This window comes from Sorex fumeus, unplaced genomic scaffold, assembly GCF_029834395.1.
Source record: "Sorex fumeus unplaced genomic scaffold, SorFum_2.1 ptg000006l, whole genome shotgun sequence".
Lineage (NCBI taxonomy): Eukaryota > Metazoa > Chordata > Mammalia > Eulipotyphla > Soricidae > Sorex > Sorex fumeus.
The window spans coordinates 40,188,090-40,311,246 of NW_026606063.1; the positions used below are offsets into that span (position 1 = coordinate 40,188,090).

The 123,157-nt window shown below is 51.6% G+C and overlaps 5 protein-coding genes across 5 annotated transcripts; 1 reads left to right on the forward strand and 4 right to left on the reverse strand.

Annotated features, from left to right (window-relative positions):
- Positions 1 to 8,035: 8,035 nt before the first annotated feature.
- NAGK (N-acetylglucosamine kinase) lies at positions 8,036 to 19,385 on the reverse strand. The gene is made up of 10 exons (XM_056125481.1): positions 19,325 to 19,385; positions 17,124 to 17,208; positions 16,880 to 16,978; positions 15,397 to 15,538; positions 14,332 to 14,442; positions 13,101 to 13,213; positions 11,253 to 11,340; positions 10,002 to 10,099; positions 9,083 to 9,161; positions 8,036 to 8,263 (listed from the first exon to the last, which is right to left on the reverse strand). The coding sequence occupies exons 1-10, from the start codon at positions 19,351 to 19,353 to the stop codon at positions 8,073 to 8,075; spliced, it is 1,035 nt and encodes a 344-aa protein (XP_055981456.1). The 5' UTR covers positions 19,354 to 19,385; the 3' UTR covers positions 8,036 to 8,072.
- A 13,277-nt stretch (positions 19,386 to 32,662) lies between these two features.
- TEX261 (testis expressed 261) lies at positions 32,663 to 39,638 on the forward strand. Its single transcript, XM_056124661.1, has 6 exons — positions 32,663 to 32,825; positions 33,682 to 33,761; positions 35,592 to 35,745; positions 38,291 to 38,358; positions 38,870 to 38,972; positions 39,051 to 39,638. The coding sequence occupies exons 1-6, from the start codon at positions 32,756 to 32,758 to the stop codon at positions 39,164 to 39,166; spliced, it is 591 nt and encodes a 196-aa protein (XP_055980636.1). The 5' UTR covers positions 32,663 to 32,755; the 3' UTR covers positions 39,167 to 39,638.
- A 2,537-nt stretch (positions 39,639 to 42,175) lies between these two features.
- ANKRD53 (ankyrin repeat domain 53) lies at positions 42,176 to 49,587 on the reverse strand. Its single transcript, XM_056126514.1, has 6 exons — positions 49,412 to 49,587; positions 49,083 to 49,227; positions 46,754 to 46,953; positions 45,156 to 45,320; positions 44,487 to 44,607; positions 42,176 to 42,922 (listed from the first exon to the last, which is right to left on the reverse strand). Exons 1-6 carry the CDS (start codon positions 49,585 to 49,587, stop codon positions 42,176 to 42,178), a joined length of 1,554 nt encoding a protein of 517 aa, XP_055982489.1.
- A 5,836-nt stretch (positions 49,588 to 55,423) lies between these two features.
- Positions 55,424 to 73,851, reverse strand: ATP6V1B1 (ATPase H+ transporting V1 subunit B1). The gene is made up of 14 exons (XM_056127747.1): positions 73,740 to 73,851; positions 67,752 to 67,807; positions 62,145 to 62,243; positions 61,878 to 61,971; positions 61,370 to 61,447; positions 60,671 to 60,810; positions 59,887 to 59,988; positions 59,157 to 59,254; positions 58,293 to 58,416; positions 57,942 to 58,092; positions 57,636 to 57,718; positions 56,017 to 56,121; positions 55,681 to 55,810; positions 55,424 to 55,587 (listed from the first exon to the last, which is right to left on the reverse strand). The coding sequence occupies exons 1-14, from the start codon at positions 73,849 to 73,851 to the stop codon at positions 55,424 to 55,426; spliced, it is 1,536 nt and encodes a 511-aa protein (XP_055983722.1).
- Positions 73,852 to 75,938: 2,087 nt separating this feature from the next.
- VAX2 (ventral anterior homeobox 2) lies at positions 75,939 to 97,358 on the reverse strand. Its single transcript, XM_056126524.1, has 3 exons — positions 97,187 to 97,358; positions 78,099 to 78,286; positions 75,939 to 76,376 (listed from the first exon to the last, which is right to left on the reverse strand). The coding sequence occupies exons 1-3, from the start codon at positions 97,356 to 97,358 to the stop codon at positions 75,939 to 75,941; spliced, it is 798 nt and encodes a 265-aa protein (XP_055982499.1).
- Between the last annotated feature and the right edge of the window lie 25,799 nt (positions 97,359 to 123,157).

Here is a 123,157-nt window from a genome sequence, read left to right on the forward strand (position 1 = left end):
TGAAAGGAGCATGTTAAGTTGCAACTAGTAGGAGAGTAGTTTGGAGAGTTGTATTGTTGCTTGTATTGTGTGCACATTAATTCCCAAAGCCTCTACCTCCAGAGAATGGAACTTTTTTTCAGGGAGGGCCACAAATAAAGGAACTTCTTTGAGTGTCCCCTAGATTGTTACCTGTACTAAGGGACTTAGGCCTTGGGAGTACAGAAACAGGGGTCCTCTCTTCTGCTTTTCCTCTGGCAGTCTCCATTAGCTGGTATACATTCAGAATCCTGGAGACTGCAGGGATTTCCAGTGGAGCCATTTTCTAGACCATTGTCTTCACAGAGCACAGAAGATTCTTGTTTGGCATCTGGTCTGGAAAGTCCTACTGGATCCAGATTGAGTCATTTCTTCATTTTTGAAGACGATTTATTCCTCTGACCCAACGACAGGCTAAGATGCTAGGTGCAGTCCAAGGGGCTTGTCTTGCTTTGCGGTTTCATTGTGCGTCTATTTTCAGTGTGATCTACAAGGCGTATTTGGGCAGGATTAAGAGAGCTTCCTTCCGGGTGAGCAGTAGAACTGAAGGCTCCATTCAGACACAGTGTACTGACTTCAGGACTGGGAAGCAGTTAGCAGTGAATGTGAGCCATTTTTTACTATACTGTAGGTTTGTGCTCCCAATAGTTCCTCTTACAGCCCAGTTCCTTCCCCACCTATTATATGTGAGGTGCTTGCATTTGTTACATAGGTTGCATGGGTTCAGCAATGGTTAGAGCTTGCTACTTCTTAGCATAAAAACCCTACATTTTGTGGACTAGTGAAAACTAGGTAAACATTGGGAGCCTATGTATAAGCAGGTAGCACAACTTTAATGATTTATAAGTAACATATTTGATGTGAACTTAAGCCACTACTCTGGTCAAACTTATTTTAACTAACAGTTGTTTACAAACAACGTGTATTTTAACAGTTGTTCATTCTGGCTGGTCCAAGTGTTAATTTATTGGTGATTGATTCCTAGTTTTCATGATTATTTGACACAAATTCCAAGGTGAAAATTATTTTTCTCTCTTATTCTCAAGAGGATTCTCAAATCCATTTTAGTTTCTTCATGCCTTTGAACTGCCGCAAAAAAAAAAAAAAAAAAAAAAAAAACCTTATTGCTTGGGTCTTTAAGTCAAGGCAAACTTTGACATCACCTTTAGTTTCCAAATTCAGAATAATGGCAGTCTCTTTAATTCGTTATAATCATAACTGACTTAAGAAAATATTGTTAGGGCTAGTGAGAATAGTACAGCCTTGCACATGGCTCACCCAGTTTCTTAGCTCATATGTTCTCCTGAGCACCACCAGGAGTGATCTTTGAGTACCACTGGGTGTGGTCCAGAAACAAAAAAAGAAAAAAATATTTCTAATGAAACACTATTTTTCAAATTGTACATCACAATAATACCAATGTTTTGCCTTGATTTTGCAGAAGTAGAAAGGTCAGTTGGATGTTCTTGACAGTTTACATTTTTCAGCAAAGTTGTCTGAAGCAAGCACCAAGGGAGACAATTGAATATTTCTGCTGTAGTGTTGCTGCACACTCCATACCCAGCCTGCTGTGCCCAGAGAAGGGCAGATGCTCTTTGGTAACAGATTAATAGTGTTTCTCAGTTTTTGTGGTATTGAGCAGTGGGAGCAGGCAAAGACCAGACAGTGTGACAAGATTCGAAGATGTCCATCTAGAGGGAAAACTTGTGCATTTTCTCCTCGGAAAGAAACTCCTAAGCCTGGGTAGAGAGAATAGGACTGGCCCAGACCTATAGTTTAGAAGGCCCCATGCTCTGCTCTTTCTTTTCTCAGCTTTTTGAGTCACCCTCCAATAAGGTCAGTTCTGCTAGTTCTCTGGTCCCACTTGCTACCTTGTGAATTCCGTTCAGACTGGGGCTAGTCACATCTAGAAGGTTTTTTTTATCTGCAGCCTTTCATTTAGAGGCTGCAGTTATGACAAGAGACAGAATTACACACTAACTCAAAGAGACACTCTAGTTTCCTGCCTGCTCCCAGCCTTCTGCCTTCACCACCCAGCTCCCTACTGTTGTTCCCAGTCTAGTTTGTATGAGTTTTTTCTTTTTTGGTGTTTTTTCTTTTTTCTTTTATGGGAATGAGATGGCTGAGTACACTGTTCTTTCCAGGGTGTCAGCCATGACACCACCGCCAGCCACAGGATGGAAGAGAAATCTGCAAAGGAATGGATGCATCGTCTTTGTTCCAAAAGGAAAAGCCCCTTTAGATTTTATTGTGATTTGGCATTTCAACATTTGCTGAAATTTCCTGCCTTATTGTTGGTTACCTTTTAATTTAAATAATGAATAAACATTCTACATAAATATTATACACAAACCAAAACACTGAGATATTTGTAATTTTTTTAACTATTTTACATTTCCAGAACGTGCATATGAGAAAATACATGTTTTCATTCTGTAATTCAACCCTAAAGGAAAATGTGTCCTATTGTGAGCCTGCAGGGATGTTTAATGCAGAAGTCTTTTAACAGCTTGAGATTTATTTTGCATATAAGATTCCGCCTGTTTCAGGTGTGTAGTTCAGCAGTTTTAATAACTTTCCTGGTGTCTCCATAACCATGACTCAGAACTTTTCATCCTTCTCAGTTTGAGCCTTCATGCCTGTTTACATGATAATCTCTGTTCACAGTCAAAGTAACCACTAATCTGTCTAAATTTGCTTTTTCTGAACATCATAGTAATGGAGTCACCCAGTAAATAGTTTCTTGTTTCTGTTATGTGTGTGTGTGTGGTTTTAATTTTTTAAAAACGTTATTGAGATTCATCCATGACATAGAACTTGTGCTAGTAGCTTGTTCCTTCTTAAGGAATCGTTTGTCATTGATGGGCATGCCGGGTTTTTTTTTTTTGTCCTAGGGAGCCTTTTAAACTTGAATCTTTCATCCTCCTGTGGTTTCAGTGAATCCCTTAGAACACAGAACTCACAGGGAAAGCTGCCGAGCACATCCTCCCTCAGAACCAGCCTTGCCCTCAAAAGCTTCTCACTCATGGTTGGGCTGCTGCAGAATTTTTTTTTTTAATTTTGCAACTTTTTTATAAGGAATTTTTGTGCTACCTGTTCATCAGGACAAGAGAGAACAGTCACATGCAATGCTGAGTATTTCGCCCCTCTCTGCCTGACTTACTAAATACAGTTTCATCCCCATTACTGTGCTTGATGATCATGTGTTCACAGTGGGACTGCCTTTGTTCACCTGGTGTTGGCAGGAAGCAGGAAGCCAGTAGTGAGTTAGGCAGAGAAAGGGAATGGGAGTGGCATTCGTGGAATAAGAAGTGCCCCGGGGGTCTAAGCATGACCCACTCTTCAACTGGAGAGAAGGATGGGTGTGTGCTGATGGCACCTGAGAGCATAGCACCTCCAGGAGGCTCAAGTCTTGACTTTGGACCTCTGTCCCTGTTTCACAAGGGTTTAAAGGGTTTTTTTCCTAATATTACATGGTAGTTATTAATACTTCCTTGGGAGGGGCTAGGACTTTAAATGAAGAAATTTTCATAAAAATAACCAAAAGTGGCGGGGGGGCGGGTACTTTTTGAACAAATTTTGCTATACACACCAAATGGCAGCTGTTGGAAATCTCAATAAAATGAGAAATAAATGCTCTAAGTGGTCTCCTTTTTTCCTGTGATGGGTCATATATTATACAAGGTATGTGTGAGGCACATTTATGAGAGAACTTGAGTCAGGATCAGTTTTAGTTGCACAATTTTCTGTTCTAAGTAGTATTACAGTCTAATAAAACCGGTCTGGAAGTCACAGACTTGATTGAGTCCCACTGCCACCCACGTTCTTTGTGCCTTTGTTCTGACCTTGATTATTTCAAAAGAAGTGGCACTCTCCACCTGGGGCTATTCTGGAAATTAGACCAATTTTTTTTTCCTTTTTGGGTCACACCCGGCGATGCACAAGGGTTACTCCTGGCTCTGCACTCAGGAGTTACTCCTGGCGGTGCTAAGGGGACCATATGGGATGCTGGGAATCAAACCCGAGTCGGGCGCGTGCAAGGCAAACGCCTACCCGCTGTGCTATCTCTCCAGACCAAATTTAACATCAGAATTCTTGCCTGGCACATTATAGGCTCAGTGTAGTTATGGAGGCATTAATACATACATCTTTGAATAATGTGATGGTTTAAGAGGAAATCTTGGGCCAGAGAGATAGTACAGTGGGTAGGGTACTTGCCTTGCGTGTGGTCAACCTGGATTCGATCCTTGGTGTACCCCATAGGATCTCCTGAGCTTATTAAGAGCAACCCCCTGAGCTCAGAGCCAGGAGTAAGTCCTGAGAACTGCTGGATGTGGCCCAAAACCCAGAAGGAAAAAAAAAATCCTTGTACACAAAGGAAAACAATTAGTTTTCTAATTTCTGGGCAAAACTGATCTCCCAACAAGTTGAGAGTCTGTATCTCTCAACTACTGAACAAACCTGAGAGCCTGCAACTGACCAAGCACTGTCCCGGGTACCAGATCTACTGGATTAACAAGCAGATATGGTCCCTGGAGTTGGGATTAAGTGATTCATTCATACCCAATTTACACCTAGCTTCACTCCAAGATTCCTGGAGTGGACCTGGAGGGGATCTGTCATGTGGGAAAAGATCATGGAACATGGATGAGTGCTTTGAGCACTGTCATTTCTTTATCCCTTTAAAAAGGAGAGTATGGGGGCAGCTCAGATAGAGAAGGGAGCACCAAATAAAGGATGTTTGGAGGATCCTCCCAGGAGGGGAGATGCATGTCGAAAGTAGACTATGGACTGAACATGTTTGCCACTCAATGCCTCTTTTGCAGACCACAACACCCAAAAGGAGAGAGAGAACACAGGGGATTGCCCTGCCACAGAGACAGGGGGGATGGGGGGATGGGGGTGGGAGGGATATTATCCATGGTGGTGGAAGATGGGCACTGGTGGAGGGATGGGTATCTGATCATTGTATGATTGAAACCAAAGCACAAAAAATTGTAAATCTACAACTTTAAAAAAAATAAAATAAAGGAAAAAAAAAAAAGGAAGAGTATGGGAGAGGATCTAAACTGAGTTATGTATATAAAGCACCTGAACTCTATGTGTGTGTGTGTGTGCATGTTAAACCTTGAAATGACTGGTACATTCACTTTTTAAATTTCATTAAACGTAACTCAAGTGTGAGGAAAACACATACTGTAAATCTGTAGTTTTATCATTTGTCATCAAATTTCAGTTGGTATAAATAAGGATGTACTAATTTTTAATCGTTAGAATTGCCTCTGAACAACATGCACTCAACATAATGAGTGGTACAGATGAGGCTGTGCTATTCATGAGATCACATAGGCACATAAACAGATTTGGTCTTTTTGGAATCCAGTCCTTATTCCTAGTTTGCTTGTCACAAGGCTGCATAGGCTGAGGAAATTATATACATATATATATATTCATATCCAATGCATGGGCAGTACAGAGTCCCAAAAATTATGCCTGACAATTTATTAGGGAGAATACGAATTTAAAATTGAAGGGGAAGAAACAAAAAAATGATAATGACTTTTCTGCACTATAAACTCTGTGTAATAGGGCCTTGCTAATTGGAGAATAAGCTACCTCATCATGTTGCCTTTGGCTAAAGAACCAGCTAACCTTGTACCTTCATTTCTTTCCTTTTTTTAATCCCAAATTTTGCTTAGGGCCGTTGGGAGGCTTTCCCAACCCCTCCCCAAGTGGTTCTTGGCCTACCTAGCCAGCAGTTCAATGTGAGGGCTCAAGATACAAGGATACAAGGATGCCGGTGCTGCTTGGGCCCTGCCATGTCAGGAATTAACTGGACTACCCTCACAGTGCTGAGGAATTGTATGGTGCTGGGAATCAGCCAGGGCTGACCACGTGCACCTTAATCCCTGTATCTTTCTGACCCACATTTCTTCCAACCAACATTTATGTGCCAGAACACAAGTTTTGGGCTTTTTTGTTTTTTCTTTAGGCTTTTGGGTCATACGGCAATGCTTGGGCTCTGCACTCAGGAATTCCTACGGGTATTGTGCAGGGGACCATATGGGATGCCAGGGCTCGAACCTGCATTGGCCGCATGCAAGGCAAACACCCTACCTCCTGTGCTATTGTTCTGGCCCCATAATGTTTTTGCCCTGCTCTAAAACTCCTATTGTCCAAATTGGAATAATAACCCCTTGAATACTAGAAGGGTGATGACCAGAGCCTCAAAGTAGGTTTGTCAAGTGTCTCACCAATAGTTTTTTATTCTAAAGCAAGACTTGGTCCTGGTTCTGTGATCACCAGAGAGAGCTCTCCAGGCTGAGTGCAGGTTGTGTACGCAGGAGGCCCAGTTCCATTCCCAGCACAAGTCCGAGCACTGCCAGGAGGGAATCCCAAACAGCCAAGAGTCATCCTGAGTACCACTGGGTGTGGCCCCCCCCAAAAAGCTCATGGCTCATTCAAAACAGTAAGACTATGGGATACAACAAAATACATCTGCTTCACAAACTTTTACCAGGAGACATGGATTTGAGAGCCAGGTACCATGTATGGGACACAACTGGATATAATGATGGGGGACCATCCCTTCAAAGTACTCTGCTAAAATTTATTGCTCAAAAGCTCCAGTGTCTTGTGCTGGGGTTCAGTTCCATTGATGGCTCATGGGATTCAAGCAGCTGCCAGTGAATGAATAGTGTCTTCTGACTTCAGAAATACGCATCCAAAACCTCTCATTGAGTCAGATTTACAGTGAAAGCTAGGGAGAGTGTTCTCTCAAGGGCTGTTCCTGGACCTCTGTGGCAGAAGCTGCCCAAGGAAGCAAGTAGCAGTGAACATTCCCTATTCATCACTGACCTACTGAATGGGATACCTTACAGAGGCAGAGCAGACATTATTACAGGCTCACGGACTCACTGATATCCAGGGCATGCTACAAGCCTAAGAGCTGCTCCTCAGAACACTGGAAGAGATTTGGATCAGCCACTTTGGATCAATATTCTGGTTTTCACTACACAGTCACGTCGACACAACAGAAAGCTTTAAATTTGCTTTTACTAATCAAACTACAGTTTCTAGAAGAATCATCATGTCTGCCCTTCACTGATGTGCACTCCTGGTCCCACACAGGGCCACACTTAAGGGAGCCAGGCTACTGGTTGCCAGGGACAGGACCTAGTCGGAACCAGTTGAAACCTCTTGGATCTCAGACAGCTTCATGATCTCAAGAATTCATTTCTAGGGGCTGGAGCAATAGCACAGTGGGTAGGGCGTTTGCCTTGCGCGCAGCCAACCTAGGTTCGATTCCCAGCATCCCATATGGTCCCCCGAGCACCACCAGGAGTAATTCCTGAGTGCATGAACCAGGAGTAACTCCTGTGCATCGCAGGGTGTGACCCGAAAAGAAAAGAAAAATTCATTTCTGGGGGATATTTTGTAAGTACCAAATCCAACTAGGTAAAACTTCACCCAGGGGCCCAGAGTCATAGTACAGTGGGGGAGGGAGGGGGGGCAAGGCATTCGCCTTGCATGCAGTTGACTCAGGACTCAGGTTCTGTCCCCAGTATCCTATATAGTCCCCAAAGCCCCTCTAGAAGTAAGACCTGAGCATTTCTGAGTGTGGCCCCAAAACAAACTTCACCCCGGCTAGAATGCATCCTGCCCCTACATCCTACTGGGGCCATGGAGATAGTATGGTCTGCCTGAAATTCTTCCTGGTGCTGGCCTATATAGAGAAAACTCAGTTTCACAGGAAGTGGAGCCACACACAGAGACCCTGATCCACTTCCTCACAAGCCAGCTGCTACAGAGCATATTATACACCTTAGGGAGCAGGCAAGACGAGCCACTCTCCAGCACACCGCAGGCCACGGGCCAAACACCTAGGAGACACTTCAAACCTCCGACTGAAGCCAATCCTGAACCCTCTGGGATACCAGCCAGCAGCTGAGAACATGACCCAACAGGGGAGTGGATAAAGTGCGTTTATTTCCTTCTGTTTTCAACCCCCCTGAAGACTTGGAGGGAGTGGGCAGGGGGGCCAGGGCCAGCCCCTAGGAGAAAGTGTAAGAGTAGAAGGCAGTGGCATTGACCTTGTAGTCCAGGGGGAGGCGGTGCCCGATGTGCTTGGCACCGAGACTGGCGCTGCCCAGGGCAGATGAGTGGCATAGCTTCATCAGTGTAAAGCTAGAGAAGGAATTCTGGGCCTGGCTCTCTCTGCCCTGCATCAGCGCTGACAGGAAACCTGGAGGGAAAGAACGCAGAGGGCACAAGTGAGAGGGGGAGCAGCAGCTGACGGTGGGGGGAGGGGAGGGGGGCACAGAGGGAGGGAGTCATTGAGTCACTGCTGTGTGCTCCTGGAGGGACACACAGGCCAACTCCCCAGCAGACACGAGCCCAGGAATGGTTGTGGGGTCCTCGAGTCAGCAGCTCCCCAGCACCCAATGCTGGGACCCTGGGGTGCTGAGGGGGTTTCTGCAGTGCCTAAGAGAGAACATGCCCCCCACAATGAGGCTGCCAGGAAGTGGTGGCACGTGGTTCTGGCTGTGCTGACAGGGATGTTTGTCACACACTAGTCACAAACTCCTGGTTTTAAAGTCATCTACCTTTAATCTCTTTTTAAATGATGCTCATTTCATAAATTCTTTGGAAAAGAACAAGGTGTGGTGGTGTGTTTTTGTTTCTGCCATCAGTGGTGCTGACGGACCTTGGGTGCCAAGGGTTCCCGCATGGAGCCCACTCTTTGAGCCTTCTCCCCTGATCCCTGAGGAAGAACATGTCGCTGATGGGTTCAGAGAGTCTCACTGGGACAGTGTAAAGAAGTCCCTGGCACAGTGGTGTTGTTTTTTTTCTTTTTGGGTCACACCCGGCAATGCACAGGGGTTACTCCTGGCTGAGCACTCAGGAATTACTCCTGGCAGTGCTCGCGGGACCATATAGGATACTGGGAATTAAACCCAGGTCAGCCGCGTGCAAGACAAACGCCCTACCTGCTGTGCTATCGCTCCAGCCCCTCACTGAGGGCACATCCCTGTCCATGCCCATCCTTTCCTCCCCTACTTACCTTCCTTCAGCAACTCCCAACTTTTCCACACGGAGCCCACACACAGGATGGGGAGGCCCAGCTCTCCTTGGAATAAGACCTGGGCAGAGAGCAGAGATGGATATTGGGGCAAGCAAGCCTCACCCAGTGGCCTGCTGGTGCTTGAGGGTTGCTCCCAGTGGTGCTCAGGGGACCATACAGTGCAGCAGATCAAACCTGGGCCTCCCACATGCAAAGGAGATGCTCAGCCCATTGAGCTCTCAGCCCGGTCCAAAGTGGATCACTTCTTAAGAGCAGCTCACCTTATCCTAGTTACTCTCCTCTAGTGAAGAACTAGAAGGTGGGCTCAAGAACAAAAGGAGGAAGACAGATTAGATTCACAAAGTAGAGAAGAGGGAAAAGGGTTAAGCAACAATACAAAAGAATAAGCAAGAATGGAGGGAAATGAACAGAAACATGCCTGTGACGTACGGGACATCAGTGTCCAACACTGAACCAAAGAGTCAGGGGTTGGAGAGAGAGCACAGGGATTGAGGTGCCTGCTTGCATGTGGTGGACCCTGATTTGAGTCCCAGCACCACTAATGGTTCCCATGCACAGCCAGGAGTGATCCTGAACACAGAACCCAATAACAAAGACAAAGGGCCCATCGGAGAGGAGAGGCACTGCACCAAAGAACTTTTTTTTCTTGTTTTTGGGACACACCTGACAGTGCTCTCAACTGGGTGCTCGGGCGACCTTGGGGGCCTGGGGACTGAACCGCACGGAAAGTGTGTGTTGGATTCCTTTGAGCTGACCTCAGAGAACTTTATGTGACAGCCTTGGTATGGAATGATTCTCGTGCCTATGTTCATTTATTTAAGCATCCAGTCGACAGCTGGGTGGGACAGTTCCATCCCGACAAGAACCCCACGGCTGCCGGCCTTCACCTCCTACTCACCGGGTCAATCTCGGGCAACACGGCCACAATGTGTTTGCCCAGCATCTGCCCAGCCTTCCAGAAGATGCAGCGGGAGAGGGCATCTCCCTGCTCAGCACCTGAATAGGGAAGAGAGCTGATGAGGACCCGGGAACCACCAGTCCTCGTGAATGAGGCAGACCAGCAAGAACAAAGCAAGCAGATACTTGAAGTCAGAATCCCCCACCCATGGCACCTTGCTGAGGTGGCATCCAAAGTGTCCTCTCCATCCTAACTGCCCCCCGTGGACCAGGGACTTCCACCCTCCGAGGGACATCCTGTAAGGAGGGTGATTTCAGGTGCCTGAGAAAGGCAGCACCCATTAGAGTAGCGCCCTGCACCTGGTATGGATGAGTCTGTCTGTATTCAGTCTGTGCTCAGATCCTCAGTTCTGGGGCTCCAAGTACTTTAGTCTGTGTTCCTGCCGTCCACACACACACACACACACACTCAATAGTCTGCTGTTGGTTGACACATGCATACATACACATCCCTACACAGAGTTGAAGCAAGTGAGCACATCTCCTACACACACACACACACACACACAAAATCAGTAGTCTGCCGTTGGTTGACACATTCATACACACACTTCCCTACATAGAGCTAAAGCAAGTGAGTACATCTCCTACATACACACATACAATCAGTAGTCTGCTGTTGGTTGGTACATCCATACACACACACATCCCTACATAGAGTAGAAGCAAGTGAGCACATCTACACACACACACACACACACCCCTGACAAGCTCTAGAAGGACTCTTTCTCCTGATGCCCAGCTAAATATTCTTAACCTCTCCAAGATGCTCTATGTATCACTGGTTTTAGAAAAACTAGAGCAGAAAAATTTGTAAGTCTACAACTGTACCTCATGGTGTTTCACTAATAAAAATTAAAAGATAAATAAATAAATAAAAATAAAATAAAAAACTAAAAAAAAAAAAGAAATACTAGAAAGTTTCAAATTGGCCCACAGGACAACTCGCCTAAAAGTGCCAGGTCAGTTGTCAAGGAAAACAGAGGGCGTCAAGCATTACAGCCTGCGTGTCCAGTTCCACTGTCCAGTGTCCACCAGGACCATGGCCCCTGATGGCAGCGAACTACAGTCACTTGATCGAAGGAAACTGACTCTGAGAGTTCTACACTGCACCCTTCCCCAACCCCACCCCCACCCCATTAAGAAGGCTTTGGGGAACAAAGTCAGATAAAGCCTGCCCTACCCCCATTACCTTCTGCAATTTTCTGGCAAAACCCAGCGAACCTGCTTTTATCAAAGTCCCTGTACAAGTGAGTGAGGATTCCCAGGCGATCAGGCACCTAAGAGACAGCGACAGGGAACGCGATGGTTATCGGAAGCAAAGGGAAATCCTGAGCCCGCCCACCCTCGCTGGCCTTCCTGACATCCCTGAATAACTGGAGAACATTTATTCGCCTATGAGTGTGCACCCCAGAGGGGGCAAGGATTTGGGATTCTTCACTTGAGAAATTGTATTTGTTCTCCCTAATACAAATGCGACTATCTCTTACAGATTAGCTTGGACACAGCACAGAGCACAGGTGTGGGCTCGCCGAAGTGTGGTCTATAGTTCCTCAGGGTGCTTTTGTAAAGCTTTCTTGGATCAAAGTGACCTGAGGTCCATTGCACATTGCATTTCTCTCTTAAATGAGGCACAGGGCACACCAGCAAACTGAAGGCTCTGAAAAGCCCTTAACCCAGGAAATTGATTTGTCTCTTCCAAATGAATTTGACCTTCTTCCACGCCTCCAAAATTTATATACCTGTAACTCCTAGGTCTGGAGGAACCAGTGATTTCCCCAGAACATGACTAAAAGTAGAGATGGTGGGGTTGGAGCGATAGTACAGCAGGTAGGGTGTTTACCTTGCATGCAGCCAACCCGGGTTCAATTCCCAGCATCCCATATGGTCCCCCGAGCACCCGCCAGGAGTAATTCCTGAGTTCAAAGCCAGGAGTAACTCTTAGGCATCGCCGGGTGTGACCCAAAAAGGAAAAAAAAAGTAGAGATGGAGCAAAAAAAAAAAATGTGAGCACTAAAATCACGATTTAACACATGGAGCTGGGGCTGCAATTTGTGTTAAGCCACAGTCAAGTGCAAGACCATCACCTTGTTACATTCTGAGACATTCTCACTTCATCCCTGCAACAACTCTGTATGAAGGCCAGGGCTGAAGAAGGAGGAAGCGGTGGGCATATCAGTGCAGTGTGAACCCACAGGCTGAGTCAATCTGGTTTAACTGCACTCCTGACAGAAGGAAGCTGCTACAGCAAGTGATTTCTCTTCCTGGTCCCTCCCTATCCTCCCTGTGGTTCAGGCCAGTTTCTCCTTTGTCATCAACCTTGAGAATGCAAATTCTTAACTGCCAGCATTTCCAATCTCCTTCCTTGGCCCAGGCCAAAAGTGGCTCACTCAGGGACCCTCACTCAATGTCTCCCACCTTTCTTTGCCTTCTCCCCACATTTCCCTCTGGTTTGACTTAGGGAGCTGTTTTCCAGGTGGCTCCCTAGTGCGCCTAGGTGAAGGGAAAGTAGATTCTGGGGTCCACCCCCTCTGCAGACTCACCCACTCACCTTTTTTGAGTCACACCCAATGATGTGCAGGGGTCACACCTGGCAGTGCTCGAGGTGGTCCACCATGTGGTTCCCAGGGCTCAAACTCTGGGCCTTAGCATGCAAAGCAGGTGCTCCAGCCCATTACGCTGCCTTCCTGGCCCCCTGCCCTGCCCCAGCCAGCTTTCCTCCTGACCCCTCTTCAGCAGAGGGGGAGCTCACTGTCTGGCACACCTTGCAAGTTCCTGTGCTAGCTAGCTTGTGTCTGCGTGCAGTGCTCTGACCTCATCCTGTACTTCTTGTTCCTGCCAAGAATGTGGCCCTCCTGCTCCTGCCAGCAGGGCCCGGCTGCCCTCTGAGTGCTGTCTCCATTGGACTCCCACACCTCCAGTGCTGGCTTCGCCCCAACTTTCCTCCTCTCTCAGTCCCTCCCCTGCACCTGCGTGGGTTCCCAGTGCCGTATCCCCAGCGAACATGCTTCCTGGGTCGGGTGGCAGCGGGGGTGAGTACCTGGAAATAGGCGAACATGGCCTGTTTGACGTAGTGAATGTCATAAGGAGTCGCCTCCAAGTTGTCGATGGAGTCGAACACAGTCTTCACGGCCTGGTGTGCGATCCAGTAGGCTATGGGGGGTGGGGGCAGAGGAAGATGAGGGGTTGGCGGGGGTGGGGAGTAGGGGGCTTCTCCCCAAGCTGTCAGGGGAGGACACTGAGACCTGCTTGGCGAAAAAAGTTTCCTGGTTCCCAGCCACAGGCTCTCCCCACACGGTATCTGGGCATACTGCTCACATGACAGAGTACAGGCTGGGCTAAATGAGGCCCCAAAGGGAGCCCGGGGGCCCAGCCCCACTGGGTGTGGGTTCCTATAACAAATTAAACTGCAGGTGACTAGATAAGGAAGATTGGATGGGGAGCAGAACAGGTAAGACTGTCACATCAATGCCCATCTAAAACATAAAGACAACAAAATCAGGTGCCACACACTCCCGGGGTCACACTGCATGTTGGACGCGGACCCCACAGAGGGGACGGCTGGGGAGCCTCAGTCTCCCTCTCCCACCCGCACACAGAACGACCTCTCCAGGAAGTGGAGGCTTTAACCTTCGGCATCAACCCCTCCCCCGAGACATCAAAGGCCAACAACAGCCTGATGCTGTCTCCCTCAGAGCTGCCAGGGCCCTTGCTCAGATCTCTGTCAGCAGCTGTCTCAAGGGGACCCCAAGGGGCCCATGAGTGCACAAAGCGGAGGGGGGGGTGTGACACAGGGAGCTACAGAAAGGGAAGGGCCCAGATCTCTCTCTCTCTCTCTCTCTCTCTCTCTTCTTTTCTTTTTTTTTTTTTTTGCTTTTTGGGTCTCAGAGAGCCCGGCAAGGTACTGAGAGTATCCCCCCTGCACAGCAGAGCTTGGCAAGCTCCCTGTGGCGTATTCGATATGCCAAACACAGTAAACAGGCGATATGCCAACAAGTCTCACAATGGAGACACTACTGGTGCCTGCTCAAGCAAATCGATGAACGACCGGAGGACAGTGCTACAGTGCTTTTTGGGTCACACCCGGTGTTGCACAGGCATTAATCCTGGCTCATGCACTCAGGAATTACTCTTGGCGGTGCTTGGGGGACCATATGGGATTCTGGGAATCGAACCCAGGTTGGCCGCAGGCAAGGCAAAAGCCCTACCCGCTGTGCTAGCACTCCAGCCCCACGGGACAAGATCTCTCATCCAGTCCCTCAGCTGCTCACCTGAGCCCTCGTCCCCCATCATGTGGCCCCAGCCGCCGCAGCCACTCTCGGAGCCGTCGGGGTTGACCAGCCGGCAGCTGGAGCCGGTCCCAGAGATGAGCACGATGCCACCTGCAGAAAGGGCGTCGGAAGCTCAGTGGCCTGGGCCAGGCCTGGAGTGCACATTCCCAACTGAGGAGAGATTCGAACCTCCACCAGGCCCAGCCGGCATCCCCCCATCTCCCACCCCACGTTCGGCCTGCAGGGAAGGTTCGGCCTCAAGGAAAAGCCAAGCAGGCCCAGGCCTGCCCCGGAGGGCCGTACCTGCTACCAGTGCTCGATTCACTGCATTTACCCCCTGCACCAGGGACTAAGCTGACTCTGATCCCTCTCACGGGTTCCATCGGCCCCACATGGTCCACGAGGAACTATGAGGGCCGGTAACTTCCCCAAGCGAGTACAAGCAGCAGTGAGGTCACTGAAGCCCAAGTGCCCATCCCACGCCACCCAGGACTTCCCACATGCTCCCAGAGCTCTCTCTGCTCGCTTCTCGGGACCCCCAGGACAGCCTCCATCACCGCATGGCCGCAGGGGCACCTGATCCCCAGGAACCCAGTTGGTTTTTTAGTTTGGGGGAGCTGTACCCAGCCGTGCCTAGGGCTGATTCCTGGCTCCATGCTCTAGAAATTACTCCTGGCAGTGCTTGGGGGTCCACATGTCATGCAGGGGATCGTGGGCCAGAGGGTCTTTCCACCAAATTTCCACTCATATATTCTACTCTGCAATATTATGTGTAAAGTCAAAGCAATCATTTGAAGTTTGTACAAGGCAAGTGCCTTAACCCCTGTACTATCTCTCTGGACCAGGAGTCCAGGTGTGACTGACTCCACACCTGGACTCCCACCAAGATACCCCCTATCCCTTCCTGTCCCACCCTTGCTCTGGCAGGAGCTGTAGATAATAAATGTAGATGGGGGGGGGGGGGCGGTGCTGATATGACTTTGTTTATTTGCCTCACAGACAAAATCTGCCAGCTGTACCTCAGAAGACAGGTTCTCAGCCTCACCCCTCCCTCCACTTCCTCACCGTCGGGCGTGGCTGTGGCAATGGAGCCGGCGGCGTCACTCGTCACGAAGTAGCTTTTACTCAGGGAGGGAAATCTGTCCTTCAGCGCCTGGGTTAGTATCCTCACTGCCTCTTGCTGCTCCCCACCACTCAAGGACAGGCCCTAGGCCACCAGGGAAGGGAGCCAGTCAGCAGAGCCCCAGACTCGCTCCCTTCCCAGCCCCCTCCCCGCCCACCATTGGTCTCTGCCAGGTGGGCACAGCTGCCTTCCACGGCACACAGACTCCTCCAAGGGCCGTGGCTGTAACACCTGAGCTGGGAAAGGTCAGATGGGGAGCCCAACAATTTGACAAGCCGAGATTTGGAGCTTAGGAGGACGTGGTGCCCTTAGCGGAAATCCAGGCAGAGGAGCAAAGAGAGGAGAGATGGAGAAATGAGTCTGGATGGGCTGTGCCCACAGAAGATCTCAGAACATCATCTAGGGAAGAGTAAATAAAATTAAAAAAAAAAAACTTTTATAAAAGGAAAACAGAGGCTGCAGCAATAGCACGGCAGGTAGGGCGTTTTGTCTTGCACACAGCAGACCCAGGTTCGATCCCCAGAATCCCATATGGTCCCTTGAACACCACCAGGGACCTGAGTGCAGAGCCAGGAGGAACCCCTGTGCAATGCGGAGTGTGACCCAAAAACCAAAAAAAAAAAAAAAAAAGGAAAACAGCAACAATAAAACAGCATATATGGGGGCTGGAGTGAGATAGCACAGCAGGACAGCAGGTGGGGCGCTTGCCTTGCACGCGGCCGACCTGGGTTCTATTCCCAGCATCCCACATGGTCCCCTGAGCACCGCCAGGAGTAATTCCTGAGTGCAGAACCAGGAGTAACCCCTGAGCATCGCTGGGTGTGACCCAAAAAGCAAAAAGAAAAGCAAAAAAAACAACAAAAAAAAACAGCACATATGGTCAGGGAGTAACCAGAGCTACAGCCCCTTGGGAGACAGGATTGAACAGTGAGGGCTGACCTTCCATGAGCACCTTGGGGTCAGGGCTCTGTGCTAATAGATCTCGTGTAGATCATGTCATTTCACTTTCCTGACCGCTGTGGGGGCAGCCGCTGTTGGCTGTAATTTCCAAATGAGGAAACAGAGGCCCAGGAAGTGGTGTGCTGAGGGTTCCACAGATAATAAGTGAGAAAACTGGGACTTTTTGTGTGTTTGGACTCCCTGGTGTCTAGTACTGTTCTTCTACCTAAAACTCTGATATTGAGTTTGGGAGGACAAGTTGCCCCACACATCCCTGGTATCTAGTGGTAAGAAAGCTGGAATTCAAACCGAGGTGTCAGTTTGAAAAAAGCTCCGAGGTCCTGTCACCCTTGTGACTCCCAGGTAACTGCAGCTTCACAGAAGGCTGAGCAGACATGAGTTTCTAGGCCGAGAAGACTCCTGGCAGCCCTCCCACTCTTGTGGGAAGTGACGTAGCATCATCCCCAGGATCTGCCCGAGACTCACCAAGCTCTGTAGCGGTACCAAAGGATCCACCCCTGCTTTCTCTTTGGCCTTGCTCACCATGTCGTTGATCCTCTCCACACACTTGTCCACCCCGATCAACTGGCCTCAGTCAAAGGGAGGAGGAGTTACAAAGGTCTGTAGGTCCTGTGTTCTCCCACCACAAACCCAGCCACCACCCCACTGGAGTTAAAGAATTAAACCACAACCAAGTCCACTGCCCCCCCCCAAAAAAAACAGCCATTACCCAATGGTTTGTGCCGAGTCCATCCGCCTCTGCCAGGATTTGTCCATTCTCCGAGAGTAAAAGTACCTTGGACTGTGTGCCCCCACTACGGAACACAAAGGGGACAATTGGCCCCACTCAAGAAATCCTGCCCGTGTACCAGAACCCCTGCCCAGTCCTGGTCACGGGAAGAAACCAGAACAGAGATAGCTTGGGCAAACCCAATGCCCGTTACCAAGCCCAGTCCTGTGGCTTGGTGTTTGCCATATATGCTGTTGGAGTAAACCAAAATTCTTGTTTGGTTTTTATTTTGTTTTTGGTCCACATCCAGGGATGCTCAGTCCTTACTCCTGGCTCTGCATTCAGGAATCACTCCTGGTGGTGCTCAGGAGATTATATGGTTTGCTAGGGATCGAACCCAAATTGGCTGGTGTGCAAGACAAGCGCCCTACCGTACTATGTCTCCAGCCCCTGAAACACAATTTTTGCTTAGCTTCCTCTGGGGATCATGTAAGATGCTACTTAGAGTTCTTGAAACCTCTTGATCCACTCCCACAGTGCCTTAAGCTCAGCCCCATAGCTAGTAAGGATTCAGGTATTACAAATGGGATTTCAGTTGGGGGTTCAACAGATTATGAACCCCATTGGGTCAAATCAGTCACCCATCCTCATGCAACCAGAGCCTGGAAGAGGCAACACGCAGCAAGTACAGCTAAAGAGAATGGCATAGCTAAGCCTGAGTGATAGTAAATTGGATAGGGAACTTGCCTTGCATGCAACAGATGTGGGTTTGATTCCCAGCAATACACATGGTCTCTGGAGCACCGTCAGAAGTAATTTCTTTGTGCGGAGCCGGGAGTAAACCCTGACCATCACCAGATGTGGCCCAAAAAGCAAGAAAGAGAAGGGGAGAGAAGAAGGGGAGGAGAGAGAGAGAGAGAGAGAGAGAGAGAGAGAGAGAGAGAGAGAGAGAGAATGGCATACCCCTGCTTCTTTAGACTAAAACTGCCTTTCAACATCAAGCACCCACGGGGATCCTGTCACACACTGGGCAGGGAGAATATATAAATCTTCTTAAGGAACTAAGAGTTCCAGTGCTTACTAGGGGGTAAATGCTAGCTAGGAGGGAGGTCTGCTGGGCTATGGGCGTATGCGTCTTTATTGATCAGTACTTTCAAGGATACCAAGGGACCAAAGTCAAAGAAGACAAAGAAGTTTCTGGAGTTCCATGCACGAGGTGGGAGTGGCAATAACCAAGAACCCACACCTGGGATGTGGCTGCCAAAGAAGTGAATCAGATCTCAAATTCCAAAGTAAGTGGTCAGGTGGAGGCCACAGCCATCCACTACGATGACCAGGCACACTCAGATGCACACCATGTAGTCACCGAATGAGACTAGGCAACGGGATCCTTCATTCTCTAACTTCACACATATAAGTCAGTGAAAACCATAGTGCAAAGGTCTTGCCCCGCAGCCATGCAGTAGTACGTAGTTGTAAGAAAGAAGTCCAGTACACAGGCTTCTGAGCAGGTTAAAACGTGAGAAAAACTAGGTAGACAGCAGGCTCCGGAGCCTCAAGTGCAGAGGGGAGCGGGAGTGGGAGGGTGGGGAAAGGGGGTATGTGGAGAGAGATGACCAGTCAGCCTGCAGCACCCAGCTCCCAGAACTCCTCAGGAAAAGATCTTGCTCCAAGTTCCCGCTGCGCCCGGCATCCCTACTCATGACACACGTTCGGCAAAACGATCAGAACGATGGAAAATAGGAGAGAAAGGGACTTCTTTTCCTTGTATGAGGTGTAGATGTGTGTCTTCACAGTGAACTACAAAGACCTCCCCTTGGGGTGTGACAAGCTCGGAAATCCTGGAAGGCAAAAGCCCCCGCACTAAGGGCCACCTGCGGGACAGACCCTCCCCCCCACACCCCCTATGCAAGCCCCGCAGTGCAAAGTGGCCTGCTGCGCGCGCGCGCGCGCGCACACACACACACACACACACACACACACACACACACACACAAACCACTCCCTGTGCAAGCCCCGTAATGCAAAGTGGCCGCGGCGCGAGGCCACCCGCGGGGCACACACGCCCCCCCTACTCCTGCTATGCAAGCCCCGCAGTGCAAAATAAAATGACTGCAGCGCGAGCCGGATGGCACCTTCCTCTGACCGCGCCATCGGGCCAAGCCGCCCCTCGGGGACTCTCTCCACCCGGCCGCACTCACCCCTCGACGCCTCCGTAGAACTCGGTCATGCTGCAGCGGGCGTCGCCGCAGGTCCAGCACTTCCCGACCCGCCCGGCCCGGGAGCTGTCGGCCCCGCCCCTTCATCACGTGAGCAGCCGCTCGCCGGGGGCGGGACTTCTAGCGCGCACGCGCAGACCTCCCCCGCCGCCAGTTCCCGGGCACGCCCCGCCCCGAGGTGGCGAACCGGCTTTCCCCGCGTCCACCCGCGACCCCTACCCCGATGCAACACTTCCCGCTTCCCCGCACCTAGCTAGCCGGACCCTGCTTTCGGACACGGACAGCGGATGCCAAGCAGAGAGGCCGGGAAGAAGCATTCGGACCGCACCGGTCTGACGGTCACCGCGCCCGGGCGCCTGCGCGCTCCCGACGAGCCACGTCGGCGCTGTCGGAAACGCGCGCCGCGACGCGGGGCCTGGGACCTGGGGCGCGGGGCCGGGCCGTCGCGGGCCCCGGAGCTTCCGGTCTCGCGTGACCTCGCAAGCACCTCTGGTAGAAGGGGTCTAGTGACCCCCTCCCCCCAGCACCGTTGGAGGCCTGAAAACCAAACTAATATTTCTATGTCATTTGTCATTTATGAATGACTGCAGTGTTCAGCCCAAGAGCTTCCCGGTGATAGCAAGTGTCACGCGTGCGCGACGACAAATTCCCATGTTTTTTTTAGCACCTTGGCAGCGAGGCGAACTAGCGGATTTGGGTTACTGGAGCTGAGTTGTTCTCCAGTCAATTCTCTTCCTTAGGCTTTTGGAAATGCCCGAAGACAAGGGGGGAGGACTGGCCAGACCTGGGAGTCAAGCACCTGCAGACTTGGAAGATTCGTCATAGTTCTGGGGACAAACGTGCCCAAAGTCTCGGGCCCCTGGAGTGCCCAGCTGTTTTTGACCTGTCTCTGGTTAACAGCAGCCCAGGGACTGATCTTTCAGAGGGCAGGCTTCAGGCCGGCCTAGGGCTCCCTTTCCTCTCCCCGTAGCCACTGTTTTTAGAGAAAACTCCTGCTATAGGCACTTTGTTCCCTGATACGAAGCAGTCTGCTGATGTTCAGTGTCAATGCTTGACCTATACAGATGGGTATTGGAGGGCAATCAGGAGGCTAAGGAGTGATAGTTTTAAAATGCCACTGTAGTGGCAGGAGTGATATAGTACGATTGGTAGGAAACCTGCCTTGCATGTAGCCAACCTGGGTTTGATCCCTGGCATCCTATATGGTCCCTCAGCACCTCCAGGAATGATCTCTTAGCACAGAGTCAGGAATAACCCTCGAGCAACGACAGGTGTGCCCCACTCCCCTACCCAGAAAATAAACCACTATAAGATCCAAACTTTATAATGTGCCTGTCAAGATAGCAGACTGGAGGCTGCAGAGGCAATCAGGGAACTTGAGACCTCTGGAAGGATTGGGGCCAGAATGTTCTGTGTCTAAAACTCAACTATCAAAACTTTGTAAGTCATGGTGCTTTAATAGAATAAGAATTTTTAAATAAAAAATAAATGCCACTGTTCAACAAATTACTTGCTCTCAAACACAAATTCAGAAGTCCCAATAGATTTCAGGGATTCACGGTGGGGCCACAAACCCCTGTGCATGGTACTACAAGAGGTCTCAGCAGAATTCTGTTCCCAGAGATGAGGCCCAGATGCTGAGCAGAAAGTTTTTAAAAGGACTAGGCGGGTGTTGGGCCAAACCTAGCAGTGGTCTGGGATCACTCCTGGCAGTGCTCTGGAAATCCTGTGTAGTACCAGGGATAGGACTAAGGTCTCTGCATGCCATGCAAGCATCTATCTCTCTAGTCCCTTGGGCATATTTTCTTTTTTTTTTTTTTTAAAGAACAAATATGTGCTCTTCCACTTGAGCAGATTTCTTATCAACAGAATACAAACAGGTCCTAAAGAGAACCGCACATCAGCAGGATTTCTAACAAAGCCAGTCTGTCAGGCTTTGACCCCAGGCCGGACTCCCGGGACAGTCACATGGACAGCCCCCACCTCACAGGCAAGAGAGGATAGATAAGCCCAGATAAAACGCAAGGCTTGGTCTTTTCTCAGAAATTTTCTGTTCAGGTGTAAAGGCTTGTTTGCCCCTCTTTTCAAGTGTCCAATGTCCCTAATAAATTTTTTTTCTTCTTTTAGGGGGGGATTTGGGCCACACTTGATGATGCTTAGGGATTACTGCTGGCTCTGCACTTAGGAACTACTCCTGGCAGTGCTCAGGGGACCACACAGGATGCTGGGGATCGAACCTAGCTCAGCTGCATGCAAGACAAGCACCCTACTTGCTGTACTGTAGCTCTGTCACTGTCCTCCCGTTGTTCATCGATTTGCTCGAGCGGGCCCAGTAACGTCTCCATTGTGAGATTTGTTGTTACTTGTGTTTGGCATATCGAATACGTCACGGCTAGCTTGCCAGGCTCTGCCGTGCGGGCGAGATACTCCCGAGAGGGGCTGAGGAATCAAACTCGGGTCGGCCATGTTAGCTGCGTGCAAGGCAAATGCCCTACCCGCTGTGCTATCGCTCTAGCCCACTGTAGCTCTACCCTTCCTAATACATTTTTTTTGTTTTGTTTTGTTTTGCTTTTTGGGTCACACCCAGCAATGCACAGGAGTTACTCCTGGCTCTGCACTCAGGAGTTACTCCTGGCAGTGCTCAGGGGACCATATGGGATTCTGGGAATCGAACCTGGGTCAGCTGCATGCAAGGCAAACGCCCTACCCACTGTGCTATCGCTCCAGTCCCCTAATAAATTCTTCTTAATGCCAATAAGTCATTCTTTCACCAACCCATACACTTGCTTGTTGCCCCAAAATATATACTGTTTTTTTTTAAAAGAGATGTAAACTAGAGTAATATGTACCTTGTTTCTTGCCTACATAGGGTACTGAAACACTCTCACCTCCAAGAATCACTGAAAGAGAATTCTCTGCATGATAGCATCAGAAAGAAAGTGATAGAACTGTGTGATGACCATCAATATGGTATTGGAAGCCTGAAGGTCCAGTTCAACGATGCCAGAAGGGTGCAAGTTGGGAGTGGAGAGAGTTTGTGGCAACAAGCCTGCAGGTTGGAAGGCAGCGGATTCTGGTCCTCAAAGTAACTTTCATGTCTGCATCATCTGGAGAAGGCGTTTTGTAGAGAAATAGACTAGGAAAGAACAGTTTGAGAAAGGGTGGGTTAAAGACTTGTAGGAACCTGAGACACATTAGACAGGTTTTCATAGTTCTATTACACTCTTTATGGGGTAGGGAGTGGAGGGCGAACCTACCCTTGACAATGCTTGGGGATCACTCCTGGCAATGTTTGAGGGGCCATAAGTGGTGCCAGGATTCTAACTTGGGTCAGCCGTTATGCAAGGCAAGCACCATAACTCTAATTCCTATATTATCTCTCCTGTCTTTTATAATACTCTTTTATGTTTCTTTATCTTCCTTTTACCATCCAGCTGCTCTATGAGAATTACAGGTTTCTAACCATTTATTACAAAGTACTGGGTGTAAGGTCTAAGTAATTAGTCAAGGCTCACACAAATAGTTGATGTTGCTTATTCCGGATATGTGTAGTCACTGTGGAGAAGGAAATAAAATGTTGTGACAGAGAGAAATGTTAATCTTTAACTTTATGAAAGCTTAATACCCTTTTGTGTGGGCTTGCAAAATTCCAACAGCAGCTCTTTTGAGGCTCATGAGGTTGAAAAACACTCCTCTAAGCAGGGAAGTCTTCAGGAGGAAACTTGGCACTGGGGCAGGGCCGAGGGGGTTAAGTTAGGGAACAGAACACTAGGACAATGGGCAAGGGGAAAAGTGCCTGCCACAGAAGAGGCTGGGAGGTCAGAGGGGAAACTGGGGCCATTGATAGAAGGTAGTGGGCATCAGAGGGATTGCTGTGGGAACTATATATACCTGAAACTCAATCATAAGTATCTTTGTAACTTTGTGATTCGTGGAGATTCAATTTTTGAACTGTCCTGTCCTATCCTGTCCTCCCGTTGCTCATCGATTTGCTTGAGCGGGCCCAGTAACATCTCCATTGTGAGACTTCTTGTTACTGTGTTTGGCATATTGAATACTCTCGGTAGCTTGCCAGGCTCTCCGAAAGGGGCGGAGGAATAGAACCCAGCTTGGCCGAGCTGGCTGCAAGCAAGGCAAACGCCCTACCGCTGTGTTATCACTCCAGCCCCAATATTTGAAAATTTAACAAAAATAAATTACAATTTAAAAAAAAGGAGGGAAAAGTCTCATTCTTCTCTACCTCTGGACTGTAGGGAAGCTGTATTGGGGGGATCGGTGTATAGGAAGGGGCTAAGTAGCTAAGGAGACTGGTGAAAACCCTCTCAGATTTGTGGGGGCAGAGGACTTTGGTTTTAATGTTTTAAACAGAACCCTTGTTCATGAAAGCACAGCCTCATCTGCTTTTACTAAACCATATTTCCAAAGTAACCTTAGAACTAAACATATGATAGGTGGATCATAAATAGTTCCGAGAATGTTTATAAGCCAGAAAGCAGAGGGTGTCCTGACCGTGGCAGGCAGTAAATCACTCACTGCTGTTGGCTAAACTCAGAGCAAAAATACAAGCAAACTCAAGGTTGGGAGACAGAAACTAGAAGTGAAATTGTAAAATGGGAAAGCAGGAGTTGGACAAGTGGTCGGGGGGCTCCAAAGCATCCGTCCCTGTGGTGTCAGCAGCGGGAAGCAGCCAGCACTGGGGTGGCCTCAGTGCGGTGCTTAAGAATCATGAATCTGGCAGGCTAAGTGGGAAGGAAGCACCAGGAAGTGAAAGATATTTAAAGGCTGGAGCAATGGCCCAGGCAAACCGTGAGAAGTGGAAGTGATCTGGAGGCAGGGCAGAGCAGAAATAAGTGACGGGAAGGGATTCAAGTGTGTATCTCTGGGGAGAGGACAGTCACGCTGATCTCCCCCGTGGTAGACCAGGCTGGACTTGGATAATTGTGATGGAAGGGAGAAGAGTGGGAGGCTGCCTTAACCAAGCTAGGAGGTGGGGAAGCAGGTCGCCATAAGACAGTGGGGAGTGGGGCTGTCCCAGGAACAGCCCAGAGGGCCAGTAGAGAGGACAGAGTACAGAAGCAGGTGCAGACAACTGACTCTACTAGTCAAGTCTCCAGAAGAGGGCTCAAGGGCGCAGTTGACATCTCTCACTTGAAGGAGAGGGCTGGGGGGAGGGGATGAGGGGGAGAGGTTTGGATGGAAGGTGAGAGGAGTCCCAGCCCCAAACTGCGAGTCCCTGGGTAGAGGGGGCGGGGGTGTCCTGGAATGGTAGCATTGTAGCACTGTCCTCTGTTTGTTCATCGATTTGCTCAAGCAGGTGCCAGTAATGTCTCCTTTGTGAGACTTGTTACTGGTTTTGGCATATCGAATATGCCACGGGGAGCTTGCCAGGCTCTGCCGGGTGAGCAGCATACTCTCAGTAGTTTGCCGGGCTCTCTGAGAGGGACGGAGGAATTGAACCCAGGTCGGCTGCGTGCAAGGCAAATGCCCTACCCACTGTGCTATCACTCCAGCCCAGGAATAAGACCTTTGAAATTGTATGTAGACCTGGACTGGGAATGTGGGGGGATGGCTCAAAGGACTACACCATATGCTTTGCACCCCACTGCCCCCTCCCCGCTCCCACAGCCATGTGGAGCTCCTCCAAAAGCCTTAGAAAACTGTCTGGCTCTGTGGGTGTCAGCCACTCCCTTCCCTGCAGCAGTCACCTGAAGGGCATGGGAGGGAGCCCCTGGATCCTGCCAGGCTCTGAGGAAGGGGAAAAGCTGGTCTCCAAGACCTAAAGGGGCCCACTGAGAAGACAGGATCCTGATTGAAGAAAAGCCACTTCCCCTGAAGCCTGAGGTTTCAGAAGTGGGATATGATGGTACTACTCTGGGGCCATGCCTCCTACTCTGTGTTTTTGGTTGGTTGGTTGGTTGGTTGGTTGGTTGGTTGATTTTTGGTTCAGGGGCTATACTCAGAAGCTTTTGGGCAGACTAGTCCTACCTCTGTGCTCAAGAGTGTCCCCTGGGAATACTTGGAAAACCATATGTAGGACTGGATATTGAATCAGGTCATCAGGATGCAAGGCAAGTGCATTAACCCCTGTACCATCTCTCAGGCACCTCACTGCTTCTACTTGGAAAGAATCTACTGCCAACCATGGAAGCTGGGAGCTAGCTCATAACAGGGCCAGGCTTAGACCAAGTAAAGATGAATTAGAACATTCTGGTTAGTGGTATTTCTTTTCTTTACCATTCTAGGACACTACTCGTCCCCCCAACCCCCCCCCCCCCACACACACACACATGCAGGCACACACACACACACACACACACACACACACACACACAGGATACTGCAGTTTGGGTAGGTGCACTGTCAGAGAAAACCAAATGGGTTGAAGAGATGGATTGACAGGTTGGAGCACATGCTTTGCACACAGTGTGCTGGGTTTGCTCTCCAGTACAATAGGGTCAGGACAGACCCCAAGCCCAGAGCTGGGAGAAGCCCCTGAGCATCACTGTGTACAAGGCAGGGGAAGGGTAGAGTGGCGGGAAAGAGGGAGGAAGTGAAGAGAGAGCGAGAGAGGAATCCTTAGGAATAGCAAAGATGGACCAAGAGAGACTGGTCCCCTGCAGCCTTGCCAGTGGAAGGAACCATGCATAGATATTTGGGCTGGGTCCTTCCTTAGACCCTCATTATCTCCCCACATGCCTGGGTGACCCCCACCCCCAAGTCCAGTCCTATTTGCTGAGTTCTCTCTGCTCTCTCCCCAGAGTGGGGGGGGGCATGAGAGAAACTTATGGGCCTCGCCACAAGGTCCCACATGGCCAGGCATGTACGGTTCAGTGGCAGCTGAGGTCTAAGCAGAGTGGACAGCACTGCCTTTCCTGAGACAAGTGGGAAGAGGGTATCAGGCATGGCTGACCGAGCGGTGACCCAAGGCCCAGCACAGAGCCAATGAACAACCACCACGACAGCGGCGGCCGCTCTCGGCCTCCATGGGAAATGCCATGTGTACGCGGCATGTCAGGCTGAGTTAGCACCAAGAGGGCTGAGTGGAGTCTGGCTGGAGGCTGCCTGCATAGGGGGACAGGGTGACAACACTTCCCCCAGGGCTCTGGAGAACAGGACAAGGGAGACCTGTGACATGCATGCCTCTGCCCACTAACTCGGGTGTGGGCATGTGCATGTTAGGGTCAGGTGTGTACATGCAAGGAATAAAGGTGTGTACATGCATGGAGTGAAAATGTGTGCATGTGCGGGGTTGATGTGTGCACATGTGTGGGGTGGATGTGTATACATGTGTGAGGTGGATGTGTGTTCATGTGTGGGGTCAGGTGTGTGCATGTGTGGGGTGGACGTGTGTAATGTATGGGGTGGATGTGTGTGCATGTGTGCAGTTGGATATATGCATGTGTGGGGTCAGATGTGTACAGGTGGGGAGTCAGGATTGTGCATGTGTGGGGTTGATATCTGTACATGTGTGAGGTCAGGTATGTGCATGTGTGGAGTACAGGTATGTACATGTGTGGGGATGAGTGCTCCTGAGATTTTGCGTGTTGCTCCTGAGGACTCACATATCAGTGGGCATGAACACACTTGTCCTCGTGCACCTTGTGCGTTGGGTCTATTCTTACTGTGTCCACTTGTGTGTGCTGAGAGTCTGGGGCTGAAGAAGCCACAGCCTGCCTTCAAGGCACTTCTGTTCAGTGGGAGAGACAGGCAAGGGCCACCCGCTGCTCTCTCTGCACATCCAAGATGACCAAAAAAGAAGAAACAGTGGGCAAACCAGAAAGGGTCACAGCCACCTGCAGCTGATTCCCTGCACCAGCTGCCCAGTCTGTGCCCTGGGACAGGGCTATTAAGAAGTTTGTCATTTAGCTTCAATCCCTGGCACCCCATTTGGTCCCCCGAGCCCGCCAGGAGTGAGTCCTGAGTGCAGAGCAAGGAGTAACCTCTGGGCACCTCCAGGTGTGATCCTCAAACCAAATCAAAGCATAAGAAGAAGTTTGTCATTAGAAACATCATAGAGGCAGCAGCTGTGAGGGACATTTCCAAAGGAAGCCCCTGTGCTTCCCAAACTGAACGTGGTTATACTCCTATGCGAGTTGTGCATTCACAGCAAGGTACTACAGACTTGTCCTTGTGAAGCCTGCAAGGACCAAGCACCCACCCCCCGGCCCCCGAGATTCAGACCTGCGGGTGCTGCCCTAAGACCTCCACCAAAACCATGGAAAGCAGCTAAAGACCTGAAGAATTGAAGACAAATTCCTCTAGGAGAAAATAAAATGGAATTTTACATAAAAATAATAAGAAGAAGGGCCAGAGCAGTAGTACAGTGGGTCGGGTGTTTGCCTTGCATGCAGTCAACCCAGGTTTGATCCCCAGCATCCCATATGGTCCCCCAAGCACCACCAGCAGTAATTCCTGTGTAGAGCCAGAAGTAACCTCCGAGCATTTCTGGTTGTGGCCCAAAAAGCCCAAAGGGCGGTGGGGGGGGAAGGAAGGAAGGAAGGAAGGAAGGAAGGAAGGAAGGAAGGAAGGGAGGGAGGAAGGGGACAGGGAAGGAGGGAAGGAGGGAGGGAGGAAGGGAGGGAGGGAGGAAGAAAGGAAGAAAAAAACTGTGATCTTGCTCTGGGAAAAGGACAAAGGGTTCCAGAGAGCACCAAAAGTTGCCTGTTAGAATGTGAACTGGGAGACCCTTCTAGAAGGAGACCTTGGCCTAAATGATGGACTTGGCTGCTGCTGAATCTCTCCGGAGGTGGCAGGCTGGGGACAGGGCCAATGCAGACTGGGAGCTGCCACCCACTGCTTAAGGTGTGGGAAACAATGAAGAAGAAAGGCAACACAACGTGAGCCAGCGACTGAGACAGCCTGTAGCAAAAAACATGCTTGCTCAGCTCTGAGGGGTACTGCTGACCTGTGTCCAAATCTAGCCCCACTTTGCAGCACCCTGAGGCCTCTGCTGCTTGCGTTGGAGCCTGGAACCACGCCCCGGTGGACACACTCCCCTCTACCCTCCCACCGTATCCAGAGAGTGACGGGACACAAGGGAAGTTCCACCACCAGGCCAGGCCTGGAACTGGCCTTGAAGCCACATCCAGCCGCCAAAGGCTGCAGATGGTGGCAAGGGATGGCTGACACGCTGCAGGGAGGCCTAGACCACACTCTTCCAGCTCCAAACTCTCTTGCCTGGGAGACATTGCCAAGTGCAGCTACCAAGACTGGGCTTTGGGAAGGCTTCAGAGACTCCTGGCCAGTGACCCTGCATCCGCCTCTCCCCAAAAGGGGCAGGCTCTGAACCCAACAAAAGCTGGAGTCATACTTTTCCCCAAACCCATGTACCTGGGCAATGAGCCTTATGGACCCCAGAGAAGCTCATACCTCCAGAGGCTTCTAAGAAAGCGGGACAGTGCTCTGGGGGAGGCCATTCTCCTGCCTTCATGGGGCTGTGGAAGAAGGGCCATTGGCCTGGCTCTTCTCCTCACCTGGAGATCCAGGGGGTAAAAGCCCAGTGGCCTGTGCCAGTCTTGTGGCTGGGCAGGAATGCCTGCTGGGTTCTGTTCAAGCTCTGCATGTGCTCCTTTGTTCTGCCTCCAGGCCTGTCCCTGGCCTTCAGTCTTTCTGAAGCCCAGGTTAGACCCACAATGAGCCCACCGTCGGCTGCTCCCTGCAGACCACCAGGACATCCTCTGGCCGTGACCAACATGCTAGCTGCTGGCTCTGATCTGGCCAGGCTCTCTGTGTGCAAGTGAAGCAAGGGACCCTTCAAAGCTGGACTGGGTTGCGTTTTCCTGGGCAACCCCGAGACCCACCAAGATGAGAGGAGAGAGAGCGTCTGGGTTTCAACTCTGGCCATGGCACTGCTTACCAGGGTGGAGGGAGTTGTGCATCAGTTTCTGGGTATTTAAACGTGGGTGTGAGTGCCAGGAAAACTGGGGACAGGTCACACTCTTCATCCCACCCACCTAAGACTTAGCAGCAGCCCCAGGAGTCCCATGGTCTGAGTGCACCAGCATGATGGGCCACCCTGACTGAGCCTTACAACTCAAGTGACTGTGATTAAAAGGTAAAAAAGGTAAAGGCCCTCCCGTTGATCGTCGATTTGCTCGAGCGGGCCCAGTAACGTCTCCATTGGAGACTTTGTTGTTACTGTGTCTGGCATATCGAATACTCTCGGTAGCTTGCCGGGCTCTCCGAGAGGGGCGGAGGAATCGAACTTGGGTCGGCCATGTTGGCCGCTTGTAAGGCAAATGCCCTACCCGCTGTGCTATTTAAAAAAAAAAAAACCAGCCTCTCTGAGCCCTGGGTTTCCCCTCCAGCAAATGTGCACACAAATAACACCTGCTTTATAAATAGTGAGGACCAAACGAATTTGTCTGCAAGACTTAGCACAGTACCTGGCATGTTCATCCAACACTAGTTGTCAGCACTGATCTTATTCCAGGGCTACAGACAGTTCCAGGTCAGCCCAAGGGGGAAACCGGGCCAATTCTCTCACCGGAAGGAAAAGCCTTTCTCACAGCTCATGGCCCAGTGAGTCCTGAGGTGTTGAACAGGGCTAATGGGGAAGGTGTCCTGTGAAGTGGGAAATGGGACCAGACTCCTCCTGGTCCTGGAAACTGTTCAGTCCTCTGATGTCTTTTCTTCTCTAAGGAGGGCCACTAGTTTGTCAGAATGAGCTGCCTCATTCTTCTAAAGTCAGGGATTCCTGCCTGGGAGGATACTTGGAGCAGCTTGAGTGAAGGCAGAGATGTCAAGGACCTGTGTTGTGATGCCTCCAGTGGTCGGTGATATAAAGACAGAAACAAAAAACATGAATGATCTTGGGGCTGGGCCTCCATCAACTGGGGCTCTTGTGTGTGTGTGTGTGTGTGTGTGTGTGTGTGTGTGTGTGTGAGAGAGAGAGAGAGAGAGAGAGACAGACAGACAGACAGACAGACAGAGACAGACATGGAGACAGAGACAGACAGAGACACAGAGACAGAGACACAGAGACAGAGACACAGAGAAACACAGAAAGAGAATGGAGAATGGGATCTGCAAGGCTTTCCCAGGAATGTGTGCATCAAAGCTCCGATTCCCTTGTGCTTTCCCATCATTCTCTAGCTGTAGGCCCTCACCTCACCCCTCACACATGATCCTTTCAGGCCTAACATTTTAACTGCAGAAAACATGGAGGCAATACAAACAAAAGAGCCCCCCGAGGACCTATCACTAGAAGATGCATTAAGCATTAATTCAGTCACTGAGCCCGGGCCCTCAGCATGTGACAGGGACAGGGTGGAGGTGACATGGCCAGAAACAGTGGGGCCACTGCTAGGGCAGAGACAGACAAGTGGGTGTGACACAGGTAAAGCTGGAAGCTGTGGCCCATGATGATGTCAGCATGGCAGTGGCTTTTACTCTTCACGTGGGTGGTTTGTCTCTGATGGAATTTTGCTCCCGATGCTCAACTATTGTGGACACAAGCTCATGTGAGAGGGGAGATGCTCCAAGTGAACCTGCTGACCCTGCCACCCATCTCCGGAAACCCCCTCAGGGACACCCTAGAGGGCATATCATGTGGGGACATTGTGTGTGTGTGTGTGTGTGTGTGTGTGTGTGTGGGAGTGGCACAAGGAGAGGGTAACAGGAACCCCAGGCACTGTTCCTCTGCCACAAGAGGGGGTCCAATAGGGAGGGGAGAAGAGGAAGGAGGAAGAATGTCTCTGCCAGCACTACCTTACTCCGTGGTCTGTCACACAGTCACCTGCATGTCATCAGGCAGGGTTAGCAGAGCTGGCGGACGCTGTCTCCAGCTGTATGCCATGCGTATACGTGCTGGGGTCCTGCCCACCTCGCCCTCAGTCAGAGACTGGCAGTGTCCCCTGCCAACCCTGGCCTCAGGACTCCTTCCCTATGTGAGAACAGGCTTCGGGAGGTCATTGGTCACTCACTGGAGGACAGCAGCCCCTGCAGCCCCAACCTTTCCATTCCACACTCCCCTCCTCTTCCCAGCCACTAGAGCCACTAGGAATGCACAGAGGCCATGCATGTGACCCACTAGGAGCCCAGAATCCATTATGTGTCGGGTCTGTGGGTTTCTTTTGGTGGGGGGGTGGGGGAAGGAGAGAGGCACACTCAGCAGTTCTCAGGAGTTACTCCTGGCGCTACACTCAGGAACATATTCTTAGTGATGCTCAGGGGACCATATGGGATGCCAGGGATGGAACCGGGGTTGGCCACGTGCAAGATTGCTGAATATTAACGATTCCATTTCACATCTCGACCTTTTTTATTTTTTCTTTTCCTCCATCCACCTGTTGGCCGGTTCCTTTGCTTCCACCTACTGGCTATTGTGAATAATGCAGCTGTGCTCACAGTCCTACAAAACAGTCCCTGCTTTCAGTACTTTGGAGTGGATGCCTGCAGTGGAACCGCTGAATCCTAAGGTAATTGGCTGTCTAACTTCTTGAGGAATATGTATTAATCTTTATGAATAGAAAATATTCTGCTATGAGCAGCACACCAGATTTTAGTCAAACTTTATAGTGCATGCCTGATTTTTGGCCACTAGATGGGAGACTTCTTGAGGAGCCTGCGTCTCCCGCCCACTTTGGTCCTCGCTATATTTCCCCGGGTGACAGTACAAACATCCAGCCCCCAGCGTGGGGGGAGCTGCCTCGAATAGAGCCCGGAGGGTTTCCGTTCTAGAGGGAGAGTTGAAGGTAACTGACCAAAGACGGCCCCCTCCTGCCAGCTACCCCTTATCTGATCTGCAAGCACAGATGCAACCTGGCCTTCCTTGGTCCCAGCCTCCCCATACCCAACACGAGCTCCACCCTCGGCTCACTTGCCCTCGTGAACACACGGCCTAGCCTTAAAAAGAGTGTCTGACACTCTTGAGGCAGTGGACAAAAATTTGCGTGCTTGGACCAAGAGCCGGCAACCTGCGTGGAGGTTTCTTCATTCTGGAGGTTGCGGTGCCGAGGGGGAGACCCTGCCTGCCTCGTCCGGTCCTGGGTCCGAGCTAGCGCGGTAGAGCCAGAGCAGGCTCTTAGTGCATTCATTCCGAGTTCCTTGTACAGGCGCCAGCCCAGGGGACAGTCTGGCCTCCTCCCCGGGCTGCTCTTAAGATTATTAGCCTTTCGCCCCGGGGTCGGGGCGGAGCTGGAGGCGGAAGAGGCGCGTGCGCGCGCGCGCGCGGAGCCGCGGGGCGCGGTTGCAGTTGGCCCGCCGCGCCGTCGGGGGCGCTGGTCCGCACGCGGCCGCGGGCGGCGCTCGGCTCCGACTCCTCTCGGCGGCGGCGCACGACAGTCCAGCGGGCCGCGGGGCGGGGACGGGGGACGCGGCGGCGGCGGCGGCGGCGGCGGCGGCGGCGGCGGCGGCTCCGTGTCGCCGGGGCCGAAGCGCGCAGGCCCGGCCCGGCGGTGGGCGGGGGGCGCCATGTGGTTCATGTACGTGCTGAGCTGGCTCTCGCTCTTCATCCAGGTGGCCTTCATCACGCTGGCCGTCGGTGAGAGTGCGCGACCCCCCGGCCCGCGCGGGTCGTCCTCCCCCCACCCCCCAAACCCTGAACCCCTCCAGCCCGGGGCGGGGGCGGGGGCGGGGGGCCCGGCCCAGCACTGGCGTGTCCTCCCCGCGGCCGGGCAGGTGTCACCGAGCGCGCCCGGCTAGGCTAGTGCCCGGGGCTTTCCCGCCCAGTTGTCCGGCAGCTGCAGCTGCTGCCGCGTCCAGCCCGCGGCCACCCGGCGACCCGCGGCGTCGGACTTTCTCCTCCCGCCGCCGCCCTTTCGCCTCGGGCCGGTCCTGCTTCCTGCTGCCTCGGACTTGGACACGCTCCCTCTCTCTTCGCGGCGCCTTTTCCCTTCCTTGCTGGCGCCAGGGAGCGCACCTCCTCCGGGAAGCACTCTTGGGTTTAGGCGCCTGGTCTCTTCCGGAAAGTAGCCCTTGCTGGGACAGTCCTGCCCGCGTCCCCTATCCCACCCCCCTCCCCCCCTAATTATCCGCGGGCAGCACCACCAACCACTACGACCACCACCAACCACTCCCGCCTCATATCCTGGTCCCGTATTCTCAGGACTCAGCCCAGCACCCGGCCCGCACAGTGCTCGGCGGAGTTCCGCGGGGCGGGGAAATGGCTCCTTCTGGGCCGGCTCGGGCCAGAAGTCAAACCCGGCTGCCCGCGAGGTGTCACTTACACTCCCGACTTGACTTGGGAGGGCACCCCGCGGGCTTGGGGTGGTCCGCTGCACTTCTGGAGCCTGAGCAAGGCAGATGAGCACACACCACCGCCACCCCCTCCTCCGCCAGAGGCGGGGAGGACGGGGCTGGACAGGCCGGCCCACTGGTCCCTCTCACTGTCCCCGCAGCTGCTGGCCTCTACTACTTGGCAGAGCTGATCGAGGAGTACACAGTGGTCACCAGCAGGGTCATCAAATACATGATCTGGGTAAGTGGCAGCCGCCCCCCAGGATTTTCTCTGGGTTTTTATTGAGGGGGGACGGGAGGGAGGGGTGACTGGGGGTGCCGGGTCACATCCAGCTGTTGCCTACTCCTGACTCTGTCCTCCGGGACCATATGTGATGCCAGGTATCAACCCCCCGGGGCAGCCATATGTGATGCCAGTGTCTCAACCCCTGTCCTAACTCCTGTCCTTCCAGAGGGAGGTGGGCAGTGTCGGCCCTGGTGAAGGCATCTGTGGGTCCTGCCCCGTTTCCCCAGTCTTCTGTGTTGCTCCCTGGGCCTGCTCCCTCAGCCCCAGTCTTGACTTGCAGACCCCTCTCTGGGCTCCTTCCCGGGACAGCTGGGTACACGTTGGTCTTTGGGCTGGGTGCACGTTGGTCTCTGGTAGGAGCCTAACTTTGCCTTTGTTGCCTTCTGGGGTCTCTAACTCCTAGCCCCCCCCCCCTCCTGCTGCTCCCCTCTCGAGTTGGGTCCGGTGCCCTGTTGGAGGAGGACGATGCCTTCCCCTGCTCTCATGGAAGGCTTCTTTTCTCAAAGACACAAGCCACAGCAGGGACGCCTGATGAGTCCTGCCCCCTGCAGGAAAGGCTGAGGGTGGTCATGGGTTGCCATGGGGCAGGGTTAGCCCAGTGGCAAGTCACCTGAGCTCAGCAGCCCCCTCCACTTGGGCCGTAACCGCGGGCAGTGGTTGAGTGGTGGAGACAACTCGGCTCTGGGTTTAGAGGCCCAGGTCATGGGGGGTGAGACACAAGCTGGACCTTCCCGCGGCCCTTTGCTACTTTTTGGGGGGTGGTTAGGCCACAGCTGGCAGTGCTCAAGGGGTTACTCTTGGCGTTGTGCTCAAAAATCACTCTTGGCAGTGCCCAGAGGACCATATGGGATGCCAGAGATCGAACCCGGGTCAGCTGTGTGCACACGCCTGACCCACTGTACTAGTTGCTCCAACCCCCCAGTTGCCGCTTGCAAAATGTTGACGGCTCTTAAGGTTTCCAGTGCTGACGGGGCTCATCTGTGGGTGATGCGGGCAGTTCTGTAGGGCATGGCCAATGTTTTCTGTTAAAGAGCGGAATGGAAAGGACTTGAACTCCAGTCTGAGATTTGAAGGCCAGAGAGAGAGTGTAGGAGGTAAAGCATACGCCCTCTATGTGGCTGACCTCAGTTTGATCCCCAGTACCACATGGTCGCCTGAGTGTAGCCAGGAGTGTCCCTGCCTGGAGGTGAGCACAGCCAGACTCTGACCCCCACTGGGTGTGACCTCAGGCCCCTTCCAAAACTCAACTGTGAGTGTTGGGTTCATAGTATGGGTTTATTTCCTGTGTTGTTGCCAAAACAAAAACAAAAACAAAAAAACCAAAGCCAAAACACTGCTGTTTCTGTTTTGTTTGGGTTTGGGGGACACACTCAGCAGTGCTCAGGCTACTGCCAGCTTCCTGCGTGAAGGTAGGGGGTGGCCATATGCATTGCCGGGGTTTGAACTGGGGTCAGCCACATGCAAGGGAAGTGTCTTAGCTCCTGTATGATCTCTGTGGCCCTGTTCTGCTTTTGCGGAACTGGACATCAAACCCAGGGCCTCACACACAAAGGCATGTGTTTTGCCTTTGAATTGGGCCCCAGCCCCCACAAACTTAAAAAGTTGCATAAAGAGTGGCTGGAGCTGAGAGCTGCTGGGAGGTGGAGGACACAATACCTGTGATTGTGAAATGGAGAGAAGAAAGCTTGAACCTGGGGTGGCCCTGGGTGGGCAGTGGGTTAGTGAATTCCAGGAAGGCTGCCTGGCAGAGGCTCCTTGCATTGTTGTGTCTCTGGTTGTTTTCAGTTCTCCACGGCTGTGCTGATTGGCCTCTACATATTTGAGCACTTCCCCACCTTCATGATTGGCGTGGGCCTTTTCACCAACCTCGTGTACTTTGGCCTTCTTCAGACCTTCCCCTTCATCATGCTGACCTCGCCTAACTTCATCCTGTCGTGCGGTGAGAGGGGATGGGGTTGGGGGGGTCTGGTGAGATGAAGGACGCGCCCCCACTCAGGGAAGGGGAGCTGGTCAAGAGTGGCGGGCCATGGGGCTGGAGCAATAGCATAGTGGGTAGGGCATTTGCCTGGCACGCAGCCAACCCGGGTTCGATTCCCAGCATCCCATATGGTCCCCTCAGCACAGCCAGGAGTAATACCTGAGTGCAGAGCCAGGAGTAACCCCTGAGCATCGCCGGGTGTGAGTGACCCAAAAAGCAAAACAAAAAACAAAAAAAATGAGTGGCGGGCCAGGCCGAGAGGGAGGATGGTGTTCTCCCTGGCAGCGATCTAGCATGAATGGCAGGGGCAGGGGAAGCGAGGGGCCAGGGCGGCTGGGGTGCCTAAACCCAGGAGGCTTTCCCATACCAAGTCTGAGGAGCAGGTGCAAGAAGGCCGCCTGAGAAGTTCCTCAAGCAGAAAAAGCCGGACACAGGCAGCTTCCCAGCCAGTGTGGCAACCCCGGCATTCAGGCCAGGGCCTCATGGGGCATGGCCTGTGGGCAGCTGCCTCGGGTGGGCAGATGTGTGTGGAGGACCTGGCTTCCGGCCTTTGCCCTGCCACTACATTTTAAAACCTTTGTGGGGGGGTTGGAGCGATAGCACAGCAGGTAGGGCGTTTGCCTTGCACTAGGCCGACCTGGCCAACCCAGGTTTGATTCCTCTGCCCATCTCGGAGAGCCCAGCAAGCTACTGAGAGTATCTCGCCCGCATGGCAAAGCCTGGCAAGCTCCCCGTGACGTATTTGATACGCTAAACACAGTAACAAGTGTCACAGTGAGACGTTACTGGGCTTTAAGAAAATCGAGGAACAACGGGAGGACAGTAACAGTGGGGGGGTTGGAGGGGGGTTGAGGCGAAGAGGGAGCACCGGGATGGAACCCAGGAGATCCCAGGCATGCAGGGTATGCGCTTTTCTGCTTAGTGACGTCCTCGACCAGGTGCCTTCCTGGTTCGACCCAGAGTGTCTTGTCTTTCTCTGGCCTTAACGTCTGTGTCGTGTCAGGGATTATGTGTGGGAGACGTGAGACCGGCGCATCATCATTGCGTCTAGGTATTTGCAGGAAAGGTGCCGGAAGGTTCTGGCTACCCCGGTGGCCTTGTTCCCTCTCAGCCGTTGCTCACACCCCTTTTAGCTTTGGGGGGACCGGGGCCAACGTCAGAGCTGCTTGGCTGTTTCTGTGGAAGGAGACGCTCCTCCGTGAGGCCTGTGATTGTGAGCTGAAGCGAGGAAAGCATGGCCTTAGGATTCTGTGATGGGAGGGAGGGCTGGCCACTTCCTCCCTGAGTGTCTCGGTGGGGGGCGTTGCACCCAGGAACTTCTATTTATTTATTTATTTATTTATTGAATCACTGTGGGAAAAGTTACCAAGCTTTCAGGTTTAGGTCTCGGTCATGCAAATATCAAGCACATTTCCCTTTACCAACACTTATTTTTCACCATGAAGAACCCCAATACCAGCAACGTTTTCAACTGGGGAGGCTTTGGGGAGTCGTCCCCGGAATTCCTGGCCCCTCCTGCCTCTTCCCTGTGGGGAGATCCTACCCACCCCTCTAGCTGCAACCTCCCCCACTTCCCTTCCTCACCCTCACTGCCTCCCGGGGCCTGAGCATTTTCCAGAAGGATCTGGTGGGCACTGAAGCCTCCCTGTCCCCCAGTGTCCCCTGTAGCCCAGAGGTGCATCTAAGGGGGGGCCGAGCTGTGGTCTTTGCCTTGGAAGGGGGAGAGGCCAGGGCGGAGAAGAGTCGCGGGGTCGCGAGGTGTATTCAAGGAATGCCCCCTTCTGGGGCCCGCCCTCATCCCACTGTGGAAGAGGCAGGATTCCTGCCCCCCCGGGTCTGCACATTGACTCACCCCTCCATGAATTCAACTCACGCTGTGGTGGGGAGTGTCCGGGCACACCAGCTCAGAGCTGTGTGCCTCCCCACTGCGGCAGGTTGCTGAAGGAACCCCCTGCCCCAGAATCTGGAGGGATCCGAACACCCCCCAGCACCCAGCCAGCTGTGCCCCATAGAGCCGGGGAGGGGCAAACACCCCCCCCCCCCCCCCTGTCTGTCCTCTGCACGCCATGACCTCCTACTGCCACCAGGGGGCGTGCTGCACATGGCCAGGCTAGCTCGTGGGCCTTCCGTTTTGAGTGCCCCTTGTTTTAGTTCTTGGCCCACACCTGGCGGTGCTTGGGCACTATCTGTGTGTACAAGGCAGAGGTCACTCCTGGTGGTGCTCTGGGGACCGTAGGGTGCTGGGGATGGAACTGACCTTGTGCCCGGCGAGCACCTGTACTCTCTGCCCACCCCCACCCCCCAAGGCACCTTATGTCGGCAAAGAACTTCCTTCTCTGCCTGTCTTCCCTCCTCAGTACCCTCTGCAGAACAAGGGGGGCTGCTTCTCCCCCGTTTTGCGGGGGTAGGGAGACTGAGTTCTGGAGGGTGCTACGCTTGGCCGAGGAGCAGGGCTCCCGGCCCCATGGATCCCACTCAACTGACCGAGAATTTGTTCCCTTCGCAGGCCTAGTGGTGGTGAACCATTACCTAGCATTTCAGTATTTTGCAGAGGAATATTACCCCTTTTCAGAGGTAAGAAGGGGCCAGCGAGGGGGAGGTGAGGGGCAGGCCAGGAGAGTAAGGAGACGCCGTAGGCGTTGTGAGCTCGGCTCTGACTTGCAACCACCCAACCACCTCTCTGGGTGAACCTGTGTCGATCGACCTAGTGTGGGGGTTTGACACCACAGTGGGGCGCGGGTAGGAGGGCTCAGCTTTATCCCCCCTCCCCCCCGTGGATGGCTTTGGGTCTGCCCAGGATTCAGCCAAACTTTCAGAAGCCAGGATGGGACATGGGATGGGAGTCCGTGGCTGCAAATTCTGCTCCTTGCCAAGGCTTCTCTGAGGCTTCCTCCACCGCCTCTCCCTCTAGCTTGGGCTTCTGGGGAGGAGCAGGGTTCCCCGTGTGGGGGCGTGCGCCAGCTGTGGCTTGTCCCTGTGGTTGAGAGCTAGAGGCCCCTCTCGTAGTCGCAGTGCCCACACCCGCTTCCCCCCCCCCCCCCCGGGGGCCTCCTGGGGCAGCATCTGCTCAGCCTCTCGTCGCCAGGTCCTGGCCTATTTCACGTTCTGTCTGTGGATAATCCCATTTGCGTTCTTCGTGTCCCTGTCGGCGGGGGAGAACGTCCTGCCGTCCACCATGCAGCCCGGAGGTGAGCGGGGGCCTGTGCGGGGTCATGGGGCAGGCCGGGGAGCCCCTGCACCCTCACTCCCGGCGGTGTCTCCCGCAGATGACGTGGTCTCCAACTACTTCACCAAAGGCAAGCGGGGCAAGCGCTTAGGGATCCTGGTTGTCTTCTCCTTCATCAAAGAGGCCATCCTGCCCAGTCGTCAGAAGATGTACTGATCCCTCTGGCCAGGGGGTGCCGAGCGAGGTCGGAGGGTCAGATGGGGGCTCAGGCCTGGAAAGCCTCTGTCCCTGGACTTGCCCCGAAGCGCCCATCCCCACTGTCCTTGGACTGTGCAGACCTGGGCTCGGATCCGATGCCACATCACATCAGGCTGTGACCTCAGAGGACACTGGGGCGAGGGGCAGAGTCGGCCCCGCCGGGAGGCCTCAATCCCTACTTGCACAGCGGCTGAGTTCCCTCAGACCGGCCCGTGCGGGTCGGGGTGTGGGGGGCGGGGGGTGGGCTCAGTCAGAATGGACCGGGCAGGGGCCATGACGCGAGAGAACAGACAGTGACAAGTTCTCTGGGACGATGGCCCACAGGAGGGCCACGGCCTGCCTCTCCGAAGAGAAGTAGTTTTTGCTGTTGAACTGTGATTCCTGTCCAAGTGCTGATTCCCCTTTGAATAAAGATTCTAGGTGGCCCTGATTGCCTTAATGCCCTGCAGTCCCTCTCCCTCTCTGCCCGCTGCCCTCCTGCCCCGACCAGGTGGGGGCATCCTTCCCAGGGCTCCTCGTCTGGGTTTTGGACTTGCTTTTCTGAAGGGACTGCTCTTAGGCTATTTGGTGGGGCAGAATGAGCAGTGAAGAGGGGCGGGGGGCTGGCCGGAGAGGCGGCCTTTCTCAGCCCCCCCTTTTCATCATCTCATCTTTCCCGGCGGTGGGGGGGGCCAGGGTGGGAGGCACTGAACTGCCAGGCTTGGGGGGAGCGAAGGGGACCGCCTGGGACTAGGTTGGGTTTTCAGATAAGACCATAATATTCTACATCTGAGTCAGCCTCTGGGGGTGCGCAAGACGTGGCTTCTGGCTGAATTCTATCTTAGCTCAGGGAGAAACAAAATACGAACGGGCTCCCGTGCATTGGGAGTGGGGACTTGAGGCAGCAGCAGGCACTGGGAACCTGCAAGTACCCATCAGCTCTGAGTGGGGCCCCTGGAGGGCCATCCCTGCCCTCCTCCACCCCACACGGATGCTCTAGACGTGTGGTACTTGCAGGCTACAGGAAGACCTGAGTGGATGCCCTGACCCTGCCTCGGGTCCCACCGTGCCCACCCCTTCCCCGTCTTCCCATCCCCGCCCAGTGTTAATTTCTTGCTGGGAGTAAGATTGCCAGGCCCTCTATCCTGTGCAGACGATGACAAGGGCTCTCCCTTGGACACCCTCATCAAGGACCATCCTCCCCAGGGTGCCAGAGGCCTGTGTACACCCCAATCCAGAGACCCGTTTTCTTGCCTTCCTGCATCTCCGCAGCCCCTGCCGGGGATGATGAGCTGCACAGCTGCTGGCCTTGTACTTCCTTGGCTCGGCGGGCAGCCCCACCCCCTCCTACCTGGACAGACTTCCCCTCTCGCCCCAGGCCCACTGGGGTTTCTCAGGGTTCCTTCCGGCATGCCACGGGGCAGCCCCCACCTGCTCATGGCTGCATGGACTCTGCCAAGGAATCGAGTCTTCCAGACCCCCGTGCTCCCCGTGGTGTCCTGAGCCACAGGCCTGCCACCTTGTGGCTCCGTAGATGGCAACTCTTGTGACCCAGAGTGGCCCTTGGCAGACCTGCCTCTCCCGCCCCCGCTGTGCCTGGGCACCAGCCTGCGGGTATGTGCGTTCCTCGCCGCCCGTCTGAGAACTGCTCCATCCGCCTTGTGGACATCCTTTTGGTTTACACCAGCCACGCCTAGTCTCATCAGCTGTCACCTGATTATTGTGACAACCTCCTCTGGCTTCTCTGTCCCAGATCAGTGGAAAGGCAGTTGGTCAAGTCACTTCCTGGTCCACAGCCCTCCACCCCACTCCACCCTGGACTCCCCACTGCCCTAAATACCAAGTCCAGACCCCAGTGTTCAACCGGGCTCCTGGGCTTCTGGCCCACTTCTGGCCTCATCACCTGGACCTTGCAGGCTGGGGCCCGGCCAGTGCCCAAGCTGCTGCTGTGGTTCTTTCTTTCACTCCCCTGGGCCTACCTTCTCCCGCAGTCCTCAACTTAAAGAGTTTACCTCTTCTAAGGAACTTCGACTGTCCCTTTACCGGAGGGACTTTGCCCATTCACCGCCACCGTCTCTCACCACTAGACTGTAAGCTCCTTGAGGGCAGGGACCACCCTTCTGTTTTTGTATCAACAGTTTCTGGCTGTTGATAACAATAAATGTTTGTTTAATGACGTTGTGTGTTGATGTGTGTTATGTGTGTGTTGGGGGCCAGTGCTGGACCCCAGGAGCTGCTTCCCGGAGGAAGCAGTGCTGCGTGTGGTCTTCCTGCAGCCGGGGCCCTCTCTCCCTACACCTCCATCTGCCACCTGTGTCCCTCCCCATTAGAAGAGCCCCAGTGCAGCCCCCTGTAATGTGCCAGAGCCCCCACGTTAAGCTGTCTTCCAGGGGCTGGAGTGATAGCACAGCGGGTAGGGTGTTTGCCTTGCACGCAGCCTGACCCGGGTTCGATTCTCAGCATCTCATATGGTCCCTCGAGCACAGCGAGGAATAATTCCTGAGTGCATGAACCAGGAGTAACCCCTATGCATCGCTGGGTGTGACCCAAAAAGCAAAAAAAAAAAAAAAATCTGTCTTCCAGCCCCTCCTGGAGACGAGATGGAGAGGGAGGCGCTGAGGCCAGCCACAAGCAGGGGCTTTATGGAACCAGAGGCCCTTCCATCTAGGGAGCGTCACCCCTGGTGGGTTGTTGGGGGAGAGGCAGAACAGGGGACGCCAAAGTGTCACTTTTCCAGTGCTCACCTCTGAGTCGTGGCTCTCTGTTGTGAGTTGGCTGTTTTGGAGAGTGAGGATGAGGTGGTGCCCCATTAATGTGTGTGTGTGTGTGTGTGTGTGTGTCTGGGCTTTCATGGGGGCGCGGGGTGGTGCTCCTGGGTTTGGGCTGGGCAACTGTGGGCTCTGACGCCTGTCCTGCCCCCCATCTGCAGTACGAATCACTATACCTGCCTTCCTGGGACTGCCTCGAGTCGAGGCTCCCGGAGTAAGTTTATGGGGGCCCCATAGGGGAGGGTGGACTCGGGGGCCCTTGGTGGGCCCGCACAGCAGACACGAAGGCATCCTCAAAGGTCTCGCGCAGGTTCATGGCCAGCGTGTCAGTCCAGAAGGCATTAGCCCAGTGCCGCTTCCCTGGCACGGGGCTTAGGCCCTCAGGGCGGAGGCCCTCTGGCACCTTCATTCTGCAGGGCTGCTGGGAAGGGCACAGGGTGCCAAAGATCACCTCGAAAGGCAGCCGGGGCAGGGGCACCACCTTCTGGCCGGTCCTCGTCAGCAGCTGCGCATGCCCCGACCTGGGGACGCTCACCTCCAGGAAGCAGGAGAGGTCGTGCTCTGGGTCCGGATCTGGCTGCACGCCCAGACGGATGCCCTGCGGGCGGCCAATCTGGGTAACGGGGGCCCTGGCGGGGTTGGTGCAGAAGTTCCACCCAGCAAGCTGGACCTGGGGTTGGGTGAGGCGGGCCTTGCTGGCCAGCTGGGGCTGGGTAAGGTGGTCCTTGCTGGCCTCCCGGAGCTGGGTGAGGTGGGCCTTGCTAGCCTCCTGAAGCTGCTCCTGTTGTGCCAGCAGCCGGCGGGCTTCTTGGGTGCAGCGCGCGCTCATGGAAGGCAACATCTCCGCAAGGTTTGGGACCAGCGGGACCCTGGCCGAGCTCCCAGACACTAGAGCAGGCTCAGGCAGGCACAGCTTGTGACGCAGCCACTTCCTGTAGTCTTCATCGATCCGAATCTGCAGCGATCTCTGCAACAACCAGCGGGGACGGTGTCCCTGTGCAGGGATGCCTCCTACCTCTGCGAGGGCAACTCTGGTCTGCAGGCACGGTCCAGCCCAGGGGAGCCCTGAGTGGTGAGGGGACACCTCCCGTCTGGTGGGCAAACTGAGAGCCTCTGAACTGGACGGGGCTGACAAGCCTCCATCCATGCTGACAGAGTCCCCAAGCCGACAGCAGAGACATATCCCTGCCTTTAGGGTTTATTCCTTACAGGTGGAAGGGGCAAGGGAGAGATGTCAGCCCAAAAGAAAGCATTAAGCTTTAGAAGAGCCGGAACTGGGTGGAGTTAATGTGGGTTGCCTTCTTGGACAGGGTGGCCTTTGGACAGTCCTGCTTGGCGGGGAGAGCACAGTTGACTCCAGAGTGGGGCAAACCAGGTCTAGCTCTCGGTTCTTGCTGTGACTAGAATCGAACCTTCAGTTTATCACAGAACTCCACCCCCCGGCCTCCTCCCCATGTCTCGGTGCCCCACTTGCCCAGATGGTTGGTAAACAACCAAGAGGCGGGGAGATTGCCCCAGCTTGGAGGTTGGCGCTGATCAGCCTAAGCCAATCAAGATAATTCCATCAGCCTTGCCCCAGACCTCAGTCAGTTGGCAGATGGTTCTCCCTTAGCTCTAAGGATTGGATCGAGAATGGACACGTGATCCAGTGGAGCCTGATAAGAGGTGAGAGGCAAACTCATCTGGGAGTGTTTAGCACTGCAGGGATGGAAGGGAGACTGTGTGGATGGGGAGCCCAGAAGAGGGTGGAGGGAAATTGAGCTGCAGCCCCGAGAGGACTGGCTGACCCCAGTGAGCCCCCCACCCACTGCAGGCCCACTGGTGGTTCCCAGCACTCTCTGCACTTGCGGGTCAAGCCCACTCTGATGGTGACAGTGTTACGATCCTGGAGTCAGGATTAGTTTTACCTCTTGTCCTTGTTCCCCGTTAGCCTGCCCAATCTCCCTCCTGTCTATTTCCGTGCTCCTCTGATCCGAAGTGCTCACTGCCAACCTCCCTTGTGCCCCCGTGCCTTTCCACAGGCCTGTCTGATTCCTCCCTCTCACCAGTCCTCCTCTTTGCGTACATCTGGCCAACTGCTGCGGTTCTTCAAAAGGCTCCCCTGCAAGCACCCCACCTCCCCGGGCCCCTGTGTCTTCTGGGAAGGTGAGGCCTCTAACCCTCTCAACCCACTGGAGGGTGGGGACCCCATTTCTTGGCCCTAGAGCCTCAGGGTGTGGCACAGAGCATGTGCTGTGTCTGGATGCAGGCCGAGGTTCCATGCTGAGCCTGGGTCTCCTCAGCCTCGAGCAGGCCCCGGGACAGGCTCCTTCAGCCTCTGCTCTTTTAAGCTGAATTGACTTTCTGACGCGGGACATGGCTTCCAACCCAAAGGAGTGACTTTCTAGGGTGGGGAGGCTCTCTCGGGATGGAATGGCTGTTGGCCCCTCCCCCAGCTAACTGCACACAGGGCACTGCTCACTCTGTGCTCAGCTCAGTGGCAGGGGGTGGGGGAGCAGTCTCTGCGACCCCGTGCTGGGCCCTTCCGCTACCTGATACTCGGTCAGGAAGTTCAGCTCCATAACGGTCAGTTGGTCCTTAAGCTGCTTCAATTTGTCCTTCTCAGAGGAAATGTCCCTCTTGTCCTGTCTCCACATGGCATCCTTCAGGAACCTGGGGCCGTGGGCCAGAGATACAAGACTGCAGTTAGGGTACTTGCCTGGTGCACGGCTGGTCTCAGGTTCATCCCTGACACCACATACGCTCTCCCAAGCAGAGTGAGGAATAGCCCCCAAACCATAGCCAGGGGTGTCCCCCCCAAAAAATTGGTTTGAGGTTCAGGGTGTCACCCCTTAGTCACTGAACTGATACTTGGATGCTCGGTGGGAGGGCTGGGGAAAGATGTGGTCAGAGCTGAAAAGAGCCAGAAGACACCTCAAGCCCACTGCTTCTGACCCCAGGACCCCAGGACCCACCCCAGGAGGTGGCCGAGAAAAGTGTCTGTTTCACTCCCTGCCTTTCTTCTGAGGTACAGGAGGAACAATACCAAACCCAACAGGGCTATGCCTGTGGAAAGTCTGCAGAGAACCTCCTGGCACGGGGATGACTCCTCCTCTCCCCTCGCTCAGCATCCCCCAGGCCCCCAGACCCTGTCCTGAGTCAGCCCAAGGGAAGAGCTGGGAGGGGAAGGGGTGAGGGATGCAGGTGGTCCTCACCCTCACCGGGCACAGGGACGGTCGTTCCATAACTTGCAGTAGTCGATGGCCTTATAGCCCCTGATGTCGCGGGCATGGACGTCGGCGCCGTTCTTGACCAGGACCTTCACGATGCTCATCAGACCCTCCCGGGCTGCCAGGTGCAGGGGCGTCGAGCCATTGCTCGTCTGACTTTGGAGGACACCGGCAGTGGGAAGAAGGCAGAAAGGAAGCACCAAGGACACGTGCCCATCAGCCAGGAGGCCACCCAGCCCCCGACTACGCCCTTCTGTGCCAGTTTCCTCCTGAGGGAGGTGTACATGACACTTAGGCACTGCTGAGAGGAAAACTGGCTGACAGGAGCTCGGAGCCCACCTTTCTTCCCTCGCTCTCCCCCCTCTCCACACCTGGGAAGGAGCCCGGGGCCTCAGGCACAGAGATATAGGCCCTACCACTGAGCTCTGCCCTGGCTGAGCTCATGTGCTGAGGAACCAGCAGGCCTCTGATCTTTCCTCTCCTGGCGGCCCTCCCAGCCCGCAGGACTAGGCCCTCTCTTGCCCAACACGGGGTCTGGGAACACAGTGTCCCCATTGCCTGGCTCTCTCCTCTGTGCAGCTGGCACCATAGCTGGCTCACCGTCTGTAGGTGGCAGTTCATCCGTCCCCTTGCAGGGACCAACCCCGGGGGCTGTCATAGTCCTCTCCCAGCATGCAGATCTGCAGCAGTGCCTGCCCATCCCAGAGCCCCCATAGTAGATGTTTCAAGGTCACTTCCTGTTTTTGTTTTTGTTTTGGGCCCATACCAGCAGTGCACGAGGCTCCCTCCTGGCTCTATGCTCAAGGGTCACTTCCAGAGGACTCCGGGGACCCTACATGAAACTGGGGATGGGACCCAGGTTGTGAGCATGCAAGACAAGCATGCCATCCCCCTGTGCTATCTCTCCGGCCTGTCAAGGTCCACCTGACAGGGACACCTTCCCCTGGCCAGCCCTGTGCGAGCCTCACGTCAGCCAGCCTCTCTCAGGCTGCTGGCCTCCTCGCAGACCTGCTGTGAGAGGCTGCGTTGTACTCAGCTCTGGCAGGGATCACACAGCAAACACTGGGGCCCTGGAGGAGACCCCTCTGAGTAAATACGTCCTTGCCCCAGAATCACAATAGGCTCATGTGACAGGCCCTGGCAGAGCCCCAGACTCCAGCTGAGGACGCCAAGGTTCCCAGGCTTAGCTGCAAGTGACAAACACCTGGGCATCTTTTATGCCTGGAAGCAAAGGCCACACCCCGGAGCAGTGGAATGCCAGTCTCCAGGGTGGGACACGGGCACCAGTGCTTCTGCAACTCTGGGCTGGTACCAGGGTGGCAGTAGGTGGAAGAACCAGGTCGCCGAGGCTAACGGAGCTGTCACACGCCTGCGGCCTCAGTGTTCGCTGGCAGGTGGCAGAGCTGGGACATGAACTCGCTCTGTCTTCTCCCAGAGTCCAGTGTTAACCAGGGTACCCCGTAGGCTTGTTCATGGGTCTCTGTAGAGCCTGTCTTTGTCACCCCACCACCCCTCCAACTTTTGGGCATGAGTCCGCCTGCCCAGCAGTGGGATTCCCATCTGCCCCTCCTGATGCAGGGCAGGCTCACCAGTTGAGGGCGGCCCCTTTCCTGAGCAGATAGCGAATGCAGGGGAGGGCTTTGAACTTGTTGTCCCTGTGGATGACCAGGTGCAAAGGGGTCTGGCCACTGTTGGTGCACAGATCCACGGGGAACTTGTACTCCTCAATCAAGACCTGCAGACAGGCGAGCTTGCAGGTCTGGGCAGCAAAGTGCAATGCAGAGAAGCCCTGTGGGGGTCCGGAGAGGGGCTGGAGGAGCTGAGCACGACTTGGGGCCCACATCCATCCACAGCTACACCTCATTAAAAAAATTTTTTTTAAATTTTTTAGGGGCTGGAGCGATAGCACATCAGGTAGGGCATTTGCCTTGCACACGGCCAACCCGGGTTTGATTCCCAGCATCCCCTGAGCACCACCAGGAGTAATTCCTGAGTGCAGAGCAAGGAGTAACCCCTGTGCATTGCCAGGTGTGACCCAAAAAGAAAAAAAAAACTTAAAATTTTTAAAAATTTCTTTAATTTAAAAAAAATGTTAAATAACGGGAGCTGGAGCAATAACACAGCAGGTAGGGTGTTTGCCTTGCACACGGCCGACCCGGGTTCAATTCTCAGCATCCCATATGGTCCCCTGAGCACCGCCAGGGGTAATTCCTGAGTGCAGAGACAGGAGTAACCCCTGCGCATTGCCGGGTGTGACCAAAGGCCCTCCCGTTGATCGTTGATTTGCTCGAGCGGGCCCAGTAACGTCTCCATTGGAGACTTTGCTGTTACTGTGTTTGGCATATCGAATACATCACAGGGAGCTTGCCAGGCTCTGCCGTGCGGGTGAGATACTCTCGGTAGCTTGCCGGGCTCTCCGAGAGGGGCGGAGGAATCGAACTCGGGTCGGCCATGTTGGCCGCTTGTAAGGCGAACGCCCTACCACTGTGCTATCGCTCCAGCCCAGGGTGTGACCAAAAATAAAATAAATAAATAAATAAATTAAATAATGTGGGAGTAGTGCTATTTGTTCAGCCATTGATTAAGCTGATTGAATTGGGCATGAACTCCACATTAATTTTTTATTTTATTGTATCACCATGAGATAAAGTTACAAAGCTTTCATGTTTGAAATTTAGCCATATAATGATGAAACACCCATCCCTCCACCAGTGCACATTTTCCACCAACAGTGTCCCAAGTATCACCTTCTCACATACATACACATCACAGTGTTCACCCTGCCTCTATAGCAGACAATTTCCCTAATACTCTCCCCCTAATTTGGGGCATTAATTTTGCCCAAATTTCCCCACCACCATTCAAGCCTACCTGCCGAGGGCAGACACTAGATAATATATTTTTCCATAGCTCATTTCGAATATCACAAGAGCTCATGCAGGCGCGATTGTAAATTTAAGTTGCTCGATTGTAAATGGTTGGGTTCCAGAGACATTTCGGTATGGCACTAATCCATTTTGGGTTTCAATTGGGAGCCTCTGAGCCAGGACGCTACACCTCATTTAAATTTTTTTTTTATTTTATTGAATCACAGTGAAATAGCCTTACTAGCTTTCATGTTTGAGTTACAATCACACAATGATCATTCACCCATTCCTCCCCCAGTGCACATTCTCCACCACCAATCTCCCCAGTATACCCCCCCCCCTTTCCCACCCTCCCACTGCCTCTATGGCAGACAATATTCCTCATACACTCTCTCTCTACTTTTGGGCATTATGGTTTGCAATGCAGATACTGAGAAGTTACCATGCTTGCTCCTTTATCTACTTTCAGCACACATCTCCCATCCCGAATGATTCCTCTAACCATCATTTTCTTAGTGATCCCTTCTCTATTCCAGGTTTCTTCTACCCCCTCCATCCCCCACCCACTCATGAGGCAGGCTTTCAACTATGGAGCAGTCTTCCTGGCCCTTGTATCTACTGTCCGTGGGGCTACGCCTCATTTTATTTTTTTTTTAATTTTTTAGGTAGTGGTGGTGGTAGGGGGGGAGGTTTGGGTGCTGAGGGGTCACTCCTGGCTGTGCACTCAGGAGTCACTCCTGGTGGGGCTCCGGGATCATATGGGATGCCAAGGATCGAACCTGAATTGGCCACATGCAAGGCAAACTGCCTACCTGCTGTACTATCCCTCCAGCCCTGCACTGTGTTTCCTGGGGTTGCCTTTCCTCTCCCCCTGTGCCCAGAAAACAGCTCACCATCTGCTGCCTCCTGCCTTAAAAAAAAAAAAAAATCACCCTCCCTGGGTCACCGGGAAGTGAGCCTGGACTCTGTCCCCAGGAAAGGCCACCCCTAAAATACCCCAAGCCCGCTCTTTCCCGGGTGGGCAGAGTGAGGGGCTCTTGCCGGGCCTCACCTTGCTGTCGGTGGCGATTGTGCTGCGGTCTCTGTTGAGACAGAACCGTAACCACTCCAGGTTGCCCAGCGCAGTGGCGAACAGCTCGCAGTTGGTGCCCATTCCCCCTTGGTCGAACTCCAAGGAACTCCGGAGAACCGAGCCGCTGGGGCAAGGGGAAGGGGGCAAGGAGTAAGCGGGGCGGTCCCCGCTGACTGCACCGCAGCCCGTCCTCCAGAGGACCGCGCCTCGGGTCCTGGCTTCTCCCGGGGATCCCCCTCTCCGCGCGCGCAAAGGCGCAGAGTGGCACGGAGCCCCCGCGGTGGCCGGGGTTCCCCGACCCAGCCCACCTGGTCTTCCGGGACGTAAGTTCTCCGTTGAGACTGCAAAGCTGGGGGCGCTGGGGGAGAAGCCGGGCGTGCAAGGTGGAGGCCTCCCCCTTCTCGCTCTCCCTCGACCTCTGCCGGATGCGCGGTTGCGCGTTCAGGGTCGCGCTCGGGCGCGCCCGTTCGGGAGGCGCAGCCATCGGGGTTCAGTGGCGCTGGCGGGACGCCGCCTTCACGGCCACGCGCGGGCCCACGGGCCCTGCACGGAGCCCACCGCAAACAGAGAGACGCCGCGTCGGTGCAAGAGGCGGAAAACCACGATCGCGGCCGCCTGGATACGCGGAGGCGAGGGTACCGCACGTTTTTTTTGGTGCGTCTTCTCCTTTAGCCTGCCACGGGCCAGCGTCCAGCGCCCGTTCCACCTCCCAGATAGATCCAGCCATTGTCTGGCGTCACAAAAGGCGCGCTGTCTGCTCCACGGATCCCAGGAAACAGCACGTCCGGGCAGGAGTTTCTGGGAGAAATCCCAGGTGAACGGAGAGAACGTATTTCAGCTGGAGATGCGTGTTGCCGCCCGCCGAGGTCCTGTGGGCGAGGCACTCGACCTCGGGCTAAATCTCCCCTTCAGTCAAGGGGGTATCCCAGTCCCAGTAGTTCCTCCTTCCCACCAAAGGGTGGGACCCCAGCAGGGACAGGCGGCCTGAGTGGTTGGGTGGCTGTGAGGATCTGGCAGGACTCAAAGCAAGGGGGCACCGGGGTTCAGTCCCTGGGGCTAGGGAGGGGACTGATTCTCATAGGGGTAAGTTATGGTGAGTCCCAGAGCTTAAGCTTTCAAATGATTCAGTGCTGGAGCCAAAGTACCGTAGGTGGGTGGTTACCTTGCACAGTGGACAGGGTTTGGTCCCTGGCATCAAATAAGGTCCCCTGTGCCCCGCAAGGAGTGATTCCTACGCTTAGAGCCAGGAATAGATCCTGAATATAGCTGGGTGTTCCTCCCATTCCTCCTCCTCCTCCTCCTGTTCCTCTTATTCCTCCTCTTCCTTCTCCTCCTCTTCCTCCTCTTCCTTCTCCTCTTCTTCCTCCTCCTCTTCCTCCTCCTCCTCCTCTTCCTTCTCCTCCTTGTCTTCCTCCTTCCCTGCAATACTCAGGGCTTACTACTGGCTCTGTGCTCAGGGGTTACTCCGATGTATGTTCAGAGGACCATATATTCAGAGGACCAGGGATTTAACCCAGATTGGCTTGAACCCTAGTGGTTTTCTTTTCTCTGAGTTTGCCACCTTTATTCATCACTTAATCACTTAACTTCCCATTAGTCGTCGATTTGCTCGAGCGGGCGCCAGTAACGTCTCCATTTGTCCCTGTCGCGTGCTAGTGTAGCCCAATGGCATCTGTTCGCTCCGGGAACATGAAGGGCCTCAAACCGATCGTTCATGATCTTGACAAAGAAGTCTGACCATCTGGTAGGTGGGCGGCCATGCGGTCTTTTGACATCCCGTGGAATCCAATCAGTAACAGCTCTAGTCCAACGGTCGTCTTTAAATCTCATTACGTGACCAGCCCATCTGATTTTTGACACCTTGGCATATGAGACAGTGTCCCTGATCCTTGATCGTCGACGGATGTCAGAACTCCGGATTCGTTCTCTCATTTGAGTGAAACGTGATATTCCAAGCATAGCTCTTTCTATTCTTCTTTGGGAGACCTGAATAGCCTTCTCATCTTGTTTGCGTAGGGCCCAGGTCTCTGAGGCATATGTTAATGCAGGAAGAACAGTGGAATCAAAGAGATGTGCCCGGAGCCGGAGGTTCTTCGTCCTCTTAGCTATTTCTTCGACGTTCTTGAAGGCGTTCCAAGCCGCTCTCTTCCTCCTGCGCAGCTCGGGTGCCAGGTCATTTGTCATGTTGACCTCTCGACCTAGGTACACATAGCTGTTGCATTCGGAGATGGTCGTTCCATTGAGAGAGAATGGGGCATCAGGAACAAGGCTGTTTCTCATAAACATTGTCTTCGTAAGATTCAGCTGTAGTCCTACCTTTCCACACTCCTGGTCAAAGTCGGCCAGCATTTGTGCCGCTTGGCTGATGTTTGGTGTTATTAAAACAATGTCATCAGCAAAGCGGAGGTGGTGTAGTTGCCGACCATCTATCTTCACTCCCATTCCTTCCCATTCCAGTTGTCGCATGATGTTCTCGAGGGTGGCACTGAAGAGTTTCGGTGAAATGGTATCACCCTGCCGCACCCCTCTCTTGACATCAACGATCACTTCTTTGTAGAATGGTGAGATCCTGGTAGTGAATCCGCAATACAGCTCATGGAGGATCCTGATGTATTGGGCTTGAATGCCCTGATTGGCTAGGGCTTCAATGACCGCTTCTGTCTCAACAGAATCAAAGGCCTTCTTTAAATCAATGAACATTAAACAGAGCGGCATCTTGAACTCCCGAGAAACCTCAATGAGCTTGGTTATCGTGTGGATATGGTCGATGGTGCTGAATCCTTTACGGAACCCTGCTTGCTCGCATGGTTGTCCTTCATCTAGTGTTCTGCCAATCCTATTTAGGATGACTCGAGTGAACAACTTGTAGATAACAGACAATAGGCAGATCGGGCGATAGTTGCCAATGTCATAGATGTCTCCCTTCTTGAACAGTAGTACGGTCCTGCTGGTTTTCCATTGGGACGGAACCTTGCATTCAGACAGGTAGCGAGTGAAGAGCCGAGCCAGTGTATTGATGAGTACTGACGGCAGGTTCTTCAGGTGTTCAGGTCTGACGTTGTCTGGGCCGGGTGCTGTTTGTTTCTTTACCGACGAAATGGCATGTCGGATTTCGGAAGGGAGAACGTTGGGAACGACATATCCATCCTGTGGAATTTGGTATGTTGGCAAGTGGACATGGCTATCGAAGAGATTTGAGTAGAAGTCATGGATAATCTTCTTCATTGCCGTTCTGGAGGATGTGATGGATCCATCAGGACATCGGAGGGCAGTCATCTTGGTCTTATAGTTGGCGAAGGACAGGCGGGCATTACGAATACTTTTCCCGGCTTCTGCCGCATCTACCAGTACTTCTGCTCTTCTCTCTTTGAGGTCTTCCTTGATTGCATCTCTGCACTGCTTTGCGAGCTCGGACGTTAGCTTGCGGTTGCCTGAGGCATGCGCCAAACCACGCTGGCGAATTAGCTCAAGAGTTTTCGAAGATAGGCGATTTTTTGTGGCTATCTCTCTCTTGGCGTTCCTCGCACATTCATGGAGGTGCTGAACCAGTCGATCGTATTCCTCGTCAATGTTGTCAACAATGGCACCTTTATTCATATTTTTGAGGATCTCACTGTATTGTTACTGATTTGTTTTTTGTTTTGTTTATTTGCTTTTGGGGTCAATGTTCAGGGGTTACTCCTGGCTCTGCACTCAGGATTACTCCTGGCGGTGCTTGGGGGACCATATAGGATGCTGGGAATTGAACCTGAGTCAGCCACATGCAAGGCAGATGCCCTACCCGCTGTACTATCGCTCCAGTCCCAAGCTACTGATTTGTAAATGAAATCTGGGGAAAAAAGAGAATCTCCTAAGACTGAATTCAAGGTCTCTCCCTCTCCAGGGCAACTCTCTGGAGCCCACTTTCCTCCCAGCCCTAGTGGCCAGGAGTTGGTGCCCCTTTTTAGCCAACCCAATTGTCTTTGTGCCCAGGCAGGGCCTTGGTGACTGACTTTAATCATGATTTGGTGACAGCTCCTTAGGACAGCACTTGAGGCTTTCTGTGGCTTCTGAGGATTCCTCTCTGGAGTATGTGAAACCTGGCCCTGACAAGAGTTATTATTAGTGCAGGAGAGAGTGTCTCAGGACCTCTCCAGTTCACCTGTATTCTCCTCACCAGTGTTATCTACTGTCTATGTGTGGTTACAGCTCTTACTGTGCCTTACAACCACCCAGGGAGGAGCACACAGGAATTTATGTCTGCAGATTCACTGAGCTGGTTTGTAGCTTGGCATCTGCTTTCTGCAGCCAGGTTGAGGACGGCTTTCAGCCTCAGTCCTCTTCTGGGGAGTCAACGAATGTGGAAATATTGGATCCTCCTACTACCTGGAAATGCTACACTGCTGGTAGGAATGTGACATGGGGGCCAGAGCGGGTTGGGAGTTTACGTTGCATGCAGTGTGATCCCCAGCATCCCATATGGGACCCAGAGCCTGCCAGAATAATTCCCAAGTGCAGAACCAGGAGTAACACTTGAATATGCTGGTTGTGGCCCAAAAGCCGAGAGAGAGAGAGAGAGAGAGAGAGAGAGAGAGAGAGAGAGAGAGAGAGAGAATATATAACAGGTTTTAGCATTTTAGCATTATAGAAGTGGCTTTACAGTGACAGTTCCTCCAAAGACGAGACAGATACCCAAGAGCGATAACAGCGTCCATCCGCATAAAGGCTTGTGCATGACCGAATCTAACAGTAATCTTCATAGCAGTCAGAATGGAAACCCAGGCCCATATGCTGATGGCCACATAACCAAGGGGGGCACCCATCATGTGGAATATTATTTGACACTAGCAAGAAAAGAAGTGCTGACACAGTCCACAACATGAATGAACCTGAAAAATATCATGTTAAGTGGGAGGTGGGGGTGTAGACCACATTTTGTAGTATTCCACTTATCAAAAAAGGATGTAAATCCAGAGATAGCAGGTAGATTCAGGTTGCCTTAGGGAAGACAGCAAGATTCTTTGGGGGTAGGGGAGGGCAATGGCTCAGAGCTCCTTCTCAGAGTGGGCCACCCACTTAGTGTTCTCACTGGAGAGAGAGAGAGGAGCCCAGCAAGAGCGCAGGGGATGGCCCCCTGCATGTGGTGGTGCTGGGGACCCCCCCCCACCCTTGCACTGGTAGCCAGGCACTGCTCCTGAGCCACATCCCAGGTTTGGGAACACTTTCTGAGCGAATGAGAAGATTCAACAATTGATTGGAATGACTGTATGACTCCAAATGGTGCGATTTTACCATTATTTTAGCAATAGCAAGTGTTATGGCTGGTAAATTGCACCAGTAAATCTATCAACCAAAAGAAACCTGTGTCCCGTAGTCACTTCACACCCAGAACCTTTTCCGCATGTTGCTGTGAAGTTTCTCCAGGGCAAGGTTTGTTCCTCAGGGCTTCTCTTTGGTGGCTGTGCATGATCAGGAATGTTGGTCTGAGATTCCCACACTTCAGCCCCTCTGCCTCAGAGGCTGCTTTTGGCTGCTTGGGGCCAGGAAGAGAATGGGGGGGGGGGGGAGTCCTGGGAGGGAGGGCAGGGTATTTCTTCATAAAGATAAATGTCTCCCTGGGAGCAGTTTTCTGGTCAGCTGCTAAAACAGAATCGAAACTTTTTCCCCTAAGTGGATGGCAGTTTAATAATAAGCTTCATCTGTTAATCATTCCTAGCATCAATGATTATCAATGTTCTTGGCAACCTTGTTTTCACATAAGACAGTCTTTACGTTGTTCTTATTTTAGGGATTCTGTGTGTGTTTGCGGAAGCTTCACACGTGCAAAGTGTATGCGCCATCACTGAGCTATAAGCGCCGGCCTTGGGGTCTTTAGAAATACAGATTTAATCATCCCTATTACAGCAAGAGAGGGCTGGAGCGATAGCACAGCGGTAGGGCGTTTGCCTTGCGCGCAGCCAGCCAGGCAAAGCCTGCAAGCTCCCTGTGCCAAACACAGCCTGGCAAGCTCCCCATGCCAAACACAGTAACAACAGGTCTCAAAATGCAGATGTTACTGGGCCCGCTTGAGCAAATCGATGAACGGAAGGACAGTGTTTGATTTTTTGTTTATTACAGCAAGAGAGAGGATCTGGCTTTGCGTTTCCAGTGCCAGGAATTCAAGAAGAGGGATTGAGGGAGGGGGCCTTCCCCACTCCCATTGCCAGCCAGGGCAGAAGTCGGGGGCAGAACGGATTAGTTCAAAGTATGGGGGGGTGGGGAGGACCTTGGAGGATGGGGAGGTGGATGGATGGACAAGGGCACAGAGCGTCGGGCGTGGCCAGACTGCATGGCCAGAGCGGCTAGAGCGCGGTGTCTGAGCCCGGGTCCTGCGGCGCCCCCTCGCGGGAGTAGAACTCTTCGATCACGTTCTGCGGGATGCGCTTCAGCATCTCCTTGGGGAAGATGCGCAACAGCTTCCAGCCCAGGTCGAGGGACTCGAACACGGACCGGTTCTCGTAGGGGCCTACGGGGGCAGTGCAGACGCGTTAGGGGAGAGTGTGTGTGTGCGTGACCGTGAGAGCAAGGTGCCGAAGGAGGTCATTTCCGAACGCCTCACCCTGGTTGATGAAGTTCCTCTCGAACTTCTGCAGGAATTCCAGGTAGAGCAGGTCCTCGGAGGTGAGCGCCTCCTCCCCAACCACCGCCTTCATGGCCTGCACGTCCTTCCCGATGGCGTAGCAGGCATACTGGGGGGTTGGGGTGGGGACGGAGGGGCAGGTGCTGACCATCGGGGTTTTGTCGGGGGAGCCAGGAACCCCTGAGATGACTTGGTGGGGACCCTTTGGCACGGGGGTGGGGGAAGGAATTCCTCCAGGGGAATAAACGCTACAGAGTGGACTCAGTCTCGTGGCAGTTGAATCTCGCCAGCTCCCGCCCCCAGGACCCCCCTCACCAGCTGGTTGGAGACGTCCCCGTGGTCCTTTCTTGTCATGCCCTCCCCGATGGCCGACTTCATCAGCCGCGACAGGGACGGGAGCACGTTGATGGGGGGGTAGATCTGGGGGAGGGAAAGAGGGAAGAAGCTGACATCAGGATCCTCACTTCCCTTTCCTTGCCTACTCATCTCCCAGTCCCCGAGGCCCCTCCTGTTTCTCCTCCACATTCTGGAACTTGGGTGGTGCACGGTCAGAGACAGTGGAGGGGAAACATGGCATCAGTCCGCGGAGGACTTGATCTTGCAAACTGATCCGGGCAGTGACCAGGCTGCAGGTTCCTAGTCAGCCACAGCGGGAAAACAACTTGCAAGCACAGGAAACTTCTGGCCCTGAGGCTGGGGCAGGCACAGGTGAGCAGTTTGGCTCGCTATTCATCACCTGCTTGTATCACCTGTCCACATTTTTGGGAGATGGGTGAGGGTTTTCCAAGTGGTGCTTAATAAGCCCTGAGGCCCCAACTGGCCATTCTGGCTAACTAGATGGGGGTGATGAGGGCGGGGTTCGCTGCAAAGGCCAGAGGATATTATGCTGCTGGGGGCTCCAGCTCACAGCCCGGGGAGGGGGGGCTCCATGCTGCCCCTTGTGATGCTCAGGGAACCATGTAATACCTGAAATCGAACCCAGGTCAGCATGTGCCCTAACCACTGTACTATCTCCTGGCCCCTCACAGGGATCAAATCTCCATTGCTTAGCTACATCTCCCCATCCACATTTTCTGTTGGAAGCAGATGACTAGGGAGGGAAGAGCAATGGAGTTTGCTATCTACTCTCTGCTTTCTCTAAGCTGCTTGGGCATTGGTTTGCTTTGGGGCACACCTGACCATGCTCAGGGCTTATTCCTGGCTATGAGCTCAGTGCTGGGGACCACATGGAGCATGCTGGGGATCGCCCTCAGGTTGGTCATGGGCAAAGTTTGAGTGTACTACCTGTTATACTATTTCCAGCCCCAGCTATCTTGCTCTTAAAATACATATATTTAAATTTATTTGAGGCACTTGGATTTTTAATACTGTTCATGATAGAGTTTCATGCATGCGGTGCTCCATTCCACACCCACCTTCAGAGAGTCCACTTCCCTCTCCCACTATCTGTTTCCTATTCCAACTGCCCCACAACCCTCCCGTCACCCCCACTCCCACCCCCGCCGTGTCTGCTCAGTATTGTTTGCCCTCCATCATGTGACTGTATGATTGATAGTGTTTGTTCCATATTTGCTTTTTTTTTCTTTTTCTAGAGGGGCAGTACTCAGCAGTGCCCACAGGGCTTACACTTAACACTGCATTCAGGGATTACTCCTGGTAGATTCAAGGGACCATATAGGATTCTGGGGATCAAAATGGGGTCAGCTGCATGCAAGGCAAGCACTCAACCCACTGTTCTATCACTCCAGCCTCTGCTTGTCCCATTTTATACAAAAGGAAACCCAGGATCCCAGAGAGGAAATGAAACCCCAGAGCGACTCATCCAGGTTCCAGAGCTAGAAGGATTTCATCGGATCTGTCTCATGTCTGAGCCCCATACTGCCAGTGAGAGTGGTGTGTGTGTTGGGGGAGGCTGGGCAGGGAGGGGCTGGTACCTGTCTGTTATGAAGCTGTCTGTCCACGTAGATCTGTCCCTCTGTGATGAAGCCCGTCAGGTCTGGGATGGGGTGGGTGATATCTGCCAGGAAATGCAGGGGTCTCAGGATGGGAGGGTCCAGGCATCTATCCCCCTGGGGCCCTCTGGGAGGGAGTGGGGGCGAGGAAAGGACATGCCTATGCTGAAGGATGTGCAGAAGGACCTCACAGGTGTGCAAACAGCTGGGGCCCTTTAAGTGTGTGTGTGTGTGCGGGAGGGATGGAGTGTGTCGTGGCAGACCACAGGCAGGGCCGGGCTGACTGACCGTCGTTGGGCATGGTGAGGATGGGGATCTGCGTGATGGAGCCTCCGCGGCCCTCCACACGCCCTGCGCGCTCATAAATGGTAGCCAGGTCCGTGTACATGTACCCAGGGAAGCCTCGACGTCCCGGCACCTCTTCTCTGGCCGCGGAGACCTGCAATATCCAAGGGTGTAGGGGTGACCGAGGGGGGTGAGAGGCCCACACCAGGGTGGTCCATGGGGTGAGCACAGAGGAAGAAGTTAGGGATTAGCAAAGAGGTGGAGCTGCCAGAGCCTCCTGCAGCTCTGATCGGTGGTAGGGAGAGACAGGGAGAGGTCCGGTCCCTACCCACCTCCCCCAGCCGGCCACCTCACCTCCCGCAAGGCCTCTGCGTAGGAGCTCATGTCCGTGAGTATAACCAGCACGTGCTTCTCACACTGGTAGGCCAGGAACTCGGCGGTGGTGAGCGCCAGGCGTGGGGTGATGATCCGCTCAATGCTGGGGCGGGGGGCAGCCAAGGATTAGAGCCCAAGACGCCAGCTGGGCAGGGGTGTCTGTGAATGCTGGGCAGAGGCGGGCTGCACCCCCAACCCTCAGCCGTCCCCACCTGTGTTCTAGGGCAGGGGACAGGGCTGGGAGGGGAGCATGTCTTGGAGGACACGGCCTCCCTGTGGGCAGGAGACGGGCACTGTGGAGCTGGCCGTGTGGCCTGGGCTCCCGCAGGGCTTTCACGGTGCCCTTGGAGGCAGTGCCCAGCACACTGCGTGGGTTCACCCCTCTGCTTCACTGCTCTGCACCAGACACTGCATGCCGGCGGGTGTTTTTCTTTTGGGGACATCACTGTCACCTCCAGAGTTTTGTCATTTTTCCCTGTGGAGGACCCCCATTCCCTGGGGTAGTTCAAAAGAGTTTGGTTTTCACCCAATTTTAAGTCTCAGATTTAACTCATATTTTAGAGACTTCCTCAATAGCATTTTTTCTTTTTTAAAAAACAACAACTTTTGGGGCATATCTGGAATGGTGACTTCAGGGAAGTGATGAGAATGGTGGGGGCGGGGGGCTGTGGGCCACAGGTAAGGTCAAGGTTGGCTCCTCTTCCTCTCCCTGACCCTGCCTCAGTTTCCCCACATGCACCCCAGAGTGGTTCTTCTCCCCCCCCGCCCCCAACTGAGACTGGTGGGGATTTCAGGAGGGGACAGCGTCTGCTTCCCTCAGGGTCGTGGGCTGTGGGGGCTCACGTGGGGTCATTGGCCAAGTTCAGGAAGAGGCAGACGTTCCCCATGGTGCCGTTCTGCTCGAAGTCAGACTTGAAGAACCTGGCCGTCTCCATGTTCACCTACATACACGCGGAGGGCTATGGACGCCGGGTCCTGAGCCCCCGGCGAGACCCTCATCTGGACCAACTCATGGAGGAGAGAAGGGCAGGTGGGAGGTCACATGTGCTGGGGGGGTGCAGAAGCAGGCATGGCTGCCAGTCATCAGACCCCCAGAGAGAGGCTTAGACTTCAGTGGGGTCTGCCCAGTGCCGGGCCCCTGCTGTGGCTTCCCAATGCTGTCCTGTCTCCTCAGATTCCCTGGCTGCTCCCCTACCCCAGGCCATGCTGGCTCCTCTTATAACTGCTGTGGCCCCTGGGCCACCTCCCAAGGGCCACCTCACCCTTATGTGGAATCTGCTCTCATCCTGTCAGCTCCACGTCGAACAGGCACTGGGTGCTACTCTGCACAAAGAGGATAGTGCCTCTCCCATCAGACAGGCAGGAGGCTCTGCTCTGCACAAGGATAGCGCCTCCCAGTCAGACGAGCACTGGGTTCTGCTCTGCTCAAGCAGGATGGTGCCTCCCCGTCAGACAAGCACTGGGTTCTCTGCTCAAGCAGGATGGTACCTCCCCATCAGATGGGGCTGGACTTGGCAGACACACCCTGGCTGCCCCCAGCCCCAGGACATGCTGACCACTCTGCCCCTCTTACCCCCATGGCTGCAAAGACAATGGCGAAGTTGTCATCATGATAATCCAGCACGGCTTTGGACTTCTTCACCAACCCGGCCTGGCGGCAGATCTGGGCAGCTATCTGGGGGCAAGGGAGAGGTGGGGAGGGAGGACATCAGTGCCCCCACAGAGACACACTGAGGAGAGGGATTTTTCTCTTTCCTCTCCCAGGCCCTTTGGTGGAGAAGGGGCCGCCCTGCCCACAGCCTTTCTCAGGGAGGGACCACCCATCTCTGAGGCTGCCAGAGAAAGGGGAATAGTGACAGTTCTCAAGGGCCTCAGAAGGAGAGGAGAAGGAGGAGGGGGAGGGAAGATAAAGGGGGGAGGAGGGAGAAGAGGAGAGGAAGAAGGAAGAGGAGATCAGGAAGAGGAGAGAGGGAAGGGGAGCAGGGAGGGAGGAGGGGAGAGGGAAGAGGGGAGGGGAGAGGGAGAAGGGGAGGGGGAGGAGAAAAGAGAGATGTGGGGAGGGGAGGAGGGGAGGAGGGGAGAGGAAGAAGGAAGAAGAAGGAGAGAAGGAGGAGAGAAGAGGGGAGGAGGGGACAGGGAGGAGGGGAAAGGGAGGAGGGGACAGGGAGGAGGGAAGAGGGATGTGGGGAGGAGGCGAGGGGAGGGAGAGAGGGAGGAGAGGAGGGGAATCCAGACCACTGTGACTGTGAGCAGCCTGGCTGGGTTTTGGGGAACTGGGCAGGCCTGCCCCGCCCACTTGTCCACCTCTCGGGCCTCTCTGCCCACCACCCCCACCTTGACCTGTCCCTCCCCCTCACCTCATTGTGGGGGAGCCCGGCCGCTGAGAAGATGGGGATCTTCTGACCACGGGCAATGCTGTTCATGATGTCAATGGGCGAGATTCCCGTCTGAATCATCTCCTCCGGGTAGATCCGGTTGTGGGGGTTTATGGGCTGGCCTGGGCAGGGAGATGGGGGCATCTGGGGTTCAGATCTTCCTTCGCTCTCCCTTCATCCCCCCAATATCTCCACATGATCCTGAATTTAAATAGCCTGGGTCAGGGCTTAAGGGTCAAGCTTGCCTTGCATGTGGCTGACCCCACTTCCATCCCCAGCATGGCATGGACGCCCAGCACTGCCGTAAGTGGACCCCCAACCCCCAAATGAATAAATCAGAAGCCCCTGGACAGCGCTGCTCTGGGTGTTGGAAGCAGCCAGCAGCCTGGTGTCTCAAGCTGAGCCCCTGGAATGAGGCCACCCTGTCCACCTCCTGTCTGCCTGCATGGCTTCGGGCAAGCCGGCCCCCAGGGATGTCTCCTGTGTGAAATCCTGCCCTACCCAGTGAGGGCATCAGATGAGCCTGTGAGTCTGCAGGTGTGTCAGACTCTGCTGCAGAGTGGGGGAAGAGATCCTGGTCTGCTGTCACACAGCACTTAGCCTGGGAGTGAGCCCTGAGCTCTCCCAGGGCCTGTGTCTGGGTGCTAGATCCCCAGAGCCACTGGGCCTCTGGCCACTCACCATTGATGTCCAGAAAGTCCTCAGCCATGACCACGGGCCCCTGATCGATGGGCTTGCCGGAGCCATTGAACACCCGTCCTGTGGGTGTGGGGGTGCCGGAGAATGTGAGGGGCCAGCCCCAAGTCTCACTGCTGCCTCCTTCCACTCCCTCCCTATGGCCTTGTCCCTGTCCCTTCAGGGCTGACCTCAGCAACTCGCTTCTTGGGGAGCATCTCTCTTCCCCAGATGCCTTTACTAGTGACTTCTTGGCCCAAGACAATTCTGAATGTGGGACTTTAGGACCATCAGGAGACAGAATGAGGGGACCCCAGTGCATTTCAGGCCCCCTCCCGTCAATGCCCCTGGGGACCTCAGACTCTATGGATCTTCCCCAATTATGGTCCCTTTGGGGATGGGATGTGGCTTTGGATGCCGAGAAGAGAAGATGCCTCACTGACTTCTGAGCGCTGGCAGGTAAGCAGGCACGTGAGCTGAGCTGGGGGCTCAGGTGCACACCCCCCATCCTCACCCAGCATGTCCTCTGACACAGGGGTCCGCAGGATGTCCCCGGTGAACTCACAGGTGGTTTTCTGGGCATCGATACCAGAGGTCCCTTCAAATACCTGTGGGCACAGGAGGGTAATTTCCCTCTTGGGGGGTTGGGGGGGGGTGTCCCTGTGGCCAGCTCTGAGCAGGGCGTTCCACGGGGAAAAAGGGCGTTTCCCGCCTGCAAAGCTGATGGAGTCATAGGCTTCAGGTTCGCTTATCCCATGGTTCAGAATCCTTGCTGGCTTACCTGGACAATCGCCTTGGTCCCAGCCACCTCCAACACCTGCCCGCTCCTCTGAGTCCCGTCCGGGAGGGTGAAGTTGACGATCTCAGCATACTGTGCAAACTGGCAGAGGGCGCCCAGAGCTGAAGTCCCTGTCACCTTCTATCCCTCCTTCCTAGATCCAGCCCCAAGTTTCTGCCTCCATTTGTGCCAGCCCAGACAATCTTGGACTGGAAAGGGTGAAATTTGAATTCTATCAGAGGGGACAGGAGCTCCCACCTTATTTATTTTTTGTTCTCCACTTTATTTAAACATTGTGATTTACAAAGTTATTCGTGATGATCTGTTATAGGCATTCAGTAATTCCAACACCAATCCCACCACCACGGTCACTTTCCCTCTTTACTGTTTTCAATTTCCCAACCACCCTTTAAGCCTGCCCCCATATCAGACCCACAGTAATTTATTTTTATTATTTTTTTTTTTGCTTTTTGGGTCACACCCGGCGATGCTCAGGGGTTACTCCTGGCCCATACACTCAGGAATTGCTCCTGGCGGTGCTCAGGGGACCATATGGGATGCTGGGAATCGAACCTGTGTCGGCCATGTTGGCTGCGTGCAAGGCAAACGCCCTACCCGCTGTGCTATCACTCCAGCCCCCACAGTAATTTATTTTATATTACTCGTTGCCACGAAATGACTGATGGAATGGTCAAAAAGCATTTCCTTAGAAGAAAACTAGTGAAAAGCGTTATATCTCACTATGGGAACATTAAGTCATTGTCTAAGGGTTTACTAGCTCCTGTTGCAAGTTAAGTCTTCTGCGTTGATGCTTATATGAATCGAGATTAGTTGGATTCTACATTACATTCCCATCCAATCTGATGAGAAACACCTATTTTAGACTAGGAGGCCCAGGTTTAGAATCGGAGTTCTGACTGCCTCGTAGAAGCTGTGTGACCTCCTGGGAATTGCTGAATGTCTCTGAGCCTTATTCTTGTCATCTAAAATTGGGGAGATTGAGACCAGATGCCTGGGGCTGGAGCGATAGCACGGCACGTAGGGCGTTTGCCTTGCATGCGGCCAACCTGGATTCAATTCTCAGCATCCCATATGGTCCCCTGAGCACTGCCACGAGTAATTCCTGAGTGCATGAGCCAGGAGTAACCCCTGTGCATTGCCAGGTGTGACCCAAAAAGCAAAAAAAAAAAAAAAGAAAAGAAAAGACAGAAACCTGATGCGTGTCTTGAAAGCATCAGACCATAAGTTCTAGCCCCAGTGCTGCCCACATGTGCCACGCATGGGCCCAGTATCTCTACTATCTGGGATCCCCAGTGTAGCACCTAAAGTGTGCAACCGTGAGCACCACAAGTTCAGAGATGTGAGCACCGTGGCCAAGAGTGTGATCCCCGGCAGGCAAGTGTGGGAGCATCACAACCATAGCCAGAATGTGCACAACCCCCTAGGAGGCAGTGTGAGAACACTGCAACGAGGTGTGTGGCTCCGGCCAAGTGCGTGAGACTTGGGTCACCACGAGAGTCAAGGCCAGGCAAAGAGAATCTTAGAGGCAATGCTTTCAGTGGGTCACCTGTTTACACCAGAATCGACAAAAGGTCACAGAGCTTGAGAAGTAGTATGTTACAGGAAGGTAGAAAAAAACAGCATCCTGAAAGCCCTAAAAGCGGGGTGGAAAGGGTGGATATCTCAAGAGGCTGGGGTGGGAACCCTGGGTTGGAACCCTGGCACCTCATAGTCCCCTGAACACCAGTAGATAAAAATTTTTTTTGTTTTTGGGTCACACCCAGAATCTCAGAGATACTCCTGGCTCAGCACTCAGGAATTTCTCCTGGCTATGCTCAGAGGACCATATGGGAAGCTGGGGGTTGAACCCAGGTCGACCACATAAAAGGCAATGCCCTACCCGCTGTACTATCGTCTGCTCCCCCAAAAGAATTTTATTAACAAATATCCATACAGACAGTACAGCTGAGAGTGCACTTTGCCTTGCACGTGGCCAATGGGGTTTGATCCCCAAGTACCCCATAAGGTTCCCTGAGTACCACCAACAGTGATCCGTGAGCACAGAGCCCTGAGTAAGCCCTGAGCACCATCATTGTGGCCCAAAATCCAAACAAACAAAACCAATCCCCATAGAATGGGTAATAGCACAAGTGGGATAAAATGTTAGCAATTGGGTAGATGGATATTCCTTGAACTATTTTTCATTTTGCAACTTTTTCTACATTTCAAAATTTAAAAAAAAGTAAAGTACAACCATGGGGAAAGAAACACAATTTCTTATTTGAAGATGACACTTTATATCTAGAAAAAAATAGTATGTTTTTAAAATAAACACAAAATGAAATAATTTGGCTGTAAATCAATAAAAATCAGTATCTTTTATCATTTTATCTTAGGCTAGCAACAAATAGGAGAGGAAATGGGGACAAAACTTAGAAAATACTTGGAAATAAATTTAACAAGAAGGGACAAGAAAAAAATCTGTATTAAAAGATGCAGAAACAAGCTTTAAACATATGGGAAACACTGTCTTCCAAGAGATAATAACTTCTTATCATGAAAATATAAATCCTCAGGACTGGAGTACTAGTACAGCAGCTTGGACATTTGTCTTGCACGCGCCGAACCCTAGTCTGATCCGTTGCATCCTGTATGGTCCCCTGAGAACTACCAGGAGTAATTTCTGAGTGCAGAGCCAGGAGTAACCCCTGAGCATCACCAGAAGTGCCCCCAAAACAAAAACTAACAAACAACAAATATATAAATCCTTTCCAAAAGTATATCAATTAAAGGTTCCCTCTGGGTTATTTCCTCTAGGTCTCCTATGCTCCTATTGCCAGGGAATATTCAGTAACAGTCAGGGAAGAGAGTAGGACTGCAGGGCTTGTCTTATCATGGAAGCCTGACGCTAAGTGTTGGTGTGGAAGACAGATGACTAAGGGGGGCAAGGTAGAGCGCCCAGAAACAGACCCAGACTTGAGGAACTATGATGGAATAAATGTACAATCCTAGTTCACAGTGTGGAGAAAAGGATTTATTGAACAAATGGCTGACCCAAATAGGTTTCTCTTTAGAAGATACCCACATCACAATACAGATACATCGCAGGTATAGAAGATACTGTAATAAAAAGCTACAGCAAACAAATAAAAAAATGCTAGAAGAACATTCATTCTTGCCTTTCTTCCTAAATAAAGAGCTGAAGTCAGAGAAGAGTAAGACAAGGAATCCTGAGGTTGTATTCCAAAACAAGAAAGAAAGAAAAGAAAATATCAGATTATATTCATATTTGGAATGAAAGCCTGGCAAGGATGTCATAACAATAATGAATATGAACAAGCAGATCTACTACCACTCAGGGTTCAGATTTCCTGGAGGAGGAAGTACAGTCTAGGCAGGCAGAGATGCTCAACGTCCCCTTCATCAGGGAAATGCAAATAAAAAGCAAGTCAGTGGAGAGATGCTCAGGATAACAGAGAGGCTGGAGGCCCTTACAGAGGCTCATACCAAAGTTAACCTCTTGCTGTCTACCTTAATGTCTTTTGGAGGGGATGGTTTGGAGGCACCATCTGCAGTGCTCAGGGCTAATCCTGGCTCTGCACTCAGGGCTCACTCCTGGCTGTGCTCTGGGGACCATCTATGGTGGCGGGATCCAAAGGGGACCACCACTCGCAAGGCCCTTCCCCCTGTCTTAGCTCCTGGCGCTTACAGCAGCCTTTATCTCTCTCCTGAGGTTGGGAAGAGCCAAGTTTGTGGAGGGTTTTTTTTTTTAAGTGTGTCTTTGTTTCACTGGTTACAAGGTAGTATGGGGGTCCTTCTTTTCCTCTTTGTAACTAGAGGAAAAATAATATATTGGGCATTCTGGAGGAGCAGAGCAAGCAGTTATGACCATCATGACTGTCTCTCTAGTTGCTGCCCCTGGAACAAGACCAGCAGCCTCAGTTCCCAAACTGAGTGTGACATTGGGGTGGGGTGGGGAGTGTTCTCTACTGAGTTGGGAATTTGGCAGTTCTGTTCTCACTGAGGGAAGTGCAAGTTGGGGAAAGCCTTGTCTGGGAAGAGGCCTCCAGAGGAAGGTCCTACCACGCCTCCCCGTCTCCGCCTTGGGGGGTGGGAGGGGGGGGGGAGGAAAGGGGATCCTTGGAGCAATGCTCTGAGGCTGGCGAGGAGACGCCAGTCCTGCCCACGACTCTTCTCGGCCACAAGAGGGAGCCCCAGAGCAAGGCCTGCTGGGCTCGGCTGGGGAGAAGCTGTGTCCTGGCTGTGCAACCCGGGACCAGGGCTGCTAAAAGGTTCAGGCAGGAGCGCAGCCAGGGGTAGCCAAGGCCGCGGGGCACCGCCGGGATCAACCCAAGCATCTCCACCCGTGCCCACACTGACCCACGAAAACCCCCTAAGAGAACCACAACAGGAGATTAAAAACAAAACAAAACCCTTCTCTGCAGGTGGGGCTGCTTGGGTGCAGGAGCAGAGGAGGAGGGTGAAGAGCAGCGGGTGCAGAGCCCCTTAGAGTGGAAGTCAGAGAAAGCAGATTCAATTTGCCGGGGGAAGGGCGGCTCCCTGCCATTCTCAGCTAATGGGGACTCCGGGTTCATGCGGGAGCCCCCTCGGAGTCCCACCAGTCCCACCAGTCCCACCAGTCCGCTCCTGCGCACACACCCGTTTCCCCACCGGCAAGGGGGCTGAGTTAGGACGCGGGTCACAGACCTCCCACCCCAGTAACTGATGGGGTTACTGACGCGTCTGCTTCTCCAGTGGCAGGGGAAACTGGAAGATGAAGACACCAGCGCATCCTGGGCTTACAGAGGGAAAGAGAAAGGGCAGTGCATGACTATATATGTTTTGGGAGATAAAGGCCCCTCTGTGCCCCCTCTCTCCTGGCCCCTCAGCCCCTTTCCTTGATCTAGTTCCTAGTCCAGAAATACCAGACTCTATCTCTACGGTCACCTTCTGTCTGCATTCAAACACATGGACAATGAATTCTTCCATCCTGGTCAAATGAAACAATTTGAGGGACAAATCTTACTTAAATGAGAGGCTTTTAGTTCAGGAATAGCACTGTAGCCCTGTCCTCCTGTTGTTTATCGATTTGCTCGAGCAGGCACCAGTAACTTCTCCATTGTGAGACTAGTTGTTACTGTTTTTGGCATATCAAATATGTCACGGGGAGCTTGCCAGGTTCTGCCGGGCGGGCGGGATACTCTTGGTAGCTTGCCAGGCTCTCCGAGAGGGATGGAGGAATCGAACCCGGGTCGGCCACATGCAAGGCAAACACCCTACCCGCTATGCAATCCTCCCACTGCCCTCCCCCCACACACACACATGGAGCTCTTCCAAAAGCCTTAGAAAACCGTTTGGCTCTGGGGGTGTCAGCCACTCCTTTCCCTGCAGGAGTTCTCTGCAGGGCATGGCAGGGTGGCCCCTGGATCCTACCAGGCTCTGTGGAAGGGAAAAAGCTGGTTCCCAAGACCTAAAGGGGCCCACTGAGAAGGCAGGAAGGGGTGGGGTCAGGGCATCAGAGGCCTCAAGGGGACTGGAGGATCTAGAAATTGGCAGCAAGTCCAACTCTGTGTAATGGATGCAGAGCCCTGGAAGTGTGGCAAGTCTTACCTTGACCTGATCCAGCACCACCAGAGGCCCGTTGACACTGCACACGGTCCTGTAGGCTGGAGGGGGAGGCAGTGAGAGTTCACACTCAGATACACACATGCACACACAGAGACATATGCACGCACACACGCATACACACACAGACACAGATGCATATGCACGCACACACATAGGCACGCACAGACACATGCATACACAAATACACATGCACATAGAGACATGAGCAGAGACACAGGCATGCATACACACAAACATGCACACACAAGGCATGAATACACAGGCACACAGAGATACACATGTACACACAGATATACATGCACCTGTGCACACACAAATAGACATACATGTGCCCACAGAGACACACTTCTGCACACATTTAAGCATCCTCTGCCTTTCCTCCCTCCACAGGCCACCCCACCCCCTCTCAGGCTGGCTTGTCAGAGTCATTAGCAGAGACAGGGCCAGCCACCATTGCTGTAAGGGTCATGCCCCTGCCCACAGGGCCCCCTGCCACCTCGGACACCTGCAGCAGACTGGGGGCAGGCAGGGGCAAGGCCAGAGGCCTCTCAGAGCCCTCCTCCAGCTGTGCAGGCTTTTCTCACCCCTCGGGTTGCTTCCCTGCAGGCCTCAGCCCCCACCTCACATAATCCCTCCTGCCACTGACATTTTCCAAAGGCTTCCGGCCTGGGCTACTGCCCGAATTGCCTCTCAGCCATGCCAGGACTGATCATAATTGTGAGGTGGGGGGGGGGGGGGGGGAGGGAAGCAGATGCATAGGAAGGAAACTAGGCCCTGCTCCCACCAGGTTCTGGTGGGGGTGGGGGACGCGGAAGGGAGTGGATGGGGGTGGTACAGAACACAATCAAGAAACAGAATGTCCTGCTCATGCTAGAGAGACCCACAAATATGGAACTGAGGGGCTGGAGTGATAGCACAGTGGGTAGGACATTTGCCTTGCACACGGCCAACCTGGGTTCGATTCCCAGCATCCCATATGGTCCCCCGAGCACCACCAGGAGTAATTCCTAAGTGCATGAGCCAGGAGTAACCCCTGTGCAATGCCGAGTATGACCCAAAAAACAAACAAACAGACAAACAAATAAAAAGCAAATAGGGAACTGAGCTCGAGAGAGAGAGAGAGAGAGAGAGAGAGAGAGAGAGAGAGAGAGAGAGAGAGAGTAGAGGAGAGAGGGAGAGAGCCAGCAGGGGATAAGGCACTTGCCTTGCCTTGTACTGGGCTGACCCTGGTTTGAATCCTGGGTACCATGTGGGGTCTCCTGAGCACAGAGCCAGGAGTAGACCCTGAGCACAGCACCCCGTCCTGCCTCACTCCCCCAAACTTGCTCCTCAGCCTGGCCCTCTCCAGCCCGCACCTGAGCTTCTCCCAGCTCTGTGCCGTTGCTGACCACATGCCTTCCCCACATCCTCACCCTCCGGCCTTGGGAGGGTCGACTCCAAGGGTCCAGGCACAGTGGACCAGCAGCTCCAGGGAGTCCCCTAGGGTGCCTCCATGCCTCACTGGCCACCCGCAGTCCATTTGTAGCGAGTTGGAGCAGCCTTTGATGCTGGCGGCCCTCCAGGCTGGGACCCGGCTCTTTACAGGTCACTCTCCTGCCCCTTGGTCACTGACTTTCCTTGCCAAGCCTCCTTGCTTCCTGTCTTCTGGCCACTTCCCTGTGAAGGACCTGTCACTTGTGTAGCTCATCATGTATCACCTGTTATCCCTAGCCACCTCCTGCTCTTGGCCAGCCAGGTCAATCCTGGGACTGGGTGACAAATATATGGGCCGGTGGCTGGAGCCACCCCTCTGGTGGCAGAAAGCTGGGCGAAGAGAGCCACTCCAGGAAGGACAGCCTCAGAGCTTCAGAGACAGCAGGACAGCAGGACATCTGTCATGTTTGTGGCCAACACCCCGTGTCTGAGAAGGTGTCAGGGCCTAGAGAGAAACCTGTGCATGAACGGTGCCCACCCCACTCACACCCCTGCCCAAGCTGGCATGTGGTCCTCACCCTGTGCCCCCACTTCCCCAGCCCCAAACCGAGGGGCTGAGCACTAGGCACAGCAGGGTGGGGGTGGGGCTCCTGGTTCTCTGTGAAGAGAGTGAGAAAGTTTGCCGCCCGGGTGCAGAGAGGATTGGGTGGAGAGAGCAGAGAGTGACCCGCACCTCCAGAAGGAAAGTGGAGAAGCGGTCACTCATACTGACCACTTGGCCTTTATGACTACTCTGGATTGAGGGGCTGAAGGACCAGTGGAATGGACTGAGGGCAGCAAGCAGGGCAGAGGGGGCAGAGATGCAGAGACAGGGCAGAAAGGGCAGGGGAGGGGAGAGACAGGGCAGGAAGGGCAGAGGAGGAAGAGGCAGCTAGTGAGCTGGGTGTGAGACGCGGGGAGGGAGGAAGAAGTGTTGTCCTGAAGGCCCCAGGGATCATTTCGGTTGTTCCTCAATACCAGTCACTTTTCAGCTTCTGTTTCAACAGGTTCACAGTTGGTGCTCCCCAGCCCCATTCCCGGAAATTCCTTTATCAACCACTCTGCATTGAGGGCGGGTGGGGGGACCCCATTGAGGGGTCCTGGAGGGATGAGGGGAGCCTGGGAAGATGAGGCCAGATGGGGGCAAGCTGGGGGCAGGCAGGTCGGCACCTCCCACCCCCAGGGCTCCGGTGAGGAGCCTCCCTGCTAAGGCCAGGGCCAGGCTCTGGGGTCCCTGGGCTCCCTGAGGAGTCACTGGACAAGCACATCTGTGGTGGCTCCTGGGGACAGTTCCTGCACGTGACCTTGCCTCCATCCCTGGCTGCAGCTTCAGAGCCTCTCTTATAAGAAGACGTGAGATGCTCTTTTCTCTCCTTCTTCCTTCCTCTCCTTCCTCTGGGCGGCAGCCAGCAGTGCTGGGGAATTGGGGGTAGGAGTTCTGGGGTGCTTGGGCTGAACCCAGAGTCTCACACATGCAAGGCCTGTGTCCTGCTACTGGAGACCAGTCCCCCAGTCAGTGGTCAATGGTCTGTTTGGAGGTGGGGGCGGCAGCAGCACATCTAGCCATGCTCTGGGCTGGGGACTGAGCCTGGTGGTGCTCAGGGGACCCTGTGTGGTGCCAGGATTTGAACCAGCCTCATGAGATGACTGTCCTTAGAGGCCATCCGGCTGGGACAAGCCAAGACAGTGGCTGACCTTCCAAGGTGTCCTTGGCAGAGGCCAGAACTTCTGTGGGTTTCCTCTGCAGTTCCGGGAGTGCCAACGGCCTGAAGTGGCAAAACGAGAACCCAGAAATCAGCCAGGACCTTCTAAGGTTTGCCTCAAGTCAGGCTGGTATCCCGTGAGCTCCAAGAATCAGCGCTGGAACTGTAGCGCTGAAGCCTGGAGAGGGTGAAGGGCAGGAGATTGGAGCGGGTTGCTGGGGGCGGGGGAAGGGAGCAGCCCTGAGAGCAGGACCAGAGACACGTGAGGGGAGGGATGCTCCCTAATAGCCCCGCGGAGGCTTTTCAGACTCCGCAGCGGGCTCCGCGGGGCTCCATTGTCCGAGCTGACACAGGGTTGCACAGGGCAGGCCCCGCCGGCCCCACCTCCCCAGCCTTTGCTGTCACGGTCACAGCGGGGGGCCGGGCAGCCCACTAATTAGAGCTCCGCTGGCCACACCTGCAGTGCTAGGAGGGGGCGCCCGGGCGGGTGAGGCCGGATGGGGGCAAGCTGGGGGCAAGCAGGGCCGCACTTCAGACCTCCTGCCCGGGACCTGGGATTAGTGCACGCGAGGGCGGGGCTGGGGGGCGGGGCGCAGAGTCCGGGACACGGGCCACCGCCCTCACCCCCAGTCACCCGCCCTGTGCCTTTCCCAGAGGGAAGGAAGAAACCGAGGCCGTCAGGGCCGCCGCCTCCCGCCCCGTCCAGCCCGTCCGACCCTCTGCAGCGCTGCTCTGTCGCCCTCTCCCTGCACCCCTTTCTGCTCAGCACCTGCTTAAGGATCTTCCTCCTCAACCTTTCCTCCTGCTGCCTTCAGCCCCCACCTCCCGCTTGGCCATGCCCCCTCGAGTCCTCGGTCTGCTTTGCCCACCTCTCCTGGGCTCACCCACCCACCACCCCGCAGAAGGAACCCGGGTCTGGAAGAAACTGGCCCTGGGTCCAGTCCCTCCACACTCCACCCCACCCTGACTTTCAGGGTTTTTCAGATGTCTGGGGAGGAAGCGGGAAGAGACAGAGATACAGAGACAGATGAGGGTCTCCAGGAAGCTGAGGGCACCCACTGTGGCAAAGTGGCTAAACCGGCCCTGCCAGGCCCCCGGGAACCAGCTCAGGTGCCTGGGAAGGGGGAAGTTGGGACCGGAGGAATCCAGCCTGCCCGCCTTGGGGGAGGATCTTGGCCACCCTGGCCCCTGGGTGCCCCTCCCCAAAGCAAAGGCTCCCCTGCTTCCTCTGGGGCCAGCAGTGGCTATAAATCTGAGGGGGACCTGGAACCTCCACACCAGGATGGACCGGCACAGCCTGGCTGGGCCTGCCAGCGCCATGGACCCAGCCCCCTCGCCTGTTGACCGTAAACAGTGGGCCCCTGGGAGTGGGTCACAGGCTCTCCGGGAGGCACATTCCAGGGAGGGGCAGAAGGGGAGCAGCCTCAGACCCCCACCCCATCCCCAACTGCTCTCCTGCGCCGGGCAGCTTCAGCTGGATGAGAGACCTGCCTCTCTCAGCCTAGGCAGTAACTAAGCAGGGGCTCGGTTCCTGGGAGTTTCTGGTTCTGGAGGACCCCAGCTTGGAGAGGAGAGCCCAGCCCTCCCCAGAACAGGGCCCTGATGAGTGCAGCATACAGAGCTCGGGGGCTGCCCCCACCTGGGGGCCTGCCCACCCAACCTTGCCCTCTGAGCAGCTGCTGGTGAGGCTCAGGACTGGTCCAGCTCTGCTGTTTTATTCCAGTGAGCTGGGCCCGGGAGAACCTGAAAACCAGGAATTCTGAAGAACCGGTCCTGTCCTTGGTTGAGGAGAGGAGGGAGAGGGGCACCCCTGCAAGACCGCCATTCCCACCCCTGCTGATGCCTGCTGGGGTACATGCCTGCAAGGGGGCTGGCGTAGAGACCCCTGATGTGCCCCAACTCTTCCCATATGAAGGTGATGTCACCCAGGCACTCCCCATGAGAATGTAAGCCCCCTTATAAACACACCGTCACATACACACTCAAGACACTATCACATACACAGTCACACACTCAGACACACACTGTCACATACACCTGTGGACATACACACTAACCACCACCTATACACTCAGACACGCTGTCACGTCCACATACAGCATACACAGTCACACACTCAGACACAGTCACACTGACACAGGCTATCATATACACACTCTGGCACAAAATGTCACATACACAGTCATACTCAGAACACACACAGACACTCTCAATGTCAAGGAATCACAAAGGCACAGTCGTTGTGACTTACACTCCTGGGTGTGGTAGCTTGCACACACTCACCCTTTCTTAGCCCGGTAGACACAGACACCCTCTCCCCAGAAGACACACCTGACAGACACCCACAAGCAGGACTGGGTGTCCCTATTTCTCTGCATCTAGTAGTTCACTGCCAGCTACATTCCCCAAACACTTGGCCCTGCGTTTCTTCACATGAAATGTCCTGGTGTGCAATTGGGTGCACACACATGCACACACACACACACACGTGCACACTGTTGGGACCACTAGACTTCAGGAGTGGGCTGCTCACACATACACACACACGCTCAGGAGTACTCTACACACACACTTGAGAGTACTCTAGACTCTGTAGGAGCGCTGCTACAGGCGCACACACACACACACACACACACACACACACATACTTAGGAGCACTTAGACTCTGCAGGAGCACTGCTGACAAGAAGTTCTGCTGCTCCCTCGGTAGCAACTTGGGCTGCCCACCCCCCACTCCAGCTGCAGAGTGTCCCAGAGTCCAGGCAGCCCACGGCACCCCTCTCTGAGGCGTCTGCATGCCCAAACCCGTACTCACTGACACGGGGGTGGGTGATGTAGTTGCGGGTGACTGCCTGCACGTGTTCCTGGGCAGCGGCCTGGTCACAGTCAGGGAGCCCCCGAGGCCTGTGGTCTACCTGGGCGGCCATGGTGGCACAGCAGGAAGGACGGACGAGAAGCCAAGGCCGAGCTGGTGGCAGCAGCACCTCAGGCCCAGCTGGAGCTGGCTGGAGCCGCCTTCCTCCTCCTTCCTCTGGGCTTGGGTCTGAACTGCACAGGGAAGCCCAGGGCTCTGGAGAGCTTCCAGGTCTGGGAGGGGCCCATGTACCTCTCCTGGGAGGCGGAGGTGGGTGGGAGGGAGGAGGGGCAGAGGGGAGAGGCTGGTTCTCACTGCCTTCTGGGTGGTTCCTGCCAGCACACTGTGGGCTCAGCCCTCCACCCTGCACTCAGGGGCGGCCTTCAGGAGCCGAGCCTGTGTCCCCTCCACCGAACTGGGCCCCATCAGCCGACAGCTTCCTGTCCCGTGGACAGCACCCTGAGAGGGGAACAGGTGTCTCTCCACCTGAACCATGGCCCTGGGGCACAGCCTCCCCTGAATTTTCAGGCAGAAAACACAAGTGAAGGAGCCCTCTTCCTCCGTGGCGGGACGGGACTCACGTCCAGTGACTGCCCACCATCTGCCTGGGCACCCACATCTCCTTGCAAGCATCTCTCCAAGCTATCCAACCTGAGCCCAGGAGGGGAGGAGCATGGGCCTCACATGGCCCAGGACAGCCAGTTTGAAACTGAATATGTTTCCTGGAGCAGGACAGCCCGTCTGAAACCAAATACACTCCCCAGAGCCACCCACCTCGCCTCTGCACCCCACGGGGAAGAAATCTCACCCTGCATCCTCCAGCCTGAGAAGCACCTCAGGCCTGGGGGAGCCCCATGCACAGCATCCGGGAGAGAGCTCTGCGGGACCAGCAGTCAGCTACCACTCTTGGGGGTTGTAGGACTTCCAAGCAGTGCTCAGGGAATACCCACAACACTTAGTCAACCGCAGGGAGAAAGGATCTATGCTTCAGCCCACGAAAGCAGGCCACGAAAGCCACAACCGGAAGCACTTGGTGCCCCGTGGTGCCAAGACTCGAACTCGGGACTGAATGCACGCAGGCACCATTGCCGCCCCTGGAGCTATCGCTTCACGGAACCTGGGGTCTCACAGATAGGAAATGCATGTGTTCTGTCCCAACGCCACATCCTCGCCCCCCAGTTCTGTCCTGGTGGGGCTTCTATACATCTCAGGGTAGTGAAATAACCAGAATTGCACCCAGCCCCTCTTGCCTTCACGTTACAGGCATTACCCAAGAGGCGACGTCCGGGGAAACTGGGTACCAGCTCTGAGGAACTCTCCAGACTCACTCCAGACAGCAACTTCCTATTTTATTTTAATTTAACTTTGTTTATTTATTTATTTATTTATTTTTGGAGAGGGGTGTGACACCCGGCTGTGCTCAGGGCGACTCCTGGCTCTGTGCTCACGAGTGACCCCTTGAGGTGCTGGGGATCCAGAAGTGATGCCATGGATTTGAACTGGGTCAGAGGGAGGCCAACCTGCACCCCTGTACTGGCCCTCCCTCTGGCAGCAGCTTCTTATACATCTGCCAGGACGGCAGGAGACAAAATGAAATCACTGCCTTACTTGACCCTTGGAGAACTGCGCTGTGGGGCAGCATTGGTGAGGGGACCCCTCTATGCGGGAGCTCGGCTGAGTCCCCTCTGTTGCTGGGAGCCCCCTATCACCCTCTGGGGGAGAACAGTCCCCCCCGCCTCAGGTATTTCTGGCTGGGAACAAGCCTGCAGGGGCCCCTCCCTGGGGACCAAGTACAGCTGTGGTTTGGCTCTGACCCAGGGGGAATTGGGGGGCTTGGCCACCTCTGTCACCCCTATGAGCCTGGTCCCAGTTGCTGCCTCTCCATCATTAGTCCTTCCCCTGAGTATGTCGAGGAGGAGACTACAGGGAGGGGGCTTAGGGGTGGGAGGGACCCCTTTGTCTCCCTTCTTGTCACTGCTTCCTTTTTTTTTCTGAAATTGGCCCAGGCAGCCACCTGCTCAGGCACGCAAGTCTCTGAGCTGGGGCCGGGGTGGGGGGTGGAGGTGCAGGCCACCTCTGGGAGCCTGCTTAGGGGGCAGGGGGACAGAAAAGGGAGTGGACATGGTGTGCTCGGGGACCCAGTGTCGTGGGAGGGTGGGCTTAAGCACTGGCTTTCCTGCTGCCCCCGGGGCTGCCTTCTCTCCATTCCAGCCGGCTGTAGGGCTCGAAGGCAGAGGAACCAAGTCGGCAGCCACTGGACAGGTCCAGAAGGGGAGCAGCTGCCAGGCAGAGGGTGGACGGCAGGGGTGGCAGTGGAGGGGACGCCTTGGAAGAGGGCAGCGGGGTGAGGCACAGGGAGGAGTTCCTGGGGTCACCCCCAGGGGTGCCTGTGTGGCCAGAGGGCAGGCCGGGTGGGTCAGGGATCAGCGCCAGCAGGCTGGGGACCCTGGGCATGGACAGCAGGTGCCCCGGCTCCAGCAGCCGCAGGATACTGGACGTGGCGAAGGCCTTGGTGGCTGAGGACAATGTCCGCTTCTCCAGGTCTCGGCTCTGGTCTTTCTTCTGCTTGGTCCGGCGGTTCTGGAACCACACCTTCACCTGTGGGGTGGAGGGGTCAGCAGGCGAGAGCGGAAAGGAGAGGATAAAGGCAGAGGAAGGACATGGGGGTACAGGCAAGCATGAATGGAGTGAGAGGGGGCACAAGAACAAGTACCATCATTTGTCGTAGGGCAACCTTCCCACAGCAGCTGGCTCCGGGGGAACTGGCTGTCTTGGTCTCATTCCCGCTAACCACTCTGCCCAATGTCCTGCTGAAACTTCCATCAATGCCCCGAGGTTGGGCAGCTCCTTTCTAGACCAAGCGTAAGAGGTTGTTGAGGCACCTTACAAGGGCTACGCTCTCTTGGAAAGGCAGGACAAACCGGTGCAAGCTTCTGCTCCCTGAAACAGGCCCCCCTCCCCAAAGAGACTTCAGGGCCTTAGGGAGCAGTAACTTCGAAGTAGGTAGTGCCATAGCACAGTGGGGAGGGTGTTTGCCTTGTACGCAGCCAACCCAGGTTCTACCCTCGACATCCCATATGGCTCCTGAGCACCGCCAGGAGTAATTCCTGAGTGTAGAGCCAGGAGGAACCCCTAAGCATCACTGGGTGGATGACCCAAAAAGCCAAAAAAAAAATTTAAAAAAATAAGTAGGTAGTGCAGACACAAAGGAGGAGCTGGTATGGAGGGGTGCCACTATCCCTAGATGTCAGGGCTGGAGGGCAGGCCCCCTCTCACTCCTGGGGTCAGCCAGGGCTCAGCTGCTTGGGGCCATGTGCTGGGTTGTCTGGAGACTCTGCAGCGACAGCTAGGAGAGATCCCCAGGAGATGGCTCAGGCCTGCAGGACAGGAGCTGCCCCCTTGGCTAGCCCAGCCTGGACTTAATTCAGTGGGTGCCCCAGTCTCCTTCCCTCCTCTGCCCTTCAGCACCCTGCTTGCTCAGGGGACCGCTGTTGGTACTGTACCCTCAGGCTATCTCCCCAGCCCCCTCCCCGCCGCCACCACTACAAGGAGATTCAAGGCAGGCTGGAGTTCACTCAGGCTCCAAGTCATCCATGTGAGATTCAAGGGCTGAGGTAGACTCTGCCATCTGGATCTGACCTCTGGAGCACACTAGCTCAGTGATCCTGGGCATAACCTTTCCTCAGAAAATGGGAAAATGCTGAGGAAGCTCTCTGAGCTTGAGGCAGAGAATTAGTGAGTCAACTGAGCCCTGTGGTTAGTACTGAGGGCGTGACGTATCTGCCTCGGTCCTTCTCCCAGTCTAAGTTGAAGGAAGCTTTCCTCTGGTTGAGGCATGCTATTGGGAAGAGGCAACACCCTTCCGGAGTGAAGGGGGGTTGCTCTGACCTCTCTTTGGCAGAGGTTTGGGGCATACTGGAAGAAGGGAAGGTGGTGGGGGTGTAAAAAGCCCAGAATGGGGAATGTGAAATCCTTACCCAGTTGGTATCTCTCCCCTCGCCGTTGAATGGTTGAATGTCCGTCCCCAAAAGTCTGCCTCTCTCCACCCCTCCCAGCAGTCAGTTCCCACACCAGCACCCCCATTCCCCACTGCCTGTACCTTGAGAAGTCCTCCTCTCTCTCTCTTGCCCTCTCCCTCTTTCTTTCCTAGTATCCCAACCAAAATATCTGATGAATATCCCTGCTTGCCCACTGTCCTCAGTTCTATACTGATGTGTTTCTACTTTATCTACCGCTAAAGCATTTCCCCGCTGCCTGGCTGAACTTCTCCTCCATAGGACCGTACACTCCATGGAATTCCCAGGTGCCCTGCGCACTCACCTGGGTCTCGGAGAGGTTCAGCTGGCGGGCGAGCTCGGTGCGCTCACGGCCCACCACATACTGACAGCGCTGGAACTCCATCTCCAGGCGATACAGCTGCTCCGCGGTGAAAGAGGTGCGGGTCCTCTTGGGCCGGTCCAGGTCCAGTCCCTTGGGCAGGACAATTTCCCGTATGGTTCCTTTGGCATCTGTAGGGACCACGATAGGAAGTGGGTTAGTTCTCTGACTACCAACAAGAATCTCCCTAGGAGGCAGTGTGAGCTAATGGAAAGCCTCCAGTCTCCATATGGCTCTGTGACTTCTGACAAGTTGCTCATCCTCTCTGGGTCTTCCTTAAGCATCTGATGCAGTAAGGGGGTGTGTGGTGCTTACTCATGCATGCATGGGTCAACATTGCCCACAGACCATCCTGATTCACAGGCCAGGTGGTATGGGCGTAGAGGACAGTCTAGGGTTCCTAAGAGGAGTCTGAGAACCACTGCCACCATGTAAAGTTGCTGGGTTCCTCCTAATGAAAAGCGCCTACCACTGCCCACATACTTAGCTCTGAACCACAGTGTCACGGTCCTGGGTCCTGAATGGATGCCCTTCATGGGCCAACTCCAAACTCTGGGACTGACTTAAGACAAGGGCTGGGGATATAGCATAGCATCAGAACACTTGCCTTGTATACATGAGTTTGATTATAAACACCAGATATTCCCACTTCAAGAACTCAGTAACAGCAACCAAGTGTTCAAAACTATACGTTATCCTGGGGCCAGAAAAATAGTACAGCAGGTAGGGCATTTGCCTTGCATGCAGCCAATCTGGGTTTGATCTCCAGCACCCCATCTGCTTTCCTGAGTCTACCAGGAATTATTTGTGTGCAGGGCCAGGAGTAAGCTCTGAGCACCACCAATTGTGGCCCCCAAACCGACAACAACAACGACAACAAAATATTGTACGTTATCCTGGTTTTGGATGTGGCTCAGATAGAGCACTTGCTTTGCATGTGACATTCTGGGATCAATCCCTGACACCATACACACACACACACACACACACACATCATCATCATCATCATCATCATCATCATCATCATCATCATCATTATCATCATCATCTCTAACTACTGTGCAAAGATGGTCCATATTGGGGCCACATATGTTGAGGCTCAGTGATTAAAGAATTTTGTGTGAGCCATTAGAGCATGGAAGTTGGCAGCACGGTGCCCTGTACTACTTAAGACCCCAGGGTGTATATCAATAACAGCAAAGCAAAAAGAACACTAATTTACCACTGCCAGGAAGAACAATGTCCCCGTACCCTACTATCTCAGAGCAGCTCTTCCCAAGTGGCCTGATCAAGGCACCTTCCACAGCATGAGTCTCAGCTGTACCCACCAGGTGTGCACTACTGGATCGGTGATGTGGCCAGGAGGCTGGGTGTTCTGGCTGCTCACGTCCTAGGGCTAGTAGATGACCCCTCTGTTCTTGCTCCAGGATGGCACAGTTTGAAGCACCTTAATCATCCTAATGCCTGATGATGTTGGAGCTCTAATCCCCATTGTAGCACTGTAGCACTGTCCTCCCATTGTTCATCGATTTGCTCAAGCGGGTACCAGTAACATCTTACAACAAATTGTGAGACTTGTTGTTACAGTTTTTGGCATATTGAATATGTCATGGGTAGCTTGCCAGGATTTGCCGTGGGGGTGAGATACTCTTTTTTAAAATTTTTATTAGTGAAACACCATGAGGTACAGTTGTGGACTTACGAATTTTTGTGCTTGGGTTTCAGTTATACAATGATTGAGTCCCTCCACCAGCGCCCATTCTCCAACACCACTAATCCCAGTATCCCTCCTACCCCCCCCCCCCCCATTCCACTCTGCCTCTGTGGCAGTGCACTCCCTTTTGTTCTCTCTCTCCTTTTGGGTGTTGTGGTCTGCAAAAGAGGCATTGAGTGGCAAACATGTTTAGTCCATAGTCTACTTTCAACATGCATCTCCCCTCCTGGGAGGATCCTCCAAACACCCTTTATTTGGTACTCCATTCTCTATCTGAGCTGCCTTTACCCCTAGAGTGTGTGGCTGGCCTCCAAGCCATAGAGTAAACCTCCTGGTATTTATCTCGGCTGCTCTTGGGTGTTAGTCTCCTATTTTGTTACTTTATGTTCCCCAGATGAATGCAATCTATGTCTATCCCTCTCTTTCTGACTCATTTCGCTCAGCATGATACTTTCCATGTAGTACCACTTGTATGTAAATTTCATGATTTCATCCTTTCTAACAGCTACATAGTACTCCATTGTGTAGATGTACCAAGGTTTCTTTAACCAGTCATCTGTTCTCGGGCACTCAGGTTTTTTTCCAGATTCTAGCTATTGTTAAACAGAGCTGCAATGTACAAACAAGTGCAGATGTCACTTCGACTATACTTTTTTGCCTCTCCGGGGCATATTCCCAGGAGTGGTATTACTGGGTCAAATGGGAGTTCAATTTCTAATTTTTTGAGAATTGTCTATACTGTTTTCCAAAAGGGCTGAACCAGTCAGCATTCCCACCAGCAGTGAAGGAGGGTCCCTTTCTCGCCACGTCCACGCCAGCACCGGTTGCTTTTGTTCTTTTGGATGTGGCAGGCTGAAAATTTTAAGTAACTTCTTGGAGGTCATACTGTGTTTAATAAATTTGAGAAATGGAGAGTGAGGGGGGAGGAAGGGGGAGAGAGAGAGAGAAAAAGAGAGAGAGAAGTACCATCATAGAGGCAGGCTGGGCGGTGGGAGGGAACCTGGAGACACTGGTGTTGGGAAATGTACACTGGTGGAGGGATGGGTGTTGTAACACTCTATGACTGAGACCTAATCATGAACAGTTTTATAAGGGTCTATGTCACAGTGATTCTATTAAAAAATCTTGGGGAAAAAAATCTCTAGAAATACCCTTTTTGGGCTGGAGCGATAGTATAGCGGGTAGGGTGTTTGCCTTGCATCCGCTGACCCGAGTTCAATTCCCATTATCTCATATGGTTCCCTGAGCACGGCCAGGAGTAATTCTGAGAGCAAAGCCAGGAGTAACCCCTGATCGCTGGGTGTGACCCACTATCATTGTATAGCACTGTTCTCCCATTGTTCATCGATTTGCTCGAGGGACCCAATAATGTCTCCATTGTAAGACTTGTTGTTACTGTTTTTGGCATATCGAATACATCATGTATAGCTTACCAGGCTTTGCTGTGCTGGTAGGATACTCTCAGTAGTTTGCCAGGCTCTCCAAGAGGGGCGGACGAATCGAATCTGGGTCAGCCACATGCAAGGCAAACGCCCTACCCCCTGTGCTATTGCTCCAGCTCAGCGGGTAGGGTGTGACCCAAAATGCAAAAAAAAATAATAAAAAGAAGTACCCTTGGGACTGGAGCAATAACACAGAGGGTAGGGCGTTTGCCTTGCACGTGGCCGACATGGGTTCGATTCCCAGTATCCCATATGGTCCCCCAAGCACCGCCAGGAGTGATTCCTGACTGCAGAGCCAGGAGTAACCCTTGAGCATCGGCTGGGTGTGACCCAAAAAGAAAAAAAAAGAAGTACCCTTATCTTACTTTTTCAAAACCCTTTTTATGTATTTTCTCATGATTCATTGATAGGTTGTAAGGAAAAGGGTTCTAGTCAGTGGTAGGAATGGATGCTTCTGGATGGGTCCATCAGTGCTGAAGATATGTAGGAAGACAGCTGAATTTGGAGTGAACAGCTTCTGAGTCACAGAACTGATGGACCTACTTTTGGAATCCCTGCTCAGTCCTAGAGGGTGATCCTGAAATCGTGCCTTCAAATCTTCCACTAGATGATGCTTTTCTCAATCTTGGATGAAATCAGGCCTGTGCTCAGCTGAGCTGCGGCTGATTGGAACAGAGACAATTCACACTCAGACCTCCAGGGTGCGCTCGAGCTCCTCAGAGGCTCCTGGCGCTTAAATCCTGCCCCTGATCCAAGAGGTTCCTGGTCACACTTTCCCTCTGGGGAGAAGGTGAGTGTAAGGGTGGGTGGGCGTGACTATTACTCAGAGGGGGTCTTTTATCCACCACCAGGCAGATCTTTCAAGGACGCTGGGCAGAACACGCCAGATAGTTGTGGGCTCTGCACCTCAAGTGTTGGTGTGGGCCATAGGCCTTGTGCCAAGCATCCCTCACTAAAACTTTGTTCGTTCCCCAGAGCCAGGACAGGATTTATGATTTCATGAAGACTGGCCTTTTTGGATCAAATCTCACACTTCCAATTGTTTAGCTGGAATCCCTCAGTCCACGAGTGTCAGAATGTTCTTACAATATTCACGTGTTGTTACGTGCCTTGAAGTCTGGGGCTGCAGGAGGGGTGGTGGATGTGGGGGAAGAGGGTCACACCCTGTCAGAAAGTTTCTAGGAGTCCACCTGAAACCCTGAGCCTGTGCTCATCACAGAGATAAGACCATGCACTTTTATTTTATTTTATTTTTGATTTTTGGGTCACACCTGGAATTGCACAGGGGTTACTCCTGGCTCTGCACTCACAGTTTACTCCTGGCGGTGCTCAGGGGACCATATGGGATGCTGAGAATCGAACCCAGGTTGGCCGCACGCAAGGCAAATGCCCTACCCTCTGTGCTATCTCTCCAGCCCCGCACTTTTATTTTTTTCAAAAGTGCACAGCTGGGTACGGCTCACCACTCCCCACAAAGAAAAAAACATCAGGCTCACCTGTCAGATAGCAAATGTGTCTTATCAGTCACTGCTGAAGGCACATTAGAACCATGAAATATGTCTCCAAATACAGCAAAAATAAAAACTACTGCAAATGCCTAAGGCCAATGGCAACATGGTGATACCAGATCTTTCATTCATTGCAAGTAAACGACAGATGATGCAACCAATCTGGAAGAGAGTTTGGCAGTTTCTTTCTTTTTTTTTTTTCTTTTTGGTTTTTGGGTCAAACTGGCAGTGCTCAGGAATTGTACTTGGCTTTTTTTTTTTTAAGATTTTTTTATTAGTGAAACACCATGAGGTACAGTTGTAGATTTACAATTTTGTGTGCTTGGGTTTCAGTTATACAATGATCGAATACCCACCCCTCCACCAGTGCCCATTCTCCCCCACCACCGATCCCATTATCCCTCCCACCCCCCATCCTCCCCATCCCACCCTGCCTCTGTGGCAGGGCATTCCCTTTTGTTCTCTCTCTCCTTTTGGGTGCTGTGGTTTGCAAAAGAGGCATTGAGTGGCAATCATGTTCCTCTAAAGTCTACTCTCAGCATGCATCTCCCATCCTGGGAGGATCCTGCCAACACCCTTTATTTGATCCTCCCTTCTCTATCTGAGCTGCCTTTTCCCCTAGCGTGTGAGACTGGCCTCCAAACCATGGAGCAAACCTCCTGGTACTTTTCTCTGCTATTCTTGGGCGTTAGTCTCCTATTTTGTTACTTTATGTTCCCCAGATGAATGCAATCTTTCTATGTCTGTCCTTCATTTTTTTTTTTTTGCTTTTTTTGGGTCACACCTGGCGATGCACCGGGGTTACTCCTGGCTCTGCACTCAGGAGTTACTCCTGGCGGTGCTCAGGGGACCATATGGGATGCTGGGAATTGAACTCAGGTCGGCCGCGTGCAAGGCAAACGCCCTACCCATTGTGCTATCTCTCCAGCCCCGCTATGTCTGTCCCTCTTTCTGACTCATTTCACTTAGTATGATACTTTCCATATATGTAAATTTCATGACTTCATCTTTTCTAACAGTTACATAGTACTCCATTGTGTATATGTAGCAAAGTTTCTTTAACCAGTCATCTGTTCTCAGGCACTCAGGTTTTTTCCAGATTCTAGCTATTGTAAACAGAGCTGCAATGAACAAACAAGTGCAGATGTCACTTCAACTATACCTTTTTGCCTCTCTGGGATATATTCCCAGGAGTGGTATTGCTGGGTCAAATGGGAGCTCAATTTCTAATTTTTTGAGAATCGTCCATACTGTTTTCCAAAAGGGCTGAACCAGTCGGCATTCCTACAGCAATGAAGGAGGGTCCCTTTCTTGCCACATCCACGCCAACACTGGTTGCTTTTGTTCTTTTGGATGTGGGCCAGTCTCTGTGGTGTGAAATGATATCTCATTGTTGTTTTGATCTGCATCTCCCTGATGATTAATGATGTAGAGCACTTTCTCATGTGCCTTTTAGCCATTCAGTGTACTTGGCTTTTTACTCCTGGTGATGATCAGGGGACTATATGCAGTGTCAGGGATCAAATCCAGATTGGCCTATATGAAGTAAAGCACCTCAATCCCTATGTTATCTCTCTGGCCCCTTGGCAGTTTCTTTAAGAGTTAAAGATATATTTTCTGTGGAAACTGGTGACTGCACTCTTGGTTACTTAAGAGAAATGTAACTTAAGGCTCCCATCAAAATGTTTACATGAACACTCAAGATGGCTTTATGTGTAATAAAACATTTCCCCAAATCAAAAGTTTTAACCTCTGTCCATAATTGGTCATACCAAATGTGGTACAGCTGTGGGGATACTGCCCAGCAACAGTAAGAAACAACTGTTGATTGACATGACAAGTCACATGACAATGTTGAGGGGGACAACATGGTGCCAGGGATAGGACTGGGGCCTCCTGTATGTGAGCATATGCTTAGCCCATTGAGGTAGTTCTCCATTCTCAACTTCCTGAGTTTGATAATGTGAAAGATATCATGATGGGGAGTAATTAATGATGGATGGACATACGAGACCTGGATGTATTTACTTTACAACTTCTTATTAGTCTAGAATCATTAAAAATAAGAAATGTACAATAATAGGCAGCACATTTTAAAGGTAGAATGATACTTTATTATAAAAATGAACAAAACCTTTAGTGCAAATAATAAAATATTTCCCCAAAGTGTTTATGTTCTACTCTTGGTTTATAAGATGATTTTGTGTCTTTGTGTGTCCATTTCCAGTGAAGCTTGGGGCCACTTGAGTCACACCCCTCATTACTCTGGAGCCACTTAGAGGAATCCAACCCAGGCCTCAAACATGCAAGGCATGTGCTCTACAACTTAAGCTATATTCTCAGCCTCTGTAAGATAAATTTTTGGTTTGGGGGAGGCTAAACCCAGTTATTCTCAGATCTTACTCCAGGCTCTGAGCTCAGAGTCCACTCCTTGAGAGGGTTTGAGGGACTATATGGGGTGTTGGGTATTGAACCAAGTCAGCTGCATGTAAGGCAAGAGCTTTACCCACTATACTATCGCTTTGGGCTGTGTAAGATGATTTTAAATGGCACATCAGTAAACATTTGTCATTTCAAAAATTATGCACTTATTTTAATCTACTAGAAAAAAACATTTAATCTGATTGCATATGCTTAGAATAAGCCTAAAGTAGGTATTTAATTTTAAAATGTATTATGCTAAATATTAAACAAGTGAAACATAAACATAAAAGACATTGTGAAGATGCTATTTTGATAAAATATTGGAAAACAATGGAATAAAGACTACACATACAAATACACATACTGGTATTTGTACAATAATGCAATCTGTGATAAAGCATCCTAACCAGAAAAAACCTCATCTAGCCAATAAGTGGGGGTGGGTAATAAGTGGCTAGAAATGATTTGTTTGGAATAAAACTAAGTTAGTTCTCTATCTCATATCATAAATTACTATCTCACACCATAAATTAAATAAATAGAAGACAAATCATAGACTATAAATACTTTTAAAAAGTGACATAGAAAATATCCAGAGTATATAAAATGAAATTATAAATAAATCAAGAGAAAGAAATAATCTCATAGAAAAAATAATCAAGTAATTTCTCTGGGCCATCTACAGAAAAAGGTACTCAAATGGTTAGGAAACATCTGAAAAGATGAGCACAGCTGCGAGTAATCAGGATAATGCAAGTTCAACCAGCATCAGATAATCATTTACCTTGGTAAGACTGGAAGGACATTACTGGATGATTACTAAGACAATGACACCCTGGACGGGAAGCCACACTGTCCATATCCCTGTTTATGGTTGTAGTACCCAGATTGTTACATCCTTTAAGACTGCATTGCTCAGGACTAAAGATGGATGAAACTTTTGTTCCAGTAATTGTATTTTAGTATTTTTCTAATCCAGAAAAACACAGGTTCATGTGCTCCAATGTTTATATGTGGCAATTTGCTCTCACTATTGTTTAAAATGTTGAAAATTGAAAACATCCTTAATGTTCCTCACAAGAGAAATGGCTTGATACATTATGCTGTACTGAAACTATTCTCTCTCACTCATTTTTTTTTGGCTTTTGGAATCACACTTGGTGATTCACAGGGGTTACTCTTGGCTCTGCACTCAGGAATCTCTGCTGGCAGTGCTAAGGTGACCATATGAATACCGGGGGGTCAAATTTGGGTGAGCTGCGTACAAATCAAATGTCCTACCCATTGTAGTATTGTTCCAGCCTCCAAACTATTCATTTTTAAGACAAAGTATTATGTAGAAATTAAACAGAATGAGGACATATATGTTAATTATTCTTAAGTTAAAGAAAGTAAATTATAGAACATGTACAATATTATCCCATTTATGTAAATAAACCAACATCTATATTTAACCATACAACATATATTTAACAAGTACCTATTATGTTCCAAATACTATTCTAGGGTCTAGGCTATGAAAATGAACAAAATTAACAAGCTTCCTATTCCAGATGACTTTGTATTAGAGTGAGAGGGACAAATAATAAACGTAAAACTAGGGACTGGGTTGGAGATGGAGAGAAAGTATAGTGGGAGGATGCTTGCCTTGCGTTTGGTTCACCTGGATTCAATCCCCAGCATTCCATGAAAATGCTTGGGCCTAACTGTAATGAGTCTCTTACTTTGCTGCCCTTGGGTTGATGAACCCTAGGTATATGGAGCTTTTGTATATTTGATAATAGTAGCTATGATCAGAACCAAATATCAGCCCCTCTTGGCACTTTCCAGATAGACCCCCCTTGGAGCCTTTGGAAATTTACTCTTAGAACCAGTAATTTGTTTCACAACCAATTATTAAAATTGACAAAAGTTACTGATTTTTATTTATGCTTCTTTATTTGGATTTTGGAGTTACAAAAAGACATGATCATTAAAAACATAACATTTGGACAAAAATAATTTACTTCATATAACATGCAAAAATAAAACCATTGGGGCTGGAGCAATAGCACAGCGGGTAGGACACTTGCCTTGCATGTGGCCGACCCAGGTTCGATTCCCAGCATCCCATATGGCCCCCCCACACACCTCCAGGAGTAATTCCTGAGTGCATGAGCCAGGAATCACTGTGAATCACTGGGTATGACCCAAAAAGCAAAAATATAAATAAAATAAAATAAAACCATCTATGCATCTTGGGATATAGTTGAATTATATGGGGAAAGTAAAGAGATTTCTACCTCCCCCACTTTTTTGTGGTGCTGAAACCAAATCTAGTCCTTCCAGGCATACAACTATCTGTTGAGCTACATCCTACTGAGCTTTTTACTCTCACATGATATACCAAAACATTAATTTTTTATAGATTTTTTTTACTTCAGTAAACAAAAGATCAATGAAAAGACAAAGTGTAGGGCCAGAGAGATAGCACAAAGGTTAAGAGATAGTACAAGGCGAGCTTGCACACGGTCGACCCCAGTTTGATTCTTGGCATATCACATGGTATCTTGACCCTGCCATGAGTGATCCCTGAGCACAGAGCCAGAGTAAACCCTGAGCATTACGAGGTGTGGCCTCAAAATGAATAGATAAATGACAAGTTGTAAACTCAAAGTATTGTATCACATACTAAAAATGGTGGGCTACTCCCCATAATACAGGGATTGTACAAATCAAGAAGGAAAGGAATATTTGAAAATTTAAAATTGTCAAAGAATAGTAATTCATAAAAGACAGCAGAAGAAACACAACTGACCAGTTTGCACAACTCCAATAATAATAATAATAATAATAATTAATAATAATAATAAACAGTTCTATTGCCGAGACAGGGTGGGAGAAATAATACAGTTGGTAGGGCACTTACCTTGCACACCGCTGATCTGGGTTCAAACCCCAGGAACCCATATGGGTCTCCGAGCCCCACAAGGAGTGATACCTGACCACAGAGCCAGGAGTAAGCCAGGCTTGACCCCAAAATTAAAAAAATATATCAATTGCCAAAAATATCTCACTTATCACATACAAGATTGGTAAAGATTTAAAACAGATACACAATGTCCAACATGGGGAGAGTGAAAAGGTGGGAACCTAAGTTGCTAACCCCCCACCCAGCTTGCCCAAAGAATAATTTGACATTATCGATCAAGATATTGTATATAAATTATGATAGCGAGATTTTGAGAATTGGATAAACGGGCACTGTCATTGCCTTTTTAGTTTTGTTTTGGTGGTGGGTGCCACAGAATGGAGGGTGCTTAAGTATTATCTTTGGAATTACAAACAGATGGTCTTTGCCCCACTAACCCACTTTTAATAACTTTTTTGACAGATATGCCTATTCATGTGGAAAGGACCAAGGAAAAGAAATTTTGCAGCACTAATGTTGAAGGAAGAAGCTAGGTGTTTACCATAGCTTACATAAGATACATCATGGTCTGTATAGTATATATTAGTGGAACATTATGTATTGTAAAATAAACCAAAAAAAAAAAATACCACTGAGTTCTGGGACCCAAGTGATGGGGCAGAGGGTAGGGCACTTACCTTGGACACAACTGACCCATGTTTGATCCCGACCACCACATATGGTCCCCCAGCAATCTCCCAGGAGTGAACTCAGAGCCTGGAGTGAGCCCTGAGCACCGCCTGGAGTGACTTCACAACAACAGACAGAAACAACTGAGATCTTATTTACCCCTTGGATAGGGATGGGAGAATCTTACAAGCATTGCTAGGTCCTGGCTGTCCTCCAAGCCTGGCTTCCTCGCTTGTAGGAAGTTCTTTATATCCCAAGATATATTGATAAGTGAAAACTGCAAGTTGTCCCCATATGAATACAAGAGAAAAGAGGAAAAAATCTCTCCCTAAATGAATACAAGATAAAAGAGAAAAAAGAATATTGCTGTACTGATTTACATAACATAAAAGTTACATGAAAGAATGTACTAGAAATTCTAGAAAAATGGCAAAAATTACTGCGTTGGAATGGGAGGGACTTGGCAGACTGCAGACACGTGTGGAAGATTTTTTTTTTACTGTGTATTTTAAACAACTACTGCTAAGACTACCTTTATGAAATCTTAATCATATGAATTAATGACTTTTTTCAAAATTAAACATTTTTTTAAATTAGTGCATTAACCCTTGGAAGCAGATAATCCTTGTCGCTAGGAATTTATCACACCTGAACAACCAAACAAGTGCGAAAGATCCATCGTGTTGGGGGTGGGGGCTCATTTCTCAGAATTTGCATTACAGAAAATTAAGCGGGACTTAGGGGAACTCCGTTCTTCTCAACTAAAGCGAAATAATTGTGCTAAAAAAAACTGATCCTTTTATTTATTTTTAAAAGAAAAGGTAAATTACAAACCAGCCCCTGAGCGGGATTGCTCTTTTGTCAATATTTGTATCGGAGCGTGGATGAATCTCCAGGAAGGACGCTCCCCTGAGATCGCCGGCTATTTCTGGGTCCCTTTGGCTGCTTCCGAGTTTAGTTTTTAAAATTCTCTCGCCTTAAAACCTTGAGTGTGTATTTCTTTCTTAATTTAAACCTTTAAGTACTTGTCTACTTCACCAGTGGGTCTTCCACCGGACCCTGCCTGGTCCCAGCTGCTGGGCGGTGGACGCGTAGAGCGCGGGAGACGCAAACCACGAACAAAGAATGACTTCAGTCGCTGGGTCCTTTCAACTGCAACAGGGACTGGAGGCGTGACCCAACCGGGAAGAAGGGTGTTAGATAGATCTATTTATTTCTCTCCACCCCCGGACGCCGTCCCGGACTGGTTTTGCCGGTGAAGCTTCGCGCCAAGCAGCGGGAGCGGGGAGACCCAGTGCTCGGCACAGCGCGCGCTCTTCGAGCAGCACAGCTCAGCTCCGGCCGTGCGCGCTGCCTCTTCTGGTCCGCGGTGGCGATGCTGGCTTCTGCTCCCAGTAACAAAACCACATCGTAGGTTTCTCGAACGTTATGTATACGAGGGGTCCCCAAGGTTGTGACTGCACAAAATTCCATAGCCATGTATGTATGATACAGTCCACTTTGTATTTTAGCAACTATTCTGTTTCTTTGTTTCTAGTTTTGGAGCTATGGCTCAGGAGTGTTGGGGGCTGCTCCCGGCTAGGTGCTTGGGATGGCTCCATTGTGGTGGTTCAGGAACCAGGCCCCATGGGGGATCCTATTAAAAGCCAGTCTATTTTCTGGGACCATTACTAGCTCACTTAAGGAACCGAAAAATCACATGAAAAGCAGGACCTTTTTGTGGGCACTGCAGACCCTCTACATAGTGAAAGGCCTCCAACATGGATGGTTTTGTCACCTTTCATTCATTCAACAAGTAATTGCCTACTGTTTGCTCTATTGAGAGAGTGTGTGGATTTGGTGAGCAGTGATAACTCCTTCTTGGCTCCCCAGGGTCAAAAGAATCTGGGTCTGGAGGAGGCAGGGGGATAAGAGCAATAGTAAGGTAGGGTGTTTGCCCGGCACAGGGCCCAACTTGGGTTTGATCCCCAGCATCCCATATGGTTCCCCAAGCCCAGCCAGGGGCGATCCCTGAACACAGAGCCAGGAGTAAGCTGTGAGAACATCTGGGTGTGGCCAGAAAGCAAAAACAAAAGACTGGGTTTTTTTTTTTTTTTTTTTTTTTTTTTTTTTTTGCTTTTTGGGTCACACCTGGCGATGCACAGGGGTTACTCCTGGCTCTGCACTCAGGGGACCACATGGGATGCTGGGAATCAAACCCGGAAAACGCCCTACCCGCTGTGCTATCTCTCCAGCCCCAAGACTCTGGGTCTTAAGCACTGCTGAGGGAATGGGGTTCGAGGGAATGGGATGGATAGAGAGAGGCAGGCACTTGGGTACAGGGTATGTGTTGGAATACGGTATGAAAGAAATCCTATCATTAAACAGTATTGTAAATCATGGTGAACAAAATAATTTTTAAAAAGAGTCTGAGTCTGGATATGGGTTTTCTTTGACCTCAGAGCTTCCATGGTTGGTCCTTGCCACCTAGAGTCAGCTACGGAGGTGGATCAGATCAAGAACTTGTATCTATGAACCAGAGTCTGTTTTGGGGTGGGAAGCTGAGAGCCGGAAGCCTGGCAAGAAGGGTCAGGCAGTGAGTAGATGCTCACTAATGTGTGTAGAACTAAAGAGGGGGCAGGCCAACATCCAGGTGTTGAGGGGACACAGGACAGATGCCTCTTGAGGGGCACTAGACCTTATAATTTGGAGATGGTCACCTTCCCACAATCCAACAAAGCCCTCCATCTTTCCGGTTCTACCACATTGCTATCCACATTGCTTGCCTGGCACTGCCATCCCTTTCTGTGTCTGATGCCACACAGGCAACCCACCAGCCAAAAATAAGAGAGTTGCTAAGGGCAAGCCATCATCTCTGAGTTTAGCATCTGGTGGGCAGGAATCAATGCCTGTAACTAGTTCCCTGCATTTGGAGGAGAGTCTACTCTACTTGCTTTATTTTATATGATGGGAGCAGAAAATAGGCAAAACTCACGTACATTATATCCCACTTTGTTATCTTTATAGCCTCTGTATGAGGTCACTAAAGAAATGGTACAGAGCCAACAGCACCTACAGATGCTCACCCCAGAATAGGTGCGCAAAGGGCTCAAATCCACTTGGTGCCAACTGACCTGGGCCAGGCACATGTGCTGATGTCTCCTTCCTTCCCTTAGCTTCCAGGAGGTCCTGGACTCAGCTGGACTGTGCATCCCTGGCTGACTCTATCACTGGCATTGGGCGTGGGTTGGGAGGGGGAGGATTGTGAGGGAGGGGTGAAGTGAGGGTTGCTGGAAGATCTGATGCATGCCATGTACAAATGGGTTCTGTGATCCAAGCAACCACAGGGAGGGGAGGGGGCAGAAATTATGTGAGAAAGGAACTAGCCATTAAGTATCTCTCTTTGTTGTTCTCTGGAAATGAAAATTGTACGGGCACATCAACAAGAGGAGGGGCTGGAGCCATAACACAGTGGGTAGGGCATTTGCCTTGCATGCGGCCAACCCGGGTTCAATTCCCCAGCATCTCATATGGTCCCCTGTACACTGCCAGGAATAATTCCTGAGTGCTGAGCCTGGAGTAACCCTTGATATCGCTGGGTGTGACCCAAAAATCTAAAAAAAAAAAAAAAAATCAAAACCCAAAACAAACAAACAAAAAAAATCAGTAAGAGGATATATTTGATTGCCAGTCTCCTTTTTGTGTGTTTGTGTCTGTGTGTGTGTATTTGTAGTGGAAAGAGAAAATAAAGGGAAAAGCCAAAATGATAGAGTCCCCCTTAGACAGCAGATGAGAATAAAGAGTCCCGCTGGAAAAATCAAAGCAAAAGGAAAAAATTTAAATATGAAACCAATCAAACTAAAGAAAACCAACATTCTTACAAGTCCCAAAATAAAGATATAAAATATAAACAAAAATAACAAAGTGCAGGGGCTAGAGAGAGTATAGTGAGCAAGGACTGGCCTTGAACGCTGCCAACCTGAGTTTCCCTCAGCACTGCAAGGAGTGGCAGGGGGAAAAAAACATCTTTCAACTGCTGCCTGGGAAACTGGTCCTGGATTACTGCCTCTATTTACAGACTCGGATGTAGAAGCGATAAATTCCGCTGTCAGCGGAGGGCCCACAAGCCAAAACTCAACAATCCAGAGCTCAGTTTGATACAAATACTCTGCTCAGCAACCCAGGTCCTCCTCAAAACAACCTCCAATGACTCTACTTCGACATTGGGGTGAAGTGTGAAGGGTTAGGAATCTGGTGCAAGTAGCTGCTGGAAATTCAAGTTCGTTAAACCGAAATGTGGAGCGGGGCGGGTTGGCGCAGGCTCCCAGCTCTCCCTCAGGAAGCAGCAGTCGGGGTCGCCGGCCACCTTGCCGTATTTATGCTGCTCTGGGTGTACTTACGTGGCTCAATTCTGCCCCTCAGGTTCTCAGAGGTGCTGCAGAGCTGCCCGTCACCCCCCAGCCCTAGACAGAATTGTCCTTCTGATCATCCAGGGGCCGCATCCCGGGTCCATGCTCCCAATCCCCGGCCTCGCGGCCCCGCAATGAACACTCCAATGAGGCCAGAGGCCGCTGGGGACCGCAGCCATTCCTTGGCCCAGGCATGATGCAGATATTCTGTCCTCCTGCTCTGGACAGACCGGAAGGCGCGGGGCCAGGCTCCCAGCGAGTGTGGCCGGCCTCGCCCCTCTGGAGCGCGCTTGCCGCCTCCTCCTCCCCGAGCTAGGCAGCAGCAGCGGCGCACGGTCCTCCGCAGTGCGATGTGGCCTGAATGGGGTTTTACGACCCACTATCGGAAAAGGGTCTCTCCGGAAGAGCAGGGACCGGAGTCAAGCTGTGATTTGCGAAAATTCACTGGGTTAGGAGACGCTCTCAGACGCCCATCCTCTGCTCCAGGGCCTGTTTAATCCCGACGCTTGGGAAATCAGCTCCACCGCGCTGAGTGTGCTGGTGTAAACGCTGAGTGCCAGCCAGACTACAGATTGGGGTCGGGGCTGTCCCATTTTGCAACTGGGGGACTGATTCCAGGGTTCCGCAGAGAGATCTGTATGACTGGATGCCACTGCAGAGCCATTGGTGGGGAGGAACAAGTCCCCAGGCCCTGATCGGACTGTCCAGTTCTGGTGGAAGGCTTGGCTTGATGCCCTGCTCTGGGCAGTGAGTCTGTGGTGCGCCCCCGCGATCGGGGACGTGGGAGATTGTCAGTCCTTGTGTGCCACACCAGGCACCTCCATTTTGAGGCTGGGGACGCAGCAAGGTCGCCTCCCTAACTCAGAGCCTGGCACTCCCTAGCGGCAGCCGGAAGCTGGAGGGATTGGTGGAGAGCGGGTTCTTGGAAGAGGGTTGGAGGAGGTGGTGCTGAGCCCCCTCTTATCTACCCCATTTAGGCCCCTGGGCCTCGCACATGCCTGACAGGCTCAGCCTTTTCGTGCAAGCCACAAAGGGGTCCATGGGAGAGAGGGTCCTGAGTTGGTAAAGGAGGCCCACAGCCTCACATACCAGCACCCCCTTTTCAGTCCAAGAATACTTTATAGAGACCCTGCTGAGCATTTTCAGGGTTTTATTTGGTTCATTTTTTTTTTGAGGGGTAAGTAGGGGAAGTTTGGACCACATCTGTCAGTGCTCAGTGCTCACTCCTGGCTCTGCACTCAAAGATCATTGGTGCTGGGATTGAACCTGGGTCAGTGGCTTACAAAGCAAGCGCCTTACCCTTATCTCTCCTGCACTATCTGCAGTTTATAGACATCCTCTCTGCCCTTTGGTGCAGCCCTACAAAATGAGCGCTATGGGTTCATGTGTATACATGAGCAAACTGAGGCACGGGAAAGAAAGAAACCATTTTAACACAAAGGGCTTCAAGGCCACTCTTCAAAACAACGTTGCTTATTTTCAGCACCTATGCTTTCCTCTTACTGCCCCGTGCCTGGAACATCCCCAACAGAACTGTGACCCTGGAGGCAAGTGCAACCTGGAAAGAGGTAGAAAGATGTAGGGGTGGGGGTGGGTGGGAGGGGAGGGCTTTCCTCCAGAATACTCACTCCACCAGCAGCCTGACTGATGTGAAGGTAATGCTACTCTTTATCTTTTTCAAAATGTTTCCTCAGAATGGCCTTTAGGAGAATGTGTCCTCAGATCAAGGGTAAAATGCACCTTGGCTGAGGGTGTCCTGGAACCAAGGTGCACAGCCTTGGCATCAGTGTGAGATCTCCCATTTGTTAATCTCTACCTCCCAGTGACAGGGAGGCATATGGGTGACCCAGACTAGGAGGAATTCTTGAAGAATGACACCCCAGGTTTCTTAGTCCCTTAGCAATCTGCCCAAATTGAAATGAGAATGGGCAAAGGTTGAAGAATCTTTCTTTCTTTCTTTCTTTCTTTCTTTCTTTTTCTTTGTCACACCTAGAGATGCTCAGAGGTTACTCCTGGCTCTGCACTCAGGAATTACTCCTGGAGGTCCTCAGGGGATCATATGGGGTGCCGGAGTTGGGCGCTTGCAAGGTGAACGTCCTATCCGCTGTACTATCACTCTGGGCAGCAACACATTTCCCTGCTTAATTGCCAATACTTCTAATTATATAGTACAAGAAAACCATGTTGTATTTATAAAAGTGCACTTCCCAGGGCCAGAGAGATAGTACAGCAGGTAAGGCACCTTCCTTGCATGGAGCTGACTATGGTTTGCTCTCCAGCACTTCAAGCACCGCTCGGAATGATCCCTGATTACAGAGTCAGGAGTAGCCCCTGGGCACTGTATCAATGGTTGTGGTCCACTCCACCTGCAAATACACTTCCTGACAAAGAGTTGGAGCTCATTTCTCCCAGGCTGAGGGGTTCCCCACTCCCTACCACCTGGTGGAGGATAAGATTTGACTGACTTCCTATGGGGCTGTTCCTTTGCATTTACCGGTATCCACAAGCAATATGTACTTGTCATAGTGCAGAGTGGTAGAGGGCAGGACACAGAATTCACAAGTGCCTGGGCAGAAAGAGGGGTGTCAGGTAGTGAATGTCACAAGCATGGTCTTGGGGTCCTTTAATTAGGGTGTATGCAAGCTTAGGGGTCTGATCTCCTTTACTGGGAGCCCTGCTATTTCCCTTCCTGAATTCCCACCTGGTTGCTAATGCTCCCAGAGAACCCACAGTCTAAGGTACAGGGTGTGTATGATTTACCTCAGGTGGGGGCTGTGATTCCTACTGCGGCCCCCATGCCTTGGCAGGCAATGGCCTAGACTAAGGGGTCCATGGCCATCTCCGCCACACCAGGGTTCCTGCATCATGAAGACCTTCACCCTGGGCTGCTCCATGCTCCAACACGTCCAGCTGGCGATGCCAAAGCCACCCATACTCCACCAGGTCCTAGAGCTCCAGTCTGCGGGTGGGGGAGCCCCATCTCCCACACACCCTGGGCTCCTCGAGCCAGCAGCGCTTGACGGTTCCTTTTCCCAGGACGGAGGCTGATGTGGGTCCTTTCATGGAGGGGGTCTGTCAGCCGCGCGCCGAGCTAGGGACACGGCATAAACACAGGCCACGGGCGGACGCCGGCGCTGGCCTCCGGGTCGCAGTCCTGGGGTTCGGGATGGCGGCGGGAACGTAGCTCTGGTTTAGGGGCACACTGGGATTGCCTTTCTCCGCCCGGCGCGGGAATTTGGGGGCTCGGCGACCCTCCGCCAGGCAACGTTGGGATGGGGGGGTGGGGAAAGGCGCGCGCGCAGTCCAGGGGCTCCGGCAGGAGCGGAGCGGGCAACGGGATGGAGAAAAGTGGCCGAGAGAAAGGACAAGGATCAGGCTTCGGGGAGCAGCGCGGACGGCCAGGCCGGGGGAAGGCCGCGCTGCCGAGCGAGAAGACAGGGCCCTGGTGGGAACCGAGCGAGTGGGATCGGCCGGCTGCACCCCCCCCTCCGGGCGAAACAATGGGGACGGCCCAAGGGGACCGGCAGGGGCGCGTGGACCCGCTGAGTTCAGCCTTGCGCCCCCGCCTCAAGCCCCAGCCGGTGGTCACCGACGCGGGTTCCTCCACTTCCCGGCCTGTCCAAGCGCCCCGATGCTTTTCTGCGCATCAGCCGCGAGGGACTATAGGGGCCCCAGGGTCCCGGCGCCCGCACTCCCATGCCTGTCCCCGCCACAGTAACCGCCTGAGACGCATCTGGGCTGAGCGACTGACGAGCGCGAGGCAGAGAAATGCCCATCTCTCCACTCGCAGTGGCCGCTTTGTCCCCCGCACTCGGCTCGGTGTCCAGCACACAATAGACGCTGGGAATAAATAAGCTCCGCGGAATGAATGACTGACGGAAGCTGAAAGCGTGAACGTGGGGAGCGCCAGCGGGAGATGCAGGCGGCCGCAGGCCGAGCCCCGTTGGTCGGGGGACCCCCGCGGCGCCCTCTTACCTCGCACCAGAATGCGGCGGCAGTGGTCGGTCTCGTGCACTTCGTGATGCCCAGCGCACTCAGCGCCGCTCTCCGACGTCCCGGTGAAGTCCCTCCCGCTATGTCCCCTCGTTCCGCCGCGGTGCCCGCTACAGTGCCCGCCGCGGTCGCGCTCGGCACCCCCATCACCCATACCGGCCTCCGCCACCGCCTGCGCCTCAGCGCGAGCCGCAGGGGCTCCCCGGCCCGCGGGGCCCAGGCTCGGCTCCTCCCCCAGACCCCGCCCCGCGTACGGCTCCTCCCCGCCTCCTGATTGGGCCCCAGGCGGGGTTCCAGGGCGCTCGGCGACGCTGAGAGTCTCGGCCCCCACCGGCAAGGGGCGGGGAGGGGGGAGCAACCCACCCTTAGCCTAGCTGGAGGGAACCGGATGGGGGCGTCCCTAGGGCGCTGCTTGGCCTCCCCTAGAGTTGATCAACTCCATCCAACTTCCAGCCTATCCCCCCACCTCCAGCCCCCACCCCCTCAATCTCCGCTTCTGTGTCCCCGTGAAAGCACAGCTCGGGGAGGGGCTCTCTCTGGCTGTTTTCAGCGGGAACCAGGACCCAAGTGCGCCAGCAGAGTGATCCCCGCGACACCAAGCAGAGAAACCAGAGGTTGGCCTTGTTCTGGGTGGGGTACTGGAAGCGGGGGCGGGAGGTAAGCCTGGGGTTCAGCGCTTCACGCCCCCTTCCCCACTCTTCCCCACACCCGCACCCCTGAGCGCGCTCCCAAAGGTCCTCTGCGCGGTACTGGGCGAGCAGTTCCGAGAAGGATCGGAGCCCCGAGGAGAGGGCAAGGAGTGGGGACGGGGTGTCGGGCTGGCGCGCGGCTAGGGAACCGACGAGCGCACAGACCGCTGAGTCCGAGGGCGAGAGGGGAGAGCGGGGGCAGAAGCGCGGTTCCGTAGAGAACCCCCCATACAGAGTCAGCACCCTAGACAGAGGCGGCCAGTGGGCCTTTCCCGGCACCCTGCGCCCTGCGGAGCTCCCTTCGATCGCGGCGCTGTCTCGATCTTGCCTCCCTGCGCTGCGGAGCGGGGAAGCGGGGCCCTAAGTGCCGCAGGGAGGCGGGTGGGGTCTCGCAGCCCAGCTTGGGCTTTCCCCGCCGGAGTTGAGCGCCTAGCTCACAGGTCCCCCCACCTCCTTCGTGAGGTTAACCTGGACTAGTTTCTCCAGGGAGAGGACAGGCCCGGCTCGCCCTTCCCGGGATGCAGAAAGATGGAGACCCAGGCGGCGACGTGCCTGCGAAAGGGAGCTCGCGGGAGGGCTGCGACCCTGGGCCAGCGCTCGGCGTCCTCTCTCTGCCCAGGGGCTCTGGGGTGCGCGTCGGGCTGGAGTTCTTGTTGGGAGTGGGGGTGCAAGCGCCACGTGTCGGGCGTCGGTTCTGTTTCTGTCCCCTGCGCGCTGTGAGAGGAACAGGGTGCCCTTGTGTACCGGTGCCTTAGTGCTCCCGCCTTGCCTGTCCGGGAAACCGGGCGGAGTGACAGTATCCAGTCTCAGATGGCAAGTTCAAGGCAAGGAGGACAGAAGCGCCCGGGTTTTATTAAAGGCCTCCCCCCCACCCCCAACCCCCACCCCCCCAAAAAATACAACAAAAAATCAAGGCCTTTTCCTGCAGGTTTGAGACGGGTGGGTAAAAGGCGGAGATAAGGAGGAGGGAGGGAGGCAGGGAAAGAAACTGGGAGTGAGGAGGGAACCGGCCAGGTTGCTCCAGGGGGATGCAGAAAAGGACGTGCCCAGCGGAGGCAGCTGGGAGTTCCGCCGCGCTGGAGACAGGAGGTTTAGTGTTAACTCAGGGCCCTGGGGAGCCGTAACCCAGCGGTGTGAAGGAGCCAAGCATCTGCACCCCCAGCCCAGGCCCTAGAAACGTCCGAATGTTCAGTAACTGTCCAGAAGGGCCTCCACTCCAAGGCAGCAACGCGCTGACCACCCAGCTTCTTGGCACAGCCCTCTGCTCTCCTCTTTGGGTCTTCCCAGTTAAACCGCGTTTTTTATTTAAGAACCTCCCTAAGCCCTAAGCTCTTTCTGTCCTGCCACTACTCTCTCCCACAGCCCCCAGATTCTGTTTGAAGAAAAATGGAGCTCCACTTCATACTAGATTCTGCCAAAATTTGGATCTTTTGTAGGGGCTAAGGGTGTGTGTGTGTGGGGGGGGAGGACACCTGGTGCTGCTTAGGGTTGGCTCCTGGCTCTGCATTCAGGAATTTACTACTGGAAGTGCTCAGGGGACCACATGGGATGCTATTCCCTGCAAAGAAGCCAGGTCAATAGCAAATGCCCTACCCACTGTACTATTGTGCTGGCCCCTAGAACTTTGTAATTTTTCACACTTTCACAAGTGACATCTTCCAGTGCCCCTATGCAGTCCCTCCACTCCCAGTGACCCTTGTCAGGGGTGGTATTGGGGGCAGAGCACAATCTCTGGGGACAGGGGATAGGCAGAGTCCTGGAGCTTTGAGCTGTCTCCTCCTCTTGAGCAGGGAGCTGGCAGTCTGTCGATCCCAGCTTTGGAGCAGCTGTGGGTGCCAGCCTGCCACAACCCTCTGTACCCTTCCTGAGCCTGTGCCCCAGGAGTGCTGTGGCTGAGGCCGCCCTGGGCCCCCTTAGATGTCCCGGCTTAGATTCCCTGGAGAACTGAGGGGGAGCAGGAAGGGGCTGTTGACCCTAGACTTAATGGCTTCTAGTCAAATTCCTGATGGGTCCTTTCTTCTGGGGAAGCTCGCGTAGGAACCACAGCTTGAAATAAGCCTGGCAGAAGGGGATATTGGCTGATAGGCAGTGTGCTGCTTAGGGAGTGGGAAGAGGTGTCTGGCCAGGATTTTGGGTGAGGTGGAGTGGTGAAACCAGTGGTTGTGTGTAAGTGAGTGGTGGAGAAGGTGGGTTTAGACATCTCTAAATATGAAGACATCTAGGTAGGGTCCAGGATGACCTAACTCTGGGGGTGTTCAACCCCCAGGACTGAGGATTCTCTTGGGAAGAGTTGTCCTGGGGTGAGGGTGTAGGGCTGGTGAGGCAGGGCTGGAGGTCCCATTCCCCTTCCACCCAGTGAGAGGATGGGTGTCCCCAGGATTCCTGAGTTGGCGGATTTCCTTTTTTTCCCTGTAGGCTTTCCTCCAAATAGACCCTGCCCAAAAGCTTTCTCTACTTCCTATTCCTCTTGCCTGTAGTTTCTTTCCTGGAGAATCGCTTTGCTCCTAGGGATTGCCCCCTCCACCTCCATCTTCATATACTTGCTTCCCTCTTACCCCCTCCCCTGGCCCCCAGCCCCTACCCAGCCCATCTCAGGGTTATCCCTTTCCAGCCCTGCCAGGTCTCCCCTTGGGCTTTTGGACTTCCAGACTCCTGATGTCCAAGGCAATTTTTCTCCCTACATTTTCCCCATCTTCTCTTCCTCCTTCTCCCCTTCCTGAAGCCCTTAGTTCTCCACTTCTCCCCAGTTCTCTCCCCACTGGGTCAGAAGCACCCTCTTGTCTGCTTTTGGGAAGTAAGGATCCATCCCGACTCAGAATTCAAACTAAGCAGGAGACTCCAGAGGCTTGAGAGAACCTTACAAAATTTTCCTGCTTGAAATTCTTAATTCCTCCTCTCCTACAACATTCTGATTTTGTTGTTGTTACTGGCTTTGAGATTGTAGCTGCGATGCCCGGTGGGGGTGGGGAACACTACTCTAGCTTTGTTCTCGGTGCTCAGGTTACTCCATCACGCTGTCTGGGGATCTTGCTCTGCCGGGCATCTAACCAGGCTGACTTCGGCATGGAAGCAAGTGCTCAGCCTGTTGAGACACCTCCTGTCTCCACACTTTGATTTTTTATCTGGATCACACCCTAAATCTGTCTACTCTTTGTTAGTTTTATAACAGGGCTGCCTGGTTAAATGCTGAAAGCCATGCCAGACTCTTATTTTCATGACAGGGTCACTCCACCTGCTAGAGTGGACATTCAGTTGTTGCACTTGCAGGGGAGGAAACAGGCCAACTGGTGTATGTGCACCTGGGTCCTACCTGGGTCTTTCCAGGGTCCCTCTGAGATTTGGCTTCCTCCTGATCTTACTAGCCTTGCCCACCATTGACTCCCAGAATGGGAGAGGACTTGGGGGTGTTGCTGGATCCTGGGGCCCTGGAGAAGAGCTTTTGGATGGATGGAGGCATGTGGCACTCTCAAGAGAGCTGGAATCTGGGGTAGTGGGGGTAAGCTGCCCAGAGCCTGAGTTTACTGTGGCTGAACTATGGCCTCACCATTTAGGATCATGTAAGCATGTTAAGTGCAGCTTTATGGTTTTAGAAACAGATTTATTGGGATGTAATTTACATATAACTCACACATTTGCAGTATGGACTGTCATTCTTCCCCTCACCCTATCAGGAATGAATCTAGGTCAAAACTCCACTGCTGAACTACACGCCAAACCCTGTACTGTCTGTAATGTTTTTATTGTATATATATATATATATATATATATATATATATATTGCTTTTAGGGTCACACCCGGCAATGCTCAGAGGTAACTTCTGGCTCTGCACATAAGAATTACTCCTAGCAGTGCTCAGGGGACCGAATGGGATGCTGGGTATTGAGATTAATTAATTATTTTAATTTTTTTGGTGGTGCTATGCCTGGCTGTGCTTAGGGGTTATTCCTGGCTTGGTATTTAGGGGGCCCATTTCCTGTGAGTTCAGGGGACCATGTAGTGCTACAGATTGAATCAAGGCCTCTCGCATGCGAAGCATGTGCTCAGCTCATTGACATCTTTCTCGGGCCTCTGTGATGTTTTTAGTAATTTCACAGGCACTAAAATATGTAGGTTATTTATAGATACACAATAAAATTTGTTTCTACATAAATTTTAGAACATGTCATCATCCATTAAAGAAACTTGTTCCCTCTGTCTGTTACCCCAACCTCCCATCACAACTTACTCCTAAGCAACCACCAATCTACTTTCTGCTTCTCTGGAATTGCCTGTTCTGGACATTTTCTATAAATGGAAGCATATAGTATATGATTGCATCAACCTCTTTCCTTTAGCATAATGTTTCAGAGTTCATTCATGTTGTAGCTTCTCTCAGAACCACATTCCTTTTTGTGACAGAATTACATTGTCAGGTCATCCTGAATTTGGTATTTATTTTTTACTAAAAGACATTGGATTGTTTCTTCTTTCTATGTATACAAGTGTGGGTACACTCCTGCTGGCTTGGGCTTCTTCAGGAGTAGCTCTCCAGAGATGGGGAGTTCTGGAAGCAGCCAGAGAAATCTGGAAAGACTCAAAGGATTTTCTACTTTCTGGGTTTCTCCAGGTTAGACCATCTTCCAGAAAGCTCCTTTTCCCCTTTGTCCCTGGAAAGGAGTCACTGGACTGGGACTGTAAGAAATTCCAGCCGCTGCAGGGGAGTAAAGATTCAGTTTTTGCTCTTCGATGAGGTTGTGATGAGGTTGTGTTAGAATCTTGGTTGGGTTAGAAACTTGCTAATGGGTTGCTTAATCTCTTGGTGCCTCAGTGTTCCCATCCACTAAGTGGGAATAATATTAAACTCCTAGAGTTGTTATGAGAATATGCAGGCTGAGTAGGATAGCACACTTGCACTTCACCCAGTTCTTCTGCACTCCATGGATACTGGAGGAAGAAATGAAAGCATTGCTCCTTTGGGGGCCAGAGCGATACTACAGCGGGTATTGCCTTGCATATGGCCAACCCGGGTTCAATCCCCGGGCATCCCATACAGTCCTCTAAGCAATGCCAGGAGTAATTCTTGAGTGTAGAGCCAGGAGTAACCCCTGAGCATTGCTGGCTGTGACCCCAAAAGGGAAAAAAGAGCATTGCTCCTTTAAGACTTAAAGCCAAAATGCGTAGGCTTCATTCACAAGTCTCACTCTCTTGGTCCTTGGTGTAGGAGGGAACACCCAGCCATCCAAGGTTGGGGAGGGGATAGGGGAGGCCATCTTGCCCAAGGGTGTGAGCCCAGATTCTAACTCTAAAATCCTTGCTGTCTCAGTTTGGAGGTTCTTGGGAGAGCAGAGAGCCCTCAAGAGAAGAGTGTCTCTGGCTACAAAACAAACAAAACCATCACTAACTTGGCTTCCTCCTTCTGATTCTCAAAGGCGGCAGAGTGAGGGGTCTTTTTTTTTTCTGAGCTTTGAGGGGTGAGTCTTTCTTCCCAGCCCAGGATTCTGGGAGGCCCCCTGCCTTCCTGACACCTACCTCCTCCCTAAGAAGAACTCAGTGAGCCGGGGGTGTGGGGGGGGGGGAGCTGAGGACAACAGCTCTCTCTAGCAGGGTCCTGATTCCAGCTAAGGAGGTCCAGGTGGAACTTAGCCTGGATACCTGAGAACTTCATCCCCATTCACACAAACCATTACAGATTTGCTTTTTTGGGTGGGGGGCATACCCTGCAGAGCTCAGGGCTTACTCCTGATTGCATTTAGGGATCACTACTGGTAGGACTTAGGGGAGACCATATATGATGCTGAGGATCAAACCCAAGTCAGCCCCATGCAAGGCAGTTGTACTATCAGTCCACTCAGGAACTGACATGCTTTAAGTGTTGTTAGAAGTGGTATTTTGTTTTGAAGTTTTCCTAGGGTGGCTAGGGTCTCCTGTCTTGGTGCCTGCCACCTGCTCTTTACCTCAGGACAACTGCACAGTCAAGTTCACCAGCTCCCTGTTCGCCCTGCCCTTTGCCCCCAACCCTGGATCCTGGGGAAAAAAATTAGACTAAGGCAAGACGAGAGAAGGAAAAGAAGCAAGAGCTTGTTTTGGACCTAGAGCATTGGCGCTTGGACCCAGAGCTCACTCTCAAGTCTTCTAATATTAATACAGGGGGCTGCAGAGAGTACAGGGTGGGTAGGGCATTTGCCTTGCACAGGGCCAATCCAGGTTATCAAGGGGGGATTCCCAGTGTCTAATCACTTCCCTGAGTGCTCCCACCTGCCTCTCCTGGTTGGGAATCAGAATTATTTAGAGCCCCTCCCACATTCCCTACAACCTGCCATCCAGTCAAAGAGGAGGTTACCCTGGGAGATGGGTAGGCGGCCTGGAGAATGTCTCATCTTCAGCCGCTAATCCGGGGGAAGGATATGGGGTGCCCATAGTAGCCTGTGCTGGGGTGACTGTTGGGTCTTGATGTGAATAGGGGAACATGCTGCGCACCAGCCAAGGTCACCTTTCAAGGGCCTGTCCCCTCTCCCAGACGTGTCCCTTGGAATTTATATTATTTGGAATACCCAACAGTTTTTGATTGCAAGATGTTGTTGATTATACCTCAAACTATTTATTGATGGACTATTGCATGCTGGACATAGTGCAGCTGTTGAAGTTGGGGCAACTGTGAACCAGAAGCCCAGATCCCTGTGAGAGTAGAGCTTGTTTCCCCTCTGATGGTCACCCCGATGATGTGGGGTCCAGGCAGGGTCCTCACAGGCTGATCTTTGGGCTGCTCCACTGCCAGATTGCAAATGCTTATGCCAGAGGGTCACTGATTGTATATTTGTTTTGGGGGCTAGAAAACTGCCTCTGACTGTGTCTCAGCACTTACCTTGCTTGGGTGAGGCCCCAGGTTTGATCCCTGGTACTGCAAAACAAAACAAAACAAAACAAAAAAAAACCAGATCGAAAACTAAAAATTAAATTAAAAAATTCTCCTAAAAAAGTCCTTCCTTTATAAACAGACTTATGTGCAGACTCTGAGTCTGTAATAAAGGAAGGGCCAAGAACATGTCACCTTGCATTGGGTTAGTTGGTTACAAAATAAACTACCAAACAACCCCACAGCCCTAATAAACTAATGTATTTTGATTTAGGTGTGTGCAAAATTTTGTGTTTTTTTTTTGTGGCCACACCCTGTGGTGCTGGAGGGGGGATGGCTTTTCACTACACAGTGCTCAAGAAACAATGAGATGCCTGATCTTACCTGCATATGTTCTAGCCCTTTGAGATATCTCCCTGACCCTATATTGATTATTTGGGGATTGGGGTGTCACACCTGGCAGTGCTCGGGGCATTCTCCTGGCTTTGTGTTCAGTGATCACTCAAAAATGGTTTTCCAGGAGTTTCCCTACTTATTTGGAATACAAACAGATATTGATTATAAATGCTTGATGATTATACCTCAAATGGAGCGCTCAGGGGACCATATGGGGTGCCAGGGTTGAGCAACTTGGGTTGGCTGCATGCAAGGCAAGCCACCCTGTACTCTCTCCCTGTATTAATATTCATATTAAAAATATATGAGAAGAAAAAAACCCTTGACACAGAAGATTTGATTATAAAATGGTAGGTGTCTCCAGATTCTGAAGCCTCAAGGACTTGCTGGTTTGTGGGTCTTATATCCATTTCTTTTTTTTCCTTTTTACTTTTTGGGTCACATCCGGCAATGCACAGGGGTTACTCCTGGCTTTGCACTCAGGAATTATTCTTGGCGGTGCTCGGGGGACCATATGTGATGTTGGGGATTGAACTCAGGTCGGCTGCATGCAAGGCAAATGCTCTACTCACTGTGGTATCTCTCCAGCCTTATATATATCCATTTCTTACCCTAACAATAGGAGTAAAGTCACACTGTCCTCTGTCACTGGGTTCTGCTTTCCCATCCATGGCCCTTCCCGGGGCAGGCAAGAGGCTCGCTCCAGGCAGCCACCCCAACTCCGCCACCTCCCATTTCCCGCGCTCCAATGCTTGCCAATTTCGGGCGCTTCCCTTTATAACTTGCGGGTGTGTTACTTAAGAAATTTCATCTTTGTGGGTCTGTTAGGTTTCTTAAACGAATTAGGCTAAGGGGGAGTAAGGGGGAAGTGAGGAGAGAAAAGCAGCGCGAGCCAGCGTGTTTGGGCCCTGAGCATGGAGGCGGGGGAGAGGAGGCGATGCTTGCAGGGCGGTCCCCGCCCGGCCTGGCTGGCGCCCACCCAGGCTCACCCCTCGCGCCTCTTTAAAGCCCCGGGAACAGAGAACGGCGGCGGGCGACAGGGTCAGTGGGAATTAGCGCGCCGGACTGGGGATCACTGCGGGGCCAGAGTTCGGCGCGGGATTAGAGGGTTCAGAAGCAGGTCAGGGAGAGCTAAACGGAGCTGCGGGGTCCGCGCGAGGTCAAGGTCCTCGGCTGGCTCGGGGCCGGCCCACGGCGAATGGGGCCATCGTGGGCGCCGGGAGGCCAGCCAGCGGAGCCAGCGCTCAGTTCCTGGAGGCGGCCGGCGGCTCGTCAAGGGACCTGGGGGAGGGGGTGAAACTGGAACCGCGTAGATTTTGGAATTTAGCCAAAGGGAGAGAGGGGCGGCAAGTGCCACCGAAGTGTAAGAGTACCGACAGTTTCAAAGAGGAAAAATGCAAATGTATCCGAGCCAGGCTTGCGCTCCAACCCTCCACCCTTCCTTCCTTCCTTCCTTCCTTCCTTCCTTCCTTCCTTCCTTCCTTCCTTCCTTCCTTCCTTCTCCCTTCTTTTACTTCCTTCCCTCCCTCTCCTTTTCCTTCCTTTCTTTCCTCCCTCTCTCCCTTCCCTCCCTCTTCCTTTCCTCCCTCTCTCCTTTCATTTTACTTCCTTCCCTTCCTCTCTCCCTTCTGTTCATTTCTTCCCTCCCTCTCTCCTTCCCTCCCTCCTCCTCCTCCTCCCCTTCCTTCCTTCCTTCCTTCCTTCCTTCCTTCCTTCCTTTCCTCCCTCCCTCCCTCCCTCCTTCCTTCCTTCCTTCCCTCTTTCCCTCCTTCCCTCTTTCCTCCACTCTGCCATAGGGGATCAGGCCTGACTGCTCCAGGGAACACATGCTGCTCTTGGGTGGGAGGAACCTTCTTTCTTTCTTTCTTTCTTTCTTTCTTTCTTTCTTTCTTTCTTTCTTTCTCTCTCTCTCTCTCTCTCTCTCTCTCTCTCTCTCTCTCTCTCTTCCCGCCCTCTGCTCTGATTTTTCTTTAAGATGTTAATCCCATTACGTTTTTGTGCTCTTTTTTCCTTCTCTGTGAGATGGTGGACATCTCGCAGGCAAGCAAATTTGTAGTCTGAACTGTGCAGAGGAGAGTGCAGCCCGATTCTTGTCCAAGAGGCTCTCTCGCTCCTGGCGCAGATGTCCGGGCATTTGAGTGACCCACTGTGACTCACTGGGCGCAGGTTGAGCGCCCCGCAGAGAAGGAGAGAGAGCGTGAGCGCTGCCGTGGAGCGGAAGGGTGCGTCGGGTGGGTGGGGGGAGCGTGTTTATTCTCCGGATTGACTTCTGTTGGAGAATAAGAAGGGAACAAATAGTTACTTGTTCCTTTACAGTCTCCATCTCGGAATAGCGCCCGTATACTGGGCGGAGGACAAAGTCGGGAGCTCTCCCGGATACCGAGTGGACGCATCACTCTGAACTTCTGGCGTTGGTAGATGGACAAACTCCAGCAAACGGATGGATGACGGAGATCGTGCACATGGACCGAGATCGCGCGCAGCGTTTCAGGGTGCAGGGACTCCTCTCGCCCTGCTCTCCTTCTCCGTGGTCCCCACGTTTGGCTACTCTCCTCCCCCCCACCCTCCTCTTCCTTTCCCTCTAGGGACGGGCGCCCTCCACAAAGCGCCCCTGGATCAGCGCGCTGGTTTGCTTAACCCCAGTTTTCCCGAATCCTGGTTTGGGTCGGTGTTCGGCCGCAGTCGTAGGGAAGCTGCGGGTTTCCAAGAGTGAAGCTGTTCGAGAGGGAATGGGCGCTGGGGCGCGCGTGCCAGAATCCCTTCCTGCGCGCCGCTCCCGGCTGCGGCTTTGTTCAGAAAGACCCTGGGGAGCCTCGTCCTAACCGCCAGCTTCCTCGTGCCGGTTTAGGTGCTGGAAACATTTAATTGGAAAGCAATTCCTCTGGCTTTCTGTTTTGCATTCGTTTAGGATGGGGAGACTCTCCTAAATGCTTTCTCGACCAGCCTCTCTCTGCACAATGCTCACTTGCTTAGGCAAATAAAAACAGAACTGAAAGGAGGACTATATCCCAGACCCCAACTCTAAATTCATCACCCTCTCGCCTGAACAAACACCCAGTTCTTGTTTCGCAGCCTTAATTTTCATCATTCAATTCCGAGAAACATGCAGTTTCACATTTGGCTCTGCTTGTGGTGGTCTCATCGAAATATTTGCTCTGTGCTCTGGTTCTCCTCAATGACCAAGTAATATTCTGTTGACTTTCTTTACTACACAGTTGTTAGATATTTCTGTTGTCCAGGTTTTCAGTATTAGAATCAGATCAAAACTTAGTATCAGATCAAAACCTTCCAATACATATTTCTGTCCTTGGAAGAGCTTATTTCTAGCACAGCGGGTCGGGCGTTTGCCATGCACGAGGCCTACATGGCCAACGGGAGTTCGATTCCTCTGCCCCTCTTGGAAAGCCCAGAAAGCTACCAAGAGTATCTCACCTGCATGGCAAAGCCTGGCAAGCTACCTGTGATGTATTCGATATGCCAAACACAGTAACAAGTCTCACAATGTTACTGGGCCCTAGAACAATGAACAACGGGAGGACAGTGACAGTGACATTAAAAAAAAAAAACTAGGCTCGAAACATTTTCATTGCTATTAATAACTCGTCAAACTCTTTCCAACATGATGTGCACTGCCCTATTTATTTCCCAGCCATGACAGCATGGTGTGATGCTAAATGTCAATCCTTAGAAGTGTCTCCTTCCCCAACCACCACCACCAACTCACACCTCGGGCCTCTACTCTGTCCCCCAGAAAAAGAATGACAGGCAAAGTGGGAAGTCCTCTTGGGAGAGGGAAGATGCGACTTTGGAGTTATGGGGGGGCTGGGGCAGGCTGGAACTTCTTTCTCTGGGCTTGAGTAAGTCAGTGGGGAGACTACAGTAGGTGTAGGCAAATCATTTCTGAGAGTGCAAGGCAGGGTTTGTTCTGGTAGAAATAGTGGGTGCCTGGGGGCGCAGTAGCTTTGTAGCTCAGTTTGAGCAGCCGGAAGACACACTGCGGCTTTGGAGAGGCACTTAGCACTTGTGTGGGAAGGTGAGACTTTCACCATTGGGCCAAGGGAACTGGAATCCAACAACCTCATTTATGCTTTCTCGGTGGGGGTCAGATCCCAGGTCTCATAGGTCTGAGGCCTGAGCGCTGCCATTAAACTCCCAAGGTGTGACCATGACCAACGATTGCCATCAAATTCCCGCCCCGGGTTCACACTATTTACAATGGTTGCTGAATTAATTGGAAGGTATTGTCACATAATTACTATTGCTTTAAGTGGAAAAATAATTTAAATGTCATAACTTAAACATATTAATTGTACTTTAAAAAATGATTCCTTCTCTTAGCCACAGTTGGTATATATAAATAAAATCATAAAAGCAATACATGAATCATTTGCTTTTTTCCCCATCAAGGTTATATGCATATATTGCATGATGAAAACTGTAAATTTCTACAAACTCATTAGAGAGTTATCAGACTGAAGTATACATAAATTCATCTCCTGCATATTATTATTTATTTCATTTATTTATTTTTTGGGGGTCACACCCAGCAGTCTTCAGAGCATACTTCTGGCTCTGAGCTCAGGGATCACTCCTGGAAGGGCTCTGAGAACCATATGGGGTGCTGAGGATTGAACCCAGATTATTTGTGTGCGAGGCAAACACCCTACTCACTGTACTATCTTTCGTGTCTCCAATGTCCCTTTTTTTTTCTTTTTGGGTCACACTGGAGATGCACAGAAGTTACTCCTGGCAGTGCTCGGGGACCATATGGGATGCCTGGTCAACCACGCAAGGCAAATGCCCTACCTGCTGTGCTATTGCTCCAGTCTCCCCAATATCCTATTTTTTTAAAAAAAATTTTATTAGTGAGACACCATGAAGTACAGTTGTAGACTTACAAATTTTGTGCATGGGTTTCAATTATACAATGATCAAATAAGACCAAACATGATTGCCACTCAATGCCTCTTTTGCAAACCACAACACCCAAAAGGAGAGAGCCGAAGAGAGGGGAATGCTCTGCCACAGAGGCAGGGTGGGATGGGGGGATGGGGAGTGGGAGGGATACTGGGAATATCCTATTTTTTAAAGCTACATTTACACTATCACTCTTTCTTCTGATGCATTTACAAAATTATTTTTACTAAAGTCTTTGAGAATAGGTGGCAAAGACTTCAGGGTTTCTTTCCTAAGAAGACCTCACTTCCATATCCACAGTGCAGTGATCAAAAGTGGGAAACTGGGGCTGAAGTGATAGTACAGCTGGTAGGGCGTTTGTGATCCCAGCATTCCATGTGGTCTCCCAAGCACCGCCAGGAGTAATTTCTAAGTGCAGAGCCAGGAGTAACCCCTGAGCATCGCTGGGTGTAACCCAAAAAGCAAAAAAAAAAAAAAAAAAGTGGGAAAGTTAGCACTATTTTTATATAACCTTCAAGTATTAAAAAATTTCCAGTTATCCTAATGTCACTTATACTTTTATATTATACAAATTATTTTATTTTATGATCCATAGTTTATCCAGTGTTTGGTTTTAAAGTTAGTCCTATTTAACTGGAAGTAGCTTATCAACATTTTGTCTTTTGTAACAGACATTGTTGAAGTAAATGGGCCAGTTATAAACTTTTTAGTTTTATTTTACACAATGAAATTTACAGGAAAAAAAAAACCAACCCGGTCAAGACTGGTATAAAGAACTAGCCTGCCTCTTCACATTTGCGCATAACTTGCTGATGCAAGCTCTCTTCTGCATTTCCAACTAAAGAGTATTTCCTCTCATAATAACAAAACACTCATCAAAATCAGAGGGTTTGCATCACCATGGAGGTTCAGTCTCATTCTTTTACCTAGTCTTCCGATGATATTCCAGTAACAAGAGATTCCCATTGACATTATGTATTGGCATTTAGTCCTCATTGTCTCTTTAGTCTCCTTTAGTCTGTAATAGTTACAGTTTCTTTCTTGATCTTCACAGTCAGCTCTTACATAGCTTGTTAGTGTGAATTTGTCTGATGCTTCCTCCGTATTCAATCAAGTTTATACATTTTAGGTGGAAATCTCTGAAATGATGCTAAATTCTTCTCTCGTAGCCTATCAACTGGGGGATTGTTGGTCTGTAACTTGTTATATCATTATTTACTTATTTGAAAATTATCCCAAACCCCCATCAAAGTAGTTTGTATGTCCTTTTTTGGGTAGTAGCTTTATTGAGATATAATTCACATATCATGCATTTTACCTATTCAAAGCATACAATTCAAATCATTTTTAGTGTATCCACAGAGTTGTATGATCTCTACAATCAGTCAGAATATTCCACTATTCCCCCCAAAAAAGTCTTATTCTTAGCAATTACTTCTAACTCTCCTATGTCGCCTAGTCTTTGGCAACTATTCCTAATTTTCTGTCTCTTTAGGTTTGCCTATTCTGGACATTTCCTATTAGTGGAATTTCACAGTGTGTGCTCTTTTGTGATTGACTTCTTTCTTTCTTTCTTTCTTTCTTTCTTTCTTTCTTTCTTTCTTTCTTCCTTCCTTCCTTCCTTCCTTCCTTCCTTTCTTTCTTTCTTTCTTTCTTTCTTTCTTTCTTTCTTTCTTTCTTTCTTCTTTTTGGATCACACCTGGTGATGCACAGGGGTTACTCCTGGTCTCTGCACTCAGGAATTACTCCTGGCGGTGCTCAGGGGACCATATGGGATGCTGGGAACCAAACCCAGGTTGGCCGGGTTGGCTGCGTGCAAGGCAAACGCCCTACCTGCTGGGCCATTGCTCCAGCCCGTGGCTTCTTTATTTAGCATAATGTTTTCACATTCATTCCCCCTGAACCTATGCCAGCATTCCTTTTAAATCTTGATTCCAGTGTAGGGGATAGACTACATTTTAAAAAATCCATTAAAAGGTTGTGACATTTGGATTGTTTATAACTTTTAGTTACAATGATTAGTGCTGTTGTGAATATTCTTGTAAAAGTCTTGTCTATAAATATATATGTGTATATATATGTATATATATATAGTGTGTGTGTGTGTGTCTGAGCGTATTCAGTATTATACAGGATATACCTAGAAGTGGAAAGGTCACTTTTCTCATAAGCGGCTTCATCTTTTTTATGCCCAACAGCAGCCTATGAGAGTTCCATTTTTTTCTGGTCAGTGCTTATCCTTTTAATTATGAGTGAACATATACTCATTTTAGTGGATATGTCAGAGTATCTCACTGTATCCTTTTTTTTAATGTAGGAGTATTGCTATTTATTCAGCCATTGATTAGGCTGATTGAATTGGCCATGAACATCACTCACTGTATCTTTGATTTTTATTAGCTTGATGATTTATGATGCAGATCATCTTCTCAAGAGCTCTTCTTTAGAGAAGAGTCTATTCAGATATTTTTCTCATCTTTATTTATTTAATTTTTGATTTTTGTTTTTCAGGCCACTTCCATTAGTGCTTGGGGCTTGCTTCTGGCTCTGGGCTCAGGTACCATTCCTGGTGGGCTCAGGGGACTCAATGGGATTCTAGGGATGGAAAGTAAGTCTGCTGCATGCAAAGTAAGTGCTCTACCTGCTATACTATCACTCCAGTCCCCTATGTTGTGTTCACAGAGGAAGAACACAACATAATCTATAAGATTAAATCATAATGTATGTGACAACAAATGATCCATTATTACAATAGCAAGAAAAAGTATTTACTTTTGAAAAGGTAGATTTTATTATTATTTTTTGTTGCTTAGACTTTTGGTATTATATATATAAAAAACCATGGCCAAATCAAAGATAATGAACAATTAAGTCTGTCTTTTCTTCTAAGAAGTTAATGATTTTAACTCATACAACGTTTGAGTTGCAAATTTTTAAATGAGCTTATACATATTTGAGATTATTTTGGCGCGACCCATAGGGAAAGGACCTTACTTCATTATTTTGCTTGGAACCATTAGGTTACTCTAACACCAAGTTCTGAAAAGACTGCTCTCTCTCTCCATACAATTGTCTTGGCTCCCATGTTAAAAAGCAAAAGAAGTCTGATTCTTATTTCCATGTTCTGATCCTTTGCTTTACAGCACAAGGTGCTTCAGTTTCGCTTTGTGCTTGCTCATGCTCCAGTCCGTGGAGAATCCATTCTCTTCAAGGAGTTCTGGATCCTTTGGTAAACAATACTATTTAGAAGCCAAGATTGGGGTCCTAGTTATGTCCATTGCTGTTAGGAGTCCCAGGTGTAAATGAACAGGGTCAGGGAATACTTGTATCTTTAACACATGTTTACATTTACTGAGACTGGAGTTTATACGATTAACTCCAAATTCAATCTAACATCACAGATCTCTGTCTGGTTTTCTTCTTTTTCTGTAACTCCATTCTTTATGGGGGCGAGGAACCTGGCTCCAAAAATATGCATGATGCTTATTTAATCACTCTCCAAGTGTGATTAATTCGTGGTTGCTATGTCTTCCCTTTGACTTAGCCAACAGTGGGGACCCTTTTCTGTTGGAGCTTCAGCATTGGTTCTTCCTACCTACTGTTGGGCTCTATGCAATCCCCTCCCTTATGCAGAGACTTACTTTTCTGGATCTCAGCTAGGGACTTTGGGGTGGAATTTTCAGAAAGAGAAGGATAAATCTGTGGTTTTTTTGGGGGGCCACACCCACAAATACTCAGGGGTTACACCTGACTCTGTGCTCAGAAATTACTCCTGTCAGTACTCAGCATGCTGGGGATTGAATCCAGTTGACTACATGCATGCAAATGCCCTATCCACAGTACCATCTCTCTGGCAGATGTTTTTTGGGTTTAATATTTTTGATTGCTAATGATCTTCCTTCCTTCCTTCCTTCCTTCCTTCCTTCCTTCCTTCCTTCCTTCCTTCCTTCCTTCTTTCTATTGAATCACAGTGAGATACAAAGTTGCGAAGTTGTTCATGATTGCATTAGTCATATAATGTTCCAACACTTGTCCCTTCATCAGTGTACATTTTCCACCACCAGACTGCAGTTTCCCTCCCACCAACACCCCCCCTCCACCTGTCTCTACCGCAGGCACCTCTCTCTCTCTCTCTCTCCCCGCTCTCTCTATTTTCTGCTGGAGATTTCTAATGAACATCTCTGCATCTCTCCCCTAGTGCTTGTTGGCTTTTTGGTCTGTTCTTGTGATTTGACTGCACATTCATACTTTACTTAAAAAATTTTTTTTAAACACCTAACTGAATCTGACTGTTCAGATTGTTCTCTAACACTCTCTTCTGACTAGACATGTCTTGAAAATACTTTTGTCCACTTCATGTTCACAGTCTGGGTGGTCCATGGATAGGAAAGCTGTCTCCCCAATAATATGCATCTGGAGCTTTCAGGTTTCCAGCACAAATGCTCTCACAATCACTCCTGAATGCACGTCCTTGTGTGGTGGTAGTGCTTCGGATTAATTCCTGTGTGATATGTCTTTAATTACAAAGCATGTTTGAAGAGAATGCATTTAGTCACATGGTATTCTGGAGATGGTAATGGAGACCTGAGGCAAGAGTTTGGGGAGAAACGCTCCCCTGAGTTTCTGTCCCTGAGAAGTGCTGTCTTGTTTTTAGAAATGGCAAGAGGTATTGATGGTGAAGCTTGTTGGTGAGGCCTGTTCCGAATAGATAGTCACCACAGCCAGGGAGTGGCTGTAGGAGAGGAGGACACAGGCTTCCAGAGCTTGCCCCAGACCCCATCTACCCCACACTCAGAGGGGAAACCATATGGAGTTGTGAGTCAACTGATGGGATTAAGGTGTGCATTTTCACAGGATAATAGATTGCTCCCTTCTTCCATGGTTCTGTGGAGGATGGTGCGCACAGAAACATGCTGCTGGATTTATTCCCAGTCAGGGGGCAGGGAGGGTACAAATTCTGCCATGGACAGATAGGCAGGGTGCATACTGCACAACGCCCCTGGGTGAGTGGGGACTGAAAACAGTTGGAACCAACCTTGATAGTGGAGAGAGTGTTAATGTGTTTAATCTCAGGAATGCTCCCTCCCAGACCTCTCACCCTGAGGAGAACTTGTTGCCTTTTCAGCTAGGTGGCCCAGTGCTGTATTGAGATCCTGCCCTGGGCTATGCAGTAAACAGAGGAGTTGGGAAGCCTGGGAGGGAGGAGCTTTGAACTGGCTCTTTGAAGAGGGGCAATTATATATTGACTTTTGGCAGAAGGAGGAAGCTAGCAGAAAGATTTCGGAGGAATCTGCATCCTCAATGATAGTATAAGCAGTATCAGACAGATGCTGGTAACACAAGGTGACCTTGTGCTGCCCCCTGCTGGTCATGGCTCTACAGTGACGGGGGGAGGGGGGGTTGCCCAATGAAATGAACTCTGGGCTATGGACATCAGCCTTCTAGGCTTCCTAAGCCTCCCTCTTACCCAGGGTTGTGCATCGTTGAAGTGGGGAAATATAGCCCCAAGAGACTATACCAGCAATCCAGCCCAGGTCCATTTCTTCGATTCCCTGGTCTGGTCTGCATTCAGTGTTGGAGTCCACTTGCACTCCCTGGCCCTGCTCCCCCCCCCCCCCCCCCCCCAGGGTGGCAAGGTTGGAGGCAAGACTGAGGATCCTCTTAAGACTCTGGAGCCCCAGAGAGCTGTGTCCTTGACCCTGGTTGTGTCCCCTATTCATCCCTGAAGCACTTTCTGAGCAATGAGGGTACGAGAATGGTGCTGTCATGGACAATGGCTGACCTCAGCAGCACCTCTCATCTGCCTTCTTATGTGTTCACAGAGCTAACACGGGTCTGGTCTGTGGTTTCACTATCAGGTTGAGGCGTTAGAATTCTGTGGGGAGTATGAGCTCACAGGTAGAAATAAACAGATATCTGGGTAGAACAACAATCTCAAAAGAAAATACAACAGTATATGCCTTCTGAAGCATTAGGTGAATCAGTAAGTTAAAGTAACTTTGATAAATATACATTCTCTCTTTTTAAAAAATCCAGTGCCACAGATGGAATACAGTTTTCATGTATACAAGGCATACTCTTTGCCACATCCCTGACCTCTGATAAGTATGCTTAAGGAAAGGGAAGCAAGTAGTAATATGAAGAACAAAGAATTGAGGCCGGAGCAACAGTACAGTGCATTTGCCTTGCATGCAGCTGACCTGGGTTTGATCCCCTGCATTCCATATGAGTACAGAATGGGGAGTAATCTTTAAGTACTACCAGGTGTGGCCCCAAACAGAAATTAATGAAATTAATCACATCAGAATATCACATTAAAGAAGTATCCCAGAAGGAAGCAATATAGAAGAAATAATTAGAAAGTTTAGAAAAAAACTTAAGAGTTATGGTAGTAGAAATAAAGTATCAGGACTCAGATAACAGGAGTCCAAGGAAGAGAAAAATATACAGAAGAAATATATATCGAGGCATCTTGCTCAAAATGTTAGAGGAAACAATCTCATGTTGATAAGGTTCAGAGAGTGTCAGCAAAGTTTTACTCCCAGACATATGAAATATTTATTCCCCCCACCGTTTTTTGTGCTCAGGGGTTACTTCTGGCTGTGCACTTAGGAATTACTTGTGGTGATGCTAGGGGAATCATATGGGGTGCCAGGAATCAAACCCAGATTGGCTGCATGCAAGGCAAGTAGCCTCCACATTGTACTATCTCTCCCTTTCTATAAAATTTAAAACTACCAAAGACAAAGAGAAACTTCTAAAGCTTTCCGAGAGTAAAAGCTGACCAGATATCTCTAAAGAAATAAATCTGCAGGTCAGGGAGCTAGCTCACAGGGTTGGAGATATACTTTGCAACTGGAGGTCCCAGGTTTGATCCCCAGTACTGCTCGCTCTCCACACAACCCCTTATGACCCTGGTGGCCTCCAGCACCACTGGGCCCAAGCATTGAACTGTCAGGCCCATATCACAGGGCTGAAGTATTGCCATGAATGGCTCCTGGGTCCCTGAGCACCACTGTCCCCTCCCAGCAAAGAAAGACGTTTAGTTAACATCACAGATCTCAATAATAACATGTATCCAATGATAGTATTTCTAAAATACAGAAGAGGAAGAATCTTGAAATGAGAATCCTATATCCTGTCAGATTGTTGTTCCAATATTGTGCATCTTAAACCTATTTCTCAGTATGTGCTGTAGAATGGTCTACAGTGAAAACATGTTTGGATCTTTCATGCAACAACTTTACCCAGGATGGGCAGAGTTCAGGGGTAGTGTCTTTGCCTTGCATGAGGTCACAGTTCCCATTCTCCTCTCTCTCTCTCTCTCTCTCTCTCTCTCTCTCTCTCTCTCTCTCTCTCTCTCTCTCACACACACACACACACACACACACACACACTGAGTGCCACCTAGGAAACTGTCAAAACAAAGTATGTGATCTCTAGTGACTATGACTGAGGATGCGACCTCCGAGAGGCACCACCACACAGGGAATACTAATCACGTGCCTTGAGGGCTTTTGTGAGGAATAAGGGATGCACGAGCAGCCAGCACTGAAGCCAGCCCAGAACCCCCCTGAGTGCATACCTGTGCTTTTGTTTCTTGTTGGGTGTTAGTCAATCCTGGCTGGGTACAGAGGCCTGGTGGTGGAGCGACCTAGGGTCTGCTTTAGAAGAAAGCACACATGAACGCACAGAAAGGTGTGAAAGGTGTGTGTGTGTGTGTGTGTGTGTGTGTGTGTGTGTGCGCACGCGCTCGCTGGAGTGTCCTGACGGGGATCTGGCCTTATTTGGAGCCCGAGGAAAATTCAAGGAGGGCTCTATTTACTTATGCACTTTTATTTTCATTGAATCACTGTGAGATAGAATTACAAAGCTTTAATGTTTGAGTTTCAGTCATTCAATGATCAAACACCCATCCCTCTGTCAGTGCACATTCTCCGCCATCAATGTCCCCAGTATACCCCCCTTTCCAACCCTGTCTCCATGGCAGACAATTTCTGCTATACTCTCTCTACTTTGGGCATTATAGTTTGCAATACAGATACTGAGAGGTTATTATATTTGGTCCTTTATCTACTTTCAGCACATATCTCCCATCCCAAACGATTCCTCCAACTATTATTGACTTAGTGATCCCTCTCTATTCCAGCTGCCAGATTTCTCCCCCAGCTCATGAGACAGGCTTCCAACTATGGGGCAATATTCATGGCTCTTGTCTCTATTGTCCTTGGTTGTCGGTTTCCTATTATGTTATTTTATATTCCACAAATGAGTGCAGTCCTTCTATGTATGTCCCTCTCTTTCTGACTCATTTCACATAACATGATATTCCCCATGCCCATTCACTTATAAGAAAATTTCATAACTTCATCTCTCCTAACAGATGTACTTACACACATGTTAAAAACAGCTTCAAGCCGCCGCTGTGCCCAGCCTAGGGTAATGGTGCCACCTATGGGTCGCCGTGGGAGAGAGCCTTACAGGGTGTTCTGGACCAAAGGTCCACCAGTGAGAAGTGAACTCTATAGGGATAGAGCTTTGTGGAATGACTAGGCGTTTGCAAGCCACAAAAACTGTATTGTCTGGAGCCCTCTGGGAGGCTGGGTGCCAATTAGGCCTGGGAGAGACCAAGCTTGTAAAGTCCACATGCCTCATGGAGAGGTGCTAAGATTTCCTTTCCCCCGTGAAAAGGAGAGTGGGAGAGATGGGGGCCATCGTTCCGGGCTGGCTGCCAGAAAATGCAGATGGGAAGTCAAGAGCATGTACTGTTGTTATTAATAACACCCCGGACCCGCTTGCCAAGTGCCGAACCCGTGTGACCCCAGTCTCCCTCACCACCTCCCTGTTTGCCCCGTGTGGGGAAACCCAGCCCTAGCCCAGGCAGCCTTGCTTTGCACCCAGGCCTTCACCTCCACACAGTCCTGCTTCTTAGACCTTTGCCAGCTTCAGCTACTCCTCAGCCTTCTGAAAGCCTGCCCGTGTTGCCTGCTTTTCCGTTCTTCTTTTTTGTTTTTGTTTTTAGGCCACACCTGACAGTGCCCAGGACTTACTCCTGGCTTTGCACTCAGAAAGATCACTCCTGACATATGCGGGGCATATCAGGGGCCAGGGATCGAATAGAAGTCAGCCACAAGTGTGAGACACATAAAATAAATGTTTATATTTTGGGGGTGTAGAGATTAGTCTTGGGACCCCAAGCAGCCCCAGGAGCCTGTCTTTTGCTTTTGTAGGTGATTCTTGCAAGGACCTGAAGATGTGGTGCTGTTTGGGTCCTGCGGTGCTAGGGATTACTTGGCCCACCCTGGCAGCTCTCTGGGGCCTCCAGGACTGTCAGACCCAGGGTTGGTTGGTGGTGGGCTGGGGCGAACCATGTGGTGCTGGGAATCAAATCCGGGTCAGACACATGCTAAACGTGCACCCTGACCATCACCCCCCCCATGTTTACTTTTTAAAGTTTGTGTAATATTTGCTGCATTTTTTATTGTGACAGATGCTGCTAGTCATTTTTAAGAGTGTCCAGTTATGTTTTACAACTCTGGGAGGAAGGTGCTGCTGCTGCTGAACCCTCTGTCTGCCCAGACGACATGCTTGAGGAAATAGTGGTGCCAAGAGCTGAACTCACTGAAAGAGTTCTCTGCAAGAGATTCTCTGGAAGAGAATCACTTTCCTTTCGCCGATGAGTTATCCGAGTACCTCATGTATTGGTCTGAGCATTTGGGATGCCTGAGGTCGGTGTGGATGAAAACTCCTGCCCTCAGGAGGTGACAGTCCAGGTTTTTATGTTTCACCAGGACAATTGCGTTTTTTTCAGGGGTGCCTGGGTGTGTCTGAGGTGCTGCCACATGTCCCCTGTTACCCCAGGCAAACCACTGTGCTCTTTCCCCAGCTTCCTCAAATACGCAAGGCTGGGATAAGCAGGTTAGGTTCAGAGAGGCAATTTTGGATGGGGTGAGGCTAGGCAGTAATGTGTAGCATCTTCTCGATGCAAAACAGGACATGCCCTGCACAGCACCTAAAGGAGGGTGATGCCCAGGTGAAGGACTGGTAGTGGGGTGAGTCTCCCGTCAGACTGTCTGATATGCTGGGATGGCAGAGGCCAGGCTGAGTTAAGGCCTGACAGTGCTACCCGTGCAGCATCCTGGTTGGTGTCTCCATGGATACCACCATCCTCTCATTCATTTCTCCCAAGGCCTCCTTGGCTCCCTGACAAGCATTTCAGAAGCATGCTCACCATTTTGCTCAGGGATTTATTCCCCCCCCTCTTTATTTAAACACCGTACTGGAGTGATAGCACAGCGGGTAGGGCATTTGACTTGCATACTGCTGACCTGGGTTTGATTCCTCTCTCCCTCTTGGAGAGCCTGGCAAGGTACCGAGAGTGTCCTGCCTGAACGACAAAGCCTGGCAAGCTCCCCATGGCGTATTCTATATTCCGAAAACCATAACAACAGGTCTCACAATGAAGACATTACTGGTGCCTGCTTGAGCAAATCAATGAACAACAGGAGGACAGTGCTACAGTGCTATTTAAATACCATGGTTTACAAAATTGTTAAACACCAAGGGTTACAAAGTTGTTAAGCACCATTGTTTGCAAGGTTGTTCATAATGTATTTGTTACAGGCATTCAGTATTCCAGCACTAGTTTCACCACCAGTTTGCTAAGCAAACATACATTAAAAGCCTTTGATAATTTTGGCCATGTGACTGTTGAGTACCTTGATTACCATGTGCCTTGCTGTCTTTGTCTTTGAGTTTCTGGTGCTTAGGGTTTCTTGAACTTTTGGGCTCTGTGGGTTATATTTGACAGAAGTTTGGAAAGTTTTTGGCTGCCAGGGCTCCGCTGGGGCAGGTTGGGGGTAAAGAGCCTGGATCTGAAATTCATCCTGCTATTTTCAGTCTGGAGGTGTCTCTGCAGCTTGCTGGTCTCATTTCCACGGTTCTATTTCTTGTGGCAAATGCGATATCTGTGGTTCTGGTATTGCTCACTCCAGGGAAAGTATTGAAGAACTGGGGCATTTCCAGCCAGGTCACCCAGTGAGTGTGAGACTGTCGCCCCACCTAGAATAGGGAGTGGTGCTTCAGGGGTGCTGAGAGCAGTGCAGCTGGACCCCCTGTAACCAGGGACGAGGATAGTACACTCTGAAATCACCAGAGATAACTAAAAGGAAGCAACAGTACATTGTTGGAAATTTGTGGAAAGGACAAGTAAGTTCTCAGAATGGAGATGGCTTGAGAAGATGGAGCTGCTTCATTCTATTTGATTTGGTCCTCTGCATCTTTCTCTCACTCTGGATCTCCCTGAGAGCATTTAAAAGAACTTAAAATATATATTTTTAAATTTTGTTTTGGGGATGGCAGAGCCTGGCAAGCTATTCGTGGCGTATTCAATATGCCCAAAACAGTAAATACAATGGGTCTCATTCCCCTGACCCTGAAAGAGTCACCAATATGGCAGCGTTAAGAAGGATGAGGAAGGAAAGGCTGATAAAATCTCAAGCCTGAACTAGGCTGCCAAAATGAAGAAAGACAAAAATGACTGTCTGTACTTTCAATGCATGTATGCTGGCATTGGATGCATCCATTAAGGGATGGTGCTAGCGCAAAAGATCAAGTATGACATCATTGGTCTGACTGAGACAAGAAGGCATCAACCACATCATGCCATTTTCAACACTGTAGAACTGTTCCTCAGAACATGCGACAAAAGAGGCTTAGTGGTGTCAGTGTCCTTGTTTACACAAACTTGGCCATGAGCATTGATTCATTCGAATGCCTAACAACCTGAATCGGACGATTACACTTGAGTAGATGTGTCTCACTGCCGGCAGTTTCTATCTTCATTGTCTACGCACCAACATCCAATTATGATGAAGAAGAAATTGAGAAGTTCTACATGGAGCTGGAGAAGTTATATAAAGAAGACCACACCTTCTACAAGATCATTTTCAGTAATTTTAATGTCATGATAGGACCAAGAAGATCAGCTGAAGAACTCTACATTGGGACCCATGGCTAGAATGGAATGAACAGGGTGAGAGACTGTCTGAGTTCATCATGTTGACCAAGACCATTCATGCTAACTCACAGTTCCAGAAGGCCGAATCTAAACATTGGACATGGGAGTCTCCCAGCAGACGGTTCCACAATGAAGCTGACCACATCATATTCAATCTATTAAATTGACGGTTTTGCCTGACCGATGTCACTGTTGTCCCAACATTCCAAATGGGATCAGACCACCATCTCCTTCGTGCAAAATTCTACTTCAGAGTGGAGAGAAAGGGCTGCAAAATTTAAGAAGAGAACTCCCAGAATGACCACCAACTGGGAGCTCTTTGGCACTATTGCAGCAACATGGGAAGATGCCGTTGTTGACAACACTGACGAAGAATACAATCAACTGGTTCAGCACCTCTATGATTGGGCGAGTAATGCCAAGAAAGAGATAGCCACAAAAAGACGCCTGTCTGTGAAAACTCTTAAGCTCACTCACCAACGTGACTGGACGGGAGCCTCAGGCAACCACAAGCAAATGTCCAAGCTCGCAAAGCAGTGCAGAGAAGTGATAAAGGAAGACCTCAAAGAGAGAAGAGCAGCAGTGCTGGCCAATGCAGCAGAAACTGGGAAAAGCATTCATAACGCCTGCCTGTCCTTCGCCAACTATAAGACCAAGATGATTGCCCTCTGACATCCTGATGGATCTTTCACATCTTCCAGAAGAGCAATGGAGAAGATTATCCATGACTTCTACTCGGATCTCTTCAATAGCCACGTCCACTTGCCCACATACGAAATTCTGCAAGATGGATATGTCATTCTCCCTTCCGAAATCCGACACGTCATTTCGTTGGTAAAGAAGAGAACAGCACTCGGCCCAGACAAGGTCAGACACGAACATCTGAAGAACCTGCTGTCAGTACTCATCAATACACTGGCTCGGCTCTTCACATGCTACCTGTCTGAATGCAAGTTTTCACCCCAATGGAAAACCAACAGGACTGTTCTACTCTACAAGAAGGGAGACATCTACGACATTGGCAACTATCACCAAGTCTGCCTGTTGTCTGTTGTCTACAAGCTGTTCACTCAATACTGAATAGGATTGGCAGAACACT

Bases quoted from the DNA above. Each gene is read 5' to 3' on its own strand.
- NAGK (XM_056125481.1), bottom strand. From the start codon at position 19,353: ATGACCGAGTTCTACGGAGGCGTCGAGGG. The intron at 9,162-10,001 runs GTGAGTAGGAGG...CTCTCTGCCCAG, and splicing joins TGTTGCCCGAGATTGACCCG to GTCTTATTCCAAGGAGAGCT. The intron at 8,264-9,082 runs GTAAGTAGGGGA...CTTTCCCTCCAG, and splicing joins TTGGGAGTTGCTGAAGGAAG to GTTTCCTGTCAGCGCTGATG.
- TEX261 (XM_056124661.1), top strand. From the start codon at position 32,756: ATGTGGTTCATGTACGTGCTGAGCTGGCTCTCGCTCTTCATCCAGGTG. The intron at 32,826-33,681 runs GTGAGAGTGCGC...CTGTCCCCGCAG, and splicing joins CTTCATCACGCTGGCCGTCG to CTGCTGGCCTCTACTACTTG. The intron at 33,762-35,591 runs GTAAGTGGCAGC...GGTTGTTTTCAG, and splicing joins TCATCAAATACATGATCTGG to TTCTCCACGGCTGTGCTGAT.
- ANKRD53 (XM_056126514.1), bottom strand. From the start codon at position 49,587: ATGGCTGCGCCTCCCGAACGGGCGCGCCCGAGCGCGACCCTGAACGCG. The intron at 46,954-49,082 runs GTGAGGCCCGGC...GGACCCCCACAG, and splicing joins CAATCGCCACCGACAGCAAG to GGCTTCTCTGCATTGCACTT. The intron at 44,608-45,155 runs GTGAGGGTGAGG...CCACGGCCCCAG, and splicing joins AACGACCGTCCCTGTGCCCG to GTTCCTGAAGGATGCCATGT.
- ATP6V1B1 (XM_056127747.1), bottom strand. From the start codon at position 73,851: ATGGCCGCCCAGGTAGACCACAGGCCTCGGGGGCTCCCTGACTGTGAC. The intron at 61,972-62,144 runs GTAAGCCAGCAA...CTGTGCCCACAG, and splicing joins GGACCAAGGCGATTGTCCAG to GTATTTGAAGGGACCTCTGG. The intron at 61,448-61,877 runs GTGAGGATGGGG...CCACACCCACAG, and splicing joins TGTGTCAGAGGACATGCTGG to GACGGGTGTTCAATGGCTCC.
- VAX2 (XM_056126524.1), bottom strand. From the start codon at position 97,358: ATGGGTGATGGGGGTGCCGAGCGCGACCGCGGCGGGCACTGTAGCGGG. The intron at 78,287-97,186 runs GTAAGAGGGCGC...TGGTCCCTACAG, and splicing joins CCGCCGCATTCTGGTGCGAG to ATGCCAAAGGAACCATACGG. The intron at 76,377-78,098 runs GTGAGTGCGCAG...TCCACCCCACAG, and splicing joins TGAACCTCTCCGAGACCCAG to GTGAAGGTGTGGTTCCAGAA.